This window comes from Dermacentor andersoni, chromosome 7 (assembly GCF_023375885.2).
Source record: "Dermacentor andersoni chromosome 7, qqDerAnde1_hic_scaffold, whole genome shotgun sequence".
Taxonomy (NCBI): domain Eukaryota; kingdom Metazoa; phylum Arthropoda; class Arachnida; order Ixodida; family Ixodidae; genus Dermacentor; species Dermacentor andersoni.
The window spans coordinates 146586195-146728787 of record NC_092820.1 but is presented as its reverse complement, the minus strand read 5'-3'; the positions used below and the strand labels follow the sequence as shown (position 1 = coordinate 146728787).

Genomic DNA, 142593 nt, shown 5'->3' with positions numbered 1-142593 from the left:
TAAGGTAGAGGGTGAATGCGCGCTGTTGTGTCTTCACCAGGAACCGATCGTCCTCCCACCCACGCGCGCGGCTATCTCTAACGCGACAGTCACTTCACACGCAGATATAATTAGAAAAGGACTATAGAGGACGGCTCAGTTTGCACTATAGTCTACGGACGGCGAGGAACGAAAAGCGATACGCAGACAACTGTGAACCTCTGTACTCGCGTTCCTTTGTCAAGCGTATATCGCGAAGTATATTATAATATAAAGACATGTAGCTGCGCTTTCACATTCTTTTCTTTTGGCTCCTCAACCGCATCTAGGCCAAGTGGTGCACCCCGAATGTGTTGTACGCTTTCTCTTTCCTCTTGGTGCGTGTGCGTGCGTGCGTGCGATGCACCGACTCGGGCTATACGCATGAACGAAGCCGGTCAGTGCGGCACCGAGCCTCTCGCTTAGCACAGCTTTCTCTACGCACGGGTGAAACACGAGAAGACCGAGTAGGTCATTCCAAAGTCAGCGTTTTAAAGTCCTCCGTTTCCTTTCTTTTTTTTTTTTCTGCCTTTTCACACTCCGCTAGACATTTAAGGCGTTAATTCCCCGCGCAGTATTCGCATTCGATAGCATTATCGCACGTAGTCATGCACTGTCTACTCGCAGCATTTATTATTGTACACGCGGTACGCGCATTTTTGAACTAATATACCACCATACAAAGATTAATCATGTCAGTGGCACTACACGTGAAGGCGATGACCCGTTTTCGCTTGGACGGTGCTTGCGGTAATTCTGACCGCTTGACAAACGTACATAACTCGATCTTTCGCGAGAATCGGACTGGAAAAAAAAAACACAATTTAGTCGCGGAGATATTTTCGCATTTCTTGCATTCCTGCGCACCACGGGGCTTCATTCCCGCGGCTGTGACAAGTGCACGTGACAGAGACCACTTATTGACGTTGCCTTTGTCCACATCGTCCAGACTAACAAGTAGGTCGTGTTGTTGTTGTTTTTTTTTTGTTATCCCTCTCTTTTTTTTCTCAGATATTGGAGTGGGATGAGACCCGCACATTTATACATATACATATATATATATATATATATATATATATATATATATATATATATATATATATATATCCTGTATCAGTTTGTGGTCTAGCCCTGTTGTGACTAACATAGTTGTTTTATTGCTTTTATCACGAGGTTGCGGGATCGAATCCCGGCCTCGGAGGCCGCATTTCGATGGGGGCGAAATGCGAAAACACCCGTGTACTTTGATTTAGGTGCACGTTAAAGAACCGCAGGTGGTCCAAATTTCCGGAGCCCTCCACTACGGCGTGCCTCATAATCAGAGAGTGGTTTTGGCACGTAAAACCCAATAAATTTTTTTTGCTTTTATTTTTTTATTTTTGTATAATTTTTCTCCGCACGTATGTAAGCGCATGCGCAACTATTCGGTAATACCCATCTTTTCCGAAATAAACATTCGTTTGATAGCAGCCCTCGCATTATGTTGTCTTTCCAACGTCTTTGTCTATTTATAATAGAGTGTATAAGCGCGACTGAACGAGGACGTAGAAAGAAACAGAGAGACAGAGAAGCGCTGTCTCTGTGTATCTGTTTCTTTCTACGTCCTCATTAAATCGCGCTTATACACTCTACCATGGATTCTAACCAACTAGCCGGCCAAGGTGTTTTGTCTGTTTATGCGGTAAATTTTTTTTCGCACGAATCAAATTAAACTACGTGGTTTTACGTGCAAAAACCACGATCTGATTACGAGGCACGCCGTAGCCGGGGACTCCGGTAATTTGGAGACCGCCAGGGGTTCTTTAACGTGCACATAGATGTAAGTCTACACGGGTGTTCTCGCCCCCATCGAAATGCGGCCGCCGTGGCCGGGATTCGATCCTACGACCTCGTGCTTATTAGCAGCCCAACCCCACAGCCACTAAGCAATCGCGGCGGCTTCGCACGAATCCCGCTGGCGGCCAGGACGCAGGCGAACGGCCAGGATCCACGGCTTCCAGGACCGAGGACGCCGTCCGCGTATACATATGTGGCAAAGACACTCGCCTGCTCATTTGTTCGATACAGTTTATTGCTGCTACTGAATCAACGCCGACTTGTTCAGTTCACTCGTGTTGTTAGCCATCACGGCACAGAGTACCGGCACTCTAGAGGATTGAATTTCAGGTCGACCACTCTGCCATCTAAACAATTGCCTGCTCTCTCTCTTTCTCGAGACAATTAGCAATGACAATTGCACAGGACGTTTTCCACCGGAGAGAGTTTGTTTGTTTGTTTGTTTGTTTGTTTGTTTGTTTGTTTGTTTGTTTGTTTGTTTGTTTGTTTGTTTGTTTGTTTGTTATGCATATCGACGTTTCGCCGTGGGCCAACTGCATAGGCACTGGACACCTCATCATAGAGGTAAAAGCAGCTTCAACCCCGCAATTGGGACAGATGGCCTTAAGTGAATGACTACGAGGTTAATTAGTGAAACGTAGTTAATTAGCTGGCACGAAAATGTGATTCGCCGTGCCGGCCAGCGTTCGCCTCTTCGAAGTAATCCGGCTCATCTGACACAAGTGCACGTTATCTATTTTGTTAAAGAAGACTGCTGATAAAGTCTGCACACATACACACGCGCACGCACGCACACACACACGCACACAACACCTGATACTACGGATCAAACTAAGTCACCCGCAATATGCTAATGCACAACAATTACTCCAGAAAAAAATTTATGCGAGCCAAACCTGCGGCGATCGCCCTTCGCGCAACTTTCCCGATCCGTCGTTTTTCGGGGGTAGAAAGAAAAAAAAAAAAAGGGACGTACGTACTATATATACACGCATCCGAGCAGCGCGACCCAGCTACGCCGAGTTGCTATAAGTGATACTCCCGACAGAATCGCGCTTGCAGTCGCACAGTCTCACAGAAACCGGGACGCGAGGGGAATACCAAACGACACGGACGGGCAGGCGGCGAGTAATGAATGGGCGGTCCGGAGAGAACAGTGCATCGCGGGCATCGCATTAAGTTTCCCCGATCCACCCTATACCCTATAGGTGCCGCTACTTCACAGAGTTAATATCGGGGCTACCTTGTCCCCCCCACCCTCCTCCTACAAAAAAAAAAAAACGAAGACAGAGCAAAGCAGCAGGACCGTCGCAAAGCCACTGCGTATATAGATGGCCGATAATCGCGCTGGCTACCCTTTAAGCACGGTGTTTAGACGCAATTAAGACGCTCTCATTCTCACCGCTTCCTACACATAGGGGAGTGTGTGCAGCGGGCCCCCAATTTTTTTTTTTTTTTTCGGAGACGACGCACACAGACTCATGCGATATATATTTACGAAGAAAGCGTGGGAGCCAGCGCGACGCATCGATCGAGGAAAACAAAAAAACAAATAAACGAAAGGAAAGAGTCGGTCGACTGTACACACATGACACGCCCCGTACATAGCCGGAGTCGTAGCCAAAAGTAGCAGCCGCAGCCTGTCGGGTGCATCTCCCCCGCGCCTTTTTAGTGGTGCAGGTCTGGGCGACCAGAGTGCGGCGATATATCGTGCGAAACAACCACGTACATACACACACACACACAATCGTGTGAGCGAGTCGAGGAAAGAAAATCGTGGGAGGTTGAGGGGAATGGCTCCCTTTAACCACACCGCGCACGTAAATACACTGCAGAACGCCCGTGGCAAAACGTAACAATAAATAATTAAGCGAGGGGCGGGGGAATGGCGCGTTACAGCCGCATGTTTGTACACATGCAGGCGTACGCTCGAGGCGGCGAGAGATTAGCGAGTAGATTTCGAACGCATGCGAGAGGCGCTCGGTAAAAAATGGTCAATCCCCCCCCTTTTTTTTTTTCGTTTCTTTTAACAATCGCCGCTTTTACTTTGCGAAGATCGAGCATGCAGGCGTGGAAAGGAACACACGGGCGGAGCAGCGGTGTAATTTTCGGGCGGTCTACGCTTTCGCCCGGGCATCAAGCAGCCGATTTATCTTGCACACATGCAAGGTGCACTGCACCTCTTCCGTTTTCTTCTTCTTCTTTTTTTTTTTTGGCAAAGACAGAGCGTTGCGGATGCAGCTCCTTTCAGCCGACCATGCAGCAGCGGTGTATATAGAGATAACAGAAGCACACCTGCGGCCCCAAAAACAAGTTCCAATCATTCGCCCTATCGTAAGTCTCTATTGAGCCAGAACAACAAAAAATAATAATAAAAGCGCGTTTTTTAAAACGTTTCGACGTATGGAAGGTCTATTTTTACGTTTCAGGATAAAAAATAAAGGCAGGTTGCGTCGAGACTAATACTGATAATTTTTTTTTAAGTTATGGAAAGTTATTTGGCAAAGATTGTCGGTCAAAGCGGCGAATAGGGCAGAGAAGTGTTCATCGTACGGAACTTTTTTTTTTTTTCTACCGCTTGCTTGCTTCTTTATTCCCAACCCTACAGCTTTGTTTTCCCCCTACAACCCTTCCATCGCAATTACAGTCAGGTAACACGTTGATGTGCTCCAAAACAAAAATTAAAAATCTCGCGTCAAAAGCCCGACCGCGGACTGAACCACGAGAAAGCGACAGAGCGACACTTAAAAGAGCGGCGCATGCTATGCGTATACATAGTTGCCTAATAAGACGCCAAGAGAATCTTGCGAAGAATTGCAAAGCCGTCTGTAGAAACATTGTATAAGGATGTTATTGACCTGCTTTCCTTCCCTCTTTTTCACACTTGTATTTTTGTATTTTTTGTGTGTAAGAGTATATTGCTGCGTTTATGCTGTCTAAACCTCAGCCTAAACAAACATTTTTTGAGCTTTTGCTTTACTTATCTTGTGACTGCCTGTATTAATATTCATATTGTTTACTCCTGTCGAAACAGTTACTTTGTGTCCCCCTTGCCCAATGCCCTTAAATGGGCCTGTAAGGTATTTTAAATAAATAAATAAATAAATAAATAAATCTACAACGCAGAAAAATAAATCCGGGGCCCTATATCATTCCTCCGATGACCAAATCCCACTCAACCACGCGCGGTTCGCCAGCTGCAGAGGCCGCCGCAGCCACACACACCCTTAGGGTGTCCGTTACATAGATAACAACCTAACGGTGCGAGTTATGGACACATTTACACGCTTTCTCGCTTTTTAGGGCGTAAATTATTTTACGGTGCAGGTCAACGTGAGAGGCGATGCAACACGCACGCAATGAATGGAGACTTCGAACGGACCGCGCCTTGGACCGTGCAAGCTATACATCTACGAAGGGGGAGGGGGGCGTGAAACCCATTATTCGACAAAAAAAAAACAAAAAAAAAACACGCAGTCTCACAGTGAAAGTGTTACACGAGAGAGAAAGCCACGACAAGGCAGAGGGCGCGAAGGATGCGCGCGGTCAACCCGCGCGCGTAGTACGCGGAACGTTCGCAAGACCGTGAAATCCGAGAAGCTGTGCCAACTGGTACCCGGCGTATACACTCTTAGGCAAAGTTACACCCTTTGGCTTGCCCCTTCTGCCACACAACAATAATCGTCATCTGCCTTGATGCGTTTCCTTTCTTTAACGCTGCGAGCCCGGAACTTTCCAGTAACGAACGGCACGCGCGTTATCAGAAGGGGCACTCCAAATGGTGTAAACTGTTCTATGCTGATAACGCGTGTGCCCGGGCCGGCCGGGGGTGACGCTTTCGGTCGCCGCTCGAAATCTGCAGCGCGATCCCCTCGTCGTAACGGGCACACGTTATCACTTACGAGATATACGATATCAACTCAAGGTCGGTTCTCCCGCGATTTTTTTTTTCTCTTTTTCCAACAACCACTTGAAGCGATGGAGGGAGGGGGTCAACTTCCGGCGCCCGAAAAAGAAAAAAAGCACGTATACGCGAGCGAAAGGCCAGAGCATAAATTGCCCACTCGGCTATATAATATGGCGCTCGTAAAAAAACACGGACCTCCCGCTCACGGAACGCAAAGCGCGGGGAAGCAAGCAGCAGCTTCTGCAGCAAGCACACGGCAGCGACTCTCGACGAACGACTATATACAGGGCTGCAAACGACCGTCGCGCAGTTGGTCCTGTCCGCGTGATCAACCTCCCCGCTATTATACGCCACCGCACCGATGATTCCGCGTGCTCGCAAAAATCCGTGCAGGATGGAAATGACGCGAGAACCTGCAGAAAAGAAAAAAAAAACGCACTCACGCGAATCCACTCGCTTCTGGGTGCATGCAGCTGCGCCATATTTCGTTACGGTGGAGTTCTAAAGTGGCTATCAAGTTTCGCGAGCACATTTCGAAGCAGCAGCTATATGCGGAGTGCATGGCTATAATATAATTCGTTCTGTTCTAAAATGCGTTATTGGAAGCAAACGCTAGGGGACGCGAGAGGCGCACAACAGGGGGCGCTACACAGACATCGACTAAAAGTTTGCTGCAACACGAGTTCAAGCCATATGGAGGCCCCTTCGCTGCGACATAGATGCAGAGCAAAATGGGCCGAGCATTTTGAAACAATAAAGCGCCAACAATATTCTGCTTGTCTTCGTTAACGCTGATACGTTCTACGTTCTATAATGCAGCGAAATATTAAGGTACCCCCCGAATTCATCGGTGCAAATGTAATAGGGAGAGTTAAGGTGTGAGTTACCTCAGCAGAAAAGCTGGATACTCGTCTGTTGAATTACGCGCTTAGCGTGCGACTCCAGACGGCGGGAAGACAAGGTTAAAGTAACGTGATTTAAAAAAATAAGCGCCATCTCTCCTCCCCGCTCAAGAAGCACAAGACGCGATTAACGGTGTAAACTGTGCGCGGAGTTGGTGACCCTTCTTTACTAGCTTCGAAGAACGGTAATCCTCGAATACGCCAAGTGGTTACACGATCCGAAAACGTGTTGCAACTCGCGCCTCCTCTTGTACGCTTCCGTGGGATGCAAATTCGCGTCCTTGACCGCTGGACCCTTACATCAGACGACAGTTCATATTTTTTTTTTTTTTATCGATCCCGAGTTGCAGACGAATACGAAACCACTTCTGGTCACTCTATCACTCTCTCTGGAGCGATAAACAACGAGACTCGGAACGAAAGGTCCGCAGAGTACGACGTGCGACCCAAAAGCGGTGTGGGTGAGCTCCGCCGCCCTCTGCTGATTGGACCGGAAACAATTCGGCTTCGCAAGCACTGCATGCAATTAACGAGGCACGCGCGCGATGCAGACGACAGCGAAGCGAGCGAGCGACCGGGGCAATGTATAGCAGACGACGACGATAATAACAGCAGAAGACCTGGAGAGAAAGAGCTTCTGAAGAGGCTTGGCCTGGCTGCACGGGCAGGACAGAAGTACCCGAGGTGGGAAAGGGGGCGGCGAAGAGTATAGGGTTAGCACGCGCAAGAAAACGCCGCCGGTTCGTTGACCTCTCAGAGGGCACCGTGCCGCCTGCGACGCCGGTTTCCTCTGATGCCGACGACGAGCGTGCGTGTGTGACGCAAGAGAAAACACCAACCCCGCGCCAACTCTTCCTGCTCCGCCAAGCGCGCAAAAATATACATGAGCGCACGCGCATTATCTTACAAGCCGGGCTTGTGCGAACGCGTGCAACATTGCTTCGCCTCCCCCCCGACTCATTTTGTGCGCACGCGACCGCCGCGCTAACTTATCGGGCGAGCTTAATTACGGATGCTTACCGTATACGTATAGGGGAAGGAAAATCCGTACCGGCGATTAGCGTCGTGCATGTAAGGCACTAATGAGGAAGTGCTGATAGCTATCGGGCGACGCCTTTTCGACAGACAACGCCGCGCACTCTCAAGAGCCTTCAAAGCGCACAAAGCTTACGCGAAAGAGAGCTTCCGGTGATTAGCCGCGTGAAAACAAACGATAATGAGCAGATACCGGTATCTATTGGCCGCGAGGCCACCTCGTGAGATGGCCGCCGCTACTTTCACTCCACTCCGTTAGTTTCGCTCATCTCGCGATGATGCATGAGCTGTTTGTTGTACACACAATCGCCATTCGTGCGCATCTGAAAGGGGCATTAAAGAAACTCGCTAAACCGGTTTAGACTGATAAAATATTACTTGAAAGGCAATCTTAACTTAGCGGTAATAAGTTGATTACTAGAAGAGAGAGCGTATGTTAAAAGATTTATTTCTTTATTATTATTTTTTGCGCCGAAAGCCTAGCGCCGTTACGTCAGCGAGGCGTCACGAATTTCAAAGTATCTTCTTGTATTGGGGTGGTTATGGTCCAGTCAAAGTACTCGAAATTTGACAAGTTCAGTCTTCGGATCTTTACTAATACACTTTGTTTATTTATTTATTTATTTATTTATTTATTTATTTATTTATTTATTTTAAAGAGTTCGGCAGGGTCGAGCAGAGGCCGTCAAAATCTATGACGTGACCGCGGGCTGGTACGCAAACCTGAACGTGGCGTCGCCACTAGTACCTCGTTTTCTTGCATTTCTTTCTGGCGTAAAGACGGCTTTCTTTTTATATTGTAGAAGAGTAATTGAGTGTCTTCGAAGTCAAATTGAAATTTCTCTTTAGTGTTCCTTTAGAAGCTCTTTTGAAGCCTGAAGACAAAATGCAAAGTTCAAAGACCGGATTATCATGCGAGAACGCGAACGAGTGAAGCAAGTTCTAACGAAACTGTCATCTCAATTGAGCGAATGTCTATCGCGGACCACCTTGCTCAGTAATGTTACTAACACTTTCACTCACTGCGTGCAGTTATAGTAAGGTAGTAAATAGTGTGACTAGATACACTCTTAGACAAAAGTACACCCTTTGGAGTGTATATCTGCCACACAACGATAATCGTCATCCGCCTTGCTTGCGTTTCCTTTCTTGAAAACGCCGCGCCCGCTACTTTCCTGTCGGGAATGCTATGTCATGCTGATAACGCGCATGCCGTTCGTTACTGGGAAGTACCGGGCTCGCAGCGTTAAAGAAAGGAAATGCGGACAAGACTGATGACGTTTACGGTTGTGTGGCAAGATACGACCCAAAGGGCGTGAATTTGTTTTAGAGTCTAGTAACCACAAGGACCCTTTCCTTTTTTTTTGTTTTTTTTTTTAGAGAGCACGCTTAACTACATCTTTGTAACGCCACATGTAGGTGACGTCACTGAAAATGCGCACCCACCGCACGGCACCCAACAACCGCACCGAACAATTAAGGGCAAGAGCAGGGCAGTGACCTCGGCGCAAGCGAACACAATTCTCGCTATACGGCGTTGCCCCTTTGTCGGTGCGGGAGGACCACATGCTGCGCGACGCTTTTGACAGTCGCACGCACACGCGAGCGAGCGATCTGTCGATCGCGTCGAATGAGCGTTGCAAAGCCGCCGACCTACGCGTCCCGCTATGATGATGATGCATGGGGTTTTATGGCGCAAGGGCCAGGTATGGCCAAAGAGCGCCATGTCTGTGGTAATGAGTTTGCAGTGCAATTATGATTACTACGAAGTTGGTGTGACGTGGCTGTAAAGGGGCCTTAAAATATACGCTCTAAAGTGCGTAATATCTGTATACTAATATTATGGCGATGACGTATGACTTGTACTATGAACGTTTATCCGCTATCCCGTTATCGACGTCGCATCGCGCTGCCCCACGCGAAGGGTCGCGTGTATACGAGATGCAAAGGCCAAGCGCAAGGAGGGTCGGAGGGACGGTTCCTCAACCCGAAAACGAGGTGCGCTACACGGCGCAGGGTTATCGTGCAGAAGGAATTAACGAACCAATCGCATTAACCAATGAGCTGCGTTGATGAAGCGAGAGGCAGCAAGAAGCTTTCGCTTATAAGGCTGCCGCGCGCTCGTCGTCACCCCTCCGGTGTTGCGACAACGGGAGTTCGCGGTCGTCGAGTGAGATCGGTTTGTGTTTGCTCGTGAGCGCGTGACGCTGTGCTCGTTAATTTAAATAATAAGCAAATGTTCAATGAAAGTTATGCGGCCGATAAAGCTACGTATACCTTATTTCGCGTGGCTGCACAATATTTTGCTATCGTTACCATTGCTTCGTCTTTCGGGCGAAACTGCGACTTTTTTTTTTTTTCCTTTTTGTGCAGCAGCCATGTGCCTGCAGTTAAAGGCTTAAGCGACGCGCACAGATTCTGGCGCCAGATTTGCCTCTGCAGGTATAAGCGCTGTATAAAACTCGATACTCCTGAAGTATACCTACGAATACGCGTGTTCAAGTCGAGGAATACCGCGGCGACCTCACTTTAAAACATCTTCGAGGAGCAGTCAAGAACATGAGGACGGGGAAAAAAACCGGGGGCTATCGCGTGGTGAGTGTACGACCATATATTACCGCGCGGGTATTCGTATTCCAGCGCTGTACTTTGCGCATATCGCCACCGACGGGCGGAAACAAGTAACTGGTCGGCATTTTACGACACAGATAATTTACCCATAAAAAAGAAGGGGAAAAAAGACACCGGCGCCGAATCCGCTGAGAGGCTTACGACTGCATAAAACACCAGGGGCAACACAGATACAGAGGCATGGACACAGTCACGCAAATGGAGATCGCGGTACGCACGCGAGCGACCACATCACGAAGAATACAGAAGAGAAAAACCATCGGAATAGAAGCGTATATGTAGTGGTAAAGTTCACCGCGTTATGTTTGCTTTGTCTGTCTCTGTCTGTCTGTCTGTCTGTCTGTCTGTCTGTCTGTCTGTTCGTCTGTCTGTTCGTCTGTCTGTTCGTCTGTCTGTTCGTCTGTCTGTTCGTCTGTCTGTCTGTCTGTCTGTCTGTCTGTCTGTCTGTCTGTCTGTCTGTCTGTCTGTCTGTCTGTCTGTCTGTCTGTTCGTCTGTCTGTCTGTCTGTCTGTCTGTCTGTCTGTCTGTCTGTCTGTCTGTCTGTCTGTTCGTCTGTCTGTTCGTCTGTCTGTTCGTCTGTCTGTTCGTCTGTTCGTCTGTCTGTTCGTCCGTCCGTCTGTTCGTCCATCCTTCTGTTGGTCCATCTGTCTGTTTAACCGTTTTGTATAGGCGGAGCTTTCTTTGGCTCTTCCCGTTATGTTTTTTGGACGGTTGGCTGGCCGAGCAAACTGTGCCAAACCCGGACACGGTGTAATCAAAGCTGGGCCGACGCCGTAATCAAAGGCGCTAATTCTCCTGGTGGGGGGGGGGGGGGGGGGGGGTTGTCGACCCACGACCCCTATATGCCAGTGCGTGTCCGCGACGTGCCCGCTTCGCAACGCGGGTCGACTCTTGGAGGCTCTGCGACGTCATGGTACCCACATGACTCGCAGCGTTAACCAACAGGTCTAGACCAATAAGTGCGGCAACCAGCCAGCAGCGACCACCTCGGCCTGATCCACCGGGAAGCTATTGCCTGGCTCTGCGTGTGTGCGTACGTTTCTGTTCTCTCTCTCTCTCTCTCTCTGGAGTTATACGCGGTCTTATATTTCCTCTTCCAACCGTCGGCATCTGGGCCTATTCTCCGTATCGTACATACACCGTACCATAGTTGAGGATCACTGCCACCATTCGTCATCCCACACCCCGCAAATACGTGCACACCCCCGTGTTCCTTTCAACTGCGCTTAAAAAAATTTAGTTATATTCCGTGCCACCCACAGTATCATACGGACTCTCGAAAGCGAATAATCAGATAAGCAGGCTCGGCATAAATTCGCTCCCGTATGCGCTCGCTTCCGAGATTTCGGCTATATAGATGGTGCCACGGCGAGGTATATACCACGAACGTTCCGAACGTTGAAATAAAATCGAAAAGGCACGCGCCAAATATAGAACCGCAACGTTAGCAGAACGCAGCGTTATGATTCTGTGCGCCGCTCTCCGTGGGGTTCAACCCAGGCGAGGTGGCATAAAGCGCGTTTCTATTGTGCGCGTATAATTTAGGACGGGCGGGCGTATTAGCTTGCATGCAGGCGGCCGTTTCTATCTGCATATGCGCAACGCCCACGTGATATTTTAGGGGCGTGTTTGCCGCGTTGTTTGCATGCAGGCACGACCTGAAAAAAGAAAGGGCGGGGGTGGAAGCGTCCATTAATCTAAATTCGAGATTAGATAAAGAGATGCGGCGCGGGCAGAACCATCTGCCTCCGCGCGACAACTTGCAAGCAACAAAAAGCGCTATATACTATATAGGGTGTGGGATTATTCGAAACTTTCGAACATTGAATCGAGCATATATTGTCGTACTAGATTCGCTGCTCGAATATCGCGCTTTCTTCGCCTTGCCATCGCACCGCGGTCGAAGCGCATTTCAGATTTAGTCTTGGGGGTTTTACGCAGATGCCAAAGGAGTCACAAGACTATCTTTTAAACCTTAGTTATGGTAATGCGCGACCACGTGTCCTCCGAAGGGTACCGAATATGCGAACAAAAACTCCATATCTGTTTCTAAGGCTGCATTCGAGCTTTTTCTTTTTTTCGATAAAGCGTTCTTCATAATGTGCAGTGGGCTGACCTACAATAGGATTTGAACGTTGTTCTATATTAATTAGGTCGGAATCAACTCGGATCTTTTTCTATTCCGATTGACGTAAAACGCACAAATGCTTTTATGAGACAATCGCTGCTATAGGAACCGCTGATTCGATTTGAATTTAAGCTCGTTGCATTTGAAAGAGAAAGTGTTCTAGCAACTCCAGCGGAAGCAGAATTTTTATTTGGGACCCGCATTATCTTCACAATAATTGCCGGAAATCGGTAAGCATAAATAAATAGAAGCACGAGGCTTACAAATCTGGGACTCTGCATCAAAACCACGTATCGCAGTACTGTAAACTGCATCTGTTACTAGCATCTGCAGAGGACAAACTTGATATATGTGTTTATAGCTTACGCGAAATTGTTACAGTGCTTACCGAGGTTTTGCAAATGTCCTACTGACAAATTAGTGGTATATTACAGAGCGGTGTATAATGCACCAATGTCGTCCATTTTAGATGCATTACTACGTCAAGTTTATATAACTATGATATCGTTTTTCTTTCTTGATTGCCGAGTTAGTAAACTTGTTATATCAGCTATTGAAAAAATCTTAATTTTCGTATCGAAGATCCACTTCCTACAGTTACTACATTTTAACTCCTTCTAAAGGCAACAAGTGTCACCAAAATCGACGCAGTGATTGCTGAGAAAAAGAAATGCGATTTTTTTCCCGTTTCCCCGTATTCAAATCTTCTTCTAAAGGCAACAATTCTCACAAAAATCGGTGCAGTGGTTGCTGAGAAAAAGAAAGGCGATTTTTTTCCCGTTTCCGCGTATTCAAAAAGAAGTTCTCCAACTAAAGCTTCCCAAGCGATATTTTTGGTTTACTTCGTTATACCCGATAATTCGTTATATCCGTGTTCCTTACATTGAGGTTTCGAATGTGCTAATCGAGCTACGGCGCCGTGTTGTTCTCCCGTCCACTTTCTTGGGCATTCGCGTACTAAATCTAGAATTGGGAGCGTTATATAGCTCGCGCCAGTCACCACCACTGTACAGCTGGTGTGGAACATCTTTTCAACCGCGGGAGTGCCGTAGTACGCGATCTTATACGAGCGGTCAGCTTGGGCAATAAAACCCTCGTACGCTACATCCCATCATCGAAGCTCTGCCAGAGTAGAGAACCTCGCTATAGCAGCTAACGACAAGGGCGGAACGAGAGGCTCGATTAAAGGTGGTGTCCAAATCCATGCACCAGCAACGACATTGGCCCTGAACAGAAACGGACCTCGAAGGCTATGACTTTTGCGGACCGCAAGCTCCGGAAGTGATCAAGGAGCCGGAAACACGTCACAACGGCCATGTACGTATAAGACACCACCTTACTGTTGGTCACAAGCACACGAAGCCAACAGGAGAGCCCGGGGGTAAAAGTGCTATCCAGTTTGACATTGCCAGAACGGCGGCCGCGACCATGGTCGAACTGGATGCATCCAATCCAGTTTTGAGGCGCGGGCCGGCAAGTCGTCATCGTCGTGGTCGAATGCATATGTACACACGGAGCTCGAACGTGCGTTCCCGTTTGTACACTAGTGAGGCGTGGAAAAAAAGAAAAGAAATGTAAGAAGAAAGAAAGAAAGCTGATCGGAAAAAAAAAAAAAATAGCCCCGCTGCCACGCTTCAAGGCCGCGCAGGCCCAATCTGGAATACAAACTAGCGTCTCCTCGTCCCGCCTCGACCAGCCCATCCGGCCTGCCTTTTTGCATCGCGGCCTTGAAAAAAAAAAGCTCCTGCTTGCTGCTGCTGCTGCCGCCGCCGTTGCTGCTGCAGCTGCACGCGAATTCGCAGCGACAGAAGAGGGGGCTGTGTTCTAAGCGGGCAAAGTATATGCCCTTCCGAACAAATGAAAGGCGAGAGCCCCCAGAATTAGGCAACTCTTCGCGGCGTATATGTATATATACCGGACGTTGCAGCGACCCCTCCGGGCTCTCGTTTCACAATCTGTGCTTTGGAGCGGTTGTTGGAAGGACGAGAGCTCGCGAGAGAGTGCGCGTGCACTCTTCGCGCGTGCAGACCACCGGCCTATATGTGGGCCGATTGGAAGGAAGAGCTCATCTCCAAGTATACCTCTACTGCAAAACTGCCAGGTTCGGAAAACGTTCCCCGCAAAACATAGCGCTAACTACAGAACCGCGGGAAGACGAAACAACGCAAGCGGCTGTTTCGAGTCTTTCTGTTGCTACCGTATGATTAGCGCTGTTTTAATGCGTTAGCATTAGCAGCGTCGAATTGGAAAAAAAGTTGAAAAAATTATGGGGCTTTACGTGCCAAAACCACTTTCTGATTATGAAGGCACGCCATAGTGGAGGTCTCCGGAAATTTTGACCACCTGGGGTTCTTTAACGTGCACCTAAATCTAAGTACACGGGTGTTTTTGCATTTAGCCCCCATCGATATGCGGCCGCCGTGGCCGGGATTCGATCCCGCGACCTCGTGCTCAGCAACCCAAGACCATAGCCACTGAGCAACCGCGGCGGATGGGGAAAAAAGTTAGTGTGTGAAGCCGGCCAGGTGGTGTGTGTGTGTGTGTGTGCAATCTGAAGGGGATCAACAAAAAGTTCGAAGTATAGGTAATTCGATATACAAAATAAAAATTTTATACAAAAAGTTCAAGTTTTACAGAATGGCTGCCATGAGAAGGAGTGTGCAGTCGAGGACAGCAGAAAACTAGGGTGTGGTGATGAAATTAAGAAATTCGCAGGCGCTAGCTGGAATCGGTTGGCGCAGGACAGGGGTAATTGGAGATCGCAGGAGGGAAAGGCCTTCGTCCTGCAGTGGACATAAATAGGCTGGTGATGACGATGTTATACGCAATAATTGCTTATAGGTGATTTCAATACACCCGAGTTCGACTGTATCAGTGCAGTGAAGGAATCACGCAGGCCCCGGAGGTACCATTTCAGAGAAAATGGGTACGACATACGTCGTATTTTGCACGACACGTTTCCGACGTTTCGGCTGGCCTTTGTCCCACATATAGTGTGACACCCTGACTTGCACTTCGCTCCCCGCAGAGGCAGGACGCGTGTCGAGTGAGCTCCTGAACAACACTTTGCAATGTGGTTCTGAACGGGGTTTGATTTATGGATCTGGAACGTCATAGAGATGCGACGTAATTCTAGCACGTTTTTCTCTCGCGCTTACCCCTACATAGTCACCGATTTGTGTTCCGGAACGTTGCCCCGACCAACTACTCCAACCACTTGCTTCTCGTACATGGTTAGGCTACATTGCACAAAATTGGATATTGCGTGTGTATACTTCCTTGTAAAGCGTGAGAATGATAAGCACGACGAACTTGCAAGAGCGGACAACACGTGCAGTGTTACACAACGGAGGGGTCCTTGAAGTACAGTACCTCTGTGTACTGTACTTCAAGAACCCGTGTGACTAGCGAAAAGCTTGGCTGCTATAGTGCATGGTTACCTTCATCGTTGTGTGTGTTTTTCCTTTCTTTATCGATATCGAAAACTTTAAATAGTGCTACATGCTTGAGAGTAATACACAAGCGTTCATGGAGTAAGACAATTTACGTCCTAAGCTATACTAAAATTTTGGCAGAGGCACTTTCTGCAAATGTAGCCATAGGCACATGGAAGAAGGAAAGCGTAGAAGAGGCCCCGCTAGCTCGGATCATTTGAAAGTATGTGTGTGGCGGAAGTCACGTGGTGTCTTTCGCAAAGGAGCATTGGGACTGTTGTGCCAAACATCAACGTTGCCATAGCAACCGCGCTGCTGAAGCTATAGCTACTGCTCTCGACCTCCCAAAAGTGAAATTAAGATTTGTCGACCCGTGTCTTTCTTGCAGCACATTCTGTTCGCGAGACAAGCCGGCTTTGGAGCGTGGTGTGTAAGCTTTATAAAATTGTGTTTCGGGTCTGTGAGTGTGATTGTCAGGCCAGCCACAGAGACGTTCAAGCAACCACGGCGCGGGTCTTCGTCGTCTTCGTCAATGTGCCACGGGAAAAAAAACACAGGAGCACGTCTGCTTCACTAAATCTTTTAAAGAAGTTTCGTAGGCTTTGTTTCTGACGCGCGTCAGCAGCACACACTTCCGGCGGCTCGTAGCAATGCAAGTTCAACCCTCGCGACTGTCTGCTCCGGCGAGCTGATTGGAGGCGCAAAGGCAGATGGCACACCGACGTGGTTGCGCTTCCGGCTTCAAAAACGTGACGTCAGGGCCTCACCTATTCTGATTCTTTACTCCATGCCGCAGACACTACTTTTGGGTAGATCTATGGCTACGTTTTTTTTTTTTTTTCTAGCTAGAAGCCGGCCCCAACAGCTGCGCTTTGAAAAACTCTGCCGACTTCGCATCCGTCGCAAGCCCAGGTGTCTGACCAGTGCCTTCTAATCATGCTATGCTATGACCAGCTTCAACGCGCTACATCAGTTAGCCTGCCTGTGTGAATTCTTTTAAAACCTCCGTTTCAGCATTACACTAGTATTATTTCAGCATTAAATATGTATAAAAGGCAAATAAAACACTGCTACCACTGCTAAACACCAAAGACAGGACGGATAACGGATGCTGCAAAGCGTAGATGGGCCGTAAAATTAGCCCGCTGATAGCCACGTATACCGCACACTACATCTGAACTTTTGTGTGTGTGTATAACCTGCGGACTATGAATCGAAAAATACAGTAGTCTATACGCATGTTGGCATCCGTGCCTCCCGGTATGCGAATTCGTATAACGCCTGGCAAATTCGAACAAGAGCATGAGTATCTCCAAGCAGATTCGGCCTGCGCTTCAAGAAGCATAGGTACGTCCTAACACCTGCCGAGCGTGACAAGGACGCCCGCTCATCTGTGTCCATCCAACTGCACGCTACAGAGCGGAAAACTCGGCACCCACCGGGACCCCTTGAACAATACAACGCACAAGGGACCGCGAAGCGCCTCAACGGATCGACGCCGCGCCGTTGCTCTCTTATCGCTCTCGACAACGTCACGCTCGCCATTGTCTCTGCGCGAGCGCCCCTACAACAATGGCCGACGCTACGCGGCCCGTAGCTATAGCCAAGTTCACGAACGCCACAACCTTACGGCACAGCCAATGGCGCGGCAGCGCGCTGTGTCGTAAAACGTGGGAACATTAGTTCAAGCTTTATTAGTAAGCCACGCTTCTGCAATGGCAAAACGCGTCCGCTGTGGGAGGCTAGGGAAGCCAGAAAAAAGGCTCGATAACGAAACGCAGGTGGCGACGCCGTCGGGAACTTCCCGCACTACGGGAGGAGCCGTTCGTAACGTTCGTACTATCGGTGCCGTAAATTTCGAACGGGCGTCAAAACCGAACGCACATCTCCCTCCCTCCCTCTCCATCTCTCTCTCTCTGTATATATATATATATATATATATATATATATATAAAAGTCATATCATGAGAAGCCAACAAACACTGACACCAAGGACAACATAAGGGAAATTACTTGTGCTTAATAAATGAAATAAAGTAAGGATAAATTAATGGAAATTAAAGTGGATAAAAAAACAACTTGCCGCAGGTGGGAACCGAACCCACAACCTTCGCATTTCGCGTGCGATGCTCTACCAATTGAGCTACCGCGGCGGCGTTTCCCCATTCATTCTAACACTCCCAGGGTTCTACTAGTACACATAAATACCCAAGAAAGTGGAAATGCGAAGCTTGTGGTGGGTATGGAGTTCCCGAAGAACACCTTGTTCGTCTAAACTGACCATCCGTCCGTCCGTCTGTTTCTCTCTCTCTCTCTCTCTCTCTCTCTCTCTGTGTGTGTGTGTGTGTGTGTGTGTGTGTGTGTGTGTGCATGCGTGTGTCCCTATCTCACTGTGTGCCTCGCAATAAAGCTTGAGCGATCGCTTCGAAAACGAAAATACCTCCCGCGAACGTGCACGATCGATGGTCCACTCCGACTGCACGTACGCAACCTGCGACGACGGCGCGCTCCCTGCGGAAAGCATTCATCTCAGTCTTTCAGCTTCGTGCAAGCGTGCGGGGATTACACGTCGTGACACAACAGGAGCTGATGAGCCGCGGCAGCGCGTGAGGGCCTGGCCGGCCGCCCGCCATTAGCGGCCAAGGACGCCGGGCGGCCGTCAAGGTCGCCGCTTCCAACAGCAACGCGAGCGCCGAAAATATCCAGCCGTGTCCCGCCACCGGCCGTTACCATTTCTTTTTTTCTGGGGGGAGGGGAGCGGGGTGTCTTTCCGCCGCTCTCCTTCGGTGAGTTTGTAAACAAATACAATAAGAATACTTCAATACAATACTGTTATTGTATTATAGTGTTACGTATAACAGTACCGTAAATAACAATACTTCTTGTTGTGCTTGCTGTTTTTATGCAATGCTTATCGGTTCATTCTTTTTACCTTTCTTTCCGTTCTTTTCGAGATCTTCGCGTAAATATGCAAATTTTGTCGTTTTCGTGCCAATATTTGAATCCCTTTATGCATCGATAACTTTTTACCGATTGTATCTCGTGATAAACTGTGCCATATGCCCCTCTCGCACTATGCCGCTTCGTAGACCTGAGGGGTCCTACTGAATAAAATAAAAATAAAATAAACCACAGCGCATACATATACACGGCCGGCGTGACCTGCTGGTATCCATGCTAGGCGGTCAGTGTGGCCAGCCTCGTCGGCGATTCGCATCGCCCGGTGTATCGAGTGAACAGCACCACTGTGCGAGTCCAGCCGGGCGCAGGCCTTTATGGAGGGCCGCGAGAGTATTTTATGGAGGCCTACAAGAGGCCTTTATGGAGGCCTTCGAGAGGCCTTTATGGAGGCCTGCAAGAGCTTTTTATGGAGGCCTGCGAGAGGCCTTTATGGAAGCCTGCGAGAGGCCTTTACAGAGGCCTTCGAGAGGCCGTTATGGAGGCCTGCGAGAGGCCTTCGAGAGGCCTTTATGGAAGCCTGCGAGAGGCCTTTATGGAGGCCTTTATGGGGGCCTGCAAGAGGCCTTTATGGTGGCCTGCAAGAGGCCTTTATGGAGGCCTGTAAAAGGCCTTTATGGAGGCCTGCGAGATGCCTTTTTGGAGGCCTGTAAACAGTGCTGACGAGTGAAGGCTGCAAAGGGAGGCTTGAAGGACGGCGTCGAACGCAGCGGCCGTTGCAGGAAGGGCGGCAGGAGGTGTATAGGCCGCGGCGGTACGCGGGCAATAATAAATAGTACGCTACGACTGGAACTTTCGTCACTGAGGGCGGCATCGGTGTAGACAGCGCGGCGACAGGGAAGGCGCGTCGCGAACTCCCGCTCCGTGCCGCGTCTTGCGTAAGACAACTGCTTCTCCCTGCGTGATCGGCACTCACGTTTTGGGGAATCGGTGCCAAAGTATCCCCGGGTCAGGGGGACGATCCGACGAAGCGGGGAAAGTTAAAATGTCCTCGCGAGCCGCATGCCTTGCACGTATACCCGCGGTGTTGAAGACGACGACGACGACGACAACGATGCATGCTGCGCGTGCGTACACATCGACCAGTAAGTAGTATGTATACGCCATTCTCTTTTCTGTAATACGTTATTTTTCTTTGTTTTTTTACCTGTAAAGTATATAGGGTCAAGGGCAATGAATGCAAACTAAGGAAATGTCACAGTCACGGACCACCAGGTTATAACAGGTTATAAGAATCACTACTACCAGAGCAGCTGAACAAATTCTTAATCACGCGCGCAACGCTATGAAGCGCGCGCACAATAAAACAAGTGAGAATATATATATATATAAGAAGCCCGAGAACCACGAGAGACTCCGGCGTGCCCTGAAATTCGCCTCGCGCGCGCTTCACACGCAATGTAAAAAAATTCCTGCTGAATAAAAAAAAAGGAGAAAGATAACGAAGGAGATGAACGTTACCTAAATTAACTAAGCAAGCTGCGACTCTAACATGGCGGTATATACGCCGCAGCGCCGGTGTCGTATATAGCCGCGTTACAACCTATTCACGCACGCGTATGTAAATTAACCACGCGGTTCCGTAAACGCGCTCTTTCTCCTACGGCGATTCTGTTAAGCGCGGAGTTCCGCAACTGTTTTTCGAGTCGCGGTGAATTTTTCGAGTCGTGCGAGACGGCGCGGCCGACGTCGAATGCAAACGCAACGCAACGTGTGCATCGCGTACACTAATTTACGCCCTTAAAAGTGGAAAAGGGTGTAATTGTGTCCATTACTCCCAGCCTTAGGGTGTGATTTATACGCCTGACATCCTGAGGGTGTGAGTTATAGACACATTTACACCCTTTCTCACTTTTAAGGGTGTAAAGTATTTTACAGTGTAGCCCCGAATTCGCCTTTGAAACGCAACATTAAATTAGTGTAAAATAAGAAAGTTACCTCGCGCATATTTCATTTGAATAGACAACTTATACGTGCGTTTTGTTTGTTTGTTTTCTTACCAGTAATCCGTTTTTTTTTTCTCTCTCACTCGCATAATGCCGGATACAGCTGGGAGGTCAGCGATGAGATTGTATATAGGGGTATACACATCCGGCTGAGAAAAAGCCAAACGCGGTGAACGCACGCCTGCCTGCGATCCGACAAATTCGGAAAACGAGTTATATATATATATATATATATATATATAAACTTGAAGCCCATGCTTGGACTTCGGTCTAAATCGCACCTGGCCGTTGAAACGCTCATCAATTAGCGTTTCCTCGGGCGCGTTCACAACAGGGCGTCAGCAGTTGGATCAAGTCCCAAGCGTGGCTTCCCTTCCGAGTGATATATATAAGATGCATTTTTTTTTTTCTGAATACTCACGGTCGCAGCAGCAAACGCTATACTACCACGTACGCGGTCGGGATTCCGAACTCACCAGAAAATTTTGCGACACGTATATACGATCGAAATCGTCAAAAATCATCTGTGCGCTGCAAACTGCGCAGTCCAGTATAATTATAAGCGCAATACACTTGACTGCTCCAAGAGTCGAAGAGAGAGAGAGAGAAACCCAAGCATTATTTGTTGTCACGTTCTGTCAGCGTCACGTGTTCTACGTACAGCCAATCATCAACAAGATGCAGGTGGTGACGCGCGCGGGAAAAAAGTGGCGCGAGGTTACTTGAACAGCTACGCATGTGAATCGCGATAAAAAAAAAGAAAGCAGTAAGTCGAGTAAAAGTGACGAAGTGGACTAGTCGGCGTTCGTTCATTTTAAAATGTTCGGAGTGACTGCAACCAATACAAAGGCAACGCTAGATCGACGAAAAACCAATTAGTAGTTTTTGCGCGCTCTCTCGTCCTGTCTTGATGCGTCCGTTTCTATTACTTTACCGCGATTGTAGTGTCACTCGGTGCAGAGCTCCAAATGACAACGTGCGAAACCGCAAAAGAACACACGCGCTATACCGTATATACCCGCGATACCCTGGAACTTTCCCGCGGTGCTTGAACGACTGCAGCGCCGGATTTTTCTTCTAGCGTTCGTAGTGCGAAACTCTGTGGTAGGCGTTAGGCGTAGTTTTTTTTTTTTTTTTTTTTTTTTTTTTTTTTTTTTTTTTTTTTTACGCGATAGCGTTAAGGACCCCGCGTCGCAAAAAAGATCCACGTCGCTCCGGCAAACAAAACACATTTTCGTACCAAATACGGTTCGAAAGTGAGGCGTGCACGAGGACGGACGATAGCAGCGGGCGAAGACGACCTCCGGGGGAAGGACACGAGGAGGAAGAATTCCCCCGAAGAATCCGCCCCAGCCGCTCCCATATGGGCTGCAGAATTGAGCGTATTTTCCCTCTCCCAAATCACGAAGAAGAAGAAGAAGAACACAACTTAAAAGATCTCAATAAATTTTTCACTCACGCGAACCAAATACCGAACCACGCACGCCCAACCACTCCTCAACCACCAAAGTTTCCCATACCTTGTCTTTCATTCCTTACAAAATCATTCCTCGGAATTTTGAGAACGGCAGCCCACAAACAAATGTAATGAAAAAGAAACACCGACAGGGCATATCTTTTATGTTAGCTCTTCTCAGACTGAAATATTAAACGTGCGGAACAATAACGGGAGACCGAACCACGCAGGAAGCCGCGTTTCTACCAGAAAGCGCGTCTTCGCGCACGGCGTTCACAGCCAGCGTTACCCGTTAATTAAAAAATTAAATTATTGGGTTTTACGTGCCAAACCCACTTTCTGATTATGAAGGCACGCCGTAGTGGGGGGACTCCGGAAATTTCGACCACCTGGGATTCTTTAACGTGCACCTATAAAACTAAGTACACGGGTGCTTTCCCATTTCGCCGCCATCGAAATGCGGCCGCCGTGGCCGGGATTCGATCCCGCGACCTCGTGCTCAGCAGCCCAACACCATGGTCACTGAGCAACCACGGTGGGTTAGCGGTTCCCGTTAAACGTTACGGTTACACACAAGCTGAAGTTGCCGGGAAGCATGAAAAGCAGTCAGGGGTCTTTGAATGCTATCGCGTTCCACTCCTAAAGGAGCGTCTTAAGCGTCCTCCTAATTTTTTGCTCAACGCGTTAGCATTAGGAGTGTCATAGTTAAAAAAAGAAGTGTACGTGTGTGAAGTGTGGGAAGCCGGCCACGTGGCAGAGGTATGGAGAGATACATAAATATAGACCTTGAAACCGGTCGGTCCAGACTGTCGCACAAATAAATCGAACTGCTAAGTTGTGGTTTTCATCTTTCTAAACACACGCTTGGCCCACTGAAAAATCATATATATATATGACGGCCAAACACCGTAGGTCTTGTATCTTGCACTTATTTTTCGAAATCGTTCCTTTTCATTGAACAGCTCGCCAAACGGTAGCTGGGTTACACAGTACACAGGTGCGCGTTTGAATAATGGCCAAACGCGTCATGCCGTCTGCACTTGCAACTTCTGGATTTTTTTTCTTTTTCCTTCAAACGGCGCTAACGGAGCACGGAGCCAAGCCGAGACATGTTCGCTTGTAGTTAAAACCAAACGGACTCGCATTCGTGCCCGTGTACTGGCATAAGTGGGTGCGAGAAAGAAGAAAAAAAAAAAGAGAGAGAGAACAAATTAGAGCGAGCCCAAATAAAGTTCGCGCGCGCGGCTGCTTATCTGTATATACACACACACAAATGAATCGCGCACCCATCTGCGGGCCTGTCTTGTTGGCAGGGGCGGTCCATTATGTATATATGTATACGTTACACTGCGGACCGTTCCGTAAACGCTCAAAACGCAATTATACGCGCCCTCGTTCGAACCAGTGACTCTTGAAGAGAGAAAGAAAAAGAACGTATAAAAAGACAGACTTGGAAGTCGGACTTGTTATAGCGTTTACGCTCCTCGGTGTACCAGCAGCCAACTAGAGGCGGAACGAAAAGAAGGGAGAAAAAGATAAATAAGACGAGGCGAGAGAAGATTTGCAACCAACCCGCTGTGTAGCTAGCTAGCAGTTTGTTTGCCGACCAGTGTGCGTTGTAGCACAATCTTGAAAACGGTGTAATTACGAGCGCGCCCTGTTAAACGCGGGCGCGAAAGGCAACGATTACCCCGAGCAACCGTGCGGAAAGAAAAGTTTTAAGAAATTAAAAAAAAGTTTGGCCACGGTAAGCGAGCGGAGGCGAAGGAAACAAAACGAGAGGGAAGGAAGTAAACGAGGCGAAGTTAAGGAAAACACTGAAAACCTTGCGTGTGTGTGTGGGGGGGGGGGGGGGGGGGATCAAAAATGAAAGCAGGGCGGGTTGTAGTACTTCTGCAGCTCCAGAGCAGAAGAAGGCGTGCTTGTTTGTGCTCGCAGATGTACACACACACCGTCACGCTCCAAAGCCTGTCGAGGTCTCTCGGAGGCATGTATTAGTATACGAATGCCAGGGATATCTTTATACGAGGGAGCGATTTCAAAGGCCAACAGCCACTGCGGTACGCGGGCAACGAGATGCAGCACGGCGAGACGGCCTGGACACGTTTCGTTTTTGTCGTTTTTTTTTTTCTTTTCGATGCAGAATCTCAAGAACGCGGTGAAAGTTCATCCGAAAGCTTGTATACGCATCTGCGTTTTCTCGCTTCCAGTCTGTGTTCCACAAAACAGAGTCCGAAGGGGGTAACGACGCGGGTCGACGGTAACGCGAAGCTTTCTAGACGAAAACCCAACCCTGCTCCCACCCACCCCTTCCCATCTGTCCCCGGGACTTTGTTGACCACGGCATGCTGTTGCCATGTTCTGCCGAAAAAGGTTGCACACACGACAGGAGCGGTTTAACGAATTGAATTAGGCCGCGTGTCCCAGCTAACGCTAGCCAAGATAATAATAATAATAATAATAATAATAATAATAATAATAATAATAATAATATTAATAATAATAATAATAATAATAATAATAATAATAAAGAATTCACGGTGCAAGATACAATCGTACAGGCTTATATGGAGTTGGATAGTCGGAGGTCTGGCGAACGAACACCGCATAGCTCTTTAAATCCTACCTTGCACTGTGTTTCTGGATTATTTTTTCTTTGAACAGCCTGGATAACGTTAGCTGGGACACCCTATATATGTATACAGCCCTTATCTACATTGCTCCTACAGATAAGCCAGTGGCCGGATCTCTTCTCTATAACGAAATTAGGCAGCACGCATGCCCAGCTGTGAACTTTAAAAATTAGTAACATCCCGCGGTATACCAACACAAAGTGGAGAAGGAGGAGGAGGAAAGAAGGAAGGGGTGGCACGCAAATTTTTTTTTTTCTTGAAGCATTTTTGAGAACAGTGCAGCCAGTCATCTCAAATTAATAGTTTTGTTATTAGATGAGAAAATGAAGGTCGAATTATCAGTATTTGAATTTCGCGCCGAAACCCCGACGCCGGTACGTCAGTGTGACGTCAGGGACTCCACAGTAGGTTTTCGCATTTGGGCAGCGTCGGCTGAGTAAAGGTTCCCGAAACTTGCCATGTTGAACGTATGGTTCCAACAGAATGTAGGCAGTCTGTACCCCTGTGTGCCATCAAAATCCATGACGTCACAGCGACCAGGTGCGGGAACTTCAGGGAGGCGTCGCCACCCGTCTTTCGTTCTTGCACTTTTTCTGGCTTACCAAGCGTCTTATTGTGGCGAGAATGGTGTTTTAGTGTCGTAGAAAGGTAGTTTAATGATGCAGAAGACGTCATTTTTCTCTTTAGTGTCCCTTTAAGGAGCCCGTGTCACGGAGAATCCGGCGTCGGCGTCCAGCGTCGGACGACGCCTCGGCAAAAAGAGTTTTGAACCAAATTCCAAACCACACATACCCAACCACCTCTCTACAACCGAAGTTGCTCATGCCTTGTCTTTCATACTTTACAAAGTTATTCCTAGAAATTTGGGAACGGCAGCCCACAAACAAATGTAATCGTAAAAAAAAAAAACACCGACAGCGCATGTCCCCTTTTTTTTTTTACTCATACTGTTGGCCTGTCGGCCGTTACAGGGTGGGTCAAAAGCAGCACTTCAACAATTAGTACAATGCATGGTATTACAATAATACATATAGGACAAAAATAAAAACAAGTCAATAGCAGTATTTCGGCAATTAGTACAGTGCACGAATAAGGCAGTACATGAACAGTGTTTGAATAGGTGAACATAAGCGAACAAAGAAGATACATAAGCGAAGTATTCTGCAGACACTCCGATCAATATGACTATAAATGCAGTGTTAATAAACGAGGTCATACACCCCCCCCCCCCCCCCTCAAATAAAAGTTTTTGTTTTCTCTTCTCAAAAAGCTCCTCTCAGACTGAAATATTAAAAAGTGCGAAACAATAATAGAAGGCGACCTGCGCAAGAGGCCGCGTTTCTACCAGAAAGCTCGCCTTCGTGCATGGCGTTCGCCGCCAGCGTTTCCCGGTAAACGTTACGGTTACGTAAGCTGCAGTTGCCGGGAAGCATGAAAAGCACTTTAAAAAAAAAAATTATGGGATTTTACGTGCCAAAACCACTTTCTGATTATGAGGCACGCCGTAGTGGAGGACTCCAGAAATTTCGACCACCTGGGGTTCTTTAACGTGCACCTAAATCTAAGTACACGGGTGTTTTCGCATTTCGCCCCCATCGAAATGCGGCCGCCGTGGCCGGGATTCGATCCCGCGACCTCGTGCTCAGCAGCCCAACACTATAGCCACTGAGTAACCACGGCGGGTGTGAAAAGCACTTTAAGACTGTGACGCCATAGCTTTCCACTCTTAATCATCAGCCCGTTTAAAAAAAGACGTTCACATATCCACCACCGTTTTAGCCACCCCGAGAACATGGATAACAAACACACCGGGTACAACAGTTCTCGAGACGCAGAACACAAGTGCAGCGAGAAGCCAATGGGAACGCTTCGCCAAGTAAACCGTTCAGCTACACGGTGACGTAACACAAGGCTCTCCGCTTCTGAAAACAGCTGCGCAACAGGAACGTTCGGCCGCGCGCCCACAAACCTCGGGGGCAAAAACACTCCTTGCTTAGAAAACTTGGGACAAGGAACGAAGTTACCGTAAATCACCGTGTAAGACAAGCAGCGCACGTCACTGGAAGTGTCGAGAGAGGAGCTCGCGAAGCCGCGCCGCTGGGATACGTCGGGAAATGTGTACACAAACAACAACGTCGTCGTTCTTGCAGAGTTTCCAGACGCCAAGCGTTTCCAAGCGCTTGTCCTTGTCCGTCTTTCTTGTTTCCGTGGTTTTATTCGCGCTAAGCTACTACTTCAAACTCCAGACGCCGACGCAGCAGCATTACGCAGTTTTGTACACAAACCATGCGTCAGCAAAACGAGTACCGAGACACACATGTTAGACTTGCCGTCATTTCGCGTTCAGCAAAGGGCCACTCTCTCTCTAAACACTGAAAATAAAGGTACTGGAAAACGCGACAAGTTTCGGTATACCAAGAGGTGGTCGCGCCGTGACGTCACGATACATCTAACTCGCTCCACTCCCACGATAGCTGCGCCTGGTTGCCAGGGGGAAAGGAAAACGCAGTCGACAACGGCAGAGACGTTGAAAGGAAATTTTGCAGGAATATCATACCGAAAAATGCACATAAGCACCATACCCAATAATCCCATATGGATATATCGGTGGTCAAAATACATGATGCCTTATGTTCCCATACATCATATATGGGGGTCTTATTCCACATGATCACATGAACATATTAGGATCCCATATGAAACGTACGTTCGCACATAACATCTAAAATATATATATTCTGGGGTCGTACGTCCCAAAACCACGACTCTGATTATGAGGCGCGTCGTAGTGTGTGCGCGTGCGGGGAGGGGGGGTCTCCGAATTTATTAATTTTAACCACCAGGTGTTCTTTAACGCGCACTCAAATGAACGGCACACGGGCGTTTTCCATGCCGCCGCGACGGGCATTCGATCCCGCGACCTCGAGCTATAGCATATGACACATCATGGTATGTCTGAACATACGAGGTTTTACGTGGGATCCCCATATGTTCGTACGCGATCACTGGATATGGGGCATTTGGGTTCCTTAGATGGCGTTATAGGATGCATGGACTCGGCTGACCCGAGACAGGAGTAATTGGAGATGGCCGTAAGAGACCTATAGGTAAAATAGGCAGCTGCTGATGATCTGCACTCAGTGCAAAAGAACTAATGCATGTCTGAGATTCCGTGAATACGCAATGTCGCTAGCGCTACGACTAGTGTCCCGGCAAGTCGACCGGGAACGGTGTTGCTAGACCTCTCCGAACGTGAATTTCCGTAACGTTTCTATAACTACAGAGTAGTATACAGCCACAGCACGGTTTCTGACTATTAGCACCTCCAGTCAATCCACACAATGCCCTTTGATAAACAGAGTGGGGAGGGGGGGGGAGAAAGGGCGTTAAGCAAGGTCGCGGTTTCACCGCCACCTACCTTTGCATGACGAAGCGTATCAGCCTATTTCAACTTAGTGATGACGCGTGTTTCTTTTTTTTTTTTTATCAAGCAACAGACACGCCTCCGCGCGTATGCATTGAACGAAAGAGTGGATCGCGCGGCCGAGCTAATGAAAACCTTTTGATACGACCGAGACATATGGCCTATAACGACGGAACGAAAGGCAAGAGTGTGACAGGCGTCGGCGACACACTCGAAACGGCGTCACAATGAGCGAATAAAAAAAAAAAAAAATCTGCAGCCCGCAACGATTTCTCTTGACTCATTCATTGCGACAGGCAACAGCTGGCATCGCTTTCTTCTCAACGACAAGGGAAGTTCGTGCGGATAAACGCAAACGTTCGGCGAGATTTTCACACCCAGAAGCTGTTCTTTAAAACTTACGGGTAATTTAGGTAACTGATTACTATAACCATCGTTAAAAGCAGTCATACTGCTTTGCAAGAGAAAGAGAGGAACGAGAAGGCATTTTACACTGATATCCCGCAACTAAAGAAAGGGTGTCATACTGGCGCATACGCCCGCTGATCATCATTACTCCTTTTATCGCCAACGCAAAACAGCCAATCACGTTACACCTTGCCAATATTGATCTATGTCTCGCGTGTTGTTCGGAAGAAAGAATGGCGAGATTTCCTCCCAAAAATTGTGCTCTGTGTTAATGCCAGCTGTGTTCTTGGTACATTTCGAAATGCTACATGCGAAGAACCAATGCCTCAACCTCAATGAATGTCGACGCGCACCTCCGGATGAAGCGGCAACCTAAGCGTTCTCGCCCTTTATTTCCTTCTTTTCATCCCTAAACCCCTTTCCCACTGTGGAGGGTAACAAACCGGACGCGCGCCTGATTGACCTAGTAGAAGGTCAACTATGTACTAGTGGCATAGTACTCTACTGCCTTGCCCCTCTCTCTCTCTCTCTCTCTCTCTCTCTCTCTCTCTCTCTCGTGAAATGCTTCTATTCCGAGTGAATTCACCATATGGGTACAGCCTGCAGAAGCCGTTGGAGCTCGTGTAAAAGCAGCAGGAGCCGATGCTCAGAACACTATCCATGTCAAAATAGGACACTGGCATTGTTCACATGAGAGGTGGGAGGTCAAGACGACCACTGTTATCTATATTCCTCGGCATGCCGTATTCGGAGCGCGAGCGTGTGGAAATAAGAGGTGTTAGGACAATGTGTGTGATATTTGCACAAATGTACGTCACTACTATTGATACAGGTTCGATCGACAATCGGAAGCCTGTCATTCAGCAGTAATAGCAAGGTATAGGTGGCAGACCTACGTATAAGGTGTAAGCACCCCGACTACACGGCGTATCGCGTTTTTTTCTTTGTGTAACCAAGTGTAACAGGATTACAACACAGAATAACGCGCACTACCAGCCTCTCTTTTCTTTCTTTTTCTCCCTTAATAATGGAGTCGGATAGCAACAACCTGCAACCAACCGAACAGACGACAGACCGAAAACCGCTTCAAACGGCGTGCTACAAAACTGTGAACACGCTTTAAAAAGAAAAGAAAAAAAAAAACGCCGGGGTCGTAGAAAGACGCCGCCGTCACGCGAAATGATACAGATGAGCCGAAGACGAGACAGCAAGGCAAGAGGAGGCAAAGGCTGCAATTAGCGACGCGACAAGCGGAGGTTGCAAAATAGAAGAAAGAAACTCGCGCTTCCTGGGCTAGCGAACGCTGTGTAGGGTGCGCCGGGCACCTTGCCAGGAAGAAAAGCAGACGACGTGACCGAGCGGCAACAACCGGTCGACGCAGCGCCTCGCTCCGCGTAGCGTACAAGCCCCGGCGGCTGAGGGACGAACTAACAAACCAAAACAGACGGCAGAAAAAGTAGACGATCAAGAAGCGGACGTGGCCGGTGGTAATGAATGGGTTGGCGGGAGAAAAGCGGCTTTACATTTTTCTTCTTCTTCTTATCGATCTCCATAAATAAAACGCAGTACGATGTCGCGCGCACACTGTTGAGCTGCACAAATTAGAGAAAACATGGGCGTTGCTTTGTCAAACCGATTCGTCACGTCTCTGGCGTCTGTGGTTTCTTGCGAAGTCTTCTGAGGGGGAGTCACGTCGATCTCCACGCAGTTCAGCCGTCGCCGACGTATATGCGGACAATCAGTGCGACCAGCTGCTCAACTTCAACCTTCAATCTCAACTGAAGAGTCGTACGTCTGTCAAAACACGGTCATGTCGTTTTTGTTTTTTCTCTCCCTTATAACTTGAGCCTTTCTCGCCACGTCTGGTACGCCACCGCCGTGACATGGAATGTTGTCTACAATGCAAAACAGCAAAGCCTATCAACCGACGCCCTTAACACGAGATAACTGCATGCACCAAGAACAGCGGCGCGCCAAGGTTATTCGAAAACTGGCCGCGTTCAGAGACCGGCCAGATTCCGGTCCCACTGGCATTGGAGACCGCCGAAGCGAGACCGCTCGCCGGCGCAAAGTTCAGTCATGCCGCCGATCAAGATCGTGCGTCGGAAAAAATGGGGCCTCGATTACGCTTTCACCAACCATCTACATAACAAGATAGGCCATGGCCATGATCGACAGCTTCGCTTACTACCGCGGACGCGTTTATGAACAAGACCGTTTCATTTGTCGGCAATGAATGGCGAACTGCTGCCAACACACCGGCGTGGAAATAGCGAACGCCTGCAGGAGTCACCGTCTCACCGTCAAGATCTCTGTTCACAGAACGAGTGCAGGCGTTGTCGAATGCCGCAAATCGTAGCAGTTGCGGTTGCGATGCATCTCAAACATGCACGGCGTTGCGGCCTAAACTGCCTTCTGCTCGGCCGAACCGAGCAGAAGGCAGGTAAAAAGAACATAATAATAATGGCACGAATTCTAGCTTCAAGCAGAAACCAATGCAAATTGGTTCAGCTGTTTCGAAACGTCGCGGCCACAACAACAGAAGCCCGCTCGCGAACACTTTCGCATACGTGCCCATTCATTTCCGTCTGCTGACTCGAGCTTTAAAACTGCGATCACCTCATTGCAGTTCTGAATGCAAATCGCCACTGACGCTACGTGTCTATGAGCCATACAAACGTCTTTATTTTTTTTCCCCCGAGTTTGCGATACAAACGTCAGCGCAATCTTCTGCACGCGAGAGCGCGTTAAGAACAGAATTCCTAACTCACCTTTCAGGCGGTCATGAAGAGGGCGACGTTCACGGTGTACGTCAAGCCAAATATCCCCGCAAGCAAAACCTTCACACGCACGCCGAAAGCGCGGTATCCCGAGCACCACAGGCTAGCGCACGCACACACTTGCCACACGCTCTGTCGGCTGTCAAATCGCACGATAGGCTTAACCGGAAGGGCCGCCGGCGGTGTGTCGGTCAGCAGGAGCGAATTCGCCCGCCGTTGCTCTTCAACAGCGCACGAACGACACCCGAGGCTGTAGTAGCACGGCTAGAAAGCAAGCCACCGCGAAGGCGACCACGAGCGGCGGCGTACGGTGCGGCGAGACATTCCAGGCGAGTCGATGGAAGCAAATCCCTGCGCGTTCTCGAGACGAAAGTCGGCCGAGCCGACGTATGCGGGGGTAACCCTGCGCGGTAAATGCGAGGAGAACTTGTCTGCATGCACGCCTGCACGCACACGGCTCCTGTAGCAGCGAACTTCGCCCAGCTGTTTCGCGGACACCTGTGCATACACACGCGCGAGTCAACGCGAGTTGCTAGACGTCAAAACAAAACGCCGAGGTGCACCGCCCACTTGCGACGTCCGTTTTCTCCTAGCGGACACTGTTAGAAACTCAACCGCAAACATCCTCATTTTTTAGGTTTTCTTTGTCCTGCTGCGAATATACTGTTATTTTTTTAATGTACTGGTTATGGCTTTGCTAAGCGGGTTGTCTTATTTGTTTAGACTACTATAGCTCCTGAACGGCAACTGAATGCCATCACTAAAATCTCGCAAGCCACAACATGGCCTTTGAGATTTGGTGGCGCGCAGTCTCGGAGGCCAAGTGTTTAGCGGCATGGCTTATGCAATTTTATGCAGATGACTCAGCATAGCTACGAGAACAAAGAAGCAAATCATCATTACGATCACGACGTGTACCTATCACGCCTATGTGTACGCGTCAGAAATAAAAGGTCATAAAAGGCGCAACGTAACCAAGCACCTATAGCAAACCTAACTCTCCTTTCCTTGCCTTGTCTAGCTTTGTCTGCCCGCCCGGCGTGATGATCATAGATGATCATATATCCTATCGGTAATTTTTTGTTGAAATGTCCACCCACAGATGAGGCGTCACACTCAGTGAGACCATCGTGTGGGGCAAAACGCACAGTCGACTGGATAGGAAACCGCCTGTGTACTTACTTCCATCGCCGCTATTCCGGAGGCGTTATCCAGTCAGTGCAAACTTCAAAACAGCCGTGAACAACACGCATAATTAAACTTTATTGCTGCACATCATAGTGAACTAGAGTACCACAGATGTTAAGCACATGAAATGCTTTTAGTTCCCGTTGTCGGCGACCTTCAAGTCACCTCGAACAAAAAGCCAGAGCCGTTATCCGGGCACTCAAACGAGAACATCTGGGCAATTTGCGAGAACGAAACGTGATCATCCGGGCAACCAGTCAAGACCGCATTACATACGCTATAGTTAATTTCCCATACAAGTCACAAAAATATTGATTCGAAGTTCTTCCGAATGTTTATCACAATACCGTTCAAGCTGTAACTTCGGTGAAGTTTTATTTGTCCTTTCCAATAGCGACATTTAAAACGCAGGCACAGGGCACTAGACACTTGATCGTCATCTTTTGATGCTGAGTGCTCTTTTTTTAACGCCAGCGGTCCGTGAGGTCCGCGGCGGGCCGCGAATGGCCGTTTGACCGAGACGATGATTGCCAGAGGCGCTATCTGTGACAGGAAACTGTTGCGTCCACATGGACCGGTGCACAGTACGGCGGGGTGCGGTGCGATGTGGTGGGGTGTGCCTTTGCGAATGTGCACTGCACCCATTTTAAGATTATGTGGCTAATATCATCTCCAACCAATCTGCTTTGCCGGTAGCCATTTCATGCTTACATCTACTGTCATTACAGAAAAGCCACCATTTTTATGTCACTTATTTATTTATTTATTTATTTATTTCGAAATACTGCAGGCCAATGCTAGGTCCAAGCAGGGGTGAAATCATGCATTCTTATGCACTGAAAGTATAAAAGCGTGCAATTTTATCAGCAGACAGATACAAAACACACACAAAAAATACATAAAACACAATTTTAGCAGGTAAATTGACGTTCTAGTGCCCCAGTAAAATGGTATGTGGAAAAACCAGATGGCGGTAACGAATTCCACTCTTGCACTGTTCTAGAGAAAAGGCTGTATTTAAAACTGTTAGTTTAGGCAAAAATTGGAGCATCTGAATGTACCACTCTTTTCTGTAATGGCTGCGGTCCTGGAAAGCATTTAATAAATAAATAAATAAATAAATATAGCACATCCAACAGGCAGCTTTAGAGCTTTTCAGAAAATTCTCGCAGTGCTGCTTACGTACATTCTGGATGTCGAAATCGAGCATGCAAAACACATGCTCCAGCTTGTAATTGGTGCGAAACAGCCGAATGTACCAGTTATTAATGCGGAGGTACGGTGGCGGTAATGTAGTGAGAAACTCTATGACGGTGGCTATAACGGGGGAGGGGGGGGGGGGGTGATGCTTGACCTTACGCCGACAGCTAGCTTGCCCACGCACTACCACAGACCACGTGGTACTTCACTGGCCCCAAATATGTTTTCGGTGGTCATAGATCGAGTTTATTCTGGTGGTAATGAGCTGAAAATAAGTGACGACTTCTAGCGCCTTAATATTGCGCAATTCTAGGCAAGATTGCACGGTAGCTTTTTAATTATAGTGCAGCTTCTGTTTGTGTTACTTGCCTTATTTGGAACTTCTACAAGTATTAACGGATTACGTACCTTTTAACTGGTTTTGCAGTGGCATAGACAAAACAACAAGGGAAGCAGGTGTAAAGGTGGACGAATCGTACATTTACGATCGTTGATGTCCCAGGCTAACAAATCGTTTGATTCCAGCGGCATCTCATGTTTGCACTGTTTCAAGCATTCAGACGTATGCGCAGCCTCCCACAGTCACAGGCCTTATTTTCTAGTTATTATCTCTGCTGCGTCTTCATTGATTGTGCCACAAACTTTTCGCGGTGTCTCGTTACAGCTAGGTTGTCCGCGCGTCGCCTGAGTGTCGTCTGCACGACCTACTGTATAAACTATGTAGGTCGTGGTCGTCTGTTAGGAAGCCGTAGGATAGTGTCGTCATACGACTAACACTTGGAAACCCATGATTAAAAGAAATGTTATGTGATGGCTTTAAAGGCCTTTAGTATTAGACATGACATGGGCATGACAAGTTCACTTGTTTCAGAGTTCTCCGAAGGGTTTGCCAGGTAGTTAAAGCGCGACCTCTTAGTTAAAGCGCGACCTCTGAGACCACCGTTTTCAATCTCGGAGGCCATAGTTTGAGGGCGAAGCCGGCGAGCACGACTTCAGTCGATCCAGATTAATCCAATTCAACCCGATTCGCGTCGTCGCTCATGTCCGCACGCGCAAATGGCTGGGGGCAACTTGTACCGCGAATACATGAAAATCTGCAGCGCTTGGCGTGCTGATCCCGCCAGGAGCGGCAAATGCCTCGGCGAGTTCGTCCGGCGTAGGGTGGCCGAAGAGTTCCGACAGAGCGAGCAGACCGTCGTGCAGGACCCTCAGGAGTGCGAGCGTCGGCTGGACAGTCTGCGTGCCCTTGCCTCCGATCGGTACGCCAAGCAGTACCCGAGGATCTCCGTGTCGTCCGCTTTGGGGCTCACGCGCGCCGAGTGCTCCAAGGTGATCGTCGAAAGTCTGCACACAGCCGAAGGCGTGAAGGAGGATCAGTCGCTGCTGGAAAAGCTGAAGGAAAGGCTCTCCTTCAAGACCGACATCCCCGAATCGCCACCTCCGGAAAGCAAGAAGTGAATCGCGAGCGCGGTGATCGCGAGAAAAAAAAAAAAAAAAAAGGCCATACTTTGTCCCGTGTCCAGCTACCCGGTGTCGCGAGCGCCAGAGACAGTCCACAACACGTGACCATGAAGGCGAGCTACGCCTGCGTTCATTGTGGTGAGATGCAGCAGCAGCTCTACAGGAGCTACGGTCCAGACCTGCTAAAGTTGTCCCGATGCGTGAGTATCCCAGTGTTTCACGCTTTCAAACAGAGCCCAGAGGATATGCACAGAGAAAGAAAGCGTGTAGCGGACCCGATTAATGTGATCTGTTATACGAGTCGTATTTGCTTGTAGGCGTCACTTCATCTGGAAAGAGGGGTTTGTACCATTCATCTGTACTGAAAAATAAAAAGTGATCTGCAGGACTATATATCATATCTCAGCCGTAATTGATGGTGGAACATGAAGTGTGGGATCTCTTTGACAATGGACCATACTGTTCATTCAGTGACAAAATTCAACCCGAACTTATGCCACCTTATCACACAGTTAGGCGTTCTTTTGCGTTTTGCAGTGAAGCTGTGATGACCTGATTAATCTGTGGGCCTTGTGACACACTACGCACCTCTGTACTAACCAGAGTGGCCAGATTCCAGCCATGTTCAACATTAGCGCCACCATATTGGGCTAGTGAAGAGCTCCTGGCAGATATTGGCTATATATGTGCAAAAAAAAAAAAAAAAAAAAAAAGCGTAAGGAAGTGTACTGCCATATCGTCGCCATGGTCTGTACGTGCATTTTGCCGATCCAAATTTGGTTTCCCTCCTTCATGTTTGAAAAGCGTGTGGGGTTTCAAACGTGCCCTTGGGACAAAGGAACGACAACACAACAGTGCAGACAATCGCAAGGGCATTTATTGCACCTTTTATGCACCGTTCTAGCCAGCCGAATTATTGCCCATAGAACATGATGATGGACACTCTGCAAATCGACAAAGTCTGACTCACCGCGACCGGATAGCCAGTGAATATGTTCGCGCCCTTGCCAGACACCAAAGGTTAATCATTGGCCTATACAGTCACACGAACGGTGGCGCGTTCGATAGATCGTGTTTGTCCATTCCGGTGTCCTGCTCCTAAGCCTTTCGCAGGACGGTCCCACGAACAGCCAGCAAGTGCGGGAAACGTACACGCAGCTGGCCGACCCCAAGACAAAAGAGGAACAGGGTTACTCAGGCCTTTTGCACCCGAGTAACCTCACCGTTAGGTCACATTAGCAGCACGACGCTCATGTCCTTGTACTGATCTGCAACTACACCGACCGCCGGTGGTGCCCAGCTGCATGGGCAAGTCAGATTACAGGAGGTGCAAGAACCATACGGATAAGACAACATCAGGAGACGTATGAGAGTCAAGCATCCCCACAAGCGAAAGCAAGACACAGGATGACCAGACGAAGCAACGACTTCAAGAGTCAGCGCTTTGACCGATCGTCTTGTGTCTTCGTTTCGTTCCATGTCGGTCCTAGCACTACCCTTCATACATGAGGAAATACCAACCCAGCCAATTTCTCTTTCGTGCAGACATTTGACCCCTTAAACTTAGCTGCAACCACCTGGGGACTGATGCCTGTTCTAGTCGGTGAATTTAAATCAAAATTAAATTCCAGGATACTTTCATGTGCGCCCACTGCACGGTGCACAAGCATTTTTGCATTCTGCCCCCATACGAATGCTGTCACTGCAGACAAAACCGAACCTGCAGCCCCGCACTCGGCAGTGAAACGTTACAACCACTGGGTACTTCCTCAGCAATGGGTACTTCCTCTAGTTGGCTCCACAGCTATGTGCACACGTGCCTTTGAAAGGAATATGCATCACCTTAGACATTTTGGCACATCTTGTGATAGACATATGTCCAGCTCCCGCCATCCTGGGACGTGGTAATAACCGTTGCTTACTGGGAGGAACATTTCCTGCGTCCAGGAAAATACGCACCTTAAATCAGACGGACACAGGAAAGGCCAGCTGGATGTAGGCTGCACCTCTTAACGCCATTCTGAGTACATGCTGTGGTTTTGTGTGTCTGTTTTAAGCTGCGTTTTTCTTCAGCTATGAACTGACCAGTCCAACAAGTGCTGTCCATTGCCACTGACAGTCCAGGGGGAGGGGTATTTTGTAAGCGCCCACCTAGCAGACGTATCCATTCTTTTCTGCTGCTGGCTGGGCAAGGGTCTCCTTGCCCTGTCTCCTTCATGAGAAGGAGACAGGGTGCCCCCAGCCAATCAACACTTAGCAGCAGTGGACAGCAGCAAATGGACATGTCCACTAGGTGGATATTTACAGAATACACCCCCCCCTCTCTCTCCCAGATGTCTTCCAATTTGTAATTAGACTTCGTCTGCTTTCTTTCTTTTTTTACAGTCCCGTTGCAATCATGTGGTTGACGAGTACATTGAGATGGAGTTCTCGATTGTCCTGATCGACGTGGTGTTGCAAAAGCTGGAGGCATACAGGCACATCATCTTCAACGTCGGAATGGGGGTAAGTGCACATGTCCTGCTATGTCTAATCATTCGGCTGAAATTCTCAAAATGATTAACTGTCTTAGCTGCCTGTGTTCCAGAAGCTGTAGCACTCTTTCTACTCTTCCCCGTTTTCGACAGAGGCCTTGGAAGATTGCGTTGCTCTTCCTGCTTGGCGAAGCCCTGGAACACTGGATGTCAAGGCAACAGACGCACAAGGCTGGCTATGACTTGGAGTGGCACTTCTATATCATCTGCCTGTTCCTCATTGCTAGTAGGTGTTGACAATGTCTTTCTATTTCATTTTTTTTCTTTCTTTTTTTTTTACACTCCTCAACTATCCTCTCTCCCTGTCTTTGATCTCCGCAATGGCCGCTGCGTTTATCTCGCTGGCTATGTCGTACTTGGATTTGACTCCTGTACACGGAGGCCGCATTTCGATGTAAGTTAAATGCAAAATCGCTTGTGTTACTCAGATTTAGGTGCATATTAAAGAACCCCAGGTAGTCAGAACTAAATCGGAGCCCTCCACTTCAGCGTCTCTCATAACGCACTGTGCAGCAGTTTCGGGACATTGAACTCCACAATTTGAATATGAATTCTCTTCTGACTGAAGTTCAGGTCTCAGCATCATGAATTTACCTTTCTTTCGACTTCCATGTCAATTAGTAATAAGCAGCAAACAACCTTCTCTTTTTTTTTTTCTCTGTTACTGTGACAACAGTTAAAAGCTCTAAACTAAGCTTGCTGCGGCTGTCTGTCCGTTGTTATGCTATCATCATCACATACCTGCAAACTCTCCTCAATTTTTCATAAAAGTTCTGAATTTGCACTCATTCTTCAATTTTATTAATGCTGTGCTGCATTTCATGAAAAGGTAGAGCTTTTTTTTTTGTGACCAGAACTTCGGATGTTGAAAGATGGTGTGGCACAAAACCACAAAAAACGCATGCAAAAAAAGATTGCGATACGCTTGCACCCCTTCTTGTGAAAGTGGAGTATAGTACCATGTGCCATAGGGGCACTTGCTTCAGGCAGGTTCATTCGGTATAGTTTTTGAAGCAGGCCAAATCGGCAATGAACGCCCATATGCCATGCATTGAGTGCCTGTTAAAGAACCTCAGGTGGTCAAAGTTTAACCTGGAGTCCCCCACTACGGTGTGCCTCATAACCATATTGTGGTTTTGGCACGTAAAGAGATCGCAGGGTTTCATTTTAAATTGGGATTAGCAGAGTCGTTGGAAATGTCACTCTGATCTAAAAACAATGTGCTGCTCTGTCAGTCTCTACTGTTGCGAGTTTGCTGCTGCTTGTGTGGCTTCGTCTAAAAGTAAATCAGTAAAGTGTGCTTGGGTGCAAACCTCCGAAATGTGTGCATTCAGGGCATTTAAAAAAAAATTGTGTGCTTTTATTTCTTTTAATGTTTTGTATTTTAAATAGCGTGCACCAACTCACCCAATCTCAGCCTCTCTTGGAATAAAATGCAAATTTGTAAATTTGTCTAGATCATCTGATGCTGACTCAAGTCAGTGTCAGATGGTCTACTCAGACAAAAATTCTTTGTCTGTTAATGGTGGAGGGGTGTGGGTCACTGCCATTAAAGTGAAGGTACAGATATATCAAAGTTTTCCTGTTTATTGTTGCAGTTCCAATGCCTTCAGTACAACGAAGTTTTTATATAAGCGTTTACATCTTCACTGTTTAAAAGCTTATTTGTTTCACCCTTCCAGGTAATGCAGTCTTTATTGCAATGGTCATCTTGCTCACGAGTCTGTGTACACGCTGCCTTTGTGATAGGTGAGTGCATGAATTTTACTGTATGCGGTACCGCGTAGACTTATATAATGATTGCGCTTTGTTTTTCCAGTATGTTTTAAAAAAAGAAGCAGGGTTACTATGGCTACATTGATAGACAGCATTTTTCTTTCCGGCTTGAATATTTCTCAATTCTTCACCTGTTTGCTTTTATGAAGATTTGTGCACGCTGAAGTGAAGTAACTGAAATAACCACAACTACGAAATGCATTTTGTGTGCAAGTGTAATGTAAAAGTAACATATTACGCTTGTAAACTCACTGTCTTACGAGGAAGGGTAATAAAACAAATAGCTATTAAGACAGATAACACATTTTGAAATTGTGTTCATAGATTGCGTGTCAAGGCTGCCTTTCTTATCTTGTTCCGCTCATTTACTGTTCTGGAAAATGTGGGTGTTCATAGTATGCATACGGTGTCTCAATGGTGCAATTTATAGGGAGTGCTCCTTTGTCGGCCATTGTATAGTGCTGCACAAGTGGAACTGTGAAACATATTGATAGTGTTATCTACGTTTATTAGTTGCAATGATGATCATGGATGGCAAGTTATTGCTTCCCCCGACTGTCGTTTAAAAGGCTGGATGCATGTTATCCACTCAGCGCAACTCCATAGCTTTGCTGTAATGAGAGAGTGAAAATTTCTGCCTAAATCAACAAGTAGAGGAATGACTGGCTTGTGCTGCCTGTATATTGTGCTGGCAGTGTTAACCTGACGTAGTGTCTAAATAAAAAAAAAGTCAACTCTCACCTCTGCAAGGTATCTTCAATAGACTATGTAGACAGCCTCTTAGGTATTGCTTTCTCTTATTTTCCACAGATGACCATATAGAGTGTGGGGTTGGGTCTGTCGGTAATCCATTGCTTTCAGTAGACGAGAACATTAATAAAGCAAGCAAAGGACACACGGCTTGATCACTGTGCTTCTTTTTTTACATAGCAAGTCGTACTTAGTGTTTCCACTGGTTTGTGAAGTCTCTTGTCTGAACCCTTCTGTGTCACATGTGCTTCAGAGATTTGTGCCGAGCTGGCACTTTACTTGCACTAGCAAGTTACACTTAGCCTGCGTTCACACTTGGTCTCGGAGCAGGCGGAAGCGGAAAAATGCATGACAAAATCCGCCCGCTTAGGCGGTAAAACAGGTGGAAAACCAGGCAGCGAGCCTGCTCGGTCTCGGACTGATCTTTTCCGCCATGGCGAAGCGGAAAGCGGTTCCACTTTACCAGAAGCTGCACTAGCCTGTGAACATCCGGTCGTAAAACTTAACATTTTCTGTTGTTCATTGTCCATATTTAGGAAAAGCAACTACCTAAAACTATCGAAACTATGTCTTCTTTATTTTTCATGGTAGACGAAAGTTAAAGACGACACGCGCCGTTGTGCGAAATGATGGCTTTTAATAACTGATGGGTCAATGAATGAATGTATGTCTTGAAATAGTGTGCTGAACAGCGCCACCAAACGGACAAACGTACGCAAACTAGATGGATGTGGGCGAAAGCGGCAGTGGTTTCCGCTGCAGTGGCAAAACAAATGTGAACATCTTGCACATGCGCGGAAAAGATTTTCCGCCTGCTTGCCGTTTCCCAAGTGTGAACGTAGCCTTAGTGTTTGCACTGGTTCATGAAGCCTCTTGTCTGAAGCTTCTTACGTGTTGTGTCGTATGTCTGATCGCACACACACACAAAAAAGAAAGGTTGAAAAAGAAGCAAAGGTGTGCTCCAAAATCTCGGAGACCACTATAATTAATCGAATGCACACTAAGTGGCATCGCACTTCCATGCTGCAGCAAACGGAGAGGCTTCACCACAACAAATATGTGCCTTGCTAGTGCAACTTCATCTACGCATTTCAGTGGCTCCATGTGCACGAGAAACCTGAACTTGCTATCACTAGTCCTTTCACTTGCAGTTCTATGCAAACACCCTTTCATATTTTTCTTTTTACTCTTGTTGAATACATGCTGGTCTGCTGAAAGTAGTGTGAAAAATTTCTTGGCACAACCTGTTGTCATTTGGCCACTTCCTGTGCATTGGCAGGACATTGCTGGCACGAGCCGTGGTACTGGGCAGCTACGGAAAGCTGCTGGCACTCCCCGCCAACCTGTGGGGGTGCGACCGCTATCAGTCGCAGCTCTTCCTCGCAACCTTCTTCCTGTTCTCCCAGGTGCAAGCCTGTAGAGGTACGCGTCTTTTGCCCAATTCCTACGCGACCTTTGGTATGCCCTGTTATATGCCTGTGTTGCGGACGTGTGCGCTGAGCTCATTATTTGAGCTTTCTTATACGAAAGTCCCAAGCACATGTTCTCATATGCCTTTGTCTAGATAATTTTTCTTTTTCGTGCTGAAAGTTTTAAGCTTTGGATTACCAACTAGCACAGATGAGTAGTACATTGGTGGTAGGTTTGTCTGTCAGCATTTTCTGTACCAAGGCTGTTACGACTTGCAGGTGGCTTTGTCTCCTCAGCGCTGTTTAATTACTTTGGTACAAGAAGCTTGCTAATCTTTTGAATTTTAGGTCATGTCAGAAGATAGCATGGTTGCATACAGATGGACCTCAGTATAAGGAATTATTGGATTTAATGAAGTAAATTCAAAACATTTCTCACTGATATCAGCATGTAGGAAATACGTGCTTATAACGAAGGTATTTTTATGATGAATCAGATTTTGCCATGACGAGGTTCGACTGTATTAGCTAAGCCAGGCAGGCATCCACTTACAAGTTACTTTGAATGATGAAGTATTGATGCATTCACTGACTGTGTAGCTGAACTTCTATGGATGGCCAGTGTTTTAAATGTGACCCATACTTTGTGGCGTAATAGTTCTGCGGAAACCCGCAAGGTGAAGAGATGTAATGAAGGGAAAATGAGACATCCGCCCCAAACATACCTAGGTGCTGCAAAAGAAATTCATACGGGTTCCTCGAAAGAAAAGCTTCGCAGTTGAAGAAAAATTCATCCTGGTCCGGGACTCGAACCCAGGACCACCGCCTTTCCAGGGCAGCCGCGCTACCATCTGAGCTAACCAGGCGACTAGCACATGGCAGGCGAAGTCCAATTTATCAACAACTCAGAAGCAAAGGCAAGAGTTTGACGTAATAGTGAGTAAAGAAAAGCGAAGAATCCATATGGGTTTCCTTTGTAGCACTTAGCTACGTTTGGGTGGATGTCTCATTTGTCTCATGGTGAATGTCTGTGGACGGAACAGAAACGGGACGTTACATTTTGATGTCATCGTCTGTGCAGAGAGAGAACACTAAGCACACTTAAAGGGGCCTTGGCTGAAACACAGTTATAGCTAGTCACAGAATGGCCTCACTGCTAAAGGACGTCGTCTCGCGAATTTCATACCGCAAACATTTTTTGAATCCTTCAACTATAGGTGGAGTTATTGCACAGATACCCAGCTTCCCCTATCTTTTTGTCTCCACTAGCGCTCTGGAAGCTACACAGCAGGAAAGCCAAGAGGGAAAAAGCCCGGTCGAGAGTTGACGGTTTCAGCGGCGAAAAACTCGTCGTGGCATCTCACGACAGCCATGGTAGACTGTGCTATGCAGCACGCTACTGCCAGTTCCGAGGTCATGCGCAGTGTGAAGACAAAATTATTATTATTTTCTTTAAGACCGCAGACATATATACTATTTTATCATTTAACTCAAGATTAGCAATTATGTATTACTAAGAATGCTCTCGCAATCACGACATCAGCCAATAGCATTGGTTGGCCAGCTGCTTTTGATGCAATGGCATTGCAGAAGCGAGGGCAAGCGATCTTTTGCTGCGTTTGTCTCAAGATTGTAAATTCTCTTCTGCAGGCAGTGTAGTAGTATTTGGTTCACATGTTCACAGCAGCCTCTACAACAGACTATGTTCAAAAAGAGTTTCAGGGCCCCTTTAACAAAGCATCCCAAGTTCTGTCATGCCAACTAATGAAAGCTTCACGAAAAGAATTATATTGCACAGCGAGTGGATTTTTCTGTGTTCTTTGGCACACGCAGCCGGCTCTCATTGCTGATTGGCTGGCATGAACCTTAAGCTTTCGCTTCACTGCATGGGTTTAATAAGACTGAGTACAGTTGAGAGTTTCTAATGCTTTCAGTGTTTGACATAAAGTTTGTAACATTTTTGCGGGGTTTTCTTGCAGCTGTTACTGGATTGGGACGTCTCCAGACAGCGGCCATTGTGTTTGCCTCCTACAGTTTTCAGCGGAGCTTGAACATTTGGGTGTCCCCCTTCCTGTGACCGTGGACAGTAGCTCACCAGCCCTTGAATGTCTGTCCAAAGGCGTCTTCAAGTGGAGTCACCATTGAAGCACTCGCCCACAGAACCACTTAATAATGATTGATGAAGTAGACTGCGAGTGTTCCTTTCAGATGCATTGTTGACCTCTCAAGAATTTTAGTGACTAGCACATCATTTCAAATATAACGGACTGTTAACTTACCAGTCGTACACGTGTCTTCTTTTACGTAATTCACAGGCTCTCTACAAAGGTACAAGTTCTGCAGCATTAAGTGTGTGCTTGATGTCTTAACCCTTGCTGGTCCGAATTTTTTTCTGTGAAGCGAGAACTTTATATCATGCACATCTGAACAACAAAAGATGGAAAATTTATTACATTTCCTCGAGTTCTTGGCAATTAATTGAAGGGTTTCTTTTTCTCATGAACATGCAAACAACTCAATGTGTTGTAAGCAGCATGTGTACCAGTATGGGTACCCACATTTGTACACCATCACTGTGCACGCACTTGCACACAAACACCTACATGCATGGGTGCTTGTCTGCGAGTGCAAGCATGTGTGCGAGTTTGTTTTTCGTACACTTAAGCTTTTACAACTGGCCCAACTGCAATTTCTTTTTTGCCAAAAGTGACAGCAGAGTGGATTTATGATCCAAACTCGTACAGCACGAATGCCCAGCTTAGCATTGAGGGGTGTCATCCAGCGTTGCTCATCACCATGGATTTGCAGGTGTGAAGCATCCTATGAAACAGCAAGTGTGAAGTGGTGCACCATAACGCAGCCTTAGGAGTGGGCAGTTCGTTTCCTAGATTCAGCTTGACTAGCCTCCTCGTTTCCCATGACTCATCTCGCAAGGCACTCTGCTACAGATATGCGACTGAAATCTACTTGCAGTCAAATTTCACATTTTTCATACTCAGGGTCCCACTACTGTTATGTTTCTTGCACGAAGTGGTATTCTCACGAGGGGGAAATCCACCTTCCCACTGCAAGAGAAGCACACCATGTGAGGACATCACGATTTCATCAGGGAACGCCACCAGGGAGCGTCGGGTTGGGGGAGAGTGTGCTTCATAGCAGTAAAACATGTTCAGCAAAAACGAGAATTGCAAAAAGCTACAAATGGCCAGGGAGAGATAAGCGCCAAACCGTAGCACCTTCGTCTGCTCAGTGGCGGCATGCAAGCCTTACCGGAAACAACATCGTGGGTGATCCCTTCACTGATCCCTGCGAGAAGTCCTCCGGGTGAATGGTGCAAAAAAATGAAAAAAGAGTAAACACACTTTCATTGACTTTTATGTAACACAAATTCCGATGTACAGGGACAAAGACTTGATGAGTTCTTCATGAGTTTTGTGCAGCCTGGACTTGAAATTTGCCTGTGAAGCAAAAGGCAGCTTTGATAAGTGTACACGTGGTATTTTGCATTTTTAAATAAGATCTGCGCATTTAACATCACGAAGCCCAAACACCATTCCCCATAAAAAAAAAACAAGAACAACTTGATCACCTTTACTTCTGTACACAGAGGAGTACATTGGTACTAAAAGAACAATGAAATGGTATTTGAGTAAAAAATCATGTTCATTTAGGCAGCACTTTTTAAAGTCTCAATTCACGTGTGCGATGACTTGTCATATTCTTCTGGTGTGTCATGAGCCACCGGTGTTTCGCCAAGGGGTTTAATTCTGGGGTTTTACATTCCAAAACCACGATTTTATTATGATGAATGCCGTAGTGGGGGACTCCGGATTAACTCTGACCACCAGGGGATCTTTAATATGCCACACAATGCACAGAATATGGGCATTTTTGCATTTCACCACCACTGAAATGTGGCTGCTGCGGCCGGGATTTCATCCCATGACCTCGTGCTTAGCAGCACAACACCATAGCCGCTAAGCCACCACGTCAGGCATCGCCAGGGAGTTTTGCTCCTTTGAAACTTCAAGTTTAAAAAGAGAGATGGTGGCCCAACACGTATGATCAGAAGCAATAAGAATTTTCCTCTCCGTTCACTTTTAAAAAAAAGTGTCACTTGTGCGCTGCAGAAAAGCCGCACAGGGGGAATGACTGCCTTGACTCATGTCGTAGGGAGTGTGTTAATCAGTATAGTAATTAATTAGTCATTCGTTTGCTGAGCTACACGCAAGTGGAACTTTGATCCAGTGTATCGAAAACACTACTATGGGCTTTGAATTATGTTTCCCATGCCTAAGGTTTCAAAATAAGCATGTTGAAGATGATACGTTTGGCTTTGAGGGCCTAACTGGAGCTGATAAGTTGGCTTTTTCACAATCTAAGATACAGTGCTACATCAGGTCATCTGTCATCCCTACTGGCATGTTCACAATGAAGCTTTTCCTTCTTAATGTGCCTCGATTGCCATAAGATAACGAACTTTGCCCGTATGCATTCAATACGCTACGTTGGGCGCTATTTGAGCTAGTTGCTTTAATGCGTGCACTATACATGCAAGAGGGTGGCAAGTTTAGATCATTGGTGGTCCACAATTAAAATGAAATGGGCTGAGATATAAGGTTAAATGGGACCATGTTTACTCTGCAGAAAGTATGGCCGGTACAACCAGTATAGCCGAATGTTAGATTGGCCCCACTGCGTCGTCTCCTTCGTCTTGTTGGTGATTGTCGTCTTTGTCCCTCTCGTAGCACCATGTGCCTGCCTTTGTTCGCCTCGTGCACATGTACTGTGCCTACAGTTGCTCTATGTGCGCCAGAAGTAAATGGGATGCAGCTCCATGATCAAGGTTTACAATCATGTAATTGCATTGCTTCAAACCCTTAACTGCCATGAGAAGTTATGAGTTTATGAAAAGTGCAGACATCTTTCTTCTAAAAGCTATAGTAGCAGAAATTCCTATAGTGCTCTTACTGCTCCTGTTATGAAAGATCGCAAATGACATTCTGTATTATTTATTTATGGATAAAAATTACAAGGTAGTGCAACCTTTGTCATGACAATTTAATTGATCATCACCGGTTAAGGGTTTGGGACACTTAATAGCAATGCTAAATGAGTTTTGACTAGTAACGTGTTGTTTTAGAACTTTGTTTTCATTCACTCAGGGGGAAAGAAAATTTGAATTATTGTGAGAAAAAATTTTTTTTTCGAAGGTCAAAGTTCTATTTGAATTTCAAGGCAGAACTTAAAGGAACACTAAAGCTTACTATGAAGTCAAGTTAACGTGATACAGCAATGCCCTAGAACGTCTAAGGCGTCAATATAATCGCGAACAGAGCTTTAGTAACCGAGAAATTGAGATAAATGCATGACACGATCTGAGACCCCCATCGACATTCCGGTATTAGCCCGATGACGAAGGCAATCCTCATCATAATTTGTCATTAGTACTCACTACTCGTACTAAAAAGATAATTTCATTAAATTATAAGACGGGAGAAAATGCTACTTGTCTACTTCTATTCAATTCTAAGAAAAAATAACATTTTGACCCTTGAGTAGTATGGGTGCTCGAAAGGTTTCGTTTGCGCTCGCCTCTGCGTGCTCCCCTCTGCACCGCGCGGGCTTTGGAGTTTCAGTTGTTTCGTTATCGCGTCGTGCTGCGCTGGTTCTACTGGCTTGCGAAACTTGCATTTGGAACAAGCAGCGAGAATGCCACGTCCATGTGATGTCGTGGGATGCGCGATCGGTCCGCGGAAGTTGGCCAAGGGCAGTTGCAGCGGTGAATCCAACGTTACTTATCACTGTGTGCCAACGAGTGAACCTCTCCGCTCGAAGTGGTTAAGTGCCGTACCTCTGCCACAGCGCGCTGGCAAAGAGCCGGAAAATCGTATAGTGTGCTCGCTGCACTTTCGTCCAGAGGATTACGAGTTAAACGCCGACTTACTGAAGTCGTGTGCAGTGCCTTTCAAAGCAATGCTTTCCCGTAGCGCTGTTCCGTCGGTCTTGCCTGCATTCTCCGAAGCGCAAGAACAACTGCCGGTCGAAGACGGGGCGGCGAGTGCGGCATTTGGTTTTCACGAAGGAAAAGCTACAAATGTGAGAATATGTACAGCCGTGACATACAGTTGCCGTCGTAGTAGTACGCAACGACGCCGGCAGCGTCAGCAGGTCACGTTCATCAGTGCTTAAGTCGCTGAAGTCGAGCCCAGCATCGCGAGCCAACATGTTGTTGTCAGGGTCGTCCATTGCAACGAGCGTCAAGGTTGGCGTCATAAAATAAAGAACCAGCTTATCGCCGCGCGCTTCCCCTTCCGCTAGTCACCATAGTTCCGCTTTCGCGCTGCTGTCGGCTCTGTCTTCGCGTTTGCGTTTTGCGCAGAAAAGCTGTAGCGTCGTCTGCGGGCGCCGTTTCACTCACCGACGGCGCAACGTCACTATGAGACCTACATTTACTGTCATCATCATCATCAGCCTGGTTACGCCCACTGCAGGGCAAAGGCCTCTCCCATACTTCAACTACCCCAGTCATGTAATAATTGTGGCCATGTCGGCCCTGCAAACTTCTTAATCTCATCCGCCCACCTAACTTTCTGCCGCCCCCTGCTACGCTTCCCTTCCCTTGGAATCCAGTCCGTAACCCTTAATGACCATCGGTTATCTTCCCTCCTCATTACATGTCCGGCCCATGCCCATTTCTTTTTCTTGATTTCAACTAAGATGTCATTTACCCGCGTTTGTTCCCTCACCCAATCTGCTCTTTTCTTATCCCTTAACGTTACACCCATCATTCTTCTTTCCATAGCTCGTTGCGTCGTCCTCAATTTCAGCAGAACCCTTTTCGTAAGCCTCCAGGTTTCTGCCCCATACGTGAGTACTGGTAACACACAGCTGTTATACACTTTCCTCTTGAGGGATAGTGGCAAGCTGCTGTTCATGATTTGAGAATGCCTGCCAAACGCACCCCAGCCCATTCTTATTCTTCTGGTTATTTCAGTCTCATGATCCGGATCTGTGGTCACTACCTGCCCTAAGTAGATGTATTCCCTTACCACTTTGTTTAGACTTGAGGGAAAGCTTCGTAAGCTTTCCCTCAAGTCTAAACATTTTAAGGCAGTTTGTCGTGTGCGTATCATGGCCACGCATGCTTATATCGCCTTCCGTTTCCCTACCACGGTTGCGCTTTAAAACCACGGCGCTGCAATATTGCTTTCCTTTCCTTCCTTCTTCTCCGCCCTTAAACTGGCTCTCTTTACTACTACATGCAGAGACAAAGCAACAGCGCGCGCATTAAATCCTATAGATGAGATGAGTATTTACAATTATTATTAGGGTTATAATCATATATATATATATATATATATATATATATATATATATATATTTGCACTATGCCTTTGCTGTACGTTAACCTAGGAGTTGAACGTGTGACCTTGTGCTTAGCAGCAGAATGCCACAGCCATTATGATACTACAGTGGACAAGCGAACAAAAGTCATAAACAACATTTCAGACTGCGACTTGAAAGAAATCTTTTAAAGGGACACTAAAGAGAAACACTAAATCATTCAAGACATCTACTGCCCTCCTTCAAAGCATTATTTTGATTAATTCTGCAGCAATAGGTTGATAATTTAAATAAAAAATGAAGGTCAATGTTAATTTCCTGAATTTTAGACTGCAACCTCAGCCCTGGTACGTCGGTATGACGTCACAAACATCACAGTATATAATATTTTTAGATTTAAAAAAAAATTATAAATATCTATGTGCAGTTTTAACCTGGTTCATCGTTGAACACATGAATAAAATAGCATAAGTAATTTATTTAGAAATGTAATAAAGGTCACACAACAAATTTTTTATCCTGCAAATTGGTTTTGACACAGTCAGGGCTTGTATTTCGAAACATCCCATTTTATCTCCTCCTTTAATTGTGCATTGCGTGAAGGGAGCAATCTTAGCAAAATCAGCATGGCATAGTCCAGCCACGTGCAGACCAACGACAAATGGCCAGAAAAATAGAAAATTAAGTGGGTCACTAAACAATTACGTTCCCTGGGCGCGCGGCCATAGCGAAAGCAGGGCGTGCCACGTGAGCGCCTGCAAGCAAACTCAGTGGTGGCCCGCCTGTTAGACAAACAAAGTGTGCGAGAAACTCGTAGTGATCAACCATTAGATCACTAGGGAGTTGATCAGTTCTCGTGCATCACCTCGCAAAAGGAGATGCATGTATGACAGTATCGCCGGTTGGCAAAAGCCGACCTCTAAACAAAGTAATCGCAATCTCATGGGAGAGCCATGCGGGCTAGCCTGTCATGCCAACAGTTTGAGTGGTAAGAAATGAGACAAAAAGCTGTTTTTTTCCAAACTCATAATTCGAAACAGCACTCGTGACAATGCCAGTTTAAAAGTGTGTGAGCACGCATGTGAGCATGTGGAAAGTGAACTAGGTGAAGCTGGAATATAATGGACTTCAATTAATTTGACTCTGGTTAATTCAATTTTTCAGTACATTCGATCCTGACCAAAGGTCCCGGTTATGGAGCCAAACTTTTGTTATTTTGATCCTAAAATTGGCCTTTGCCGAATAATTCGAACTTGATCGGTCAGCAGGCATGTGCCTGATCCCTATGGTGACCCAACAAGAGACTCCCTTTCGTGGCAGCATCTGCCTCGGCAAAGTTTAGGGAACAGCGTATGCGTTGAACCATCACCTCCTCTATTTTTTCAATGCCAGCACAATCACTCGATCCCTAACGGGAGCCATTGGTGCACCTTAGTGCAGCGAGTTGCCACGATGTGACGCTACCCAGACGGTATGACTGCTTGCGTCACGTGTTTGCATCATGTGTGCGTCTGAGCGCACGCTGCTGCCATTCCGGTGGAGAAGTGGTAGACACTCCGTCCCTGCGTCTGCCAGGTTATGCCGCGTCTGTCAGCCTTCCACCAACTTCCGTCTGGAGGCGCCACCCAGATGGTACCCTCCCCAGTGACCGTAAAGCAGGTGCGAACGCTAGCCGACGGGGGAGAGTAGGAAAGGACGATAGGAGAGGGTGGTGAACGGTCGAATCTGGCTAGCATTGAAAAAAGTAGAGGCAGCGCTGGTTGAACACACATCCTTTTCTGTCGAAGACGCCCATTTTCGGCCGGCCCTAGGAGGATTTTCAAGCAATAACCGTAGCTCGCAATGCCTGATCACGGTATTTACCCGATTCTAACGTGCGCCTGTTATTTTTTTTCAAGAAAGGTGAGCCGAAGAATTGCTTGCGCGGTGCAACTGGACGTAAAACGAAAACCGGCTTTGCGACATTCAAAGGCTTTACCGCATGCCAAGGCTGCATTGCGGCAAAGCCGACTTCAAAGAACTGCGCGGCGAACCTTACTTTAGGAAACTGGCTTCCAATGTGCAAGCCATATTAGACTCTAGACCATCTTTCTTGAGAACAAATCAGGCGCGTTACATTTCTGCACTGTTCAGAAGCTTTAATAAAATTTCTAAGTTTTCTACTTCTAATGCATAAAAAGTGTGCACATTTCATTTGGGGACGTGTTAGAATAGGGCAAATACTGCCAACTGAATCAGCGGTTTGTTTTGGCAACCTTCCTGCATCTTGCTTAATTCGGCATCGGTCTCGTCAGGGTCGACTTAATGGAAGTTGATTGTACTCCAAAACTACCGCAGTGAAGCGTAAAATCAGTTTTCGCGGAAGCACATTAAGAATTTTTTTCTAGAAGCCACGGTAGATTGCAGCGTCTCCGGTACTACTCTAGGCGGTGTTCCATTTCAAAAAGGTTAATTTTTTGAAACGTTTGGCTGCCGCCATACATGTATAGTTGCAAACATTTTGGATTTGTTTGTGTCGCCATATACAATCATCAAGGGTTAGAGGAATGATGCACTTGAACGTGCATATTGTTGCAGTGAGGATACGTAGGCGGCGTTAGTTGTTTTGTTACACAATTCCGCAGTCATTAATCAACACATCTGCAGTGGCATACAGATGGACAGTACGACTGTCTCAAGAGTCGGCGTTCCATGATGAACGCACCCCGCAACTCGGCTGTGCAAGAGCCTGCGCTGTTTTCATCGGCACCTTTGCAAAGGTGGCGAGAGTCCACCCTCAGACCATGAAATGGGGTGAAAGAGCCAGAGAAAGATACTTGCTTTAATGGATGCTTTCAGAGTGGCCAACGTCACCCTTACCTGCTGGAACACAGGCGGCTGGTAGGGCTGGGGCGCACGCCACGCGTTCATCGCCGGCGGCGGCGAGATGCAGACCGGCTGGATGCCCGTGCGTTCCATCAGTTCGGCAGCCCGCTCTTCTTCGGCCTTGGCAGCCTCCTGGGCCTTTTGTAGCACGTCGGCCAGGGTCCAGTCAAAGTCCAACGTGGGCCACTTGAAGCCCTTGGGGAGCTCCAGCCGGCCCACTTGCACCTCGCGAGCCACCGTCAGCCGCAGCTTCTCGGCCAGCAGGAGCGAGTTCATCCTGCAGTGTGGGGCATCAACATGGACTTGATTGATTGATTGAAAACTTTATTATTCCACCGAGCTGGGTTGCCCGCCTCTTAACCTACACGTAGGTAGGGGGGGGGGGGGGAGGACGAAGCAGTCCCCGCGCGTTGAGGACGGTGAGTCTTCACGGCCTCAACGGCCAGGCGGATTCTTTTTGTTGCCTCACTTTGCTCTTAAAGGGACACTAAAGGCAAATTATAAGTCGACGTGGACTGCTTAGATATCATTCCAGAAACCTCTCAATGCTTGTTTTGTGTCATGAAAGCAAAATATCATCTGAAGGGTACGAATACCTTTTTTCAAAATTCAAATCTCCCGCCGCCCAACTGGGGGAGCGGTGAAGTTGCATACGCCACCACCACCCTTTGCTGCCTTTGGGGAGTAAAATGGCGCCCGACAGACGGCGGTACCGAGCCAAGACGGAGCGCTGGATTCGCCGCCGAAGCTGGTTCTCGGTCAAGTGGCGTAGACTGTTCGGGCATCCCGCGACACAACAAGGCAGTTGAATTCTCTGCTACTTGGAGTTGGTGCGAGTTTCGCGAGCCAGCAAAACCAGCACAGTACTACGCAATAACGGAACTTCTGAAACGCGAAAGCGTGGGCAGCGCAGAGTCGAGCGAAAACGAAACCTTTCGACTGCCTGCGTCGTTGTGAAGGTTAATTTCAATTTGTTCTTTTTTCTAAAGACGAAATAGAACTGGATAAGCAGTATTTTATTTCATCTCATTATACAATACAATAATGCTTTTTGCAACAAGTGGTTGAGTGCTAGTCACAGAATTTAACTGAGGAGTGCTTTTATCTTCGGGCAAGTGCTTGAACGTCCCGGGGGAGTCTCTTATCATGTCTTGCATTTACCTCAGTTTCTCGATTATTAAGGTCCTGTTTGCGATAATATTGACACCTTAGAGAATCTGGAGTAGTAATCCATCACTCTAGCTTGACTTAATATTTGCCTTTAGTGTCCCTTTAAGGCATGTTGCAAGTAGCGATACAAATTTTGCCGTTCTTCCACTGAACAGAAGCCATCTTGGGTGTGTTCCAATTCTGCTCAAAATTAAGAGCAAGCTTTAGCTTGTGAATTCTTATCTAAATACACGGAAACGAAGAAATTGTTTTTCTCTGCAACTGCTGCACCGACTTCAATTAAGTTTGCTGCACTTGAAAGAAGTTAAAGCCTAGTAAAGTACAAAGTGAATTTACAATTTATGCCTTCAATTTTAGAAAAATATTATAAACTGCAAAATTGAAAGGCAACAACTTTTGTACCACAGCATAGACTGCTTATAGCATAAGTTGCCACAGTCACGAATATCCAGACTATAAGCGGTACGACATTATAACCAAAACAATATTTTTCGAAGGCTGCATCCGTGCAAAACATGTAGGACAAGCACCTGCATGTATTATTATGTAAGCCGCATTATTTTCGTCTTGTGTGGCTGCACTATAGGCAACTGACCACATGGAGCAGGGGATACGTGTCTCACAGAGCGGATACTTAAGGATGTGCGCCTCCAAAGCGCACATAGAAGGGAAGGGCGAACTGCCACACGGTATGCACACAAGGAAGACGAATGCTTCGTAGCACGGAGCTCAGTGTTGCTAGATCACCTTCGGGGTTAACTTTTCCGTTTGGGATCGAGGAAAGCTTAAACCTTGACTGAGAAATCTGATCCCGATCGGGCTCAACTGCGATCGAAAGTGCCCTATGTGACACTTGTATAAATTTTGAGCACTTACCTATTATGGCAGCCTTGAGCATCCACATTTCTCACCACCTCGGCCCACAAGTGGCTTATCACATGCTTATTCTTATGCTGCTTGTGCATCGCCGGCCAAAGTGCAGGCCGAGCCTCAACGCAGGTGACCAGCGTTTCATTAGTGATAGTGTCCATCATCTTTGTGCGACGTGGAACCAGCAGCGACTCCCAGCGTCTCAGCACAATTCCGAAACCACAACAACCTGCTTCAAAACTTGTGCAGAAGTTTACATGCCAGCCACGTGACGTCAATTCAAAAGCCACTTCTGTTAAGGACAATCGAAATCATGCTCAAAATCAAGCACTGCCTATGCACGCACGGCCTGCATGCCTCCTGTCTTGGATGCGTAGGACAGGTGCACAAGGCCACACAGGTGTGTTTGAGTGACGCGTAACAGTGAATCCACTCGGCTTAGTCGCTTTTGCAGCCAAACACACTGTGCGTTTCTGGAGATCTTTTAACCCTCCATGCATGGGCTGTGCAAACGTGTCAATACCGTGACAGTCCGGTAGTGCCGGCTTGTGCGTCAGTTTAATTACCATCGCAATAAAAGTAAAACGACCACATGTGGCCCTGCAATAGAAGGAGACATAGCGATAAACACCACAGGCAGCTTGCGACCGACCTGTAGAGGATGCAGGGCAGGCAGGCAGCCTTGTGCCATAGCGACGCCGGCAACGGGTGGATGGCACACAGTAATTCCGCCACCAGGATCTGTTTTTGCTGCAGGCTCTCGCGCTTGGCCCGCTTCGTCTGCTCCGACGAAGTGGGCAGCGTCACACCCTTGCGGTTCACGTAGCGAGGCATCAGCAGGTTGAGCCAGGCCAACGTGTGGTCCACGTCCAGCAGCGGCTGCCGACCGTCCACCACCCCGATCTGGTACTCCTCCCTGCACGGCGGGGCAGGGTGATCGCACGAGCTCAAAGTTCGCGGGGTACCGAGTTTGGAAGTACAGTCAAACCTCGCGATAACGAAGTTGCACTTGCGGTGAAAAACTTTGTTAAATTGCAAATTTTGTTATTTTGAAGTTTTAAAGTTTCAACGCTAAAGACAACTTCACGATTTCCCAGAGCATTCCTGGAAGATAGTATCTTGCCAGTAAACATTTATTAACAAATTGCAAGAAACTCGGGTAATAATAGTGCGGTAATGAGCGTCAGCGCGTGCGGTGCAGATTGTGCTAAGAGCAATGTATCAACGTGGCTCGCAGCATCCGAAATTTGCGTGTGTTGCATTGTGGGGCGCCTTATATCTGGGATGCCATGGCTGAATACGCTCAGTGCCCGCAGCCATCATCAGATGGTGCCCGCAAATTAAGCAAAAGTGTAAAAGGATACGAATATTTGCCCTGAGGGGGGAAACAAAGCAAGAAGTCAGCATAAAGACGGAGCATTGATGGCGATGAAGAAGAGACAACAACACGAAGTAATGTTTGTAGTTTTATCGGTGTCATGCACACTCCTGCAAACATGAACAGATCTTACTCGATGACCACAAACTTCCTGCGACAAAGCAACTCCTACCGTGTCTCGAAAACTTGAGATTACGCGATCAACACTGGACGCGTGAGAACACAATGCGCATCAAGGCACCAACCATCTCAGCTGGTCCTTTGCAGTTGCCGCAGATTAACTTCAAGTGTCCCTACAGCACTTTAGGGGGAGAGGGCATAGAGGGGCGCATATTCTGCCCCCCTCCCTTTTCCCACAGAGCGTGCTTCACCACGTTACTGCTCAATTACCCTCTACCCATCCCCCTTGAGCAGAAGGAATCGTTAGCTCTCGTGTTTCTCAGAGCACTGCGAGCTGCCACGTGCCTCACAGCCTCTGCAAGACAACGATGTTTATGCCGGGCGACCCTCGTACTGTAGTTGCGTACAGTGCTCCTTGACCTGTTTCATACTATACTTATATTGTCCGAGTTGGATGATTTTCGGTAGATTAAAAATAGTAAACATAATAAGTGCTCGGCAAACATTTACTGTCAGTAAAATAAGCTCGAGCTGCAATGTCCAATTGCTATCATAACACTTTGGCGCAGGGCACGTAGTGTAGGGGAAATAACGTTACACTGAATTTTCTAGCACATTTTGTCTGCTCCTGATACTTCTGATGTACATTTAGTGTTCATGTGCAGCAGTAAAGGCTTTAACACTCGTAGGAATGCAAGGAACATTATGTAGACAACAGTGCTTACAGGGAGCTCGGCAAATAATGTGTAAATAAACAAGGACACTAAATAAGTATATAAGCAACAAAAATTAACGCTCACGAATCGTTGGAAAATGAAATCTTGGGTTTCATGTTGAAATAATATTCGGGTTTCTCTAGTCAAACAAGACAGAAGTTACAAGAAGATGAACGCTTCAATTGAGTAACAGAGGTGAGCAGGGGAAGCCTCAGCCAGGATGATGATGATGATGTATGGGGTTTTATGGCGCAGGGCCAGGTCTCAGCCAGGAGCCATCGTTTCAACAAGCAAACCTATTTGTAAGGGCCGTGATGAAGACAAGTTCCCAGGCTGAGGCTTTCCTCACTCATCCACTGTTGATTGCATGATTGTTAAGCGAAGAGAAAGAAAACTCGTTTTTAGTGATTTGTCTGTTTCAGAAGTGAGGAGTAGGCCGGTGGTGTGAATTTGCCATTTCTAGCTCTCTCCTACGGTGCAGGGCTAGCCTAGTTATTGATTCCATGCAAACTGCACATGAACCATTTAAAATTAACAAATTTAAGATATCGTTCGTATCCAGATCTAATTCTAATCCTAGCACTTACCATCTTAACAACATTCCCTTGAATTTCGTCATGTCATATAAATACCTTGGTGTACACATTACAAATAACTTAAATGTGATGATTAATATGAAGTATGTCATTAGCAATGCTAATTATATGTTCGGCTACTTACGACGCAACTTTTTCTCAGCAGTGTCTACTTTAAAGCTACAGCTTTACACGACTATAATAGGCTCAAAACTTGAATATGCCTCCGCAATATGGAATCCCAGTCACGTTACTCTTAATATTTCACTTGAACTAGTACAAAATAATCCTGGAAGTCGTACTTCACCGCCATCGAGGCAAAGAAAGTGTTGTTCACGAGTGGCGACCGCAGGTCAGTCAATGTGCCTGGCGAGTGGCGCTGGGGGTCGTCGTAGAGGTGCCGCGTTATTAAGTAGTCCGACACAACATCAACCAAGAACTCAAGCCGCTGATAACAGTCCGTGAGTCGGTTGTAGCGATACGAGGCATCAGTGAAGGCCTGGAGGAGATAGGCACGGTCCCGAAACAGATAACCGATGCGTGCCTCGAACGCATCGTAGCCGGAGAGAAGCTCACCTAGCTGCGGTCCTGCGTCGGGCACAACAAGCGGCGGCTCTAGCGTACCGTAGAGCATGACACCAAAGTTCGGCAGCGTCTCTGCGGTGCAGTTTTTGGGTACCACATAGAGTCCCAACCAAGACATGAAGAGAAGGGTCGTGTGAGGACCGCATGACACGAGGTAGGCACCAATTAGCGCCGGAAGGCCCGATTCAATGAGAGCCCTCTCGAGTCCAGGAGGCACGATGTGTCTGGGGGGACGCCAGTTGTCACTGTGCTCAAGCTTGGTGGCCACCATCAGACCGCCAAATCTGCGAGCCCGGCCGAGTCGGTAGAGGTCCTGGTCCTGAAGAAGCAACAAATAGTAAACCATTAGAATGCGAACACAGAGCTCAAGTTTACATGGAAAATGGCTAAGGAATTAGTTTGTAACAATGGGTTTCTACTAGAACTAACCTTGGAAGCATTAGCCAGTGCCACCACTCACAAACCTTGGTGGCATAGTTCTAGTAGTAAAACATAAATGCCCAAGAAAGTGGACGGGAAAACAGCACTGCCGCGATAGCTCAGTTGGCCGACTCAAAAACGGGCTATTCGCTGCAATTTCAGGTGTATGAAGGGAAGAACGCACAAAGCGTACTTTCTATGTCGTACTTTCTCTGTCAGAGAACGTGCAGCCTGGAAGTGGCTATTCTTTGATAACTATTTTACCTGCACTCGCCTAATGGAAACTCTCGCTGAGAGGAGCATCCTATCCACAGGGACGGTTCGCACCAACAGAAAGGACTTGCCCGAAGAATTGAAGCGAAACGACAAGCTAAAGAAGGGAGAATACCTGTGGCACTCCAAAGGTCAGGTCAATGCCTATCAGTGGCGTGACACTAAAGATGTTCACCTCTTGTCGAATTTCCATGATCCGACAGTTTCGAAGTGTCACGGAAGCTGGTGAATGGCTCTTCGGTGGCTGTGATCTGCCCTAAAGCACTGGCAGGCTACAACATGTCGATGGGGGCCGCAGACAAATTTGATCAAAAGCGAAATGCCTACACTTCTGATAGGCATTCCAAGAAATCCTGCGTATAGGATATTTTATTTTCTCTTCGATGCTTCTGTCGTCGATGCATTCATTCAATAATGCGCCAACAATGACATAACATACTTGTGGTTCTGGCTTGTTCTAGGACGGCAACTCATAAATGGATAAACGTTCAGGCACTACACTAACACAGGACCATTCCGGAAGAACAAGGAGGGCCGAAAGAACGGCCAAAAAATGGTTGGAGTCTCGGAGAAAATTCAGTTTACAAGGAGCGGCCACAATCCACAGAAAGTACCCACAAAGCAAAGGTGGTGCTCCACCACAGGAAATGAGGTCCGCACAAAGTTCATGTGTGGAGTGTGCAAGGTGCCCCTGCTGTGTGCCACTTGTTTTGGTGCCTTTCACACTAAATAGGCACACAAGTGATCTCAGCATGGTGCCTTCATGAGACAATGGGACAGTGTTGTTCCACTTCCCAGATCCACGGAATGTGCCAATGGGCCATATACGTCCTATTTTTTTTCTAATAAAATAGGCATGTTATAATCTTCAAATTTGTTTAGTATCATTTGTGAAGCCTTCAGGAGCTCAAAAAGCAAAGCATTTCTCTTTTTTGCTAGAAAACCATATATGAACTCACGAATGCTCAGGCGAGCTCCTTTACTAGGAGGGCTGTCAGCTTTCGGGGTAGATTGATATTTATCCCAACTAAGCTGACCGTGATGACGGTGTCCAACCCTCCTTCCATGGTAGAAGGTCCTGGCTTGACTTTGTAGGTAAAGTCCAAGCGCGTCGTGCTTGTTCTCAGTCCTGGAAAGACAAGATTTTCTTTTCATTCGAGTGTTTGTATTCTACGGTGGTTGCTTGGGGTAGTTCGTAATTCACGGTAAAAAAGGACGTACAGCGCGAAAGACAAGGATTGCAAGAAACGACATACACATCGCAGTGTATGTAGTCTCACGGTCCTTGTCCTTCACGCTGTACGTAGTTTATCATGTTTTTATCATTAAGGTTGCCAACAACTTATCCTAGAAGGAAATGGATCAACAGTCAGTACACTCTTTTTTGGTGTAAGGAGACTCTGTTAAAGGGTCAATGAACCACCTCTTGGGCTTGCTGAGAAAACACGGACCCAATAGCTGACATCAATCATGAAGTGTGTTTTGCGCGTCTTACTACTGTTACTGTGTGAAGTAAGTGAAAATATGCTTGCGAATTTATAATAAATCCGTACAATAATAATTACAGCCTATGCTCGGCCGCAAGGGTGACTAAGCAAGCAGCATGGCCTTAAAAAATGGTAAAATGACCCTTTGTACAAGTTAAAGAAATTGCAGTTAGTTACAGCGTGCAATTACGACTAAGAATAAAAAAAAGAGCAAGTTTTCATAAGTGTCGCATGGCCGTCATCAGTTTAGTTCCTAATGTCGCTAGCGAGTTCTATGGCAACGAAAATGCAATGTATATTAAGTGCAAGCCGTGGCACAGTTAACATTTATGGTGTAATTAGGAGCGTTGCCAATAATTGTTGGGTCCTGCTTTGTTTGGATATTAACAAGTTTTGTAGAATGTTTCCCCTGTACCTTCGCTGGACTAAACATGAAGCCTTGCTTACAGTTGATTAAAATTAGGGGCAAGTTATGGACCAGGTGTAGACGAAGTTTCAAGCATGTGAAATAATTAGAGCCTCAGCAGTAGTAAATTACGTATGCAAGGGCTCTGGAGCATTCATCATCTAGAGCACCACTGCAGTGCGATGCGCCCAAGACCATGCAGGCACTGGATTACCCACATTATGAGCTCCGCTCGCTTCTATGTAGGCGCAGTTGGTCCTGCGTGTCTCTTGGTGCAGAATGTCAAACTCTTTTATGGAATCGTATCACATATAGCGAATTCTATGGAATCATAGATATTGAGATACGGGGAATCACTTACCCAGCTCTGTGGAACGCTCCTGGTGTCCGATCGCGTTCATTTCTTCGCACGCTTCTTTAACATGCTCTACATTTGTTATTTCAACTTCCAAGCGGGTGTCACTAGCTCTGTGGGCTACAAACTGCAGAAGGAATATTTCTTTCAGTCTTTCTGCTGTCTTACAACAAGATGCCATGAGTAAATGCACATCTTAGCAATATCTAACATACATGAGCATATTAAAGAATATAATGAAATAAAAAAAATTATGGCTATCTCATTTTTTAACTAAATTTGGCGGTCGCAGAAGCTGACGCTTCCAAAGCATTACACGACCAATGAAAGAACTATGAAGAGGTGTAGAGTAGCGTGTGCCTGTGGATACTCCCAGGGCACCTATATCCCGGTGGCGTTCTTACAATTGCTAGTAGGTACAGCGGGGCGGGGCGTTTCTTGTGGAGCTCGACATTTCTGTACAGGCGCGAGCAAGAGCGGGTGCGACAGAGAAATTCTATCTGGGGGTCTTTGCTCCTTGAATATGTGACTCTGCCTAGGCACTAAGGAGGAGGTTTTTTGGCACGTGTTGTAGAATTGTCCCCTAGACATGCCGGCATTGCGGAGTGCAGTCAAGTTTGTTTATGCTCCGCCACTGGCTGCCCGTGCGGTGTGGCAGCGGGCATGGGCGCCCCGTTTGGTGATCACTGAAGGGCCAAGGTTCTTAATGATGTTGTATAAGTCACGGGTAGCTTTTTTTTTTGTCGCAACGATAGATTGCATTTTTTACAAGCACTGCTCCAGGAGGGCACATGTAACTGGCTAATGGAGGCCTGAGGAGCGCACCTGAGATTATAATAAAGCAGGCGGCGCAGCAGCTCAAGGGCACCCAAGGGGTAGTGGGGGCACCAAAGCTAGAAGTAGGGCGGCCCATGGGTTGGGGCCGCGCAGGCCTCGGCGAACCCCAACCCAAGGAGCAGTCCGGTTTGTAGCTTTGGTGTCACCGTTGCCGCTTTGGTGTCCTGGAGGAGCCGCCAATAATGCGAAATAATGACACGTTATTACCATTACTAAAAAACACAGTTGAAGAAATATAATTACGTCCAGCTGCCAACTTGCGACGCTAACTTCAGCACTACCGCGCTCCGTGACAGGCAGAGTCATATTCAATGAGCATTAGTCCCCACTTTTCCTCTCTCGCACCCGCTCCTACTCGCGCATGCGCGCTAATGTCCTCCGTCTCCGCAAGTGCCACGCCCCGCTGTACCTCACGCGGTAGGCACTCCGCTGAGCCAGCGTGCTTACATCGATTGCTGCTGGGTTTTCGCAGGTGCGTGTGTGATTCATAGGTTTACAACGACGGAAGAGAAGTACGCTGACAGCATTGTGGTAGGTTGCACCGAACATCACAAGGGGCTGAAGCTTTCGTTTTCACGGGTTGTCTGTTCATGAAAGCCGTCACAAGTATTGGGCTGCCGTTATAAAACGCGAAAGTTAAGATTCCGTCCAGCTCATCGAACATGCGCCAAACGTTTCATAACAGTTAAGCTTCTATGTTATTTGACGAGGCATGCATTAGCCAACAAGTTGCTTAGAATCGTTAATACCCTCTTGTTCAAATTTCTTACTCCACTGTGGGGGAGCTAAATAGGATTAGCTTTCAACGTAGGTACAGCAAACAGAATGTCACATTAGCCGTGTAGATATGAGAGATTCACATACACAGGCTGTGTAGCCACTACGGTCTGAATATCATAACCGCGTCCGAATGTTTTCCCAAATGTAAAATGTAATGTGCAGAGTTGGCCATTCACGCCAGCACCAATGAAAGCGTGATTTGGGGGATGTTTTAAATGCAGGAGCAGGATACACATGGTATGATCCTATGTCTGACTTGTCCCTCTCCGTCTGACAATCCACGTCTGACAATCCCTCTCCACTTGAGTGAGCTCCTCGCCTCCCGTCAGCCAATTAGATGAGACAAGTCGCTCAGTGTAGGCAATGTTATTCATTTTTAAAGTAAAGAAAAGTAACTTCTATAAATGAGGAGAGCATTTGATTGGTCTGCTTAGACCACCTTGCGGTTTCCCCGCCCGATGCTTGCAAATTGCGATGCTTGTGATGGTTATGCAAATTTGACGTCAGGAGATTGGAATAAAAACATATTGGAATAGTTTGACGTTATAGGGCCGCAGGTTCACGGCGGCTTTCACTTGGTGGTGTATTCATCACGCGTTTCTCCTTCGTGACGTCGAATCGAGGTGTTCCGGCGAAGCCTAAAGTGTCCTTGCTGTCGATTACCTTATACTGGTCGGTCTCAAGCATCCCAGGCAAACCCTGGGCATACATGCGCAGCTTTCGGGATGACCGCGAATTTCAGGTTGCCGTAGGGCAGACTTTCCGCACCGAAGAAATCACGAGTGGGAGTGCCGCAAGGCGCAGTCCTCTAGCCATTACTGCTCAACTTGGTGATGGCACCACTCTGTTATTGCCTGGTTGAGATACCTGGACTTCGCTTCAGTGTGTATATGGACAATGTCACAATACGGACCAACGGGGCTCCGACAGCGACTAGTCCGATGCCATTTAAGCCGGAATTGACACCACTGCAACATTTCCAAAGTATGTCGGACTCATGTCTTCTGTTGACAGAACTAACTTGTACTGGGCACAAACCCAGCCCATTCAGCCTCGCGATTTTCATTCACTTTTGACGGTGAACAAATATCTCAGCAAGACAGTGTTCGAGTTCTAGGCATCCACATCAACGGAGCCAGTGGTGCAGCAACATGGCATCACATCACTCGAACCTGGCATACTCCGCCTAATCCGCTGCACTGTGTACAAAAACTGGGGAAGTGAGGAGCTTTGTGGCTGCTCTACCAATTTCACGTGCCGTATACGGCCTATAACATCTACAGTCTGACCCAAAAGCAAAGACAAAAAGTAAATCGCTCAACCACGAAGCCATGGGGGTTGTCACCAGCCTGCCGCGTTTCATGCCCTTACACCGCCTTGCTCAAATGGCCCACATGAATCCGAACAAGGCATTAGCCGAGGCTGCCAAGGATTCACATCAGTTCCAACTAAGATCCACGATATCCGATCGCAGCATCATCTCGCTTTTTCATTTTCCAGTCCCCTCAACGCCTCTGCCCTCTTCCCGTGCTGCGTGACATTGTCCCATGACCTGCACCGATTCCCCAAAACGTGGATGCCGATCACGCAGAGAGGCAGTTGTCTTACACAAGGCGGCATCAAGCAGACATTCGCACTTCTCCTCCCTGTCACCAAGCTTTCTACACCGACGGCGCCCTCAGTGACGAAACTTCAGTCTTAGTGTACTATACTGCCCACGTACCGTCGCAGCCTATTCCTCCTGCCGCCCTGCCTGCAACGACCCATTAACGTCGGAAGTAGCTGCGATACCCGCTGCATGCAATTCCATTCTCAAGCCTCCTATTGTAGCCGTCACTCGCACTGTTTACACAGACTTGCAGGCCTCCATAAAGGCCTGCGCCCGACTAGACTCTCGCAACGGCTACTTTATTATAATCTCGGGTGCTCTCCTGAGGCCTCATTTTGCCGGTTACATGTGTCCTACTGGAGCAGTACTTGCGCAGAAAAAAAAAAACAATCTATCATCAAGACGAGAAAAGCACCCCACAACGATAACAGCGCCCCACGACTTCTGCAACATACTGTGCCTATGCGAGGATAATGACGGAACGCCACCGAGGAGTCCGTCCGCCCGGCCTGTCCGGCGAGCCGCACCAGATTTTTTGAAAAGTGCATTCTTTCACGCGAGCCTAAGGTTAATAAATTCGTCTGCGGTTACGTGTCTCCATTTCACGAGATATTTGCTGGCGCGGAAAATCTGTCTCGTGCGGCACTTTGCAAACGGAGCGAAGCGTGGCGCGACTGCCTCGCTAATCGTGATGCGTGGGCGGAATTCGAAGCCGCCGCCACAGACCGAGGTCTGTTCATGCAGGACTCTGTCCATGCAAATGACGCGCATGTGGCACGATGGCTGCGAGATGGCGCCATCATTGCCACAAAGCACGCGTCATGCAGGGCACTATGCTTTCTTCTCACGCTTTCGCCGCACCCCCCCCCGCCCCCCCCCCCCGCTTTCGTCCTCGCAATTTCTTCACTTTGGCCACATTTCATTTTCAGCTGCACTGCGTGTCGCTCTTTGATCCTTCGCCGTTGTGCTCGTTCGCTCGGTTACGCCGACACTCGTGCTACGAGGCCATAAAGTATCAGGTTTATGGATACCGGGTTAATTGTGGGAGCAGCATTCATTGACCGAACTACAGCATTTGGTACTCTGAACCATTCTATTCTTTTCTATCAACTACAGTGACCTACGGCATCACTGGTACTTCATGGCTAGCTAACTAATGGGTCTCAAGTCGTACTTGGCAACGACCACCTTTCATTCGCTAACTTTATCATATTTGGTGTTCCTAAAGATTGTATTATTAGGTCCCTTAGTGTTCCTGTTGTTCAACAATCTAACCGATGCGCTTACCAGTTACAAGTTCCTCTTGTATGCTGTTACGTTTCGCCTACGACGCGCGGTATAGCCGGCGCGGATGCAACGGACGCCAGGGCTTCGTTCAAAGCGGCGGACATTTTGGCCCGTTCAGCGCCGCCGATACGCCTCCCCGCCAAGCGCGTCCAGGCGTGTTTCAGTGCCACGTGTCTTCGTGTGTGCGTGTGTGTGTGTGTGTGCCCACGCTTGTCAAAGCGCGGCAGCCGGGGAGAGGAGCTCCCCAAGTGTGAAGCGAGGAGGTCTGACCACGGCGCCGGCCTGGCGGATGCGTCACTACACTCGTCTCAACCTGTCTCTCAGCGTGTCCGTGCCCAGTCACGTGCGCATCTGACGAGACGTTCCTCCTTGCCCTCAGCTGCGAGACTATAAAAGCAGCTGCCCCGGACGCCGAGGGAGGCTCCGATTTCTTCTGTCGAGTTACGTGCTCTCCCGTCTCTCACTTCGGTCGACCTGACCGCCCGCTCTTTTGCGATGTTAGAATAAACCAGTTGTTCTGTTACCAGTCGACTCATGCTTTGCCGAGACCTTCGGATGCTTCCAGTGCCCCAGGCCGCCAGGCCAACGCTACCCTTGGGGCTTGCGACCCGATTGCAACAACGGGTGTCAGCGCTGAGTTTGCAACAACTCGTGCCAGCGGTGCGATTACAACAATGCCGATGACATAACCATTTATTCATCTCACTAGTGATTGACAGTAATGCAAGATCAGCTGAACCCTGATCGTGGCAATATCGACAGGTACTGCTCACTAAAGCACCAAATTATCTTCCAATCAGTCCTTCAAAAACATGTTTTGTTTGATAACCTTCAAACAACAATTCCACCTATTACAGGTGTATCATTAACTAATCATATCCTACCAATATCTGACAGCGGTACAATTTTGGGTGTCATTTTAGACAAGCTATTGAATACGCATGGTTAACTCGCTTCTAAAATAAATTTCATTTGTATTCACTTTATCATCAAAACATGCAGCTATTTTCAACCTCATATTCTTCGCTCATTGCGTCATTCTTACATATATTGCCATTTATCATACTGTAAGCGGACGCTGCGCAGACGACGCTAAGAATCGGCTAAGAAATTGTGCGGCTTCCACAGTGCTGCAACAAGCCAGCTATTTTACTTCTTAGAGCCAACGTTACATCCATTGTTCATTTATTTATTTACACAATACTGCAGGCAGCAATGCTGCCCAAGCAGAAGAGGGATTACAAAAGATGCTTTTTCAACATATCTTCAAATGAAATATGAGATGTGCATTGAACAATACATTCTGGTAAATGATTCCATTCTTCGCTCGTAAGTGGAAAAAATGATTTCTCGTAGATTTTAGTGCGGGCGAAGTATGATTGGACTACTTTATAATGGAAAATACGCAACGACTTTTGTAGAGCATGCGCAATATATGTGGCATCCGTTACGGGAAGTACCCCGGCATAAAACACTTTCGTGTCACAATGCACTTGTTGTATGTGGCTACTATTCGCCAGTCATGCAGGCGGAGGACAAAGCCGGTCCGCACCACGCAGCATGGTCAGACTGGATCGTATGAGCGCGAGGACGCACTCGGGCCCTGCCGGGCACAAAGCAAACGCTGCGCAATATGCACTGCATCTGCAGGTAGCTGCGGTCTGCTACGTAGCGAAGATACGCCAGGGTACCCCGACGAGCCCACTGGCTGAGTGCTCTGCTGCTCGCTCATGGCAACCGCGTTTGGCTTACGTTTGGCGCGTTGCAGGCGCCATAATCGGGGGTAGTGGCGTCTACGTTAACATCCAAATTCTTATGTGAACAGCGCGCCACGGTGACGTATAGAAGGCGGTGCCTTGTGAGCACGCCTCGCTGTGGTAACCTTGGCAGTGAAAGGCATTGAAGGAGGAGCGGAAGCACCGCGAACGCCACGTTCGATTGCCAATAAATCCGCTTCTGGTGAACGCATCGAAGTACTTTTCGTGACAAAGTGTTTATTAAATAGCCTATTTTAACGTCGAATGCTTTTCTCCACTGCGATAAACATGTAAGTGGATCAGGGCCCGCTTAGGTGCCTCCGAATTCGTAAACGTTACGTAAAATTGGTAGAGTTACCATACACACTAACAGCTTGTGACAAAAACCAAGGAAGTGTATTTGAATTAACAGAAAGCAATCACTTACCCCACGTGTTTCCCTATCCTGATTTATTTTATCCACCTTATCTTGTGGCACGACATATTTCCCTGAGAGAGTCACCAAGTATTGAAGTCCCAGAGGCATCGTGCTGAAAAACATGGTGAGACATACTCAATGCGAGACATACCTAAAGGGTGCCCGAGCCGCCTCTCGGGCGCGTTGAAAAAACAGTCCGCCGATAGCATGCGTTTATGTGAGCACCTCAGCCAACTTTTGCAGGTTTGCACGACACGCGCAGTTCACAAGCCGAGCGCGAAGTCGCCTTCCTCTCGAGCGCTCTTTTACAGCGATAGCTTTAGGGCCCTGTTACGCAGAAAATCCAGCGTTGGTCGTGCGCCGACCTCGAGCACAAATTTCCATACATATTTAGGTATACTTATGCCATACTATACTACGCTTGGCCGGCAGAGAAGGGGGGCTTTGTTCTGGCCACAAAGCGCTCCATGTCTCAGTGAGGTGCCTGGTGTGGTCTCGTGCGGACGCCGTCCTCTCGGTGAGCGCATATTCCCCTCATCTTTTAAAAAGTTCGATACTTACAAGCATTTGTCTCGCAAACCATACTTAGTTCAAGGGAATTTTCCACGTGTGAATAATTTCTCTCGTCGTATTCGGATTCAGATTCAGATTCTTTATTTTTCTTGAATTCGTTTCTTCAAGAAAGGTACAGAAGCTAAAGGTATGGCAATACCTGACAGAGTCCTCTGTAACGGTTACACATAGACATAATACATACAAAGTAAAAAAAGTTCGCAGCATGTGTCAATTTTCATTTATACAACAACAACAAAAAATTGTTCACAATTCCCTCTTGAAAATGTGTACGCTTACTAACAATATAACTACGAGAGCTTTGTATGCACAGTGTTATAATCAACTTAATACGTGTTGCAGACAATATAAAGAAAAATACCTAAAATACAAGGAAATGTTTTGTTCAGTAGGATAAAGTAAAAGTGGATGCATTGATTAATAATACTTTCTTTAGCTGTTTCTTAAAGAGGTTTCGACTAACTTCGAAGTCCAAATCTCTTTCCATTTTATTAAGAAGCGATGTTATTTGATATGTCATGGATTGTTTTCCATAGTTAGTCCGTGTTATTGTCACGTGTCGCTATTGTTCTCTAAAGTAGTAAGATGATTTGTCAATGTTGCTATTTATGTATAATTTTTCATGATGCACAAATTGTAGTAGCTTGTAATAAAATATCTGGTCAGCTCTTAACATATCATGTTTTAAAGATAAAGGTGGTGTTCTGAGGTCCCGTGGTATCCCTTTATAACGTTCGTAGCAGCGTAGTACTCGTTTTTGTAATACCATTTTTTATCGTAATTTCCACGTGTTGTTGTTCCGCATACTAAATTTCCATAACATAGTTTGTAGTAAAACAGTACGTAATACATAGATTTCATTAGCCACAGAGGAAAAAAAGCGGCCCCTTTGTATAAACAACCCACACACTTTGCAAGCTCTACTTACTGCTAGACTATTGATATGAGCATTCCAGGATAGGTGTTCTTCAAATATTATACCAAGAAATTATTGTGTTTGAACTCTATTAATAGACTCTCCATCAAATATAATTTTCAAATCTTTGTTTATAATTTTATGAACTGCATGAAATATGATGTATGTCGTCTTTTTTGTATTTAACTGCATTCGGTTGACCCTTAGCCAGCATGAAAGAACTGACAGATAATGGTTTACATTTGTTTCGAGTGTTTGTAGCTCTTTAGATGCGAAGAACACGTTTGTGTCGTCTACATACATGATTATTTCAGGGGAATCAGGAATATTTACTAGATCATTTACATAAACCAAAAGCAAAAGTGGCCCTAGAATTGATCCTTGTGGTACACCTTGTCCTAGCATTTGTTTGGAAGAAAATATATTACTTGCCTTGAATACTTGAAAACGATCTTTTAAATAATTCGCTACTAGATCTAATTCCGTCCCCCTTATACCATACCTTGACAATTTATTAAGCAATATTTCATGATGAATGCAGTCAAAAGCCTTTTTAAAATCTAAGAACAAACCAAGCATATATTTTCTGGTTTCTATAGTTATTATTTTGTCTTTAATGAACATTAAAGCTTGCTTTGTTGATTTATTCTTCTGAAAGCCATACTGACTCTTAGTTAGTATGTTGTGCTTATTTATGAATGATATTAGCCTACTCTGTATGATGCTTTCAAAAACCTTCGATATAGTGGGTAGGACTGACACCGGTCGATAATTTGAAAGCATATCCCTTCTACCGTTTTTTATAGATGGGTGTCACTCTTGCCATCTTTAAAGCTTGTGGAAAGATACCTGTACTCAGAGTAAGGTTAATAATGTGTACAAGGACATTACATATTAATGGTGATATACACTTAATTTCTACTGGACCTATGCCATCGATACCAGCTGCCACATTGTTCTTTAATTTGTCAATAGTTTGTGCGATTTCTGCGGGGCCAGTCCGTTTTAAGAAAAGAGAAGATTTTATCGGAACGATATCTACTGGAGAATTGATAGACATATCTTTATTGCCAACTGTATATGCGCCCGAGCTGATGAAGTAGTCGTTCATACCGTCCGCCAAAGCCTGACCGTTTAGAATGGAACCATCTAAAGTAGCTATGGTGAGTTCATTAGCTTTTTGTTTTCTCTTGCCGGTCAGGGTTTTCACTCAAGGGTTTCTCAGTGCACTTGACAATACCTGGCAGGGAGATGCATAATCGGTAACGCAATAATGTAGGAGGGCACCGTTGTCACGCTCAAACATGTATCGTCTACTGTATGAGCTTTTACTTACGTTTAGCGTGACTGCCATGAGAGTGCAATAAAAAGAAAAGTAGGAACAAACAGTCACTCGAAACAGCGTCACAATGAGCGAGTAAAAGAAAACAAAACAAAACAAAATTTGCAGCCTGCAACGATTTCTCTTAACTCATTTATTGCGACAGGCAACAGCTGACATCGCTTTCTTCTCAAAGACAAGGGAAATTCGTGCGGATAAACGCAAACGTTCGGCGAGGTCTTCATACCCAGGAGCTGTTCTTTAAAACTTACGGGTAATTTAGGTAACTGATTACCATAACCATCGTTAAAAGCAGTCATACTGCTTTGCAAAAGAAAGAGGAATGAGAAAGCATTTTACACTGATATTCCACAACTAAAGAAAAGGTGTCATACTGGCGCATACGCCCACTGATCAACATTACTCCTTTTATCGTCAACGCAAAACAGCCAATCACGTTACACCTTGCCCATGTTGCTCTATGTCTCGCATGTTGTTCGGACGGCGGAATTTCTTTCCGAAAATTGTGCTCTGTGTTAATGCCAGCTGTGTTCTTGGAATATTTCGAAATGCTACATGCGAAGAACCAATACCTCAACCTCAGAGTGTCAATGCGCACCTCTGGATGAAGCGGCAACGTTAAGCGTTCTCGCCCTTTATTTCCTTCATTTCATTCCTTAATCCCTTTCCCCCTGTGGAGGGTAACAAACCGGGCACGCGCCTGATTGACCTAGTAGAAGGTCAACTATGTACTAGTGGCATAGTACTCTGCTGCCTTGCCTTTCTCTCTTTCTCTCTCTCTCTCGTGAAATGTTTCTATGCCGAGTGAATTCATCATATGAATACAGCCTGTAGAAGCAGTTGGAGCTCGTGCAAGAGCAGCAGGAGCTGGAGCTCAGAACACTGTCCATGTCAAAATAGGACACTGGCATTGTTCACATGAGGGGTGGGAGGTCAAGACGACTGCTGTTATCTATATTCCGCGGCATGCCGTATTCGGAGCGCGAGCGTGTGGAAATAAGAGGTGTTAGGACAATGTATGCGATATTTGCGCAAATGGACGTCACTACTGTTGATACAGGCTCGATCGGAAATCGGAAGACGAGTAATGTGAGAAGGCGTGTAGCCTGTCTTTCAGCAGTAATAGCAAGGTACAGGTGGCAGACTTACGTATAAGGAGTAACCACCCCGACTACACTGTGTGTCGCGTTCTCTTATGTAACCAAGTGTAACATGATTACAAGACAGAATAACGCGCACTACCAGCCTTTTTCCTTTCTTTTCTTTTTCACCCATAATGAGGGAGTCGGATTGCAACAACCTGCAACCAACCGAACAGACGACAGAACAGACGACAGACCGAAAACCGCTTCAAACGGCGTGCTACAAAACTGTGAACACGCTTTAAAAGGAAAAAAACGCCGGGGTCGTAGAAAGACGCCGCCGTCACGCGAAAGGATACAGATGAGCCGAAGACGAGACAGCAAGGCAAGGGGAGGCAATGGCTGCAATTAGCGACGCGACAAGCGGAGGTTGCAAGAAAAAGAAAAACAAGAAACTCGCGCTTCCTGGGCTAGCGAACGCTGTGTAGGGTGCGCCGAGCACCTTGCCAGGAAGAAAAGCAGACGACATGACCGAGCGGCAACAAACGGTCGGCGCAGCGCCTCGCTCCTAATTCTTATAGCGTCCTCGATCACCCGCACCGGTGCGCACCGGGGCGCCTTGGTGCGCACTTTCATCCTCGATCAACCGCACCGGTGCGCACTGACCATCCTCGATCACCGGAAGCGCACCCTGTTGGAGCGGTTTTCCGTTGCCCCGTCTCGCACCGAAAAAATCGGCGGTGCGCCGGAGTGCAATCCCAGCAAGCACTGCGGGACGCGCGACGTGCGCGCGTAATGCCGATTACAGAACCGCGGACGCTCTGGCCCGATAGCTGCGGTACGTTGCAACGGAGTTGACGGAGTTAGCTAGTGGATTTGTCGGCAATGAGAAAGGAAGCGCTGCTAGTTGCCGCAATCGATGAGCATTCTTCAAGTTCGTCTGACAGCGAAGACGACATGCTGCTCGACCTCGTCCGAAAACAGTGCGGTGAAGAGCGCCCGAAAGTGGACAGGTTCATTGAACGGGTCGTCAGGATTAATTATAAAATCCATTGGTGTTTGCTTGCAACCAGGTATGTCGGAGCACGCAGTTTGACAAGGTTCGAGCGCTTGCCGCAGATGCTCAGCATCTGCAAACAATAAAATATGCGCGCGCACGTTTTGCGCGCCAGGGGCAAAGTAGCGCTGCATGCAAGCACCCTGCACAGGGTGCAGTTTTGTCCTCGATGTTGACCCTCCGCAGTGCGGCACCACGGCGGGGCAAACCGCACCATTCTGGTTTCGGGGCAACCCCGGGGCAAGGTGATCGAGGACGCTATTAGATATTTCCGCCACCCCGCTCACCCTGGCGCGTCCTCCTCCACGCCTCCTGTCGCCCCAACCTCCTCCGCTCTCCCATTGGCCAATCTGTGTCACGTGGAAGCAGGCGCTGCGCTTTTGTATGTTTTTTCTTTCCAGCGCGGAGCAAGCGCCGCGCTTTTGTATATTTTTATGCGAAGCATATTAACGTAGGTTTCGGGCCTTCGCGCGACGCCCGGCGGTGGCCACCATTGACCCTGAAGTGGGGTCACGTGACATGACGTCACGTGATGACGTCACACCGGCTGCCGATGGGGCCTCATATCGCGCCGTCGGTCGCCTCCCGGCGGTGGCCCCCATTGACCCTGAAGTGAGATCACATGATGTGACGTCACGTGATGACGTCACACCGGCTGCAGGTGGGGCCTCATATCGCGCCGTCGGACGTCGCCCGGCGGAGGCCTCCACGCTTCGGTTCGCGCCGTCGCGCGCGACGCGGCGGCGGCGCCACCATCGCTGCATCACGTGATATGTGACGTCACGCCAGGGATGAAGCGGCGCGCGCCCGCCGTCGCGTCAAGCCTGTTTCACATGATGCGATTTTCGTCGCACCGGTAGTGCGATTTCCGTCGTTTGCGATGAAAATCGCAGTCGCAGTGCCGACCCCCCGATTTTCGGCTGCGACCAACCGGTTGGTCGCACCGTCGCACCGATCGCTGCGATTTTCCGTCGAAATTGCGCGGAGAGCTGTCAACGGAGTTATTTCGCCGGTTTGTATTGGAAAATGGCGTCCCGCAAGACAAGTGCAATGCGCGGAGACGTGGATCGCCGAATTCGGTACGTACGCGAAGGGAGAATAAAAAACTTGTACCGCAGACTGCATTCTCCGATTTCTATGCGTTTTTTGACACGCTACACAGCAAGTGAAGTGCATTTTCACGTTTGCTTCGTACGCCTTTGCGAGTTGTCAGTGCTAGGAGGTGTTCGATCCCCAGCAGACAAAGAGGTCGTCACAATTTGCTTGCATGCAAAAATAGTGTTTACGGAGCAGCTTGAATTATTTCAACCTCGGCAAGGGCAAATGACAAGACAGCAAAGTACCCGAAGTTTCAACGTTGCGCTGAGCGCGGTACCATTCAGTTGCATTTTCTTGTCGGTTTTCAAGCATGAATTTCCCGATCGATGCATCTTGAAAGCTTACCTTGCCTCTTATTAAATTTGACAGAGCGAATGTGTAGGCTATCGTAATGAATTTGCTATGATAGCATTAAATCCGTGGCTTGAATAAAACATTACATGCACGTTAAGCTGCACCTCTTCTCTGGATAATTTTTTTTTCTTGCACAGAAACCAATAAACATCGACTATGTTGCGGACTTTGTATCCTTACTGCATCTGTATGAACACTTGCTCTGCAAGGTAATTAACTGTACAGTTAGTAGATTAAGTATATTGCTTGCTATAGTGGCACAGTGACAACGTACCCTTCTGCACAATTATGTAGAACTCGTGCAACGATGCGAAAAGCAGGCAAACGGCCGGTTCTTGTGGGGATAAATCAGTATAAAACGAAACGCTGAAGAAAAGTAAATCAAAACTGTGCAGTGAAGTCAGCCAGTACAAGCAGTTCTTGCACATGCATTCACAGGTGATCAAGTGTGCAGAAACATTCATGCCTTACATGTTTCTAATAAGTTTGTGGCCACATGTATTAGTGTGTAAACCCGTATATCTTTATAAGTAATGAAATACCATGCTACTTGCAAGAACATATATCACCCGAGGATTTTAGAAATTTCTGCATTTCAACTATACACAATATGTGGTTTATTCAATAAAAGACCACAAACTGGGCTTTTTTGCAATGACAAACTTATTCCAAACTTTGCTTACATACAGGCAAGAAAAAAATTTATAGACAGAAATATTGTTCTTCAATTTGTTCACCTGCCACTGTGGCTATAGCATCCTGCTGCTAACACAAGGCAAGGGGTTGATTTGCCAGCCATGGGAGTCATAGGTGAAAAAAAAAGCTCTTGCACTTAGATTTAGTTCATCACCTTTTATTGAACCCTTACACTTCAAAATACTATTGCATAGGGGGGCATGCTTATGCAAAATCTAACACCAACAGAAAGCAAAGGGCAGAATTGTAAAACAACCATCTTTCATGATAATTCGAGTGTGTAAATATTCATTGCATCAATATATATTGTTCAACAGCACTGCACAAATAAGCATGATCAGGTATAGCAAGTACTCGGTCAGGAAGCTGGTTCTACAGATGTATAAATGTCAAGGCATGAATGCTCATACTACAGCGCACACATAGCACAAAGAAAACCTTTTTCAAGAGTTGTCCCTTCTGGCAGATATGAGTGGGCCATAAGCAGCAGAAACTTTATTGCAGGACATTGTGTAATACCGCTTATGAAAGAATGAAGAGAGTGAAGAGGCTTTTAACAGCCGTACCTCATGGTACTCTAATAAGAGGAACTATGAGCAAAAACATTTCTGGTAGAGCACTTAAACAGGAACTTTCTGAAAGACAGAAAGTTCCAGGTGAGAGTTGGAGGTACACTTGGCCCACACACACCAACAACACGGGCATACTACAAGAAACACTACAGCCTATGGTCTATGGGAAAGCTATCTTATACAGAAATCAAGAATGATGCAACGAGCCCTCGACAACACTGCAGACTTTCTTGGCCAGTCTGGCCTCTTGCTTTCTGATAAGTCAGCTCATATCGACGTCGGAAAAAAAGAAAGACTAGAATCAAAACTACCACAGATTGCACAATGTGATCCACATAGCTGGACAAATATGCCCGCAAGTCAACATCCACAAATCCTCAGCTAGTGTAAGCCCATGACGGCAGAGCCAGTATGTGGGTGAAACAATTATGCAATGCCTGGACGCAACTTCCACACCTGGTGAAAAGAATAATCTCGAAATAATGGGGGTGGACGAGCGGATACTATAGAAAATCGCAGATGCTGTGCTTGTGTCCAAGGTATGGTACGGTATGAATTACCAGCAGCACACAAAAAAGACAACTCATCGAATACAGGCATCGGGTAGTAATAACAGGTCTTTCCAACTTTACCATGCTTGAAGACCTCTATGAGAAAGAGCTAACGAACAAGCACCTAGACAGAGTAGAGTTGCAGCCTGCAGCACAAATTCTTTGTCTCAAGAGCTCAGAACCTCGTCCCAAGATACTATGCCAGCTAGCATATGAGATGCAGACGACTACCTCTCCCTTCAGAAACAGAACCTCAGGAGTACCTGAACTTGAAACACAACAGGCCCATACTGTGGAATATGGGGGCAAACAATTAGGCCAGGAGACTATATGCAACTGCCAAATACACAGAGGAGGTTGCTAATCATGAAGATGCAAGCAAACATAAGGCACATATGGCATGGCAATAGCAGTGTAACAGTAGTATGACACTACATAAAACTAAACCCCATATAAGTGAGTACCATTCCAGGTCATCCTACACCTAGAAAAGCTGAACTGAAAGCAATCAAAGCAGCACTTGTAGTGCAGATTACACCCTGCACAACACCCTGCATGGATTCACCAGAAACTGTCTGGGCCTGCCCATCACACAAGCGGGCTTATAAGCCCGACATAATAACTGAAAACTAGATGAGTTTGTGTGTATTCCTTATTAACTAAAGTGCAACAGATGGACAACACACAAGAACGAAGTGCTCTGTGTGTTCACTTCGTTCTTGTCCACCGTATTTCTGTTGCACTATAGTTAATGAATTCATAAGGCTGCACAGGAGAAGAATGATACCTCTGCCCAAGGGCCCGATCTCACATCCAAATCCACGCGTGTGCACACACACACACACACACACACACACACACACACACACACACACACACACACACACACACAAATGTTGCAAGAGTGCATAGCACGAAGCAGTATCAACAGGATGACACTAGATATAGATGAGGACTAACTTTCAACTGAGGTTCATTTATAAAAATGTGGCGAGTTATATAAATTACCAGAAAAAATAGGACGATGAGCAAAACGAGAACAAGGTGAAAGCAGGAGCCAACGTTTCGACAAGTGGACTTGTCTTCTTCAAGGTCCACTTGTGGAAACGTTGGCTCCTACTTTCACCTTGTTCTCATGTTGCTCATCCTCTTGAATTTCCGTCTCCTGCCTTCCCTGAGTTTTCCCCAGAAAAAGAAAGACATCTTTGAAGGATAGATAAAAATTGGTGCTTGATGCAGCCAAACATAAATAAAAATGCTACAGAAAGAAAATAGAGAAAAATTCCAAGTGCAGGAAAAAATCATTACAACTGCCAATCCTGCATGCCAGCACCTTTCGAGAAATACTGTTGTTATTCCAATAGACAGACTGACAGCTTGCTGCTGCAAGCACATTCTTCCAGTTCCATGCCATTGGAAAAAAAATGAGTTTCCTGGAAGGTAGCCACATGCACATTTGGTGATCGCAATGTTTCTTTTTCCCTGGACTTGTATATATATATATATATATATATATATATATATATATATTTTCTCCCTTTCCTGCTTTTATGTTTCGTTTCATCAAGCACTAGTCTTTATCAGGTTTTATTGCTGTACTACTTTGTGGTAACCTTTATAGATCACTGCATTTTCACAATAAACCTTTTAATTAGAAGTTAGCGTACCCTGTTCTTACTGCTTCACACTGTACATTCTTGCTACATTGGCCAAATAAAAGATTTGATAAGGTATCACGAGGGCCATTAAAGTGACTTGTTGCAGTCTATAAAAAAAACAAATAGCCTGGCTGCAAATGGCGCCAGAGAACACATAGGACAAACAGGAAAACAGAGATGATCTAACAACCAAAAGTTTAATGTACACATTGAGTAAATGTTCGCTGACAAGCAATAGACTGAACATACACAAAAAGAAGAAGCAAGAATTCATGTGCGTTTCCTGACAGGAAATGCATCCATTTCTAACGGAGGCCGTGCTCACAAGATTAACCCAGCATTTTTAGATCTACAGCTTCCGTAATTTCTCTAGGCAGCCGATCTGCACAGAATGCTAGCTTCTTCCTCTGCAATGCACGCTCAGATGTGGAGAGTGCATTGTAGAAGAAGAAGCTAGCATTCTGTGGAGATCGGCTGCCTAGAGGAATTATGGATGCTGTAGATGCAAATACACTGGGAGAATCTTGTGTCAGCATGGCCGCTGTTACACTTTCAGAGATGGATGAGTTTCCTGTTGGGATCTGTATGGACACGCATCAGATCTTGCTTCTGCTTTTTGTGTAAATTCGATGTATTGCTTGTCAACCAGCGTTTACTTGGCATGTTCACTAAACTTTCATTTGTTAATACACCTCATGATTGTCTTGGTCTCTAGCAGAAAGGTGTTCATTCTTTTTACAGTGAAGCTGTATATGCCTAGGCGAAACACTCATGGTCCGATCCCAAAAACCTTAGTGTAGGGGTATGAGCCATTGTTTAAGGGGGTGTGAGCCATTGCATTCGTCTTGCATGATGGACGGAGACATTTCTTCTTGGGTAGACATAGCAATGCTTATGCATTTCAAACATACATTTATCTGCATATTATTGCAGGGAAGGGACACAGAGGGGGATGGGGTTAAGACAAGATCATGATGTCATTATTATCTCGCAGCAAAGGTGTGGTGGGCCATTGGCTAGACCGATGGTGACGTCGTTTCTCTCTAGCAGCAGAGCGCGCGTGCAGCAGTCTCTCTCCGACTTCCCAATAGGTTCAAAAATGTGTCCCTGTATTTAATTAAACGAAATGTGCAGCCCCGGTGTGTCACTTGGTAACTACAGTGCATAACTGAGTCATAAACATTATGATTTACGCATTACAAAATACAAGTGCGTAACATAATTCAGAAAGACTTTGATGGACCCGCTGGATTAACACAATGAACCACTCATTGCACTTTCCATGATGGTGATCTTGCAAAGTGCGATGTGTGGCATTCCAAATAAACAATGTGATAAACCCAAGCCAATCATGTGCATAACCTCATTAAGAAACATAGACATAACCAATAATATAGAAAGACGTGAATAAACCATTGGAATTAACCCAGTGATAAACACCGGGGCCGCACATTACAGCTTCGCTGGTTTACCATCTGTACAGGGTGCATGGGCAGTAACTTTTTCTGTTATTGTTTGTTAAGTATTGTATAATGTTGTGGCAGTAAAACACGTTGGGCTAGTTGGTGTAATGTATTGGTACTGCTTTTTTTGCTGGTTTCTTTCTTAATGTTGTGCCCTTCTTCCTTTTGTAACAACTTTTTTATTCCCTCTTGCATAATACTCCAACCTTGCAGCCTGCGAGGTACGTAAATAAATAAGTACATAAGCACGTCATTCATTCATCTGCACACACCTCGCACCATTTCTTGCTCAACAAACGTCACTGTGTTGATGTCTCGCAGCGTGCATCTACATTAACTGCCATTTGCGTTTCGGTACGGTTTGTGAACAGTGTAATGCATAAAGATTACATGACATTAAGGTTGTGACCTATGCGGTGCATAAGCAAACCTTGCAAAAGATCACATGTTGGATTGTTGAAAATAAGACAAATTGTATATATTGCAGTTACTTTAACAGATTTAATTGACCACTTGACAGAAGCTTCACTTCGCATAGATTTCAACACGTTCACTGAATCTGCAGTTTTTTTTTTTTTTTTTTGCTTATTAATGTAGTCGTTACTGCATGGCCACATAGTAGATTTGAAAACAAAGTTAAATAAATTTGTTTTTTTGCAATATAACAATGTGTACATTACTGCGATTGTAACACCAGAACTTGATACAAACATGCACTGCTCAGGACAAATGCTCAGGACAAACTCCAGAATGTCTGCATCCTGATACTTACGAAAGTGAACGGTTTCATTCGATGGCTGTCAATGAGAGGGAGAGAGAAAACTTAATTGTGTTCGTGGAACAAAAACGCATGGATAAGCTTAGACATATAGTTATTGCTTAACACTTTCGAAATGAATAATTATAGCTTGCTATCGACATTTAAGCAGCCTTTCGACAGCAAGAAAAGGAATCAGTTTTTCCAGCTCTGAACATTGAACTGCAGGAAATGCTAGCAGGCATAAAATTCTGCCAATATAATCTGTTTAGGAATACCAAATTGGAATAAACATTGAGACTTGCATTTGTACTTTCTCTTGCTGAGCAATCTAGTTTGAAATGACTCCCATAAGCATGTCGTAACAATGTTGATATAATACAGGTTAAATGCATGACTAGCTTAATAAATCTGGATGATTGCTATAAAAACAGTGAAGAAACTATACTATCTAATAACATTAATAATATAATAATATTTATTTCCACAAAACAGGCTAACCGTGAGCGGCGTGCGAGGCTGAGCACAAAGCTGAAAAATTCTACGGCAAGTGCGCCTGCCGTGGGCCTACGATCCTGCATTATGAATAGCGCGTATTGATATGGTCTTCTTGTTAGAAGTTCTGAGTATACCACCAGTGCGAGACACGGGACAACAAAGTGGACGAGAAGCGTGTCTTTTAGAATGCTATGTTACAACGTACAGGTTTCTACAAAAGTGACGGTAACTGCTCGAAACATTTGATGCGTCGGCTTTTGCGCCTTTAGAAATATTTAGAGAGGGCTCCCACATATATATTCGCAGCGCAAGCACGGCGATGGACGAACCAGGCTAGCGCTAAGGTTGAATTTCACAACACAATTTTCGTTCCACGTCGTAATCACACAGATCGTTTGAGGCTTCGTTCACGGGCACACGCGGACGTTCGGGTTGGTGCTTCTTGTTGCATTTGGCGTAAGAATACGGCTAGGAGCAGGCACCACATATGCGTAATGACGGGCAATATACACGCATCATTTCTCCAGAAGCTGACGCCGAGCACGGGTAGCGCGAGGATCTTGTTGGGCTGACCCGACAACTTCGTGGCAGCCGAATTTCGAATACTGCATATGCGGTGAGGGTAGCTATATGAATTTGTCGATAGGTCATCTTGTAGATTGTTGTAGCGCAGGCAGAACGAAACGGTCATAGAAGGTAGATAAGACAACACACAGCGCTGAACAATGGAATAAAGAATCGTTGAACCACCTGCGAACAGCTGTTTACGTGCGCGATGTCGCACTGAACTACAGAAACCGCCGTCGCGCACTCCACGACAAATCTTAACTAACGTTTTTAAATTAGTAAACGTACATATTATTTGCTTCCAATCAAGATAAGTCAATAATATTATAGTGTAAACGTTTTATTCACTACAATAAAATAATTATGCAGCGTGTGCCACGAAACCTGGCAGTAAGCAACCCTGGGCGTCGCAACAATCGCATTGTTAAAATCGCAATCATGCGAAATGAGCCCTCTAAAAATCGCATTGCGACGCGTGCGACAGCACCAATTTTCGTCGTTGCAGTCGCAGCATGTGAAACAGCCTTCAGTCTCTGTGCCCGCAACCGCGCCAGCGTCTTTGCGCCGGGCGTGTATGCGGTCAAGATGCCTCCAAACGCTAAGGATACGCTAAGGTTAAGCCCAGTGGATGCGAAGCATCCACTGGGCTTAACCTTGATAAGCCTCCAATTTTTTTTTCTTTCCAGCGCGCGCCGACCTCCATTGTTGGGCCTGCGCGACGAAAGTACGGCAGGCGGACTGACGGAGTGCGTTAGCGTAATAGAATGTGTAGGGCCGAGAACTTAATTGCGATGCCATGCTGCTGCGCCTTCGGTTGCCGCAACAGAGGGCAAAAAGCTTTTTGCTTTGCCGTCCGGCGGGCGCAACGCAAGAAGAAATGTGGGTTCGCAGGATCGGGCCAGCTGACTTCGAGGAAGTGGAAAAGAACGCACGGCTTAGTGAAGTAAGAGCCACGGCTACTCTCAACCTCTATTTCAAGCCTAGTTCACGCCTTTCGCTTCGAAAAAGTGTGTGTTCATGCCCTGCGTGGTTTTTAGCGCGTTGTTTGACTTTCTTTTTTCGAATGTGCTCTCTTTGTTTCATGTAGTTTCGTCTTGCGGTGAAATGCACGCATCTGCAGCTGGCCTGTGACATAAAAGCGACTTTATTCAGGGTGTGTTTTAGGCTCCACCAGAAGTTAGCACATTCTCAACGCTTTTGCAAGGCTCAATATGACTTACGATGCAGTCTTTTAGCTTCGAATGTACGCCCGCATGTATTGATTTGGTTTGTGGTGATTAACGTTTTTAACGTTCCGAAGCGACTAAAGCGAGGATACAGGTCGTAGTGGATGGCTCCGGATAACTTTATCTAGCTCGCCTGGGGATATTTAACGTGCACTTTGATCGTGGAGTCGTACGTGGGCCGGTAAATTCCTCGTTGGCATTTCATAATACTCGCGCAGGCGCGCTAGCGCGGCTTTAGAAGTTGGCGCCTCGGCGCGATTGTATTTCTTCAATAAATTTTATTTACTAGTTGTAACACCTTGTCATTATTTCGTATTATTGACGGCGCCTCCATGGCACCAAAGCGGCAACGGGAACACCATGCAAAGCTAGAACCAGGGCTGGATGGGGCTCGCCGAAGCCTGCGCATGCCAAGGGGGTATAAGATCGCGGACAGCCAATTTTGTATGCGAACACTTCCTGCGACGCCTGCATTATTGTAATGTCACGTGCTCTTCAGAGGCCTCCGTTAGCCATTACATGTGCCCTCCTGGAGCAGTACTTGTAAAAAAAAACTATATGGTCACGATTACCAAAGCACCCCGCAATGAAAAAAACGGCCCTGTTGCCAGGCATTGCTGACCGCACACAGCCGGAATGGCTGTGTGCGATCAATTCCGGCTGTGTGCGATCAGGAATCTCTCACGCGCCGGCCGAACAAAAGTATCCTGCAGGTACGTAAATGAACCTACGAAACCACGTACACATACTTTCACGCTGTCAACACCTGAAACTTTGGTAATTACGCGCGTGTTTGATTACACCGCGTGCTTGCGTCGTGTTTCAGCAACACGAACTCTCAACGTCGCTCGCTTTACGCCTTAAATACGCCTTGAATAATGGTCCTTTTCGCTATTTCTTCCGCGATTCCAACACGCAATTCTAAAGGCCAGTTACCGACTGACGAAGAAAGATCTCGATTGAAAAAACTGCTCCGCAGGGCTCAAACGAACGTTTCTGCGGATTTCCTCCCGTAGCGTGTTAGCCGTCGTCTGCTACGGCAGGCCCACCACCAGCGGCGCCACCGTCGAGGCCGCGCCGAGCGGAGGAGGAGGGAAGTGAATGGCGCTACTTGAGGGGCTTAACTCGCTCCGCGTAGCGTACAAGCCCCGGCGGCTGAGGGACGAACTAGCAAACCAAAACAGACGGCAGAAAAAAGTAGACGATCAAGAAGCGGACGTGGCCGGTGGTAATGAATGGGTTGGCGGGAAAATGCGGCTTTACATTTTTCTTTTTATCGATCTCCATAAATAAAACGCAGTACGATGTCGCGCGCACACTGTCGAGCTGCACAAATTAGAGAAAACATGGGCGTTTCCAAACCAAACACGTCTCTGGCGTGTCTGGTTTCTTGCGGTCTTCTGAAGGGGAGTCACGCCGATCTCCACGCAGTTCAGCCACCGCCGACGTATATGCGGACAATCAGTGCAACCAGCCGCTCAACTTCAACCTTCGATTTTAACTTCAGAGTCGTACGTCTGTCAAAAAACGGTCATGTCGTTTTTGTTTTTTCTCCCCCGGATAACTAGAGCCTTTCTCGCCACGTCTGGTACGCCACCGCCGTGACATGGAATGTTGTCTACAATGCAAAACAGCAAAGCCTATCAACCGACGCCCTTAACACGAGATAACTGCATGCACCAAGAACAGCGGCGCGCCAAGGTTATTCGAAAACTGGCCGCGTTCAGAGAACTGCCAGATTCCGGTCCCACTGGCATTGGAGACCGCCGAAGCGAGACCGCTCGCCGGAGCAAAGTTCAGTCATGCCGCCGATCAAGATCGTGCGTCGGAAAAAAAATTACCGACGATTACGTTACTTCCTAATGCGAAATTTGAGCGCAGCAAATAAGCTGTTTCACCTTTTCGATAGATTGAGGCAATGAAATCGAGCAACACATGTATGCGCTATCACAGAATTTTTTTTTTTATTTTTCACACGTATTCCTTTAACAAAGACTCCACTAACAGTTCTTGACAGTCATGAAGGAAGCTTTGTGGTCACCTTTCCGCACAGATTGCATGCATGAAGAACACAGTCTGAATTGACACAAGTCCGAGTTGGGAAACGCACACCGGAGATTCTCACGGCACGTATCCGGAAGCGGTTTCACGTCATTTTGCAACCAGAGCCGATCACACACTGAACACACACTTCCAAACGGATTGTCTGTAAACTGTCGCCGGAAAGCATTTGTTGCACCCTGACTGTTTGCGAGCCTTTGTTTGCGTTTGGCCTCAGCCTCGGCCGCGCGAACGGTAGTCTTCTCTGCGACGGCGATGAGCTTCTGCTTCAGCCTCTACTGCTGGTTGCTCTCGACGGCGGCGATGAGCCTCCGCTTCGGCGGCGCGAACTGCAGGGTCTTCTCGGCGGCGGCGATGAGCTTCTGCTTCAGCCTCGCTTACTGCTGGTTGCTCTCGACGGCGGCGATGAGCCTCCGCTTCGGCGGCGCGAACGGCAGAGTCTTCTCGGCGGCGGCGCTTAGCCTCTGCTTCGGCGACGCGTACTCCTGGATCATCTCGACGGCGGCGACGGTAAGCTTCTGCATCGGCGGCACGCACCTCTGGATTCTGACGGCGACGGCGCTGGGCCTCTGCTCTGGCAGCTCGTTTAGCAGCAGCAGCAGCAGCAGACGGAGGACTTCCATCGGTCGTCTCGCTCATGGCTCAGAAAGAACTGGCAGATAATTTCGCAGTGGCGAACGGCAGCGGCAATTTCGGCTCGGGCGGTGCACATATACAGATCCGCCGCCACCGATCTGGCTCTCTGATTGCCACCGCACAGGGCGAACGGCAGCGGCAATTTCGGCTCGGGCGGTGCACATATACAGATCCGCCGCCACCGATCTGGCTCTCTGATTGCCACCGCACAGGGGTTGCATTGGAGGAGGAGCGAAGAAAGGAATTAAGTTCGAGCCGGCGCTTTGACAACCGGAGACTCGCAGGAAGAGGGGGGAGGGGGGCGGCGTGTACACCCAGCGGCAAACGATGGGGGCAGAAGCGCGCGCAGCAAGCGGACAACACGATAAAGGGAGGAGGGAAGAGATAGCAGCGACTGACTGATGCCGCTGACGCCGATAGTGAGTCAACCCCAGCTGCAGAGTTGGTTTCAGGGACAACGCCGCCGATGCCAACACAAACAATATGATACCCTCGCTTCCGCAGCGCTAAGAACCAGGTCTAGCCGTGGGAAGGTGGTCACGTATTCGTCGACGTGCCGGGGCCTACGTGAAATAACCGGCGCGTCGGCAAGTGAAGAGCACCCTATCCGCCACACAAGAACAGGGGGGGGGGGGGGGGACCCTTTCCTCCTCTTTCTGCATGGCGGCGACGGTGTTCTATGCAGTCACGTTATCTTGACTCTCTAGCGGCGTCAGCGGCATCCAGCGGTATCAGTCGGTCGCTGCTAGCGCTGGGGGGATGAAAGGGGGGCGGAGCTGGTTACGAGGCCGACGACAACGCCGACGACGACGCGAAACCCAGGAACGGACGCCAAAGAGCTGCGCTCTAAAAACTGCTCCGCAGGGCTCAAACGAACGTTTCTGCGGATTTCCTCCCGTAGCGTGTTAGCCGTCGTCTGCTACGGCAGGCCCACCACCAGCGGCGCCACCGTCGAGGCCGCGCCGAGCGGAGGAGGAGGGAAGTGAATGGCGCTACTTGAGGGGCTTAAGAGGAAGCTTTAGCTCGGGCCCAACTCCGACGCGGCCTATTCAAATGCATGTAAAACGCAAAAACGTTTTTATGAGATAACCCCTGGACCGATTTTGATGAAATTTGTTGCATTTGAAAGAGAAAGTCACATTCTAGTGACTGTTGGAAGCGGAATTTCGATTTAGGGCTTGAATTTTCTTAAATCGATTTTCAAATATTTGACCGTTTGAAAAAAATGGAAGCACGAAGTTTACAAATTCATAGCTCTGCATCAAGAACTGATATCGCGGTTCTGTAAACGGCACCCATTAGATCATTCAAAGCGGACAAATTCAATATGTCATTTTACATCTTACGTGAATTTGTTACGTCGCTTACAACGGTTTTGCAAAAGTTGTATTTCCCTATGATTAAATATTTTTATATTCATGTGTAACACATCAATTTTGTCCGCTTTACATGTGCTATTAGATGCAATTCACAGAATTGTATTATCATGTTTAGTGGTTGAGTTACAGAGTTGTAAACATGATAGTTTCGTTTTTTGAAAATTTTCGATTTTTGGCAATTTTTAATAAAAAATTCACAACCTAACTCAAAAATTCGAAACCAACAGTCACTAGATTTTAAGTTTGTCTTTTAAATGCAACAAACCTCGTCAAATTTGGTGCAGTGGTTGCCGAGAAAAACGAATTCTCCTTTTACATGTATTTAGATAGGAGCACTCGAGCTAAAGCTTCCTCTTAAAGGGACACTAAAGGGAGAAATGATTTCTTCTGCGCCAGTAAATTGCCTTTCTACAACACCAAAAACACCACTCTTACAACGATAAGACGTTTGGTAAACGAGTAAAAGCGCAAGAACGAAATATGGGTGGCGACGCCTACTTAAGTTCCCGCACCTGGTGGCTGTGACGTCATGGATTTTTGTGGCATCTTCTAGGGCCTACTAATTATATATAGCGGTACAGATTGACTACATTTTGTTCTAAGGGAATCAAATATTAAACATGGCAAGTTTCGGGAACCTTTACTCAGCCAACGCTGCCCAAATGCGAAAACATACTTTGGAATCCCTGACGTCACGCTGACGTACAAGCGCTGGGGTATCGGCGCGAAATTGAAATGCTGATACTTGGACCTGCATTTTCTCGTCTAATAATCAAACTACCTTTCTGAAATGACTTCCTGCAGGCTTCTGAAACAATGCTTCTTTAATCTAAACTGATTTATTGTTTCGCTTTAGTGTCCCTTTAACTCGCTCCGCGTAGCGTACAAGCCCCGGCGGCTGAGGGACGAACCAGCAAACCAAAACAGACGGCAGAAAAAAGTAGACGATCAAGAAGCGGACGTGGCCGGTGGTAATGAATGGGTTGGCGGGAAAAAGCGGCTTTACATTTTTCTTTTTATCGATCTCTATAAATAAAACGCAGTACGATGTCGCGCGCACACTGTCGAGCTGCACAAATTAGAGAAAACATGGGCGTTTCCAAACCAAACACGTCTCTGGCGTGTCTGGTTTCTTGCGGTCTTCTGAAGGGGAGTCACGCCGATCTCCACGCAGTTCAGCCACCGCCGACGTATATGCGGACAATCAGTGCGACCAGCCGCTCAACTTCAACCTTCGATTTCAACTTCAGAGTCGTACGTCTGTCAAAAAACGGTCATGTCGTTTTTGTTTTTTCTCCCCCGGATAACTAGAGCCTTTCTCGCCACGTCTGGTACGCCACCGCCGTGACATGGAATGTTGTCTACAATGCAAAACAGCAAAGCCTATCAACCGACGCCCTTAACACGAGATAACTGCATGCACCAAGAACAGCGGCGCGCCAAGGTTATTCGAAAACTGGCCGCGTTCAGAGACCGGCCAGATTCCGGTCCCACTGGCATTGGAGACCGCCGAAGCGAGACCGCTCGCCGGAGCAAAGTTCAGTCATGCCGCCGATCAAGATCGTGCGTCGGAAAAAAAAAGGGGCCTCGATTACGCTTTCACCAACCTTCTACATAACAAGACAGGCCATGGCCATGATCGACAGCTTCGCTTACTACCGCGGACGAGTTTACGAACGAGACCATTTCATTTGTCGACAATGAATGGCGAACTGCTGCCAACACACCGGCTTGAAAATAGCGAAAGCATTGCAGGAGTCACCGTCTCACCGTCAAGATCTCTGCTCACAGAACAGGCGTTGTCGAATGCCGCTAATCGCAGCAGTTGCGGCTGCGATGCACCTCAAGCACGCACGGCGTTGCAACACCATGCAAAGCTAGAACCAGGGCTGGATGGGGCTCGCCGAAGCCTGCGCATGCCAAGGGGGTATAAGATCGCGGACAGCCAATTTTGTATGCGAACACTTCCTGCGACGCCTGCATTATTGTAATGTCACGTGCTCTTCAGAGGCCTCCGTTAGCCATTACATGTGCCCTCCTGGAGCAGTACTTGTAAAAAAAAACTATATGGTCACGATTACCAAAGCACCCCGCAATGAAAAAAACGGCCCTGTTGCCAGGCATTGCTGACCGCACACATCCGGAATGGCTGTGTGCGATCAATTCCGGCTGTGTGCGATCAGGAATCTCTCACGCGCCGGCCGAACAAAAGTATCCTGCAGGTACGTAAATGAACCTACGAAACCACGTACACATACTTTCACGCTGTCAACACCTGAAACTTTGGTAATTACGCGCGTGTTTGATTACACCGCGTGCTTGCGTCGTGTTTCAGCAACACGAACTCTCAACGTCGCTCGCTTTACGCCTTAAATACGCCTTGAATAATGGTCCTTTTCGCTATTTCTTCCGCGATTCCAACACGCAATTCTAAAGGCCAGTTACCGACTGACGAAGAAAGATCTCGATTGAAAAAACTGCTCCGCAGGGCTCAAACGAACGTTTCTGCGGATTTCCTCCCGTAGCGTGTTAGCCGTCGTCTGCTACGGCAGGCCCACCACCAGCGGCGCCACCGTCGAGGCCGCGCCGAGCGGAGGAGGAGGGAAGTGAATGGCGCTACTTGAGGGGCTTAACTCGCTCCGCGTAGCGTACAAGCCCCGGCGGCTGAGGGACGAACTAGCAAACCAGAACAGACGGCAGAAAAAAGTAGACGATCAAGAAGCGGACGTGGCCGGTGGTAATGAATGGGTTGGCGGGAAAAGGCGGCTTTACATTTTTCTTTTTATCGATCTCCATAAATAAAACGCAGTACGATGTCGCGCGCACACTGTCGAGCTGCACAAATTAGAGAAAACATGGGCGTTTCCAAACCAAACACGTCTCTGGCGTGTCTGTTTCTTGCGGTCTTCTGAAGGGGAGTCACGCCGATCTCCACGCAGTTCAGCCACCGCCGACGTATATGCGGAAAATCAGTGCGACCAGCCGCTCAACTTCAACCTTCGATTTCAACTTCAGAGTCGTACGTCTGTCAAAAAACGGTCATGTCGTTTTTGTTTTTTCTCCCCCGGATAACTAGAGCCTTTCTCGCCACGTCTGGTACGCCACCGCCGTGACATGGAATGTTGTCTACAATGCAAAACAGCAAAGCCTATCAACCGACGCCCTTAACACGAGATAAATGCATGCACCAAGAACAGCGGCGCGCCAAGGTTATTCGAAAACTGGCCGCGTTCAGAGAACTGCCAGATTCCGGTCCCACTGGCATTGGAGACCGCCGAAGCGAGACCGCTCGCCGGAGCAAAGTTCAGTCATGCCGCCGATCAAGATCGTGCGTCGGAAAAAAAAGGGGCCTCGATTACGCTTTCACCAACCTTCTACATAACAAGACAGGCCATGGCCATGATCGACAGCTTCGCTTACTACCGCGGACGCGTTTACGAACGAGACCATTTCATTTGTCGACAATGAATGGCGAACTGCTGCCAACACACCGGCTTGAAAATAGCGAAAGCATTGCAGGAGTCACCGTCTCACCGTCAAGATCTCTGCTCACAGAACAGGCGTTGTCGAATGCCGCAAATCGCAGCAGTTGCGGCTGCGATGCACCTCAAACACGCACGGCGTTGCAACCTAAACTGCCTTCTGCTCGGCCGAACCGAGCAGAAGGCAGGTAAAACAACATAATGGCACGAATTCTAGCTTCAAGCAGAAACCGATGCAAACTGGTTCAGCTGTTTCGAAACGTCGCGGCCACAACAGAAGCCCGCTCGAGAACACTTTCGCATACGTGCCCATTCATTTCCGTCTGCTGACTCGAGCTTTAAAACTGCGATCACCTCGTTGCAGTTATGAATGCAAATCGCCGCTGACGCTACGTGCCTATTGGGCCGTACAAACGTCCTTTTTCTTTTTTTTCCCCTGAGTTTGCGATACAAGCGTCAGCGCAATCTTCCGCACGAGAGAGCGCGTTCAGAACATTTTTTAATAATAATAATTTTTTTTAATATTTGGGGTTTTACGTGCCAAAAGCGTTCAGAACAGAATTCCCAACTCACCTTTCAGGCTGTCATGAAGAGGGCGACGTTCACGGTCTACATCAAGCCGAGTATCCCCGCAAGAAAAACCTTCACACGGACGCCGAAGGCACGGTATCCCGAGCACCACAGGCAAACTGTATATATTTGCGCAGGCTCCAATAAAGGTGTTGGCAGTCAGCGCTCGTCCTGTGTCCTCCCTTGTCCGTGTTTTTTGGCGCTGTTTTAAATATGAATGACCTGTGCATACACACGCGCGAGTCAACGCGAGTTGCTAGACGTCAAAACAAAACGCCGAGGTGCACCGCCCACTTGCGACGTCCGTTTTCTCCTAGCGGACGTTATGAGAAACTCAACCGCAAACATCCTTATTCTTTATTTTTTTTTTATACAGGTGAGAATCTACTGTTTTCTTGTTGTTGTTTTACTGTACTGGTTATGGCTTTGCTAAGCGGGTGATCTTAGATGCTAAAACTACTGTAGCTCCTGAACGGCTACTGATCGCCATCACTAAAATCTCGGAAGCCACAACATGGCCTTTGAGATTTGGTTAGGGTGGCTAGCCCTAATTTGGTGGCGCGCAGTCTCGGAGGCCAGGTGTTTAGGCATGGCTTGTGCAATTTTCTACAGATGACCATATAGCTAAAATGCTTTTAGCTCCCCTTGTAGGCGACCTTCAAGTGACCTCGAACCAAAAGCCAAAGCTGTTATCTGGGCGCTCAAACAAGAACATCCGGGCAAGTTGCGAGAACGAAACGTGTCGTCCGGCCAACCAGTCAAGCCCGCATTAGATACAATAACTTCCCAGACAAGTTAAAAAAAATATTGATTCGGAATTCTTCCTAGTGTTTATTACAATATCATTAAAGCTGTAACTTCGATGAAGTGTTATTTGTCCTTTCCAATAGCGATCGTTTAAGCGCAGATACGGCGCGCTATACACCAATCTGCTTTGCCGGTAGCCACTTCATGATTACATCTACTCTCATTGCGGGAAGGCCAGCATTTTTTTGTCATATATGTCTGCATTTATTTATTTATTTATTTATTTATTTATTTATTTATTTCAATATGCTGCAGGCCAATGCTTGGCCCAAGCAGGAGTGAAATCATACATTCTTACACCGAAAAGAATAAGAACGTGCAATTTTAACAGCACACAGATACAAAACACGCAAGAATAAGATACATAAAACACAATTTTAGCTGGTGAATAGACGTTCTAGTGCCCCAGTAAAACCTCGTGAGAAAAAAACTGAGGGCTGCAACGAATCTTGCACTGTTCGAGGGAAAAACCTTGTATTTAAAACTCTTAGTTTTGTCAAAAATTGGAGCAATTTAATGCACCACTCTTTTTGTATTGCCTTCGGTCCTGGAAAGCATTGAAATAAATAAATAATAGCACATTCGACAGGTAGCTTTGAAGCTTTTCAGAAAATTCTCGCAGATGTCGAAATCTAGCACGCAAAATACATCCAGCTATAATTCATTCAGAGCGTCGTGCTCCAGCTTGTAATCGGTGCGAAACAGCCGAATGTACGTACCTCTAATTAATGCGGAGGCGCGGGGGGAGGCCTGTTTACATTACGCCAACAGCTAGCTAGCTTAATTGCCCACGCACGACCACTGACCCCGTGATACTTCATTGGACCGAAATATGTTTTCGGTGGTCATAGATCGAGTTTATTCTGCCGGTAATGAGCTGAAAATAAGTGACGACTTCTAGCGCCTTAATATTGCGCAATCCTAGGCAAGATTGCACGGTAGCTTTTTAATTATAGTGCAGCTTCTGTTTGTGTTACTTGCCTTATTTGGAACTTCTACAAGTATTAACGGATTACGTACCTTTTAAGTGGTTGTGCAGTGGCATAGACAAAACAACAAGGAAATCAGGTGCAAAGGTGGACGAATCGTACATTTCCGATGGTTGATGTCCCAGGCATTATTTGATTCCAACGGCATCTCATGTTTGCACTGTTTCAAGCATTCAGACGTATGCGCAGCCTCACACAGTCACAGGCCTTATTTTCTAGTTATTATCTCTGCTGCGTGAACCTTCAATAACCTCACTGATAAAGTTCTTCGTCTTCATTGATTGTGCGACCAGCTTTTCGCGGTGTATCGTTCAGGTACTTAAAGCGCGACCTCTGAGACCACCGTTTTCAATCTCGGAGGCCATAATTAGAGGGCGAAATCCGGCGAGCGCGACTTCAGTCGAACCAGATTAATCCAATCCAACCCGATTCGCGTCGTCGCTCATGTCCGCACACGCAAATGGCTGGGGGGTAACTTGTACCGCGAATACTTGAAAATCTGCTGCGCTTGGCGTGCTGATCCCGCCAGGAGCGGCAAATGCCTCGGCGAGTTCGTCCGGCGTAGGGTGGCCGAAGAGTTCCGACACAGAGAGCAGACCGTCGTGCAGGACCCTCAGGAGTGCGAGCGTCGGCTGGACAGCCTGCGTGCCCTTGCCTCCGATCGGTACGCCAAGCAGTACCCGAGGATCTCCGTGTCGTCCGCTTTGGGGCTCACACGCGCCGAGTGCTACAAGCTGATCGTCGAAAGCCTGCACACAGCCGAAGGCGTGAAGGAGGACCAGTCGCTGCTGGAAAAGCTGAAGGAAAGGCTCTCCTTCAAGACCGACATCCCCGAATCGTCGCCTCCGGAAAGAAAGAAGTGAATCGCGAGCGCGGTGATCGCGAGAGAAAAAGGAAATACTGACACAATGTTAAAAGGATGGATGGATGGATGGAAGGTAGGAGCGTCCCCTTTGAAACGGGGTGATGGCAGTTGCCACCATGCTCAGATTTTTATTTTGCCTTTTATTTTTATCTGTGTTGTGTGTTATTGAATTTCTCGATTTTCTTTAAATACGTCTTCCTACCCTTTCAACCTTACGTCACTTCTCTGCTTTTGAGCCACCAATCCTCCAATCGCCTTTTGCTAATTTCCACCGCATATTTATTTGCATGACTATCATTATCTCTGAACCCTAGGGCCTCAGGAAGGGTGACTGTGGCCGCATCGACATCGGGATTGATACCATCACATTTTAGTATGAGGTGTTCCATTGTTTCTACATATTTACCACACACAGTACATGTGTCTTCTTCTTCGTTAAATTTCTTTTTATAGCTCCGCGTTCTAAGACATCCTGATCTAGCTTCAAAGAGTAGGGCACTGCCTCTTGAGTTATCATAAAACGCTTCCTTCCTGATCTGCTGTTTCCAGTATCGATATAGTTCCACACTATGCTTCTTTTCCATTGAATTTATCCAATTTTTACCTTCCGCATTTTTAACCTGTCGTTTAATGCTCTGTCTTTCTTCGTCCTCGTGTCTGGCATACTTACTGGTTAGCTTCCTAGTTCTTTTCCGCCATTGTGAGTCAACGCTCTTTCTGTATAGGTATTTAAACACCTTAGCTGCCCACCTGTTATCGTCCAATTTCCTCAGACGTTTTTCGTATAGGATTTTACTCTGAGCTTCCCGTGCTTCGAACGATGCCCAGCCCATATCTCCCTGTACTGCTTCGTTTGTGGTTTTCCCGTGGGCACCTAGTGCTAACCTTCCCACAGCTCTCTGATTTACTTCTAGTCTCAACTCAACCTCTGCCCTTAAACACAGGACCGCATTCCCGAAAGTAAGCCCCGGCACCATTACTCCCTTCCAAATGGCTCTCAGTACCTCATACCTGTTGTACCCCCACAATGCCTTATGTTTCATTATCCCGGCATCTCTTCGCCCTTTTTCTATGAGAGACTGTTCGTGCTTTTCCGTGTACATCTGCCCCTTGTTTATCCATACCCCGAGATATTTGTATTCGGCCACTCGGGGTATTTCATGGCCTTGTATTGTAAGCTCCTGATCAGTTGTATCGTTGAAAAACATCCCACCGGACTTAGCTACACTAAAACTGAAACCTAAACTGTCTCCTTCGTCCCCACAGTAATTTACCAGAGTTTGCAAATCTTCCTGGCCATCTGCTAACAGTACAATATCGTCCGCATACATTAAACCCGGTAGTCGTTGCTCAACAACCTTTTCGCCTAATCTGTACGACAGATTATACCCTAGATTGCTTTGTTCTAACCTCCTTTCCATGCTTATCATATAAAGCATGAACAGCAGCGGTGATAGAGGACAACCTTGCCTTAATCCTTTGTGTAATCCTTCCCATGTTATTTCAACATTATTTTCTCGATATAGTTCCTGTAGAAAATCAATTACCTCATTACCGATACCTTCAGCTTTTAATATGGTTCATAGGATTTCCCTGTTCACATTGTCGTATGCACCACTTATGTCCAGGAAGGCTAAATACAGAGGTCTATTTTCCGCCTTAGCTATTTCTATGCACTGGGTAAGCACGAACAGACTATCATCTAAGCGCCTACCACTTCTGAACCCGTTCTGCAGTTCTCCGAGTATTCTATTACTTTCTACCCATGACTGCATTTTTAATTTCACCGCCTGCATCGCCAGCCTATATATAACTGATGTTATCATAATTGGTCGGAAGGATTTTATGTTCTTCTTATCACCTTTCCCTTTGTAAATCAAATTCATTTTACTCTGTTTCCAGCTGTGCGGAATTTGCTTATTTGTTATGGCTGCCTCCAATGCTTTTATCAGCGTTTCCTTGCTTCTTGGGCCAAATTCGTTAATTAACTTGATTGGAATTTTGTCTATCCCCACGGACGTGCATTTTGGAACATTTGCTTCCGCCTTTTTCCAGTTAAGATTGGTCACTTCTAAGCTGTTTTAAAAAGTTCCTTAAATGCAGCGCCCCCTGGCAGCCGTGTTTTTTTTGTGTGCGTGTGCGTGTGTGTGTGTGCGTGTGCGCGCGCGCGCGTGTGTGTGTGTGTGTGTGTGTGTGTGTGTGTGTGTGTGTGTGTGTTGCTGCTGCGCCATGCCTAGCAGGCAATATATACGGGGCCACAGTAGTTGGGTTTTGACAATAAAGACATATAAAGATGTGAGTTCGTCACTACTAGGCGTGCTGGCCTGTTTCTTCGGTGGCTGCGTTTCGCGGGCCATACTCAATTGTATCAACTGGCGACGAGGTGAAAAGGACTTCTACTGCTGCGCGCACTACGTCCGAGCGTTACTGCTGCCACGATACTGCTACTTCGGATTCTACTTCCTGTGATGGATGCCAGGGACTTCGCCGCTGCTGAGACGCATCCTTGTTTGACTGGTACTGCTGCTACCGCGACGAGTCCAAGTTGCTGCCCATGCTACTTTTGAAGAACGCCTAGATGGATGTGGGCGAAAGCGGCAGTGGTTTCCGCTGCAGTGGCGAAACAAATGTGAACATCTTGCACATGCGCGGAAAAGATTTTCCGCCTGCTTGCCGTTTCCGAAGTGTGAACGTAGCCTTAGTGTTTGCACTGGTTCATGAAGCCTCTTGTCTGAAGCTTCTTACGTGTTGTGTCGTATGTCTGATCGCACACACATACAAAAAAGAAAGGTTGAAAAAGAAGCAAAGGTGTGCTCCAAAATCTCGGAGACCACTATAATTAATCGAATGCACACTAAGTGGCACCGCACTTCCATGCTGCAGCAAACGGAGAGGCTTCACCACAACAAATATGTGCCTTGCTAGTGCAACTTCATCTACGCATTTCAGTGGCTCCATGTGCAAGAGAAACCTGAACTTGCTATCACTAGTCCTTTCACTTGCAGTTCTATGCAAACACCCTTTCATATTTTTCTTTTTACTCTTGTTGAATACATGCTGGTCTGCTGAAAGTAGTGTGAAAAATTTCTTGGCACAACCTGTTGTCATTTGACCACTTCCTGTGCATTGGCAGGACACTGCTGGCACGAGCCATGGTACTGGGCAGCTACGGAAAGCTGCTGGCACTCCCCGCCAACCTGTGGGGGTGCGACCGCTATCAGTCGCAGCTCTTCCTCGCAACCTTCTTCCTGTTCTCCCAGGTGCAAGCCTGTAGAGGTACGCGTCTTTCACCTAATTCCTAGGCAACCTTTGGTATGCCCTGTTATATGCCTGTGTTGTGGACGTGTGCGCTGAGCTCATTATTTGAGCTTTCTATACGAAAGTCCCAAGCACATGTTCTCATATGCCTTTGTCTAGATAATTTTTCTTTTTCGTGCTGAAAGTTTTAAGCTTTGGATTACCAACTAGCACAGATGAGTAGTACATTGGTGGTAGGTTTGTCTGTCAGCATTTTCTGTACCAAGGCTGTTACGACTTGCAGGTGGCTTTGTCTTCTCAGCGCTGTTTAATTACTTTGGTACAAGAAGCTTGCTAATCTTTTGAATTTTAGGTCATGTCAGAAGATAGCATGGTTGCATACAGATGGACCTCAGTATAAGGAATTATTGGATTTAATGAAGTAAATTCAAAATATTTCTCACTGATATCAGCATGTAGGAAATACGTGCTTATAACGAAGGTATTTTTATGATGAATCAGATTTTGCCATGACGAGGTTCGACTGTATTAGCTAAGCCAGGCAGGCATCCACTTACAAGTTACTTTGAATGATGAAGTATTGATGCATTCACTGACTGTGTAGCTGAACTTCTATGGATGGCCAGTGTTTTAAATGTACACATACTTTGTGTTGTAATAGTTCCGTGGAAACCCGCAAGGTGAAGAGAAGTAATGAAGGGAAAATGAGACATCCACCCAAACATACCTAAGTGCTGCAAAAGAAACCCATACGGGTTCCTTGAAAGAAAAGCTTTGCAGTTGAAGAAAAATTGCGAAGTCCGGGTCCTGGTCAAGGACCCGAACCCGGGACAACTGCCTTTTCGGGGCAGCCACTCTACCATCTGCACTAACCAGGCAACTAGCAGATGGCAGGCGAAGTCAAATTTATCAACAACTCAGAAGCAAAGGCAAGAGTTTGACGTAATAGTCAGTAAAGAAAAGCGAAGCTTTTAGTGAACCTTTTCTTTCGAGGAATTCGTATGGCTTTCCTATGTAGCACTTAGCTACGTTTGGGTGGATGTCTCATTTGTCTCACGGTGAATGTCTGTGGACAGAACAGAAATGGGACGTTACATTTTCATGTCATCGTCTGTGCATAGAGAGAACACTAAGCACACTTAAAGGGGCCCTGGCTGAAACTCAGTTATAGCTAGTCACAGAATGGCCTCACTGCTAAAGGACGTCGTCTCGCGAATTTCATGCCGCAAACATTTTTTGAATGCTTCAACTATAAGTGGAGTTATTGCACCAATACCCAGCTTCCCCTATCTTTGCGTCTCTGCTAGCAGAAGCTACATGGCAGGGAAGCCGAGAGGGAAAAAGCCCAGTCGAGAGTTGATTGCAGCGGCGAAAAGCTCGCGGCACCTCATCACAGCCGTGGTAGACTACGCAGCACGCTACTGCCAGTTCTGAGGTCATGCACAGTGCGAAGACAAAATTATTATTATTTTTTTTAGACCGCAGACATCTATACTATTTTATCATTTAACTCAAAATTAGCAATTATGTATTACTAAGAATGCTCTCGCAATCACAACATCAGCCAATAGCGGTGGTTGGCCAGCTGCTTTTGGTGCAATAGCATTGCAGAAGCGAGGGCAAGCGATCTTTTGCTGCATTTGTCACAAGATTGTAAATTCTCTTCTGCAGGCAGTGCAGTAGTATTCGGTTCACATGTTCACAGCAGCCTCTACAATAGAATGACTATGTTCAAAAAGAGTTTCAGGGCCCCTTTAACAAAGCATCCCAAGTTCTGCCATGCCAACTGAATGAAAGCTTCACGAAAAGATTAATATTGCACAGTGAGTGGATCTTTCTGTATTCTTTGGCACACGCAGTCGGCTCTCATTGCTGATTGGCTTACATGAACCTTAAGCTTTCGCTTCACTACATGGATTTAATAAGACGAAGTACAGTTGAGAGTTTGTAATGCTTTCAGTGTTTGACATTATAAGGTTTGTAATGTTTTTGCGGGGTTTTTTTGCAGCCGTTACTGGATTGGGACGCCTCCAGACAGCGGCCATTGTGTTTGCCTCCTACAGTTTTCAGCGGAGCTTGAACATTTGGGTGCCCCCCTTCCTGTGACCGTGGACAGTAGCTCACCAGCCCTTGAATGTCTGTGCAAAGGCGTCTTCAAGTGGAGTCGCCATTGAAGCACTCACCCACAGAGCCACTCAATGATGATTGATGAAGTAGGCTGCAAGTGTTCCTTTCAGATGCATTGTTGACCTCTCAAGAATTTTAGTGACTAGCACATCATTTCAAATATAGCGGACTGTTAACTTACCAGTCGTGCACGTGTCTTCTTTTACGTCATTCACAGGCACTCTACAAAGGTACAAGTTCTGCAGCATTACGTGTGTGCTTGATGTCCTGACCCTTTATGGTCTGAATTTTTTTCTATGAAGCGAGAACTTTACATCATGCACATCTGAACAACAAAAGACAGAAAATTTTAAAAATTTCCTCGAGTTCTTGCCCATTAATTGAAGGTTTTCTTTTTCTCATGGACATGCCAACAAGTCAATGTGGTGTAAGCAGCACGGGTCCCAGTATGGGTACCCACATTTGTACACCATCACTGTGCATGCACTTGCGCACAAACACCTGCATGCATAGGTGCATGTATGTTCGTTTTTCGTACACTTCAGCTTTTACTGAGATGAATTTACAACTGGCCCAACAGCAATTTCTTTTTTGCCAAAAGTGACAGCAGAGTGGATTTATGATCCAAACTCCTACAGCACGAATGCCCAGCTTAGCATTGAGGGGTGTCATCCAGCGTTGCTCATCACCATGGATTTGTAGGTGTGAAGTGGTGCACCATAACGCAGCCTTAGGAGTGGGCAGTTCGTTTCCTAGATTCAGCTTGACTAGCCTCCTCGTTTCCCATGACTCATCTCGCAAGGCACTCTGCTATGCGACTGAAATCTACTTGCAGGCAAATTTCACATTTTTCATACTCAGGGTCCCACTACTGTTATGTTTCTTGCACGAAGTGGTATTCTCACGAGGGGGAAATCCACCTTCCCACTGCAAGAGAAGCACACCATGTGAGGACATCACGATTTCATCAGGGAACGCCACCAGGGAGCGTCGGGTTGGGGGAGAGTGTGCTTCATAGCAGTAAAACATGTTCAGCAAAAACGAGAATTGCAAAAAGCTACAAATGGCCAGGGAGAGATAAGCGCCAAACCGTAGCACCTTCGTCTGCTCAGTGGCGGCATGCAAGCCTTACCGGAAACAACATTGTGGGTGATCCCTTCACTGATCCCTGCGAGAAGTCCTCTGGGTGAATGGTGCAAAAGAATCAAAAAAGAGTAAACACACCTTCACTGACTTTTATGTAACACAAATTCTGATGTACAGGGACAAAGACTTGATGAGTTCTTCATGAGTTTTGTGCAGCCTGGACTTGAAATTTGCCTGTGAAGCAAAAGGTAGCTTCGATAAGTATACACGTGGTACTTTGCATTTTTAAATAAGATCTGCACATTTAACATCACAACGCCCAAACACCATTCCCCATAAAAAAAAAAAAAAAAAACATGAGAACAACTTGATCACCTTTACTTCTGGACACAGAGGAGTACACTGGTACCAAAACAACAATGAAATGGTATTTGAGTAAAAAATTATGTTCATTTAGGCAGCACTTTTTAAAGTCTCAATTCACGTGTGCGATGACTTGTCATATTCCTCTGGTGTGTCATGAGCCACCGGTGTTTCGCCAAGGAGTTTAATTCTGGGGTTTTACATTCCAAAACCACGATTTGATTATGATGAATGCCGTAGTGGGGGACTCCGGATTAATTCTGACCACCAGGGGATCTTTAATATGTCACACAATGCACGGAATATGGGCATTTTTGCATTTCACCACCACTGAAATGTGGCTGCTGCGGCTGGGATTTCATCCCATGACCTCGTGCTTAGCAGCACAACACCATAGCCGCTAAGCCACCACGTCAGGCATCGCCAGGGAGTTTTGCTCCTTTGAAACTTCCTCAAGTTTAAAAAGAGAGATGGTGGCCCAACACGTATGATCAGAAGCAATAAGAATTTTCCTCTCCGTTCACTTTTAAAAAAAAGTGTCACTTGTGCGCTGCAGAAAAGCCGCACAGGGGGAATGACTGCCTTGACTCATGTCGTAGGGAGTGTGTTAATCAGTATAGTAATTAATTAGTCATTCGTTTGCTGAGCTACACGCAAGTGGAACTTTGATCCAGTGTACCGAAAACACTACTATGGGCTTTGAATTATGTTTCCCATGCCTAAGGTTTCAAAATAAGCATGTTGAAGATGATACGTTTGGCTTTGTGGGCCTAACTGGAGCTGATAAGTTGGCTTTTTCACAATCTAAGATACAGTGCTACATCAGGTCATCTGTCATCCCTACTGGCATGTTCACAATGAAGCTTTTCTTTCACAAAGTGCCTTGATTGCCATAACATGCTTTAATGTGTGCACTATACATCCAAGAGTTTAGCTCATTGGTGGTCCACAATTAAAATGAAAAGGGCAGTGATATAAGGTTAAACGGGATTGTGTTTACTCTGCAGAAGATATGGCCGGTACAACCAATATAGCCGAACGTTAGATCAGCCCCACTACGTCGTCTCTTTCGTCTTGTAGGTGATCATCGTCTTTGTCCCTCTCGTGGCACCGTGACAATATGAACAGCAGTGTGTGCCTGCCTTTGTTCGCCTCGTGCACATGTACTCTGCCTACAGTCAGTCTATGTGCACCAGAAGTAAATGGGATGCAGTTCCAAGATCAAGGTTTACGATCGTGCAATTGCATTGCTTCAAACCCTTAAGTGCCGTGAGAAGTTCTAAGAGCTTATGAAAAGTGCAGATATCTTTCTTCTAAAAGCTATAGTAGCAGAAATTCCTATAGTGCTCTTACTGCTCCTGTTATGAAAGATGAAAAGAGACATTCTGTATGATTTATTTATGCATAAAAATTACAAGGTAGTGCAACCTTTGTCATAATTTTATCATCATCACCAGTTAAGGGTTTACGGACATTTAATAGCAATGCTAAATGAGTTTTGACAAGTAAAGTGTTCTTTCAGAAATTTGTTTTCATTCACTCGGTGGAAAAAAATGTTGAAATATGAAAAAAAAATTTTTTTTCAAGGTCAAAGCTTTTTGTTTTTTATTTCAAGGCAGAACTGAAGTGCTGGCACATCAGTGTGATGCCTTGAATAAACTAATTGCTCGTACTTCAGACGTTCTGGCACGGCAAAAGCTATTGAAATTTGCTTTGTTTAATCTTCGATTCCCTTACAATGCAGCACAGCCCCTTCTTTACTAGTAAACAAGTAAATAGACCAAAGTAGACACTGTCGCAATCCATGTCACTTACTATGCCTCCTCTCACAGTAAAGAGTGGCTTTCCTGGCACTGCAGAAGGCTTATTTACTAATACAGTTCGAAGGAATGCTAAAAAGAAAAATTAGCTGAACTGTATTATTAAATATGCTTCTGCGTACCAAAAAAGAAACACTTCCTGTGACAGGAGCCTTGTTAAGCCAGAAAAGATGCAAGAACAAAAAAAGAAAAGAAACACTGGCAATGTCATCTTGATATTCCGGCACCAACTCAATGCGATGTGAATTTTGATGGTTTGTGCTACAGCGTAGTCTATTTTTTAACTATAAGGCGGCGTTTATTGTATTCTAAATGATCGAAAGGCTACACTTAACGAGTTTTGAGGACTTCTGCTGCACCAGAGTGCCCCAAATACAAGAAGATGTCTTGAAATTTGTGATGTCACACTTGCATACTAGAAATGGTTTCATCACAACATTCAAGAAATGAGACCTTGGCCTTAATTTTCTTTTCTAATAATCAATTTATTACTGCAAACTTAATGAAAATGGAGTTTAGAAAGAATGGTTTGTCAATCTAAATCTAACTTAGTGTTTCCCTTTAGCATGCCAGAGTTGCAAGCACACCAGGTCCATTACTGTGCTTGGTATGCAATTTGCTTTCTCACTAGGTTGCATGCCACTGCCATTTTGTTAGTCGGGTTCCATTCACGTTTTGAATGCACATCATGTGGAGTTGGTGTCTGAAGTTTTACAAGAGACTGCGAAGCCCAAAATACACAGTTAAACTCTGTTTTAGCATGTGCTGGTGACACACTGGTCTTCTATTCAGCGTGTTGCATCAACAAACTGTGTGGAAATTGAGCATGTACACAAAACCCTCGCTTCAAGAACTTTTTCTGAAGTTGACAGTGCTTTACGTACTAGAATGTAAGCAGAAAAGGGAGAAGGCAGCGACTTACACGCAGGCATGGCAGTGACTTCAACAGTCACAACGCTGTTGATGCCCAGGTTGGCAAGGGTTCCACGAATCAGACCACACGTGAATGCCAAGTACTGCGAGGAAGGCACATTTTTTGCAAGCTTAAAATGGTTGATTGCCATTTAATGTCATAGCAGTAGGCCATGCACCTGTCAAATGCAAACAAAATCATGAGCATTTGCAGCAGCGGTTATGAGGGCCACAAGACAGGAATATTTCCAGTGCGTTTCACCTTTCCTGTTAATTCTCTCGCACTCACGATAAAGTGGATCACATCGATCAAAAGTGGCAATAGTATATTGCCATGACCATACTCTTGAGCAGCAAGCATCACTGCAAATCCTGATACAACCAGGAACTCACTCGCTTTTCCAGGTTGCTACGGAGGTTTCTGATTTAACGCTAGGGCTTTCCAGGGGCTTAACATCCGGAGGAAGAAACGAAAGCGTTTCCTGAACTATCACCACAGGTATTGTTGTTGACCACCTACTGCGACTAGAGGAGATTATTCGTAGCATCAGGTAGCTACCAGCAAGACTGGTGTGATACGAGCTCCTGCTGTTTGACTTCTGCAGAACTGCCTTACGAAGATCACCGGTCTTGGGGAAACGGCCTGGTTTGAGGAGAGGCGCTGGTTTCAACAATACAATTTCCCTCATTCTTGGTGGGGTTGAGGGAATTGGTGCACCGCGTCCCTGGATCTACGAGACGGGCTGGATGTCCCTGAACATTTCACCCAATCCTCTGTCCACCAAATTGACAAATTCAACAACGACGAACGGTAACCGTAGTGAAATTCGGAATGCCCAACGTTTCCTTTTTCTTTGTTTCTTTTTAAAGTCAACAATTAAAGCTTTAAACTTACCTTGGGTGCCATCTCAATGTACTGTTTGTTGTTGGACAGCTGCGTCAAGAACCGGAACTTGTTATCGTGTAGGACGTAGACTCCCTGTATCAGAAAACAAGGCAAATTAAACGAACTAGCCAACGCGCTACGCAATTCTCACAGGGCAACTCAATTCCTGTAACATACGTGGTGGTTTGTCCTCAGGTTGTCGATCTGTTTCTTGTACACCGCAGACCAGAACTCTTTGCAAATGAATTTTATCACGTCCAGCTCGGTCTTGAACCGGGGCCAATCTTTGGTGAGCCTGTGTGCACGCAAACGGTTTCGAAAAAGACCGTCCTTCCTTGGCTGCATTCTTAAACTAAGGGACGCGGTTCACACGGGCGGCCCAATGCACCTTACCTTTCAACCAATCGATATCCAGTTGAGAAGCCGATCTGTTCCAGCTTGGTGACCGATGCATCCTGCGCGGAAGGTAAGTTTTTGAAGACAGTGTGGCATTGCCAATACTACTTCAGGGGGGGTGGGAGGCACCTGGCGTTGTTAATAGCGCGCAGTACAAGCGTCGTTCTTCGATACACCTATCTCGTTAAGCTGAAGTACCTATTTGTCGACGCCGTGGCGCACTCACCCTTTCCGCAACATCGTCGTGGCAATAAATAGAGTTTGTCATTTCCATGAACAAGAACTCAAACAACGCGTCGTCCGCCATGTTTCTTTTCGTCGTCTGCTAAGCAAACCGCAGAAAGTATATATTAATAATTGTGGAATTAGAAAAAATATATTACTATAGTTACTGAAAATAATCTACAGCATATATTTTTCGAGAGTGGTACAATATTAATGGTGCAGTCATTGACTATTAATTGCTGCGGTCCTAAACAATAAATCTGAAGATGGCGGCAGTGAACGTGTTTTCGCAGCTGAAAGCCGAGTTTGAAGCGGCGCAAAAAAGTCTCAAGGATGTGGATGAAACCATCAAGAAGCTCACAGGCCGAGATCCTGAGGAGTTCAGGCAAGCTCACGTTTGTGTCGTACGCCGCAAATCGAGCCAACAAGCTCGCAACCAAATCGGCGACCGAGAAGCCGCAGGCGTCTGCGATCCGCGAAAATCGCGCCAGCGGTTCGCAGTGGCTTATTTCACTATCCCAAAAGCGTCTGCAGGAGAGACGTTGTACAGCTCTCTCACGGTTTTGAGCTGGTTTCCTGAGCTGGTTTCCTGAGCTGTGCGCACAATGGTCGGTGTGGCTGGTGTTCACCGGGAGTTCTGTGAACATCGCGTACTACGGCCTTCAGCGGCGTCGCCTCTCGATTTTGTCGCCTCTGCATGTGTTGGACCACGACGCGTCTCTTGTTTTCCTTTCGCAGGAACCAAGCTCGCCGTCCGGGAGGGCCTGCGCAAGGAGCTGCTGCCGAGCAAGGTGGACGAGAACGGTTCACGAAGTGGGTACCGATACGCATCGTTTGAAAAACGCGTACACGCACGAGTTGCCATGGAAAACGCTGTCGAAACTGCCCGTAACAGCTGCTCCCATACAACAGTTCTCACAAAAGCGACGTCCTACCTTCAGATTGTAAAAAAATTCGCACTTGCCTGTCTACTTCTTCGAGCAACAAGAGAACATCTTGAGTTACGCTAAGAAAGGAGTTGCAACGCCGAGCCATAAATCTGCCCGCGAACACTTTCGGTCCCGGGAAGGAGCGTGACCGCGAGATTTCGGGCTGTCCGTTTTGGCAGATCTCGGAGCAGTTTGAGATGCCGGTTGGCGAGTGGGAGTAGAGAGTTTGTGGAATTGCGTGCAGTGACGGCTGAAGTGCCCCCCGAACGACGCTTCGTTTTGTTACTGCGATGGAGTCTGGGCTTCGCAAACGATACAGACGTCGTGGGCTCGCCACAGTGTACGTAATTAATGTAGCCCTGTTATTTGTTGGTGTGACTGCTACCCGTATCGTGGTGCGCGCTGCACACTTTTGTACCAGTACCACCAGAAACTTCTGCTCGCTTAGGCCGCACTTCTTCTTCTACCTTTTTTTCGTTTTTGTTTCGCTTGTCCGCTATGAGCCGCGCTCATCAGCTACTTTCAGCTGGTGCAGTTGACTTGTGGCACTCAAGCGCATAATTTTGTGCGCTGTGCTCTTTCCATTGTCATGCTCCCAACAAAAAGTTCAACAGCCTGCATGTGTTGTTAGAAAAAGTCCCTTTTCAGAAACAAGTTTCCTTATTTTATATATGAGTGGAATGGAAAAGGTGAACAGTAGGGCTAATATCCCCTTCTGTAACGAATTATAATGGTTGGCCGACAAATATGTCAAAGTTATATAAGATTATTCTCAGGCACTGCAGACTCCTCTGCAGGCTTGTAGGCTACAAGTCTACTGGATGCCATCTTGCTGGTTTACATAGAATTTGTTTAGTCTGCAAGTGAGTGGGAGCACTTTTTGAGTCTGGACATTACGTGCAATAAATGTGATACGATAAGAAAAATGGACTTGAGGTTGAAGTGTTAAGTGTGTGCACACCGACAAGCGTGCATGGTCCATTACATGCGCTTTCTATCAACAATTGCAGAAAGCCAGGTGTTGCGACAGGAGGTCCTCCTGCGAAACGGAGAAATATCGGAGGACCACCGCTGCGGTACGTATGCATGAGATTGACGGGTTCCCCCATGGTGGTGTTCCTCGTGAGAGTCGTGAGGGCAGCAGAGGATTAGATCGAGTGATTAGATAAGGTATTTGCAGGCATAATATGGAGTTGGCTAATCCAGCACAAAACACTCTGGGTATCGCTGCCTGAGAGACGTTTGTGCTGCATCAGACTCAAGAATAGACTCCTGCTGACGATGTTAATAGAGTTTTAGTGCGTCCGGTATGTGGGTAAACGCAAGCGGACAGGGCGTTTTCTAGATCAGTGGATGTGCAAACGTGAATGACCTGCACGGTGCAGGAACCTGGTGGAACAGAGGTCAACTAGGCAAACACGGAGCTAATATTGCAGGAAACAAGTGTGTTCTATATCTCTGCTTCTGTAAATTTTCGGCAGTGGCGTAATCTTGCTGCTGCCAACAATTTACAAAGAAGCAAAGTAAGATACACTTGTTTACTGCAATATTAGCTCTGTGTTTGTCTGGTTGAGCTTTATGCCACCAGATGGCTGCACCGTGCAGGCCGTTCACCTGCCTCTGCTCATCTGGCAAAATGCCCAGTCTGCTTGCATTTACCTGAATACCAGACACACTAAACCTCTCTAATGGTGCACCTCACAACTCGCCAACCTTCGTGTGGATTTTGCTTGACGTACCGTCTGCACGTCCCATGTTTACCTCAGGTGTAGGCTGGCCTACACTCCATTTCATGCATAGCAGGCAGTGCTGACGTTTGTGCGCAAAAGAAAGAATGGTGCATCACATATGGAATGTATGCATGAAGTAATTTGCTGCAACATTAAGTCTTATAATTCCATTTCACAAAATGTGACATAATTATTACATGTGAGATATCACAGATCTGTACCTATGTACCACCAAACAAGCAGAGGGACACGTCCCTGCAAACAGGGTCCACAGTGCACCAGTTGCGCTTGCACATATTACATTGCATATTACAAGCACAAAGGTTGACATAGCTTACCGTCCACGAGTTGTATCTGGAATATATCTGAAGTAGTTATATTCCATAAAAAGCATAGCAGATAAAAGATAACTGCACTACAAACTAATAACCGTGATGATACTGTCCCTGATTTACACGAAAACTTCACCTCTGCTCTAAAATTATAAATTCATGGGTACTGAATAGTTCGCGCGGCATCCACTGCACTGAATCTTATGAGGGCTTTTGCATATAAAAGAAGATGCATGTGTTACATACTTCTACAAAATGTACACCACAAATTTGTCTGTAGGAATGTTGAAAAAACTCTTGTAAACATTTCAACAGTTTCGCATAAGCTTTTGACTCGTACATAGAATGTGTCAGCTTCAGATGCTCTAACAACAGGTGCAGTTTACAGTACTGCAATACCGTTTTTTGGTGCTGAGTTAGGAATTTTCAAATGCTGTTTTTCCATGTTTTTTAACTTTTCCAATCTTCGGCAATTTATGTAAAAAAGAAGAAGAAAAAAACTGAAGCCCTAAATTAAAATTCTGCCTCCCGAAGTCAGTAGAATTCAGCCTTCTCTCTTAATGCAACATATTCTATTCAGATTGTTTCACTAGTAGTCTAGCAAGATAATTTGTGTTTTTTTCACATGCATATTTGGATGGGGAAGTTGAAGTTGGCTTCGAAGTAAAGTCTTCACTTAACTTTTAAGAGAGATGAAATGTCTATTATATAACATACTGTTATATTCCCGCCACACCTGTGTCCTGCAGCTATTGCAGTACTTAATCTTTGCAATTGACTCTTGCAGGACACCAATCAAAGCTCCAGCAGAGGACAGCGGTGATGAGGAAGAGCTACCAAGAAAGGTATTAACTGTTGTCCTCTGCCTCAGATATTGATTAGTGCAAGTCAGCTTTTGTGGCCTGCTTTTCTGTGTACCTAGGCCTTCGCCCTGCAGTGGACATAAAAGTAGGCTGATGATGGTCATTTATCACGCAGAGCTGCCACTGCAGGAAACTGTAATCAACATATGCTATCGCATGACGCTCATGGCACAGAAACTTGGCAGTAATGCATTGTGAATGTTTGCAGAATTGCACCGAGACTGAGAGGAAGCAGAACTACCAAGGTGTTTGGGTACTGCAGCTACCAGCAAGTGTCCTACAGATGTTCTTAAAGATGGTTGATTGAATGCGCCTTTATGTCTTGTGTTGCTTTAAGGGGCAGCTCTGCCCTCTTTTAAGGTGTACGATTGTCAACAAATTTTGTGTCACTCATTAGGCACTTTGATCACATGCCAAACGGCGTGGCTTCTTGGTCTTTCCCTGCAAGTTAACTTGGGACATTGGCATGTATGCTTTCAGTTTGTGCCTTGGAAAGCTGGAACGCGTGTTTTGCGTTCCAGCTTTTATCATTACAAAGCTGGAACGTGTGATTTGATGTCTGGCAGCCACCCCCTGCTTTCTGATTGTAATGTAAGCGCCAGTGCCAAGATGTTTTGGGCCTGTGAATGTTTTCTCGGTTGTTCACTTTGCTTTTTTCCCCCAAAAAAAAACTTTTTAGAAATTTTGTGCGACTAGAACCAGACACATCGGTGTCTACAGGATATGGCAGTCCTGGCTCAGGGCCAGAAACACACACCCATGGACGCCGATGCGCTCAGTCCTAGTCATATGAAGTCTCTCGAAGAGTGGTCGTATCCTTGAAAGTGATCTGCTGAAAATAATGCCACTCCCGTTAAGTAAAGTGCACAGTCACGTTCAATCTTCAGCAGGCATCGTTTACAACCGCCATTCACGACCCCACTTTTAAGCATTGGGCCTTATGATCACCACTTGCAACCTTTCTGCGAGGAGCAGTCTGCAGAAAGACTAACTTTCTGCTGTTCAAGCGTATTGATACACTTTCCGTGACATCACATCATCCCGCGGTTCACACTCTCTGACACAAGCCTCTTTTCATCTTGAAACCCTGCTCGTTGAGTGCTAATGCTATGGTATGCTCAGTTATGCTTGTACTGCTGTTACTATAGCAAACTGTGGAGATGGCGTGCATAGTGGGCCTTGGCGGCCGCGGTTCATTGAATATAGTACATAAATAAAAATAAATCACCCAACCTCGTTGCCGACAGTCCAGGAAGCAGCTGGAGGAAACGGCCGCTGAGGTTCAGCACACTGGTGTATTCTTACAGCATGTGGCATTCATTGTCTTCGTCGGCTATGCTGTGGCTGAAGTCATGCCACCACAAAGCAAGCAAACAAAAATCCTGGGGTTCATTGTGCCCCAACAGCAGCACACACACCAATAGACACAGAGCCATTGCAATGTGTTCACAATTTCGTATACTCCAGTTTGCGTCTGTGCTACAGTGTCTGTGTCATGCTAGGAACACTTAACAAGAGGAAGTTGAGCCCAAAGTTGCGATTAGCCGCAGCACCTACCGTTATTTCTTTGTGTAAGACCTACATGCCTACCTTGGATAGCTAAAATCTGGAAGAGACATTTCAGTAAGTGCCACTTGCATAAGCAAGTTGGCATAAGCCTGACTCGCGTAATATCTGTGCCATGTATGTAAATACTGTTTGGGAAAGAAAGAGAAGTCTGGGCCTTGCACAAATATGGTATTTCCTTGTCTTCCTAACAGCTGTGCCATACCTAGCACTTTCTCACGCACATTTTTAAACTTGCATTTGGTATACGCTTCCTCGGGGTAAAGCGTGATTACCGAATTCAGCAAAGCATTCGGCCGGCACATGCCGAGTGACGTGTGAACTGTTGCGATCGGCAGGGCGGCGTCCAATCTTCGGTGGTGGCGGCACCCGCCAAGGAGTCCCTGCGGACGCGTCGGGAAGTGAGCGCCCTGCAGAAGGGTGACCGCAAGTGCATGGAGCGCAACAGGCGCATGTTTGGCATGATGCTGGGCACCCTGCAGAAGTTCCAGAGTGAGGAGACCAAGCGAAAGGACCAGGTTCAGGTGCGTTTGTCCTGTGTCACAACGTCATGCTTTATTTTTCATGACGCGCACCAAGAAATGCAGACAAGTTAAAAGGTATAGCAGTAGCCACCGATTGAAGCCTCTGTACCTGCTATATAAAAAAAAGCATTTCACATACACAGGGATTACCATATTTGCTCGATTGTAACACACCCTCGATTGTAACGCGCGCCCATTTTCTGTGAGCAAAAAAAAAAAAAAGAAACGACCACCATTCTTTCGTCTCCACACACGTGATCGCTTTGCTTTTAATTGCGGCCTCGTGATGTACTCGGCATGTATTTGCAGTCGGAACTTCCACGCTGTTTGAGCAAACGCAGAAAATGGGAAGACAGATGGTGCACTAACCTAAGCCAAAGGAATCATTGCCCAAGCACACATACTACAGCACATGGAGAAAGCTATGGCAGCTAGGCTCGAAGCACGTACAAGGCAGCCATTTTGAAATGCCGATGGAGATATTGTAACACAGATTTAGGGTCGTAGTCGATTCTAACGTGCATGCAATTTTCGGACCTGTTTTATCGGCAAAAAAAAGTGCACGTTAGATTCCAGTAACTACAGTAGCTTACAGCATGTATTCATAAACATAGAAGATTTTATTAAACTGAACAGAAAAATGTTTTTTTTTTCTTTAATGTACATTCGTGAGTCATTTTATTTGCGTCACGATCAGTGAATCATTTTGTGACCAAAACATATTTCTTCACCCCCCACCCCTCCCACGCAGTCCCAGAAACGTGCTGAAATTGAGCAGAAGCTGGAGGAGGCGGCCGAGCGTGAAAAGGCGGAGCTGCGCAAGGAACGGCAGGACCTCTTCCTGGCACGGCGCCAGAAGCAGCAGGGATTGCGTCGGCTGGAGCTGAAGCTGGAGGTGGCCCGCCTGGTGAGTGGGCTCTCATCTCATTGATCGCTTCGCTGTTCACAAAGTAGGGCTCGTTCTACAATTTTAGGAATTGTTAGATAGTTACAACACACGTGGCATGTCTTACTGTATACGACAGCACACAGTTCAAAGGTTGGAACATGAATGCTTATTGCTTCCGTCTCTGAGCGTATATATACGGAATGGAGAAGGGGAAGGGGAAAGGGAGAACAAGGGAAAGATTCCAAACGATAAATGCATGCGCCGTCAGCGCTTGCAAGGCAGTCTAATTGCGGCTAACATCACTTTACAACCGGAACATTGCGTCAAATATAATGAAAGATCGATTCTGTTCCCGACAGTCATTTTAAATGCCCCTCACCAGGCTTGGCCATGGTAAACAGACAAGCGCAGCATATACAATCGCTGCTGATGATCGTGTCCGCAAGGTATTACACTGATGCGCACCACAACTAAAGTTAGCTCAAATTTCAAATCAAACGCCCCACGATCTTCTCAAGGAAGCCGCGCTCTCAGCCTCTCAGCAGGACAGTCAAGATCAAACGCATAAATGCACCTACGTACCGTGCTTACTCGAATCTAAGCCAGCCCCGATTCTAAGCCAACTCCCAAATTTCCGAATCCAGAAGAAAGCGAAAAAACTTGCCTCGAATGTAGGCCGAACAAGAAAAGTGAGGACAGCGTTCACAAAATTGAAAACAGCATTTATTAAATATGAGCATGCCGAGCTCACTCTACGTTATCATCGTTGCTGGCTTCGTCGCTACAGCCCAGACCACATGCACGCTTGCGGACGTGCGCCCATGTTTGCGCAGACAGTGCGGCACTGCTCGCACACATCGAAACGACGCGGTCTCGGTGAACAGTTCTTCTCTGTTATCGCGCGCTTATTTACCTTGTCGCTGTCATCTCCTAGTTGCGGCACTATAGTGGCATCGCCCGTTTGGTGCCATTATGATAACGCCACATTATGATCCACGCCGCACACCAATACGACACAGGTCAAAATAGCGACGTCGCTCGTTTACTTCAGTTGACTACTGGCGCAGCTAATAGTGGCTGCGGTACTGACTTTTCCAAATGGCGCTAGCTATGCTTCAGATTTATCATTTCCAATTACAAACTGGCACATTTTTTAAACCCTCTAACCTGAGCCTACCCTAGAGCTTGGTATGAGTATTTCAAAAAGAACTATCAGCCTAGATTTGAATAAATACGGTAATTCACATTGCTGAAATGTCACTTACCATGACAAGTGACATCGAGAATTATTCAAGGCAACATCAGTTATTCGTTGAACCTATTGCTTCACTATATGATTTAAAGGTTTGAGAAATAGTAAATCCTACAACTCGACTGTCTACAAGTCTTGGCTTCACTATGTGTTGTAGCAAGAGGGACGTACTTCTGTTTAGTGTACTTGTGTTTCTAGTACCAGTGTCCAGCACACGATTGTGCTCTTTGATCTGCTTGCATCAGCCTCAATGCTTGTGTTGCACTGACTTATCATATCACTAGTCGCATGTTCTTGTGCAGTGCGCAAAATCACGCGCAGTTCGAAACGAGACCAATGTAACAGCAACAAAATAAGGCGAGGCCCATGACGCAGTCCTTCGGCACCGTTATTGGAGAATGCAGGGAAAGAATTTCGCTTGCGGAGGCTGGACGGGGCAAGGGGAAAGTGTGTTTTGGAAGTGAAGCTCACTTCCTTATGCATTGGTGACAGTTCAAATATTTCTGTCTCGGCTATTAATAAAGCAATTTAAAAATATCCTTGCGGTAGAACACACTTTACAGGGCACGTAAAAACTTATAGCATGTAAGCAATATTTGTTTAAGCACAGGGCTATGCAATATTCTAAAAACTGCATACAAGAAAGAAAATGGCAGCCCAAGATGCCATATAGAAGAGGGATATAGCGAAGCAAATATAAAAACTTCCTCACCAATATCATTGGGTAGCAAATTATGCTTATAATGAATATCGAATATAACGAAGGTATTTTCTTGTCAGTTAAGACTTCATTATAACGAGGCTCAAATTTATTAGAGTGCCAAGGGAAGGAAGACACAGTCGAGGACTGCAGATAACTGGGTGGTGTGATGAAATTAACGATTTTGCAGACGTAAGGTTGGGTCAGCTGGCACGGGACAGGGGAACTTTGCAATAGCTGGGAGAGGCCGTCCTGCAGTGGACATTACATAAAATAGGCTGATGATGATGATGATAATGATGATGACTTGGATTCAGCTGAGTGCTGCGCCACTAAACGCTAACTGGATCACGGCAACGATTCATCGTCTTGTAAAATTTCACGCGCTTCCTTTATGGTGACGGAGATTCTTTTTTTCTTTTTTTCCTCCATGCCCTCTCTCAGCACGAGGAAGCCGAGGCTCGCCAGCGACTGCTGCTCAACTTCATCCACACGAGGACCAAGCCACACATCATGTTCAAACCGGCCAGGCACACGCCGGAAACGCAGAAGCGGCTCAAGGAATCCCAGAAACGCATCCTCGGTTGGTGTGATGCCTCTGCGTACTGGAGGATTAATCGCTTTTTTAACTACCAGATACAGCTGTTTGTTAATGATTTGTTGCATGGTGTACCACACACATACATAACCAATATCCCCCCCACAATGCACGTCATTCAATATGGGCCCAGTGCATTACAAGCACAAATGGAATTGTACTGATGTAAGGAGCTCCAATACAATTAATTGTTAGGTATAACAAAGTAAATCTAGGTTTTTCTGACTGCAGACTCTAGACTTCACTGCAAACTGAGTCGTAGTGCATTTTTTCCCATCGACATCAGCGTGTAAAAACTGTTTGCTTACATAAAGAATATCAGATGTAGTGAAGGTACAGTAAAGCCTCATTAATATGTACCTGCTTAATGAGGTTGCACTGTATTTTCATGTTGGATACAGCTTCGTTATAACAAGGTTCAACTATATTTGCATAATTTTCTGCAAGTGTATAAGTTGTAAGACAGCTTTGTTGCCAATAATGATTGCATGTGGCTAGTGAAACCTTGGTTTTGTGCTTGCTTCTTACGAGCATCTATCTTCGAGTCTTACTTTTCTCCGAAGGGAGTGCGCATTTCAATTTAGTAAATACAACACTCATCACACAGTCCATTGGGTTCTTTACTGCCCCCAACTAAATATTGTCTTCCCTTAGTATTCATTCTGACACCCAAATGGGCTGCTAGCTGTTTGGTGCATGTGTTGTACATCCTGGCCAGATTGACTTTCTTTCCCCCCCCCCATTTCAAGCTAGACTACCTAAAGATATTGCACATAATACAAGTTCTTTCTTAGAAAAGTTAGGGCAGGCTGCAGAGATTTTGGCATGTCAAGTTTGTACTCCTGTGTTATATTTGGGTACGTAAGTTTTCCTGAAGAATTTATAACCATTTTCTGGACTTACGTATAACCCAAAGCCAAGTCTTTCTAGTCATGTTACATTAACATACTTTATTGTTATTATTTTTTTTACCCATTCAATGTTACTCTGGCACATTTACGTGTGCGTCAGAAACGAAACTAGGTAGTAGATATCAAATGAAGATAAGAATGTGAAGACCGTACGAAGGGTGCATTCTCCGTGTCATTTTCCCCTTCTGCATGACCAAAAATAAACCGTTGCGTTTCTTTTTTAATATCCAAGGAAAAAAAAACCTGGCACTAGGGGTGCATCTCTTCCGAACAAAACCTGACACTGAAAGGGTTAATTTCAGTCCTAAAATTGCCTCTCATATTATATTCCAAACTTGTATTACATCAGATTTTGAGACGTATCATCAACTTGTCTTTGTTGTGTAATCAGGGCTGTTTGTTTTCCTCTTCCCTAACTTTAAGGGTGTTTTCTGTCCGGTTGTAGCAAGTGCTGTTCCTTTCCCACGCAGCCATCATCGAGAGCCGACGTGCGAAGGTCAAGGAAGAGCTGGACGCAATCGACGAACTCTACCACCGTGAGAATGCACATCCAGGCGAAGAAGAAGAAGAAGAAATCCACCGGGACAAAGAGAACAGGGGGCCTGCCAAGGACAAGTCCGCAGACGAAGAGCAGGTTGCTGCGGATGGCGAAGGCAGCGTTGGCGACAGTAGCGCGGAACCGGCAGATGCAGCGGTGGAGGAGCCCGATCGTGCCGGAGAGAAATCCGACCCCACAGACGGTGGTGAGGTGACGGAACAGGCGACGGCCAGTAGTGAAGGCGCAGAACCGATGGACACTACGGAGCCCGAGGAAGCTGCAAAGGAGGAGTCCGCTGGTGACCAGGCTGAATCAGCAGGTGAGCCCAGCTGAGCAGAATCGTACACAGCAAAGCATCATTATAATAGGGAGCTTTAGGTCTGTGGCACCTAAAGTTATGGGACGTAAATCGCTGAGGGTAGGTACAAAGGAACGCGAAAAGGTATTTAAAAAATGCAAGCAGAGTGGGGGGCTTTGGGTACGGAATGACACTTTGGTGCACTATTTCCAAAACTTACTATTAAAGTTGAAGGGAGAATCGAAATTACTTCACTATAACCATGCCTGCTGTGATGGTTAACGTTTCCTACCTGGTGAGTCACCACTGAGTAAGCCAGAGCCAGCGCAAAATCCCTGGGCCACGAAAGATAGCTTTCTGCAGCTGTCAACACTGGTCCACCATCATCATGCTCGCTGAAGCAGTTCCTTATCAGGTTCCTTACCCTTGATAATGAAGCAGGTTTCTTATAAAGCCCAAGTGTGATAAGATTGTGCCTCGCACACTGTTTGCTGTGGGCACGGGTGAAAACGTGCAAGGGTGTGCCGAGAGGGATGGTGGCCTGATGTGCACAATCCTCCCACTTGACCAATGTTGCATATGATGGGATCGAGCGCATGGTAATGTGTGTAGCTTAATACAATTACTAGCGGGAACTGTGGCACTAATGTCTAAAGGAAGCCGCAAAGCAGGGTGGTACAGCCAGCATGGTGGTTAGCACATAGATTCGTCTAAATTTCATCCTTACGACTTTAAACGGGTCTGTGACTTTGCAAGCTGATCACTTCTCAAAGAGCACTGAGTTATAAATAATTTAATAAACATCATTAAAATCGTCCAGCTCCAGGATTCGAACACAGGACCTCTCGCACAGAAGCCCGATATTGAAAACCACTACACCATCCATGCATGGACAAATGAAGCCAGTGCAATTTGCAGCGAATCTGCCTGTTTGCAGAGTCGTACTGCCTTCTGCATTTAGAAGGAAGTATAGACTGCTTTGAAATTTGGACAGGTGAAAGCTAATAAGGCGTAATAAATGAAGCCACACAAACATCTGAAGCTGCAAGCTTGGAGGATCAGACATATCCATGTACTAACCATCATTCAAGTGCACGTCCTTCAAGGGTAGATATTCTTTCCCAAGTGAGACCCCCAGGTTCAAATATTTTTATTGCAGATAAAAGGTCACTGCAAATTTTTTAGGGTGAGCATAAAGTGACAAAAGTATGTTTTCCATAGGCAAACATGCATTGTTTATTCATGAATATAGATGGGCTTCTATAAATACTTATAATAACAGTAAGAAAGTATATACACTGGAGTATGTATTCTTATTCGGCACTTGGGTACTAGTCTGCATGAGAGCAATCGCCGCTCGACTCACTTTTAGCAGAGCAACCAGCACGCCCGCCCATAGCGTAATTGACCCATGTGCGTCAGCGCATGCAAGAAAACTCAATGGTTTTGCGCCTGCCAGAAAAAAAAAAAGAAAAGAAGAAGGAACGAGTCAGAAACTTGCAGTAATCCTTCATTCCATTGCCAATGAGGGGCAATGAGTTTTCGTGAGCCGATTCTAGAGAAAAGGAACACAGGCATGGCTGCATCGTTTGCGTATGGTGGCATCGTTGTGTATACCAGCGCATACCTGTGAATAAGATGTAATCGCACCTCTGTGAGCAACAGACAGGCGAGCATCTAGAGCTGACCCATAGCTTATCAACCATATAGACATCAGTTTTTAGGAGCGCCAAGAACAGAAACAGCCCGTGAGACCGAACCAAAACTAACCACCGCCCACCCTCGTGCGCGTGGATGCGCGAGCGCTTGCTGAAATGCCAACATAAGGAAGCCATGGAATGAAAACCAAGAGACTAAGGAGCAAATAGAAAATTACTTGTATCCACACAGGGTGGCAACACTTACTGGGCAACAAAGAGTTGATTTTGCCTGTCCTTAGGAAGCGCCGTAAATATACGACATCGACCATTTGAGACTTGTTTGGAGCGCCGTATATTTGCAGCATTGGCCGTCAAAGGGTTAAGCCGGATGGGAGCGGAGGGTACGCACTGATCTGCTCGCTCCAGTTTAGTCTCGGCTTCCCACGTGTCTTTCCTCGGCATTCTTACGGCACGTGGCATTACAGTACTTAGCGACACATCGAACCTTCACCTTTGGCTCGGGTTCGTCCAAAGAGCGTTCCGTGCAATTTAGAAATTTTGTTCGAAATAACCGTTGTGCTTTATTTGGAGTTCGAATTCGCGGGAATCTTTCTCTATTCAAATACAAAGACTTTGCCAAGATCAACAGAGCAGCTCGAGTGAAGAAATTTTGAATTATCAAGATTTCACTGTATTTCCTTTGTGCCTGTCTATGTTGGCGGGATCTTAGTGGACACCTGGTTTAGCTGTTTAGCTGGTCCCTGCGAGCCGCTATCTAGCTTTAGGTTAGGTTACGTGACATTTTAACGAACATGCATCCCATCTGTTTTGCTGGTTGCAACCAGTGATATGGTTTTAGGTTGTTCTCGTGAAAACTTTTGCATTTCAGGCAGAACTTTAGCTATACAGCTGCTATCATGGCAAGCTCCACATTACGGGAACCTTCTCCAAGCTTTCCTGCAGCCTTTTGATGACATTTGATGCACTTTTTCACCGGTTTGCTGTTGACTGGGAGGCTAAGGAAAGACAAATAAATGCTATATTTACTCTAATCTAGGCCAGCTTTCATGGTAGGCCAGCTCACGAAATTGGGAAAGGCAGAAAATTTTTCTTAAAAATAAATACGTTCCTTAAATATAAGCTGAACAAAAAAAAAGGGCATTTGACCGCGTAAAGAGCATGCAGTATATTATGGTCGGTCAACACGTTCAAGTAGACAGGCATCTAAACATGTACCAAGTGATGCTTCGAATGTTTGTGATTTTCCTTGCCTTTTCTTGCTTATAACGACGGGGGCAATCTCTTTCGTTACAGACGTTCCCACTTCTCTTTGTGTCCTGATCAGCAACATCTGTTTTTACCTCGTGGTATTGACCTTTCTTTGACACGGCAAAAGCCATTTTCTTCGCAGCCTAGTTGATAGGTTTGTTGCGTGGTTACCGCCATATTGTGACCGCGAGGTAGTGTTAAGTGTTTTGCAGTCTTGGCTAAAGTGCTTCCTTGAACCCTCAACTTTTCAATATGATTTGTGCCCTTGTGCCACAAAACCCTATATCATCATCATCACCACCACATGATTTTTCTTAATGAAGTAAAGGCCTACATTTGAGTGAATACGCTAGGTTCAAGTGAGTATTGTGAGTAGATATTGGGCTTTCAGTGTGCTCGCAATTTATGTATGTACTGCACCTGAGCAGTAAAGAGGTGTTGTACTTCGAGCCAGGCCAGAGCATAACGCTGTTTCGATGAGGTCACGTGGTGCCGCAGATTTGACAGTGAAATCTGGGAAAGTGCTTCGGTCTGTGATAAGTACTTACCAACCTGCCAGATATTAAAAATGCAGCAGTTGAAGCCAAGAAATACTAAAATTTAATTAACAGTATCGGAAACTGTTTTGGCACTCGAGATGCCTGCTGTTTATTTTGAAAATTTGTTCTTTAGGGTTGCTACGAACAGCTGTTCTGCTCTATATTGGCAGCTAGAATGTCCTGTGCCACAGACGGATGGAAATATTTGTAGTATTTGATTAATGTAACATTTACCTAATGGCTACTGAAATTTCAACTGCCGTTATACATTCTTTCTGTGGAGTGGGTGGCAGGTTGGTCCGAAATATCAAGCTCTGAAACATCCAGTCGGAGACTGTATGCACATTCTGTTAAACTCAGTTTGTCCCTAAACTGGACTCAAATCAAGAGTCGTAGAGCTATTGGTGTGGTTATACAACAATCGGAAATGAGTTCTCAAGATCCAGCATTTTAAGAGTTCTTTAATGTTGGCGGTTGTGTGGTAGAGCAGCACTTATTATTAGCTGTAGTTTATCTATAGTTTAGCTGTAGCTGTAGTTGAACAATGTGAAAGGGAACAGCAGAACTCGCAGTAAAAGTGCCACAACTGTTCATCATTTGTGCCAAATGTAAAAGCGTTCAATCATTCTAAATGTTCAATGGCAGAAGTCACATGCCACATTTTGCACGTTGGGTTTGAATGCTCATGTCACGGGGTACAGTCGATCAAGAAAGACGACTCTGTGCTTCGTGTCATATTGCTCACAGGCATACAGGATTGCCCACTCTTCAGGAAAACACCTCTGTAGTGTTCAGTCAGATTCGGCCCTCATTTTGTTAGGGAGGAAAAAGAAGTCACAGGTTTCGCCCAAGAGGTGATGCAGTCATAGCCACAGCGAAGTATCAGACAATTACACAAAGCAAGATTCGCAGTTCGTTCTTATGTAAATTGCAGGAAAACATTCGCTTACTAAGTAAAATGGCACGGCATCACACACAGAGACAGGAAAACACTGTACAGGATAAGGACTTGTCCTGGGCAATGATGATGATGATTATGATGATGATGATGATGATGATGATGATGATGATGATGATGAAAGGCTCCACAAAAGTGGAATGGCATGTGTTGTAGGCAGGCACACACTGTCTGTGTCACTAGCAGTAGGGCTTGCAAAGGAACTTTGCGTCTTCTCTCACTCTGTGTTCCATAAAAAAATATATATATTTTTGCTGACCGGTGCTGATCGTAAGCATGACAACCGTTTCCCTGCAGCGGCCAAAGAAGCTGCTGCTGACCCGGAATCCGCGGAGGGCACCGAGCCGTCTGAAGACAAGTCGACCGCGAAGGCCGATGCTGCGGCAGACGCAGCACCGGAGGAGCAGGCCAAAGCGGAAGAGGGTGCACCAAAGGAAGAGACGACGCCGGCAGCCCCCGAACCTCCCAGCATCAACGTGCTAGGAGACGAGAAGTTTGAACCCATCTACGACGAATGAGCTCCGCTGCCTCTTGCGGAGTCTGATCAACTGTACAGGCATTGCGTTTGCGCCACTTTGCAGCTGCTAGTGCTCGGGGACCTTTGCTGCGAACTGAGCAGGGACTTGTGGACCGCCCGCCCCCTCCGACCGACCCCTGGAAAAGAAAAGCAGGTTGCACGACCGTGTCTTGCACAAGGCCTGGAGGTCATAGTGCATATTCGGCAGCTGGGAAACAGGAACGCTGTATCTACGGCACCGCTTAGGCACTTGGCTGTTCAAAAAATCACACATACATATATATATATATATATATACAGAGAGAGAGAGAGAGCTGGTGAGTGTATTCATGAACTCTGAACAGTGCGATCTCTAGCGTAGATTATATGGAATTAGAAGGCAAAGGTAAGGTAGATGCGCAACTTGCTTGTGGTGTGCATTCATTCTGCTGCTGCGTCATTCGCACTATAGATCGTAATAGTTAGTCGTTCCAGTTTGCCCAGTTTTTTTTTTTTTACATTGCGCTGAAGTTCTTGCTTACCTTTAATTTGTTGCCATTGCATTCATGTTCAGTTCAGAAAGTAATTTCAGTGTTGAAGTGCTAAAACAATCTTAATAGGCTCTGTGCCATTGCACTTAAAAAAAAAGAGTTTTCACTTTCATAGCAGCACACGGTTCATCTGCCCACAGTTTCATTGTCATCCTCACATTACTCAAGTCTTGTCACTTTTACTAGCACATCACATCAGGTTGCAAGTTTTACTGTGTAGGGCCATTGCACTCACAGCGGGTGGCCAAGCTTAAGAGGAGTCAGCCATTTAGTAACTGTACTTGGTGTAGCAGCAGCACATTTGGTTCTTTGAGTACACCATCTACCTCCAGCTGAGAGACTTCACTTAAGATAATGGGACACACTTGTCTCGAATTCTGCGTGTCTCAGCTTTTTTTTTTTTTATTATTTTTCTAGTACTTCATTTGCTTCGAACTGCTTCCAAATTTTTGTACAGGAGGGTGCAGTACTTGGCATCACTCAACATTTCGCTCGTTAAATCACGTTAATATCCCCGTCATTATTGGTGGGACTACAATTTTAAGTTGACTGCCGGAACCACGTTCAAATGGATTGCAGCTAGGTATTGTGCACATAGAACCCTTTTTCAGCTGGCAAGGTTAAGCATATTGATTCAGTTAGGAAATGTTTCCAGCCTGCGTTAGCCCGTTGCTCTTTTTATGTTCGCAGACAGCATTGCTTTTTTTTTATGCAGCTGTGTTGACTCGGAAATTCGCCACATTTATTGCAGTAACACTGTTCAGTTTCGGATGACCTTCTTAAGTGCAGTGTTCAACACAGCAGGAGACACTCTCTCTGCAGTTCATGTAACCTACGTTTATTGAAAGGCTGAAGTACAGCAGTCGTGCTTCAACCGACATTGGCACAGGTTTGTTCTGCAAGGGCTGTTTATAGGCTTTGAACATCTTCAACGTTTATGTGTACAGTCATAACAAACAGGAATGCTCAATGTTGGAGTTGACATGTATGCAGCCGTCGGTGCATTGTCAACCAAGTTGCAGCGCGGAATTTGTCTCTCATCGCAGGTTGACTGTAGCCATTGTGAGAGTATTTTCATTGTTCACTTGTGTACAGAACTGGAGCTCTAGGGGAAGACCAGAGACGTCTTTCTCTCTTTGGTCTTCCATGAGCTAGCGTGCATAAATGTTGACAATAAAGAAAAAAAAGTATTGTGTAGCTTGTGTCCCACATTGCCTCCTTGTTTGTTTAAACCTAGTCACCCTGGTCTGCTCGACTTTTAAAGGAGCTCCAAAACTGATAGGGGTCCTCGCAGCATTTGGGCATTGCAGACAAGACATTCGGAGTGTGTAGATCATGCAGTGATGACCGTGTGTGCAAGGTTTTGCACTGATCTACACCACAAGAACAGCTGAAGATTATAACGAAAGCCTGCACGCTATTTTCGATGGAGGCACTCCGACGGTGTGCAAGATGACATTCAACTTCCGTGTGCGCTTCCGTAAAGTGTAGTGAGTGCACAACCGGATCTGGAGGTGCTTAGCGCAGCAAGAAAACAAGTGAGAAGAAGAAGGAGGCAGTAGTCGCTGGAGTGATGACACAATAGGAGGTGTGGCCTCGACCTCGATATGGGAGAAGAGTTTCTTACTAAAATTACTAGAGAAAGCTCTTGCACTGCAATTGTTCAGCCACTTAGTAATTGGGCAATAATGGGTGGCTCAAGGTACGTGAATTTGCCTTATTCTTCGCGCTTGTGGCTTCAGATGTTCTTGTCACATGATTTATTAGGCTTCGTGTTCTCAAAGAGCATGAGGGCAATAAGTTTCTTCTTTGTTTCTTCAGAACGCAGCGTTTAACATGTTTCCGACTGCCGCAGTTGCTTCCGGCACATGCAGCCAGCAGAAGCATGGCCTCGGAGATTTGTTTCCGTTACCCAGAGAGAGCCGTTGCCAGGGCGTGGACTTGGACACCACCCATTGCAAAGAGTTGGATTTATAATGCAACATACTGTTGAAAGTGGTCAGTTTTCAAAGTTGCAAAAGCAGTCTTAAAGCCGGACGGACAACATTTAGGCAAATACATGCGCTAACCGTCACTCCCGCGCTGGCTGAATCGCCACGCCTTGCTGCTCCCATACACGCTAGCACCAGAGTTCTCCCTAGTGAGTCTTTTGGGCAACTCTGTTGTTCACAAAACATATGCGCCTCTGTGATGCTCAGAATTCCACTGTCCTAACAAACAAAAAAATATCAGTGGGATAAGACATATGTAAGATATCATTGGAAGCGGTACAAGTACAATGATTCTCAATGTTTACCTCAAAACACGAGCTCCAATGGTAGGCAGTGATTAATCTAAGGTTGACATAAAAGCACAGGGCACAAGAACAGCATTTATCCGACTCCATGCAGTTTTCACAAAATGAGATGGATTGTAATAGTGTCCCAGATACACCGAAATGTATCGGTACCTTTGCACCGAGTTGAAAACCACCATGGCAACGGTGGCAAACGGCACAGCAGATGAGTTTTACCCTCTACAGCTTCCTTCCAAGACCACATGCATGGCTGTGCTGCAAACCCCGGCATTATGGGGCCATATAGTTTCAGTTCCCCTTTGCTACCTCCTGCTAGTTGTGAACACAAGAAACGCACAACACCGAAACGAAAATTGTTTTAATCAAATTGGTTGCGTCGTACTAACCACAACGAAAGAAGACTACGGAAAAGAAAACCGTTTGTCAGAAACAATTCCTTTTCACATGAGTAATCAAGTTTCTTTGCAACATCCTACATCAAAATTCGGTTTGTCTATAGAGATTTGGGCATAGTGGCAGTACAGGACACCTGTGCAGGTAAGGCAGTAATACAACAAAAGGAATACTTCACGATTTGTACATTTATTTCTGGTTTTAAACAAAGGAAGCTTCATATCTATATTGCTTCTTTGCATCGTAAAATATCTGTCTTTTAAACATGAGGGCACATCCTAGTAAACAATGTTGTGGGAAGAAAAAGTCGTCCTACACCAAACGGCTTAAGCAGTAATGAAACAAAACTTAGCTGCCGTGGGGTGATTCACACATACACCGTGTCAAGTAAAAAAACACTGGATGGAGTGATGCCAAATAACGAATACTTTGTTACGATGAGCAACCATCTCTTTTTTTTTAAACGCTGCAAAAAATTATCAACAAATAAGCGTGTTTTACTGTCACAATGGCTTGCCATTTTATGCACATTCCAATGTGAGTCAGTACAAGGAAGGGGAAATAAAACACAGGCATCATCACGAGAACATAGACAAGAAATAACGTGGAAAGTACGATGGTTGGCCCCATGGCCACGTATCGCTTGAACGGAATGTACAGCCATGACTGGCATCCAAGCACTCCGGAAAAGGACAAGAACTGGGAAACACGTTCTTGCACAAATTCACAAGTGTCTAATTACAAGCGGCATATTGCGAAGATTGAACGACGATGTCGCTGCAGAAACCCGTCATCCCTCGGCGAATTGGCATCGACGTGGAAATCCGTGCGCTTTCTTTCACATGTTCAACGTCTTGCCAGTGTTCCGCACTCGTGAAAAGTGCGCACAAATCGAACAATTAGCGAGTAACGAGATGTCCTTGGCGTCCATAAAAAATAGTTTTAAAAAATTCCCGCCAGCCTTCAAAAGTTGTTTGTCAGCAACAACCGCGGATCAAAAAATTGCAGAGATCGGTTGCTTGGTTGGAAGCAGTTTTTTCTTTTTCCTCTGCCACTTTCACAGACCAGCAGTTGAAGTCACTTTGTTGAGCACGAGTCGCACTTTGACGGCGAGACGACTAGCTTGTGACGACTAGTGACCGTGGTGTCCGACCGTGAGGATCATGGGCAAAAGTGTGCCGACGACGATGGCCAGCACGTCGGTCCTGGTGAAGCCCTCGTTCGGTGGAGTGTTCATGCGCCCTCTGTTGTCCGCCTGGTGCGTGCTATGGCGCACCACCAGTTCGGGAAGCACGTGCACGGTGGCGACGTAGAGGAACGTGCCGGCGCTGAAGAGCAGCGCCACTCCCGTTGCGTTCTGAGACGCGATGGACTGGGGGGCACCCTGGAACACAACAGCGCGGTCATATTGTTATCTCTGCCAGTAGTGAGAGGCAGTTATTTTCCGGTGATGGCTGTACGACAGATATCGTGGCTTGCCCGATTCAGGGCAATGTGGTGGATCGGGCATAATGCAGATTGTGATTTGAGCAATTTTGAAAATCTCTGAAACACGCCGCCACCTGACCTAACGTAACCGAAACGCAAGCCCTGCGGGTTGGTGTGGCAGCTTTATTAAGCACAGACTGGTGATACCGAGGCAGATCATGGTGTAAATACTGTCTAATGTCACATGATAAAACTGGCAGCAGTTCCTGTCCCAATCTAATGACTCTTAAAGCCAAAGCATCTGTTTGCAAAATACAAATGACTGCATGTTGGTAGGGTTGTGCAGAAATATTATTTCAAGACAACAAAAAACAACAAGAGGACTGTGGTAGTGAAAAATATAGAGGAAGAGAAAAAAGAAAACCCTGCCAAATGCACCACTTCAACAGCACCTTTTGAAGCACAAATTGAAACATAAAAAGAAAATCGATGAAGAGTTACAAGCAGCAGTTCTCTTCAGTTGCACAAACTGCTTCATAGTTTGTGCAAAAGTTCTCACATTACTTTTCTGTTGCTGCACGCATCCTGGTCTGTATAGGCGCACTTGATCTCCTTCCTGTTTCAAATCCTGTGATGCACTATTACAAGTACGAACGCCAACTTATGACCCTTGATGCCTGCATTACCTTGTGATAAGTGCAGGTGTTACCAGCGAGGTTAATTGCTGTGCCTTGATGACATTATTGGTGGCCTTAAGTTTTGAAGGCAAGTTTTTATGGACAGTTTTGACGCACCTCTTTGTTCCATTATTAATGATGGCACATTTGAAAGTATGCCTTCAAACATTAGCTCGCAATCCTCGCTAGCTAGTTGGAAGCTATTCATATGCGTGATCCAGATAGTGACTGCATAGTGTTCAAACATATCACGGCATGCAAAAGGACAGGCAGCAAATGCCCTTCACCAACTCTGGTTGATGTGCTAGCTGAGCAGGAAGTGACGGAAAGACACTGCACACTCGACAATGCAATCAAACTTATACCATCAAACCCATTCAGTCAGACCCGGTTATAATGAACTGGTTAGATACTGTAAAGTAAATCTATATATCTGGACTTGTATATAACAAATATTTATGAATATTTATGATGAGTTCATTGCACACAATAGAGAAAAGCTACTTGACAGTACTGAAACACTTTGTGCCGACCCGAGTGTCTCAGCAGCACGTTTGAACTAAACACAGCAACCAGAGAGGATCTCTAGCTCTCTGTCAGGTTATGCATTGTGTTACACTGTACCTGGTTATGTTCAAACATGCTGTCAAAAATGCTCAGGCATGTGATCTAAGATATAAAAAAGAAATGCTTGGAAAGCAAAAGTGGAAAAAAAAAAAAAGCCGCTACAGGCAATTCTATGACGCAAGCTGTAGGCACTCGAAGTTCAATATCTGCATGTACAATTAGTTTTAAGCAAGCTATTTTGCGTGAATATTGCTAAATAAGTTCTGCGTGTTCAATATAGAGCAGAATTCACTGCATCTGGGTTCATTACACCATATTTGGGTGTGACTCTATAACCGTCAAACAACAGAGTGCTCATATAACAATTGTTTTTGTGGAATAATCATGTTCACAATAATTGGGTTCAACTGTTAAAGAAACTGCCGACGAGTGCAGCGGCTTGCACAAGTTCGTTAAAACAAATGGGTGTAGTGTGGAAGACGAGCACATGAGATGAGGAAACAAAGATAGGGTGACGTTTTATGTTTCCTTTCCTTACGTCCTCGTCGTCTATGTCATGCCCATTAGGTGCCGACACTGGCTGTGGTGGCTACTGCGCTTGGCTACTTACGGATCGTGCACGGAAGAAACAAAATGAAGTCTCACTCTGTTTATGGCGAGGAAGGTTATGATGGCTAGTAACGGTGCTGCCAGCGAGAAAATGAGCAAGTGCTTGCGGATTGTGGGACGCTCCACGGCCTCATGCATGAGGAAGGATACCAAGGCGAACGCTGCCGGTGCCTGTGGACAGAACAAGATGGTGGACATAGATCGACATCTTGTAATCGGCACATGGTGCTTCTCAGACGGACTAAAAGACTCCACACATTGTCTCACGGATCAAGTCAAAGGCCAAATGCAATGAAATTTCTCTCTGGCTTAAAGATAAGCATGGTAAAACGTCGCGTAGCGAAGTTGAAGGGGGAGATTGAAGAGGCGCTTACTTTGTTATATCCATTACTTTGCTATAATGGTTGAGTGTCCTCAAGGCCAACATCACAGGAGCTTTAGATTAGGGGCCACAAGCTGCTTGCGTACTTAAGAACCTAATGTCGGCTCAGGTTTTGCCAGGACCCAAGAGGCTTGCGTACGCACTTGGCGTGCAAGCCTTGTGTGCCCCTGAATCTAAAACTCTCTGTTGGTCACCAGGAGGTGGGAGGATAAAGTATTACAGTTATTAAGCACAGAGTAAGCAAATACAAAAGCTTGCCAAGCACCGCATAAGAACTGCGAAAGATTGTTATTCGCCACATCGTCATAAGTAAGATTATACTTCTTTGTTTAGTGCAGCTCTGTAAACGTTAACCCACTTTCGTCGTCGTGTGCGCACTCGAAGTTGGCGTAACAGCAAGCCACATAGAAGACATACACAAATGGTTAGCAGGAAAGAGTTTACCAGAGGTATTTGGGAGAGGCCTGGCAATGATGGCAATGCCAATGTCATTGCCATGTACGCATGCCAGTGATGACAATGACCCACGGGGCTCTCTTGAAGGGGCCATGGCACCAAATTTTCCAGCATGAATTATGCATTGCATGTTAAACTGTACATTTCACAGAGCTGGCGAAAATTCAGCACATTCAGTACAGCGGAAATTTCGCATTTGAAATTTCTTTTTATATTGCAGCTGAAGCATACAGCAGTCTGGCAACCCTGATGGGTGATGAAATTAAGTGCATTCTGTGTGGTCAATCTGAACGGTGCATGTGTGGTTTCATTTTTGCTTGAGCGTAATTATCCGCAGTCAGCCCGAGGGGCAGGCGTTCCATGGTTTGTGTTGTTCTTATGAATAAAAGAACTGTGGGCACAATGCAATGACGACACCCCTGTTGTGTTGTTTGGTGCCAGGCCATGCAAACCAAGGGAATCTGGGATGGCATGCACACGACTTCGGAATACTTCGTAACAGACGAGATGACGGTGGCCACACACTTATTTTTAATTTTATCTTTTATTTAGAGGACACTGCAGGCAGTCAGGAGACCCTAACAGGAGTGGATATAAATACATTCCACTAATACAAGAATACATGCAATTCAGATGGATCAATACAACATCGCCAAGTACTGTAACAGCAACAACAAATAAGGTAGAAAGTGTGATAACAAAAACAAAAACTAAAAGATGTCACATAGGCCATGCCAATATGGTAGTTGCTATCGATGTAAAGGGCTTAGAGGCAGCAATTTTAAACCCACAGACCGAATGTCTGCATGTTTTCGTTTTACTTTGCACCGCAGCAAGAGAGATGTACTTCCGTTTCGTCTGCTTGTTTCCATGTCATGCAGTCCCGTGTACAGACACCTAAACTATATCATTTTCTACCGTGTTCCAGCGTGGGATCATGCTCTGTGATCTGCTTGTGTCTTCTGCCTCAGTATTCGTGTAGCACTAACTTATGCCGTTAGTCAGGTGTCCTCGTGCACAGCGCACAAAATCGTGCGCTGCACAAAACGAGACATTCAAAACAGGTCGCACGTGATGCCGTCAGCAAAAGTGTGCCGCATTGCCAAGACGCGAGGAGAAAAAAAAAACGAAAGCAGGGCCCGTGACGTGTCCATCATGCGATCCTCGAGGTGTGGTATGGGAGAACGCAGGGAAGGAATTTCGCTTGCGGAGGCTAGACGGGGCGAGTGGAAAGAGTGTCTCGCTATGCAGTGGAGCTCGCCTCCTGAAATCATGGGCTCGCGGTGCTGAAATATTTCTATCTCGGCTGTTAATGAACCGATTTGAAAAATTTTTGCGGTAGGATGCTCCCTAGAGGACACGTAACAACTTTAAGGATGAGCAACATGTGCTACAAAGATCGCACAAATATTCTCACCTTATGAAGCATTATGGCCAGGAAGACGACTGCCTCAGTGTCGAGGTTAGATGTTGTTGCTGCAGCTCCAAGCGCCACGCCATCAGCTGGGAGCAAAATTGTGGAAGTGAACATTTGCCTGTTGCACGCAATTTGCTGCGACCACAAAAGCTTTTGCAGCGCTAACATGTAGAATAAACAAAATTTTGTCGCCTTGTCGAATAGAAGGCACACATAATACAACACCTAATTTGCCTCCTACAGCCGTGTCATTGTGCCTGTCTTAAAACAAATTAAAAGGTGACCTACTAATAAGCCCATATGAATTGAGTGCAGTAACAGGTGTTGGGAGAATATACCATGAAATACTGAGCAGGTGCCCCTTCCCCTAAACATGACAGATAACCACGGATGCATAATAACAAGGTGTCGGCACCTGTTTAGCCACACAGCTGAAATTCAGACATGCAAACAGCAATTGTCAAGGTGGGTGCATCATGGGGCACTCGTGGAGGGTGGGTCAGCGAGGCTACCCACTAAATATTATGCGGGTACAGCCCCCAACCCTCCCCCTCATCAGACATACATACATACATATGTGCGTGCAAATGTACATACACAAGAGCATGTATGCATGCAAATTCCCCCTTGGGGAGTCTTTAAGAAATGGGCTGCATGCCATAGCATCTTGGCACCTTGGCATTTCAGCAACTCAGCATCTTGGCATTTGGATTGGTACACTGAAGTAGCTATGACGGTCTTGCATTAACAGTGTAAGATAGCAGTGCCCGAGAGCTCTAGCCAAATTATGGTCACGTGGTAGTGACGGATGTGGGGATGCGCGACTCTCGCGCGTCCCCTGATGTTTTTCCCGCATAGCGCATCCCCTGATATGCTGTTTTCCCGCACGGCTCGCGTGGCCTTGAGGTCGGGAGTGGTACAGGCGCGGTGCGCGAGATGGCGCGACTGTCGCGCTGCTGCGGGGTTCTTGGGCGCCGAAAGGAAGGCGCTTGGTCTCTTTGGGTTCGGAAAGCGAGCGGAGCGGACGTGCCGCCCGCGCGTGCGCCGACCATGCTTCTGCGAGACCGTCTCGCGTGGCCGCCTTCGAACGTGCCACCATTCGCGTGACTGTACACGCGAACGACCAGGCGTTGGGATCCAGCATGGGGCGAACATATTCGCTCGCAATGCGGTCGTGGTAAGTCGGACTTCTAGATTTGTCGCGCGCCCATCGGCATGTTTTGGGGATAGCAACTCGGCTAGCAGGCATTGATCTATGAAAGGTGCAATAAATGCCCTTGTGACTGTTTGCACTACTGTGTTGTCGTTCCTTTGTCCCAAGAGTACGGAGGAGAACCCCATATCTCCGACACGGTGAAGCAAGCAGCCAAACTGGGAAAGACGAAACTAGCGTGTTATTGGGCGAACATGTGCCCTCAAAAACAGGCTACACTCAAAGAACGGCGACAGCGGCCAACACAGTCGGCGATCGTCGAAAATGTGATCAGCGGGTCAAGCGCGTCAGCTTTTATACATCAGTCGTCGAATGTTCCAGAGTAATTGCTGAGACCTGCGTGCCTTCCAGAAAGTTCTACATTATTCGCGTCGCACACACATGCAGTCAGGTTACACAAGGTTAAGTCACAGACAGCGGATGAAAGCATCGATAACATTCCAGAAACTTCCGATAGATGCAGGCGCGTCCTGCACTGTGCGATAACATTTGTTAGGCGGTAAAACGTGTTGCCCAATAAAGACAAACAAGTACACGTGTCAATATTGTGGCAATGCACAAGTAGTATAATCAAACTTCATTACAATGAAGTTTCATCTGGCAGGAAAATAATTTCGCTTTACGCTATATTTGCTGGAAGTACATATTCGTTACATGTTGATATCAGCAAGAAAAACTTTCGGTTTGCTTCATTGTACCATATCATAATTCGCTACATCATGGTGTGACTGTACTCGAATGGCGAAGCAGGACTGATTGAAATCACATGCGGTGACATCTACTAACCGGCAGCATGGACCACTAAACCCAGGGTGGCTGTGAAGCTGCGTCCCTGCGTGTGAACGGAGTTCGTGCTTTCAGGGTCTGCAGAGGAGAAAGAAGAGAGCCAATTTATTTTGCAACAAGAAGTTACAAAAGAGAGAGAGAGAAGGATGTCAGGAATGTGCAGGATTGTTACCTAGTACTGCGCACTTTTCAAGCACAGGTAAGTAAGCGGGCTTCCGAATTTTCATTTACCAGACGGCACTAAGTACACAACTGCCAGTAAAACAAAACTGCCAAATAGGCAAGAAAAAAAATAAGTGGTCATCTTGTCCTTCAAATGTTTGATCCTAATTAAAGTGACGCAATACTACTGCCATTGTGGTCGCTGTGCAGTTCGACAAAGAAAAGCAACATGGGGCTCATGATCTTCAGCTCTCAGAGGTAGTTATGAAATTGCTGTCGTGCTCAAGATTAAGGCAAACTGCACACGATCTAAATGTGGTCTGCAGCTTACTTCTAAAAATATTAAACATTGTGACTGTCAAAGGCATATGCTTATCTAGGCTATATAATTTCTTACGCAGAAATCGACGAAAATTGAGGAAACAAAAATATGGTCGCTCCGGTAACACCTCTCAAAACGTCTAAACCCGACAAAATTTATATTCTGCAGATGACTCTAGATAGCACCAATACTTTGCATAATTTTGTAAAGCATACCAGGAGAACAACACTTAATTATAATAACTAAAGTGCCATTTCACATCGCGGCGCACCTAGTTGGAAAAGGTGGCACCGGCCCCAAACTAAGCTTGCGAGCTGAAATCGCACTGTTGCACAAAGTGGCAAGAACAGGAACCTAAATAACACTTAAAAAGCAGGTCCAATGTTGGTGTGACATTGGTCCTCTATAGACCAGTACGAACATTGGACATTCATTGGTTTTGTCTACTGTGGTGTTATCATTTTGTAACAAGGGTGTAGAGAGCAAAGTGAACGAGACAACAGAGAGGCCATCTCATTTGCTGCTTTGCACTGTACATACCTTCTTTCACTGCAAGGGAGAGAATACGTATTTAAATAGCCCTGATTTCCTTGTGTTTCATGGTCCATGGTGGCACAATGCCTGATAAGGGTCAGCAGCTATTGGTGGGCTGGTTGGTTGGCCATTACCATTTCAACGGCAATGAACTTGTTGACATGGAGAGGAACATCAAGTTTTACAAATAGCTGCAGTTCAGTGAAATTTTTTGTGTGACCTGTGGGATGGGAGACACTGCATTCATCATCACCATCAGCCTTTATGTGCACTACAAGACGAAGGCTTCTCCCAGCAGTCTCCAATTACTCCTGTCTTAAGCAACCTAAGTACTACCTTGTGGCTGCAAATTTCCTAATTTGATCACCCTGCCCAATGTTATGCCGTCCTTGACTACTCTTCCCTTCCCTGGGCACCCATGCTTTAACTCGAATGGGCCACCGGTTATCTGCCCTACACATTAGACGGCCTGCCCAGCCCCATTTTTTTTTCTCCTAATGTCAACTAGAATATTGGCTATCCCCGCTAGCTCTCTGATCCAGACCGCTTCTCTTCCCGTCTCTTAACACACTCCTGCAGATTACAGAGGCTGACTACATTGCTGGGCTCCAAATTAATCTTTATTACCCTGGGTTCCTGAATGCAAACTCCAAGCTCAGTTACACGAGCATCTTACGTTCCGCCCGTATCCAAATGCTGCTGCCGTGGTCACATGTCGAACTCGCAACACCATGCTCAGCGGCAGAGCACCACAGCTACAGAGCCACTGCAAGGGTGTTCATGATAGCATGCCTAGGACACGAAAATTAACTTGCTGATGACAACGCACCGCTAACAGCCATTGCTAGAGCCTTGTGGTGCCTGTGCTGGGAGATGAGCTGGTCGACAAGCAGCATGAAGAGGAAGCCCAGCACCAAAGTGATGCCCACTAGGTTCCGTGGGTCCATCGCTTCGAGCTTGCCGTGGAGGTCGTCGTGCACGTGGCCGTGGCTCACTCCGCTGGCGGCGGTCAGGGTGGCATCACCGGGCTTTTGACCACTGTGCGCACCGGGCTGTACATCATGCACCAGCTCCCCTGCACGGAGGCCATTTTTTGCAGATGATTACACACTTTTTATTTCCAGTTACATGACTCTTAAAAGGCTGTCTTTCTACTGGTCATTACAGGGCACTCCAGAAGCACGGCAGTGTAAACAGCAAAGAAACTTTATTACGAAACTAAGCCAGCTTCAATGTGGATAATAAAGTCATGTTATCACTGTTGGAGCTAGCTTGAATGCTGCCTTACACATATAAAGCTGAAAGCAGGGTGGAATGGCTGACCGGGTAATGCATCACACTTTCCAATTACCTTTTTGGTCTGTCTTACTTCTTCTATAAACTTTTGTATATAACTGAAAAATACAGTGCACTGCTGTGTTACACGATAGTGTATTGATGCCGGAGCTCTTGGGAATTACTACTAAAAAGTGTAAGTTGCCCATGGATAGAGTTCAGCTTAATGGACTGGGCATTTGCAATGGCATGCCCAATTCGATACACGCACGCATCTGTTGTTAAAGATGTTCTGTAATTTTCCTGCATTCTCTACAGACAGCATTAAAATATATCAGTTGCCCATAAAAACTACCGTAGTTACTCCTGTCCAGTGCTGGTTCCTTATAGTATCTGAGAAAGCCCAAAGTCATTAGACAATACAAATGCCTAGAAAACAGCTCAAGCTTCTGAAGATAGCAAGATTTTGCAAAAATATCTCATTTGGTCATTCACTTTCAATTAACTAAAGCAAGCATGAATAGTTAAAAACAAAGGGGTGGGGGGAATGACTTTTGAAGGCAATACTGAAGCACTACGACATGAAAAGTGATTTTTTTTTTTGCAACAAATGAATGCATTCAATGAATGAATTGTAACCATACTGTAACCATACGCAACAACAACCATAATCGTCGTGAAGAACTGTAAGAGTGCAGTCCAAAAACTGCATACAAAAATTACGGGACCGCAAAAAAAAAAGGGAAAAGAAGTGAGGTCACGGGCATGTGTGCTCTGAGCCTCTTTTGCAACATTAAAATTTACGAAACTCATCCGGACTACAGAAGTAATAGATGAAGCTAATTCAAGAACGTCTATCAAGAACAACCTGCTACAACCTTTTTTTTTTCTTTGCCATCTTTGTGCAGGTAGCGCGTTTACTATTCTGCTTGGCAGCTCCGGCGCTTCAACAGCTATAGCGTGAAATTACAGAAGACAGGCAGGCGCCAAAAGTGAAGCCCACCGTCGTCCTTCTGGCGGTGGCATTACACAATCTTGTTCACATCGTTTCATTCCAAGATAGTGGTCCGTAGCAGACGACGACGGCATACGATTTACATCCGAAAGCGTTCCGCTGACGCGAGCCGTCTTGCGACAAGCCACGCAGTCCAAGGTCGTACTCACTGATCTCCGTTAGGTATAACGTGCTGATGCCTTCGGGGATGATGACACTAAGCGCCGTGCCCACTAGTAGCCCGGCGCCGAACACAGAGACCAAGTGTAGTCGAGCCTGCGTGGAGGGAACAACAACAAACCGATCGGAGATCAGCAGGTGTTCGCGAGCTCACCAACAGCCGGACACAATTCACTATCCCAGCGTCGGTCCAGCTCAAAACCTCGTTCTGCCCTCAGGAGGTAGCAACGACGAGTTCAATGCTAAAAGAGTCACTGCCTGCTCGCTAACGCGGTGCGATCAAACAGAAAAAAACACGTACGTACCTCTGTCAGAGGAACCGACAACGGAACCATACCACTCATGTAGCTGCCAACGAACATCGCGCCAGCCAGCGCTAGTAACATAACGAAGTCCGCCATCGCAGTCGTCGAGTGTGGAACCTTCGATCAACAGACGCGGCAAGCGGAAGCTAGCATTTTGGGATCACGCGCGCAAATAATTACGGGTCTGCGGAGACCGCGATTCAATCGTCTCCCCTGTGCTATCGGCAACATACGTTTTGTCTAGGCGGCCATCATGCACATGGTGGTCTAGTGCCAGCGGCGTCGCATATTTTGCGGCGCCTCGACACGTAGCGAAATCCAACAATGTTTTTTATTTGTGCTTAAGAAAGGTTTTGCGTCAGCGCCGACAGGTATCTTGGAAACGACGAGTTCGCGCCCGAGCTGCTTTGTTTTGAAACAGCTGCGATATAATGGACAGTTCAATTGAGAAAAAGATCGCGTATGTGGCAATAGTGTTTTTTGATAATCAATACTGTACTTGATAAATCACAGTGTATAAAGCGTAGAGAACTGCGGGTTTCGCAAACGTAAACTAACTTAACCACTCCATAGCGGCGCAACTCTTCGGTTGCCTGTTTCGTCGCGTCGTCTGCTATGCTAAAGTGTTGACCGCGAAAACAGCCGAAATACGTATCTAACGGCAGCAACCCAGGAAGTAAATCCGCGTGCTGCGTTTGCTGCGTTCGAGAGTAACCATTTTCTCGCTTGGAGATTCGAGTGTTGTCTGCGGCTCGTGCATTTTTTTTCATCGGTTTCATTCCGGCCAAACCTAATAATCGCCGGGCTTGTCGTGTTGCCAACGGCCTGGCAATTATGGTAAGTGTGAAGGAATGGTCCCCCTGCGTAGTAATATTGTCGTAAGCTCTACATGACGTGTTTGGGTGAAGCTGCATTGCTGCGAGTAGTCTAGTTTCAATTGAGATGCTAAGCCTAAGACGCTCTACGCTTTCGTTATTAACCTTTAATATTGCCGATTGTATAATTGGTGGTAGCCTTACCCCTGACTCTTGCCTCATTCAAACGCCCTGTCTTCCATCCTTTAAGAGCATACCCTGCAGGAGTGCGCTATGTCTCGGGAAGAGAGTACGGCAGAAGCCGGCGTCTGCGAAACGCAGTTCTTTCCGCGAGGTTTGTAGCTGCAAGCGAATGTTTCATTGTAGAGTTCACTTTGCATTTTGCGACGGTTTTAAGCATCTTTTTTCCTTACTCGGAAAGCTACCAGGCTGCTGTTCGCGCTGGTTAAACGTGAACGATGGGATTTTACGGAAGCGATGCATTCGCGCCGGTGTTAGGACCCTTTCAGAATTTTTAAGGTCTGTTGACAGGTTGTGCTAATTGCCATTAGTGTGATCCAGTTAGCTTTGTTCTACATTGAGCGGCCTCCTTTAACTAAAAAGAACTACACTCGTTATGAATTGTCCCCATTTGTGAGGAAGTGGTCTGTGCCGGTGCGCAAGTTTCTTGACTGGCGTATATGTAGTCCCTCGCGTTGTGCCTGTGCGTAGACAGCTTCATCGCCGAAACAAGTGGAAGGAACAATGGTTAAAAGGGTTCTTTTTTCGACGATGACTGAAGTGGGCGCTATGAATACGCGCAAGTCACGTTAGGGAGACTTATAATTTAGCCTACCAAGAACCCAAACTGCGTTTGGTTCTTCTGTACGTCCACCTGATAGCGTCCTCTGTTATTTCTAGAAATTTTGCCTCGTTGAAGGCAACGTATTGATTGTAGCTAACAGTGCTGTTAACGTCAGCCACAGTTTTTTGGAAGCAGTAACTCGCCAGAGCAAACGTGCAGGTCTAGTAATGCTCTCATTTCACTCGGCAATAAGTGGATAAAGGAATTCATTTTGGCTCACTTGCACCTCGCATAGTGAACAGTTCGTTTTTACAACTATTTGGCCGAGCACCCCTGCGTGCGTCTTGCATGTGCTTCACCATGGTCTCGAGAAGTTCGGATTTGGGGAGATGGATGGATGGATGGATGTTATGAGCGTCCCCTTTGGAACGGGGCGGTGGCTTGCGCCACCAAGCTCTTGCTACTATGCTGCCTAATATCCTACCTAGGTTAACCAATGAAAAAAAAAAACCCCACTATGAACTACCACGTCCAAATTTTCTGATACCCTATTGCGAACTGTGCTTTTGTACGTCTCCGTCTTTTGTCGTTTCCCTACTTTTCGACCCTATTGCGAACTGTGCTTTTGTACGTCTCCGTCTTTTGTCGTTTCCCTACTTTTCTTCCACCAATCCTCCAATCGCCTCTTACTGATGTCTATTGCGGACCTGTTTGCTTTACCACTGCTCCCGCTGAACCCAAGGGCTTCAAGGAGGCCAGTGGTGCCTAAATCGACCGCTGGATAGACGTCTTCACATTCTAATAAAATATGCTCCGTCGTTTCCCTAGCTTTACCGCAGCAAGCACATGCTTCTTCTTCCTTCTTATATCTCGCTTTATAGGTGCGTGTTCTAAGGCATCCCGATCTCGCTTCGAAAAGTAATGAGCTTCCCTTTGAGTTATCATAAATGGTTTCTTTCCTAATTTCGTTTTTTCCCCTTAAGTAGTTACTCATGGCAGATTTCTTTTCCATTGCCGCCACCCATGAGATTAATTCAGCCTCTCTGACTTTCCGCTTGACCTTCTTTATTGCTGTGTTGCCCACCCCACAGGCCGCATACTTGCTGGTAAGCTTCCTAGTTCTTTTCCTCCACTGTGAATCAATGTTTTGCCTGTACAGATACCTGAACACTCTCCCAGCCCATTTACTTTCCTCCATATTCCTCAGCCGTTCTTCATACTCAATTTTACTGCGGGCTTCCCTCACTTCAAAACTAGTCCAGCCCATATCCCCTTGCACAGCTTCATTTGTAGTCTTCCCGTGAGCGCCCAATGCGAGGCGACCCACTGACCTTTGGTTCCCGTCGAGTCCTGATTGTACCCCTGATTTAAAGCAAACAACCGCATTTCCAAAAGTAAGTCCTGGAACCATTACCCCTTTCCACATACCTCGGAGGACCTCGTACCTATTGTATCCCCATAGCGCTCTGTGCTTCATTATGGCTGCATTTCTCTTCCCCTTGACTGTTATGGTTTTTTCCTGTGTTTCCATATATCCGTTGCCTTCGTTTATCCATATACCAAGGTATTTATATTCTGTTACCCGAGGTATTTCTTGGCCCTGTATCTCCACTGTCTGTTCACTGTTTTCATTGAATACAATAACACCTGATTTTCTAACACTAAATTTCAAACCTAACTTGTTGCCTTCCTGTCCACAGATATTAGCCAGACGTTGCAAATCACTTTGCTTGTTTGCGAGCAACACAATGTCGTCCGCATAAAATAAACCTGGGAGTTGCTGCTCTATTACTGTACCTGCCTGTTTGTATGAGAGATTAAACCCGATATTACTTCCTTCTAGCGCCCTCTCCATCCTCACCATGTACATCATAAACAGTAGCGGGGATAAAGGGCACCCCTGCATCAGTCCCTTGTTGATATGAACTTTCTCCGCGCTCCTCATCCCTTCCCATTCAACGCAAACAGTATTTTCTAGGTAAATCTATCTCAAAAGCTGTATACAATCGTTACCTAAGCCTTCCCCTTCCAGAATATCCCACAAAATGCTGCGGTCTACGTTGTCGTATGCTCCTGTAATGTCCAAAAAGGCCACATACAACGGTCTGCTTTCTGCTTTTGATATTTCAATACACTGAGTAAGAACAAACAAGTTATCATCCAAACGCCTACCTATTCTAAAGCCATTCTGAAGCTCTCCCAAAATGCCATTATTTTCTGCCCATGCTTGAAGCTTTAATTTGATTGCCTGCATTGCTAGCCTGTATATTACCGATGTAATGGTCAACGGTCTATACGAGTGAATTCTATCTTTCTCCCCCTTACCTTTATAAATTAAATTCATTCTACTTTGTCGCCAACTGTCTGGTATTCGTCTATCTTTTAAAGTTTTTTCAACTGCTTTCACGAGAGCTTCCTTACTTTTTGGTCCCAGTTCATTTATCAGCCTAACGGGAACCTCGTCTAGCCCTGTGGCTGTGCGCTTAGGAATTTTCTCTTCCGCTTTCTTCCAGTTTAAATTTGTAAGCACTAGCTCCTTTCCCCCTTGAGTCTCTTTCATGCTCTTTTTTTCCTCAAATACAACCTTGTCCTTGCCTTGGAAAGATTCGGCTGTTACTTTTTGGATGTAATTTATTGCTGCTTCTCCTTCCAGTCTGTTTTCATCTTCGTCTAGGATATGTTGTTGTATTGTTGTTGCCTTCCTGCCTAATAATTTTATGTGATTCCAAAATATTCTAGGTGCGGCCTTCTTTTTCTCACGTATTTCTGACAACCAACGTTCACTTTCACCTTTTAATTTTGCTTGCACCAGTATTTGAACCATAAACTTTTTCTCCCGGTATATTTCCCATTTACTGGTTACTTCATCCTGCGGCAACTGCGCCTTCTTTGCCTGCCTGTGCTCTCGAGATGCTTTCTGTCGTTCGGCGATGGCTTCTCGTATCTCCTTGTTCCACCAGCTTTTCGGTTTCTTTTTTCCTTTCCAATGAACATGTTGTTTCTCTTTCCGTATTTCTGTCGTTACTACACTTAGAAGCTCACCATATTCCCACCCCTTACTTGGCGACTTGCCAATTTCTTCCTCCACTCTAGTGACTATATTTGCTATTTGTTCAGCGTTCAAATTTGGACTGGCCATTTTGCTTTCGTTGCTCTCTTTCCCAACTACATATCCCATTTTCAAAATGATGCGTTTATGGTCACTCCCTATGCTGCTAAACCCTTCCTCATCGATGACCATTTCTCTCAACTTATCATGAATTCCTTCTGTCATCAGACAGTAATCAATGGTCGATTGCCGGTTTCCCACTTCCCACGTGATCTGTCCTTCACACTTAGGCCCTGTATTCACGATCACGAGGTTATGTTGCTCGCAAAGGTCTAGCATTGACTTCCCGTTATTGTCGGTATAGCCGGTATTGTCGGTATATTGTCGGCAAAATGGTTGGCAGCGCCCCCTAGTATGTAGCAAGAGGCTTGAAATCATCCTTGCACCTGGATGTCGTCGTTCTGTCGTCTGAAAAGTCTGCGACCAGAAACGGCATCACTGCAGCATCGGACGACCAGACGAGCTGGCTCAGCATCTGTGCAGGGGCAAGACCGCTACTGGGCAAGTGTGGTGCACATGTGCAAGATTGCCTGTTCACCCGAGATTTTTCAGTGCACCTTGAAGCAACAATTGTCGAAATTGAGAGCTCCCTACTTCGGCGCCCCTCCTAGGATGCAAGTCTTTTGACATTGAAAATCTGTGTTGAAGTACTGAGGCTATATTTTCCTAACGATAAATTTTCTTTTCTATTCTTTGTGCCGTTTTTGTCCTTGGCTTGAGCGCGGTTTGGACGCTGTCACGCCTTGCGCCAACTGGCTGGTCCCAGAGATAACGGTATCCACGCCAATAAAAAAAGTGCTGAAAGAATTGAAAATCGTTTGTTAGAAGATTTGGCCCCTGAAACGGTGCTGTAGCCTGCCACGTCGGGGAGGTTTGAATTGTTTGCCCTGTGTCCCATTGTGTCCAGTCCCACACAATCCTGCTAGTCCAGCCCGGGAAGCCGGAGACCCGCACGTACTCTGACTATGAGTCGGTGAACGAGTGCATGGAGGGCGTGTGTCACATCTACGAGGAGCACCTGAAGCGGCAGAACCCCAACACACCATCCATCACCTACGACATCAGCCAGCTGTTTGACTTTGTGGACCAACTGGTGGATCTGAGTTGCCTTGTGTGAGTATGCCTGCACGGAAAAAAAAAAAAAAAAGCTTTTTCCCCTTGGCTGAGTGAGATGCAGCAGAAATTTCCCTTGTGCGGCCCTGTACCGCAAGCCGCATTTTTCTAAGGTTATTCTAAGAATTCTCAAACAAGATTTCTCGCTTACTGCTACTTTTCTTTTTTTCCTGGGGTTTTGCAGTAAGATCAAAGATGTTTTTGTTTCCATATTGGTGAATGAGACACTTGGCATTTTCACTTCACTGGTTCATTTGATCAAAAGAAATTAAAATCACATGCACTCGTCACCATCGCAGAAGTAAGCTGAAGAAGCAAACAAGCACTCACACCAAGGACAACATAGGGAACATCACTTATGCTTAATAAATGAAGTAAAGAAACGATAAATTAATGGAAATCAAAGTGGATGAAAAAACTACTTGCCGCAGGTGAACGATCCCACAACCTTCGCATTAGGCATGCGACGCTCTACCAATGGAGCTGCCGCGGCGCCATTTCCCCGTCCACTTTCTTGGGTATTTATGTTTCCTAGTAGAACCCTGGGAGTGTTATCCAGTGCCATCACTCACAAACCTTGGCGGCGGATGGGGAACATCCTTTCTGCCGCAGGCATCGCGAAGCATCAGCTCATTTTGTCGCCTGTTGGCAGCTATGTCAGAACAAATTGAATAGTCACTGCTGCTAAGTGTTGCATTAAACAACGTGGACCAAAAATTGCAATCTTGTTGTGAAATTTGAGTGAAAACAAAGCAAGCGCAAGATCTTTTGAAGTTGTTGGAATAAGAATGAGGCTCACTGTACATGCTCAGTGATGGCATTCTCAGGCATTCCTGCTTAGGTAAGGCAACATGGATAATTTTAATGCATAGATTTGTATAAGCTTAGCTCAGGTGCCTTAGTTGAGCAGGCAAGCACAGGACGGGTGTTTTTGCATGTAAGGAAGATGCTGTACTGATGGCTGCTGCAAAGATTAAAGACAGCAGACATCTGTAGCTTGGTTACATAATGAGAAGAGGAGAGCTGTACTTGCACAAATAGAGGTTACTGGTGGCAAAAGGGAGCAAGGTTGACCTAAACCTAGTGACAAGAAAATATTGTGGGGATTGTGCAGTTCACTGTGCAGCTTTGGGCAATCAAAACCCCATGGGTTATTCACTTTTCTGATAAGAAAGTTTTAGCGTCGATTTCCTACAGCATCGGACATTGCTAGTACAGGTGCGACATTTTCTTTTCACAGAAGGCGTGCTTGTGCACAAGAATACTTGTGAGAGATCCCTTCCACCTACTATGGTAGCAACTTTTGTGATCAGATGTAGCAGCTGATGTGCCAGTATTCCAGCAAAATATTTGAATAGATTTCAGCACCCTATATTTTGTAGCAACACACTGGAAGTATCTAAAGTGTGCTCAACAGCCACCTAAGCTTTCTTCTTTTTGGATAATGTAGAACACTGTTTTGTGACCATACTCTACCAGGCAATGCTGCAAAGACCAGAGTGGCTTTTTATGCCGCCTGCACTTGTGAGCACAAAACAGTGCGTACCACATGAAGTCGGGAATAGGAATCAGTTACATTATTTGGCATAACACTGTCTTTGTAAGTTACAGTTGCAGTTGAGAAGAAACGATTACGTGAAAGGCATTGCACATCTGGGTCTATTCACTACAGAACAAGTGGAAATGACAAGCTGGTACAACTGCACTCTTTGCACGGCCCCTGTGGTGCACTGGCTGCATTTGCAACCAGAACACCATGGGTCACATCATGAAGGAATAATATTTTACATACAATATGTGATTTCACACATTAGTTCTGTCCGTTGTTAATATTAAGGTCACTCAGAATGAGTTATCTCAGATTAGAAGCCAGTTTGCTATGAAACACAGGTAGTGTAGCAAGGTGCACTGTAATGCCTGGTGTACTTGGAATTTGTAAATTTCGGTAACTTTTACCTGATTTAAGTCACCATTGACTCTGTGCCAACTTGCTACAGATTAGAAGCAGCTGTCGCTCTGGCCTTATTTTAGTTTTCCCCTTTCGTCTCCGTAGGTACCAGAAGTCAACCAACACATACGCACCATACAACAAAGCGTGGATCAAAGAGAAGATCTACATTCTGTTGCGGCGGCAAGCATCGAAGAGCCAGTCCTGAGCGGTGGGCGTTTCCTTGGCCGTCTTATCCAACCGCAGCGCTGCCAGCTGCCGGTGCTGCTCCTAAAATAAGTGGCCGTTACTGTTGCCCAGATTTTTTTTTTTTTTTTTTTTCTTTTTTTGAGTCTCGTCGGCCCACCCTCACTTTTCACTTAATTTCCAAAGCTGTGTTGTGAGTGAGCATCTCTCCATCGGCTGTTTTTGCCATTTGCCAGCTGTTTGCATTCTCATCTTGGAAGTTTGTCGCATTTCGTCATTCATGGCGGTGCCGCCATTGCCCCGTTTTCAAACCATCATCTCGACAAGGAAAGCGTCATTTTCCCGTGTGTCTCCCTGAACGTGCACCTGTTGTGCAAGTTTTGAGGTGTATAATAAATGTAAAAAGGTGTTGTGTGATAATACGTGTAAGCTGGCTGAATGTTCTTGCTGGTGGCTATGGTGTTCTGCTGCTGTAGGGGCACCAGGTCTCGGGCTCGATTCCCATCTGCTGCGTTCTGATTGAGTCAGAATGCAGAAATGCTAGTATACTTTTTAAAAGAAAATCCTTAGCAGATGTACAGTTAAACCTTGCTATAAGAAAGTCAGTAAAATCAACAATTTCCTTTACTATATCATTGTATTGAAATTCGACCCTTTATGCAAATAAGTGCAGTCGCCGGACGTTTTTTTCTTACGTGGAAAGGCGCCACAGAATTTT

General features: G+C 46.4%; 8 protein-coding genes across 22 annotated transcripts in view; 4 read left to right on the top strand and 4 right to left on the bottom strand.

The window, feature by feature from the left end:
* LOC126534485 (ninein-like protein) overlaps positions 1-32044 on the bottom strand; it is a 496791-nt gene extending 464747 nt beyond the window's left edge. For all 4 annotated transcript variants that reach the window (XM_055072238.2, XM_055072241.2, XM_055072240.2 and 1 more), the window contains exon 1: positions 31488-32044. The gene's annotated coding sequence lies outside the window, so the exon portion shown is untranslated. The remainder of the gene's footprint in view (positions 1-31487) is intronic.
* A 2846-nt stretch (positions 32045-34890) lies between these two features.
* On the top strand, positions 34891-35424 carry LOC126533671 (ubiquinol-cytochrome-c reductase complex assembly factor 2). Its single transcript, XM_050180859.3, has one exon. It carries the CDS (start codon positions 34941-34943, stop codon positions 35340-35342), a length of 402 nt encoding a protein of 133 aa, XP_050036816.1. The 5' UTR covers positions 34891-34940; the 3' UTR covers positions 35343-35424.
* Positions 35425-35452: 28 nt separating this feature from the next.
* Arv1 (ACAT-related protein required for viability 1) lies at positions 35453-97833 on the top strand. Of its 3 annotated transcripts, none has more exons than XM_050180853.2 (6): positions 35453-35545; positions 37731-37850; positions 37973-38105; positions 39562-39628; positions 95402-95544; positions 97535-97833. In XM_050180853.2, exons 1-6 carry the CDS (start codon positions 35453-35455, stop codon positions 97630-97632), a joined length of 654 nt encoding a protein of 217 aa, XP_050036810.1. In that variant the 3' UTR covers positions 97633-97833. The 3 variants fall into 3 exon arrangements, with proteins under 3 accessions (XP_050036810.1, XP_050036809.1, XP_054928230.1); XM_050180852.3 differs by lacking the exons at positions 95402-95544; positions 97535-97833 and adding exons at positions 41685-41827; positions 43794-44092; XM_055072255.2 differs by lacking the exons at positions 39562-39628; positions 95402-95544; positions 97535-97833 and adding exons at positions 41685-41827; positions 43794-44092.
* On the bottom strand, positions 45172-92341 carry LOC129385564 (uncharacterized). Of its 10 annotated transcripts, none has more exons than XM_055072246.1 (9): positions 91435-92341; positions 89611-89829; positions 67079-67181; positions 60388-60508; positions 59093-59262; positions 57158-57759; positions 54719-54982; positions 52021-52303; positions 45172-45272 (listed from the first exon to the last, which is right to left on the bottom strand). In XM_055072246.1, exons 6-9 carry the CDS (start codon positions 57709-57711, stop codon positions 45189-45191), a joined length of 1185 nt encoding a protein of 394 aa, XP_054928221.1. In that variant the 5' UTR covers positions 57712-57759; positions 59093-59262; positions 60388-60508; positions 67079-67181; positions 89611-89829; positions 91435-92341; the 3' UTR covers positions 45172-45188. The 10 variants fall into 10 exon arrangements, with proteins under 10 accessions (XP_054928221.1, XP_054928223.1, XP_054928222.1 ...); XM_055072248.1 differs by having other exon boundaries at positions 89611-89809; XM_055072247.2 differs by lacking the exon at positions 91435-92341 and adding an exon at positions 87326-87465 and having other exon boundaries at positions 89611-90385.
* Positions 97834-98868: 1035 nt separating the features above from the next.
* Positions 98869-103450, bottom strand: Trs33 (trafficking protein particle complex subunit Trs33). Its single transcript, XM_050180856.2, has 6 exons — positions 103343-103450; positions 103114-103175; positions 102898-103015; positions 102730-102813; positions 101845-101938; positions 98869-98973 (listed from the first exon to the last, which is right to left on the bottom strand). Exons 1-6 carry the CDS (start codon positions 103421-103423, stop codon positions 98939-98941), a joined length of 474 nt encoding a protein of 157 aa, XP_050036813.1. The 5' UTR covers positions 103424-103450; the 3' UTR covers positions 98869-98938.
* Positions 103451-103519: 69 nt separating this feature from the next.
* On the top strand, positions 103520-121121 carry Pnn (desmosome associated protein-like protein pinnin). Its single transcript, XM_050180845.3, has 9 exons — positions 103520-103726; positions 104080-104154; positions 105281-105346; positions 107120-107177; positions 109100-109285; positions 110037-110192; positions 112571-112709; positions 114106-114492; positions 119175-121121. The coding sequence occupies exons 1-9, from the start codon at positions 103608-103610 to the stop codon at positions 119393-119395; spliced, it is 1407 nt and encodes a 468-aa protein (XP_050036802.1). The 5' UTR covers positions 103520-103607; the 3' UTR covers positions 119396-121121.
* A 1439-nt stretch (positions 121122-122560) lies between these two features.
* Positions 122561-134195, bottom strand: Zip102B (Zinc/iron regulated transporter-related protein 102B). Its single transcript, XM_050180849.3, has 7 exons — positions 133921-134195; positions 133606-133711; positions 131996-132241; positions 130149-130226; positions 128150-128235; positions 125931-126065; positions 122561-123997 (listed from the first exon to the last, which is right to left on the bottom strand). Exons 1-7 carry the CDS (start codon positions 134014-134016, stop codon positions 123746-123748), a joined length of 999 nt encoding a protein of 332 aa, XP_050036806.1. The 5' UTR covers positions 134017-134195; the 3' UTR covers positions 122561-123745.
* Positions 134196-134619: 424 nt separating this feature from the next.
* Positions 134620-142295, top strand: e(r) (enhancer of rudimentary). The gene is made up of 3 exons (XM_050180861.3): positions 134620-134757; positions 139536-139741; positions 141795-142295. The coding sequence occupies exons 1-3, from the start codon at positions 134755-134757 to the stop codon at positions 141895-141897; spliced, it is 312 nt and encodes a 103-aa protein (XP_050036818.1). The 5' UTR covers positions 134620-134754; the 3' UTR covers positions 141898-142295.
* Positions 142296-142593: the final 298 nt, after the last annotated feature.

Bases quoted from the DNA above. Each gene is read 5' to 3' on its own strand.
- LOC126533671 (XM_050180859.3), top strand. From the start codon at position 34,941: ATGGCTGGGGGCAACTTGTACCGCGAATACATGAAAATCTGCAGCGCT.
- Arv1 (XM_050180853.2), top strand. From the start codon at position 35,453: ATGAAGGCGAGCTACGCCTGCGTTCATTGTGGTGAGATGCAGCAGCAG. The intron at 37,851-37,972 runs GTAAGTGCACAT...CGTTTTCGACAG, and splicing joins TCTTCAACGTCGGAATGGGG to AGGCCTTGGAAGATTGCGTT. The intron at 39,629-95,401 runs GTGAGTGCATGA...GTGCATTGGCAG, and splicing joins ACACGCTGCCTTTGTGATAG to GACACTGCTGGCACGAGCCA.
- LOC129385564 (XM_055072246.1), bottom strand. From the start codon at position 57,711: ATGGTGGCCACCAAGCTTGAGCACAGTGACAACTGGCGTCCCCCCAGA. The intron at 52,304-54,718 runs GTCGGTCGCAAG...CCCACACTGCAG, and splicing joins CTGCCCTGCATCCTCTACAG to GATGAACTCGCTCCTGCTGG. The intron at 45,273-52,020 runs GTAAGGGTGACG...TTTGCTTCACAG, and splicing joins AGCCGCCTGTGTTCCAGCAG to GCAAATTTCAAGTCCAGGCT.
- Trs33 (XM_050180856.2), bottom strand. From the start codon at position 103,423: ATGGCGGACGACGCGTTGTTTGAGTTCTTGTTCATGGAAATGACAAAC. The intron at 103,016-103,113 runs GTAAGGTGCATT...GCGTGCACACAG, and splicing joins GGATATCGATTGGTTGAAAG to GCTCACCAAAGATTGGCCCC. The intron at 101,939-102,729 runs GTAAGTTTAAAG...CCTTCCTCGCAG, and splicing joins ACATTGAGATGGCACCCAAG to TACTTGGCATTCACGTGTGG.
- Pnn (XM_050180845.3), top strand. From the start codon at position 103,608: ATGGCGGCAGTGAACGTGTTTTCGCAGCTGAAAGCCGAGTTTGAAGCG. The intron at 104,155-105,280 runs GTGGGTACCGAT...CAACAATTGCAG, and splicing joins GGACGAGAACGGTTCACGAA to AAAGCCAGGTGTTGCGACAG. The intron at 114,493-119,174 runs GTGAGCCCAGCT...GTTTCCCTGCAG, and splicing joins TGACCAGGCTGAATCAGCAG to CGGCCAAAGAAGCTGCTGCT.
- Zip102B (XM_050180849.3), bottom strand. From the start codon at position 134,016: ATGGCGGACTTCGTTATGTTACTAGCGCTGGCTGGCGCGATGTTCGTT. The intron at 130,227-131,995 runs GTGCGTTGTCAT...TCTCCTCTGCAG, and splicing joins TCTAGCAATGGCTGTTAGCG to ACCCTGAAAGCACGAACTCC. The intron at 128,236-130,148 runs GTTAGTAGATGT...TTTTGCTCCCAG, and splicing joins TTTAGTGGTCCATGCTGCCG to CTGATGGCGTGGCGCTTGGA.